The 144,179-nt window shown below is 52.6% G+C and overlaps 2 protein-coding genes across 2 annotated transcripts; both read left to right on the top strand.

Annotated features, from left to right (window-relative positions):
• The first annotated feature begins 26,791 nt into the window (after positions 1–26,791).
• GREP1 (glycine rich extracellular protein 1) lies at positions 26,792–116,001 on the top strand. Its single transcript, XM_073646280.1, has 21 exons — positions 26,792–26,837; positions 26,881–26,922; positions 27,016–27,063; positions 27,536–27,562; positions 27,776–27,814; positions 28,782–28,829; positions 29,023–29,067; positions 97,162–97,188; positions 97,284–97,310; positions 97,481–97,513; positions 97,605–97,631; positions 99,377–99,403; positions 99,510–99,539; positions 102,605–102,661; positions 104,560–104,631; positions 104,716–104,778; positions 106,143–106,199; positions 107,688–107,717; positions 108,502–108,546; positions 115,009–115,062; positions 115,896–116,001. The coding sequence occupies exons 1-21, from the start codon at positions 26,792–26,794 to the stop codon at positions 115,913–115,915; spliced, it is 864 nt and encodes a 287-aa protein (XP_073502381.1). The 3' UTR covers positions 115,916–116,001.
• A 1,970-nt stretch (positions 116,002–117,971) lies between these two features.
• LOC141161283 (cytochrome c oxidase subunit 6A, mitochondrial-like) lies at positions 117,972–124,251 on the top strand. The gene is made up of 3 exons (XM_073646086.1): positions 117,972–118,167; positions 122,441–122,583; positions 124,091–124,251. Exons 1-3 carry the CDS (start codon positions 118,083–118,085, stop codon positions 124,184–124,186), a joined length of 324 nt encoding a protein of 107 aa, XP_073502187.1. The 5' UTR covers positions 117,972–118,082; the 3' UTR covers positions 124,187–124,251.
• Positions 124,252–144,179: the final 19,928 nt, after the last annotated feature.

Raw genomic sequence — 144,179 nt, 5'->3', positions numbered from 1 at the left:
ACCCATGTATCCCCCCAGACTGACACCCATAAATCCCCCACCTCACACCCATGTATTCCCCAGTCTGACACCCATAAATCCCCCACCTCACATCCATGTACCCCCCCAGACAGACACCCATAAATCCCCCACCTAACACCCATGTATCCCCCAGACTGACACCCATAAATCCCCCACCTCACACCCATGTACCCCCCCCAGACTGACACCCAAAAATCCCCCACCTCACACCCATTTACCCCCCCAGACTGACACCCATAAATCTACCACTTCACACCCATGTATCCTCCCAGACTGAGACCCATAAATCTCCCACCTCACACCCATGTATCCCCCCAGACTGACACCCATAAATCGCCCACCTCACACCCATGTATCCCTCCAGACTGACACCCATAAATCCCCCACCTCACACCGATGTATCCCCCCAGACTGATACCCATTAATCCCCCACCTCACACCCATGTATCCCCCCAACTGATATCCATAAATCCCCCACCTCACAGCCATGTATCCCCCCAGACTGACACCCATGTATCCCCCACCTCACACCCATGTACCCCCCAGACTGACACCCACAAATCCCCCGCCTCACACCCATGTATCCCCCCAGACTGATATCCATAAACCTCCACCTCACACCCATGTACCCCCCAGACTGACACCCATAAATCCCCCGCCTCACACCCATGTATCCCCCCAGACTGATATCCATAAACCTCCACCTCACACCCATGTACCCCCCAGACTGACACCCATAAATCCCCCACCTCACACCCATATACCCCCCAGACTGACACCCATAAATTCCCCACCTCACACCCATGTACTCCCCAGACTGACACCCATAAATCTCCCACCTCACACCCATGTACCCCCAGACTGACACCCATAAATCTCCCACCTCACACCCATGTACCCCCCCAGACTGACACTCATAAATCCCCCACCTCACACCCATGTATCCCCCCCAGACTGACACCCATAAATCCCCCACCTCACACCCATGTACCCCCCAGACTGACACCCACAAATCCCCCGCCTCACACCCATGTATCCCCCCAGACTGATATCCATAAACCTCCACCTCACACCCATGTACCCCCCAGACTGACACCCATAAATCCCCCGCCTCACACCCATGTATTCCCCCAGACTGATATCCATAAACCTCCACCTCACACCCATGTACCCCCCAGACTGACACCCATAAATCCCCCACCTCACACCCATATACCCCCCAGACTGACACCCATAAATTCCCCACCTCACACCCATGTACCCCCCAGACTGACACCCATAAATCTCCCACCTCACACCCATGTATCCCCCCAGACTGACACCCATATATCCCCCACCTCACACCCATGTATCCCCCCAGACTGACACCCATAAATCCCCCACCTCACACCCATGTACCCCCCAGACTGACTCCCATAAATCCCCCGCCTCACACCCATGTATCCCCCCAGACTGATATCCATAAACCTCCACCTCGCACCCATGTACCCCCCAGACTGACACCCATAAATCCCCCACCTCACACCCATGTACCCCCCAGACTGACACCCATAAATCCCCCACCTCACACCCATGTACCCCCCAGACTGACACCCATAAATTCCCCACCTCACACCCATGTACCCCCCAGACTGACACCCATAAATCTCCCACCTCACACCCATGTATCCCCCCAGACTGACACCCATAAATCCCCCACCTCACACCCATGTACCCCCCAGACTGACACCCATAAATCTCCCACCTCACACCCATGTATCCCCCCAGACTGACACCCATAAATCCCCCGCCTCACACCCATGTATCCCCCCAGACTGATATCCATAAACCTCCACCTCACACCCATTTACCCCCCAGACTAACACCCATAAATCCCAGAACTTACAACCATGTATCCCCCCTGACTGACACCCATAAATCCCCCACCTCACACCCATGTATCCCCCCAGACTGATATCCATAAACCTCCACCTCACACCCATGTACCCCCCAGACTGACTCCCATAAATCCCCCGCCTCACACCCATGTATCCCCCCAGACTGATATCCATAAACCTCCACCTCACACCCATGTACCCCCCAGACTGACACCCATAAATCCCCCACCTCACACCCATGTACCCCCCAGACTGACACCCATAAATTCCCCACCTCACACCCATGTACCCCCCAGACTGACACCCATAAATCTCCCACCTCACACCCATGTATCCCCCCAGACTGACACCCATAAATCCCCCACCTCACACCCATGTACCCCCCAGACTGACACCCATAAATCTCCCACCTCACACCCATGTATCCCCCCAGACTGACACCCATAAATCCCCCGCCTCACACCCATGTATCCCCCCAGACTGATATCCATAAACCTCCACCTCACACCCATGTACCCCCCAGACTAACACCCATAAATCCCAGAACTTACAACCATGTATCCCCCCTGACTGACACCCATAAATCCCCCGCCTCACACCCATGTACCCCCCAGACTGACGGCCATAAATTATCTCTGGCTTTCTCTTTGCTCATGAAGCTTATATTCGGCAGCGTTCTGCGGTGATTCTGATCCTTCTGTCACTGTCTATTTCCCTGATTACACACATGTACACAATACACACATAAATCTATTCCATACACACACATACATGTACACTTACATTTACACACTGTACACCCACACACTACACAATATGCAGAGATACATGTGCAGACCATACACATGTACACATGTTACACATGCAGTATATGTACACACAACACATGTACATGCACACTACACACATGTAAATGTACACAAAACACACATATATGTACACAATATACATATACATATATATGCATGCACACACTCGTCAATACACACTTAGATAACCAGTACTAACCACTGACCCCCTGTGCTGTCCTGCAGATACTGACTTTCACTTTATCTCTTAAGGAGCTGGGTCACAACAACTAGGATCACTGGGAGCAAAAGCTGGAGGTAGGTGTAGACGACTGATCTCCAGGGGCCCCAATGTGTCTATAGTCAATGCCTACAGTCTATACTGACCACTAGATTGGAATCTCTGTTCTGTAGTTACTGCCCGTATCTCCCAGTTACTGCCCGCACCTCCCAGTTACTGCCCACACCTCCCAGTTACTGCCCGCACCTCCCAGTTACTGCCCGCACCTCCCAGTTCTTGTCCTTATCTCTGTTACTGCCCGTACCTCAAAGTTACTGCCCTGGCCTCCCAGTTCTTGCCCATATCTCTCAGTTACTGCCCGTACCTCCCAGTTCTTGCCCGTACCTCCAAGTTCTTGCCCGTACCTCCCAGTTACTGCCCGTACCTCCCAGTTACTGCCCGTACCTCCCCGTTACTGCCTCTACCTCCCAGTTACTGCCCGTACCTCCAAGTTCTTGCCCGTACCTCCCAGTTACTGCCCGTACCTCCCAGTTACTACCCGGACCTCCCAGTTACTGCCCGTACCTCCCAGTTCTTGTCCGTATCTCTGTTACTGCCCGTACCTCCCAGTTCTTGCCCGTATTTCTTAGTTACTTCCCGTATCTCCCAGTTACTGCCTGTACCTCCAAGTTACTGCCCGTACCTCCCAGTTCATGCCTGTACCTCCAAGTTACTGCCCGTACCTCCCAGTTACTGCCCGTACCTCCCAATTTCCGCCCCTATCTCCCAGTTACTGCCCGTACCTCCCAGTTACTGCCTGTACCTCCCAGTTACTGCTGGTACCTCCCAGTTACTGCTAGTATCTCCCAGTTACTGCCCGTACCTCCCAGTTACTGCTAGTATCTCCCAGTTACTGCCTATATCTCCCAGTTACCTCACGCACCTCCCAGTTACCGCCGGTACCTCCCAGTTACTGCCGGTACCTCCCAATTTCCGCCCGTATCTCCCAGTTACTGCCCGTACCTCCCAGTTACTGCCCGTACCTCCCAATTTCCGCCCATATCTCCCAGTTACTGCCCGTACCTCCCAGTTACTGCCCGTACTTCCCAGTTACTGCCTGTACCTCCCAGTTACTGCCGGTACCTCCCAGTTACTGCTGGTACCTCCCAGTTACTGCTAGTATCTCCCAGTTACTGCCCGTACCTCCCAGTTACTGCCTGTATCTCCCAGTTACTGCCGGTACCTCCCAGTTACTGCCTGTATCTCCCAGTTACTGCCTGTATCTCCCAGTTACTGCCTGTATCTCCCAGTTACTGCCCGCACCTCCCAACTACTGCATGAGTTAGTGTAAATCGTGGGCCCTCGTCTTAGGTTTTCATCTTTACTCTATATATTTATGTTCTCAGGGAAATACCCTCAGTACCCCTCTCAGGGCTTCCAACAGGGGCCTGCAGGTAAGTGTATGCTGAATTACAGAGGTTTCGCTGTTATGACATTGTGGGTAATCACTGGTTATGGCTTCTATCAGGTCTTCAAAATGGATATGGAGGTTTGGGACAGAAGTCAGGAAGGTTGGGTGAGTGATGCACTCCACGTGTCTCGTGGTCTGGGTCCCTATCTATTACTGTTTGTGTGTCTTCAATTTCCTTCTCATAAATCTCCCTGTCATTTTCACTTCTGTCCCGTGCCCTTCTTCTCACACATCTTCTGCCCTTCTCATTCATCTTCTGCTTTACTCACACAACTTGTGTCCATTCTCCTCATACATCTTCTCTTCTACTCCTGATACATCTTATGTCCATTCTCCTCATACATCTAGTGTCCTTCTCCTCATACATCTAGTGCCCTTCTCCTCATACATCTAGTGCCCTTCTCCTCATACATCTAGTGTCCTTCTCCTCATACATCTAGTGCCCTTCTCCTCATACATCTAGTGTCCTTCTCCTTATACATCTAGTGTCCTTCTCCTAATACATCTAGTGCCCTTCTCCTCATACATCTAGTGTCCTTCTCCTCATACATCTAGTGCCCTTCTCCTCATACATCTTGTGTCCTTCTCCTCATACATCTAGTGTCCTTCTCCTTATACATCTAGTGTCCTTCTCCTAATACATCTAGTGCCCTTCTCCTTATACATCTAGTGTCCTTCTCCTCATACATCTAGTGTCCTTCTCCTCATACATCTAGTGCTCTTTTCCTCATACATCTAGTGTCCTTCTCCTCATACATCTAGTGCCCTTCTCCTCATACATCTAGTGCCCTTCTCCTCATACATCTAGTGCCCTTCTCCTCATACATCTAGTGCCCTTCTCCTCATACATCTAGTGTCCTTCTCCTCATACATCTAGTGTCCTTCTCCTCATACATCTAGTGCCCTTCTCCTCATACATCTTGTGTCCTTCTCCTCATACGTCTTGTGTCCTTCTTATACATCTTGTGCCCTTCTAATCATACATCTAGTGTCCTTCTCCTCATACATCTAGTGCCCTTCTCCTCATACATCTAGTGTCCTTCTCCTTATACATCTAGTGTCCTTCTCCTCATACATCTAGTGTCCTTCTCCTCATACAACTTGTGTCCTTCTCCTCATACATCTAGTGCCCTTCTACTCATACATCTAGTGTCCTTCTCCTCATACATCTTGTGCCCTTCTAATCATACATCTAGTGTCCTTCTCCTTATACATCTAGTGTCCTTCTCCTCATACAACTTGTGACCTTCTCCTCATACATCTAGTGCCCTTCTCCTCATACATCTAGTGTCCTTCTCCTCATACATCTTGTGCCCTTCTAATCATACATCTAGTGTCCATCTCCTTATACATCTAGTGTCCTTCTCCCCATACATCTTGTGTCCTTCTCCTCATACAACTTGTGTCCTTCTCCTCATACAACTTGTGTCCTTCTCCTCATACAACTTGTGTCCTTCTCCTCATACAACTAGTGCCCTTCCCCTCATACATCTAGTGTCCTTCTCCTCATACATCTAGTGCCCTTCTCCTCATACATCTAGTGTCCTTCTCCTCACACATCTAGTGTCCTTCTCCTCACACATCTAGTGTCCTTCTCCTCATACATCTAGTGCTCTTTTTCTCATAAATCTAGTGCCCTTCTCCTCATACATCTAGTGTCCTTCTCCTCATATATCTTGTGCCCTTCTCCTCATACATCTAGTGTCCTTCTCCTCATGCATCTAGTGTCCTTCTCCTCATATATCTAGTGCCCTTCTCCTCATACATCTAGTGTCCTTCTCCTCATATATCTAGTACTCTTTTCCTCATACATCTAGTGCCCTTCTCCTCATACAACTTGTGTCCTTCTCCTCATACATCTTGTGCCCTTCTCCTCATACAACTTGTGTCCTTCTCCTCATACATCTAGTGTCCTTCTCCTCATACATCTAGTGTCCTTCTCCTCATACATCTAGTGTCCTTCTCCTCATGCATCTAGTGTCCTTCTCCTCATGCATCTAGTGTCCTTCTCCTCATATATCTAGTGCCCTTCTCCTCATACATCTAGTGTCCTTCTCCTCATACATCTAGTGTCCTTCTCCTCATACATCTAGTGTCCTTCTCCTCATACATCTAGTACTCTTTTCCTCATACATCTAGTGCCCTTCTCCTCATACAACTTGTGTCCTTCTCCTCATACATCTTGTGCCCTTCTCCTCATACAACTTGTGTCCTTCTCCTCATACATCTAGTGTCCTTCTCCCCATACATCTAGTGTCTTTCTCCTCATACATCTAGTGTCCTTCTCCTCATACATCTAGTGTCCTTCTCCTCATGCATCTAGTGTCCTTCTCCTCATGCATCTAGTGTCCTTCTCCTCATACATCTAGTGCCCTTCTCCTCATACATCTAGTGTCCTTCTTCTCATATATCTAGTGCTCTTTTACTCATACATCAAGTGTCCTTCTCCTCATACATCTAGTGTCCTTCTCCTCATACATCTAGTGCCCTTCTCCTCATACATCTAGTGCCCTTCTCCTCATACATCTAGTTTCCTTCTCCTCATACATCTAGTGTCCTTCTCCTCATACATCTAGGGTCCTTCTCCTCATACATCTAGTGTCCTTCTCCTCATACATCTAGTGTCCTTCTCCTCATACATCTAGTGCCCTTCTCCTCATACATCTAGTGTCCTTCTCCTCATGCATCTAGTGTACTTCTCCTCATATATCTAGTGCCCTTCTCCTCATACATCTAGTGTCCTTCTCCTCATGCATCTAGTGTCCTTCTCCTCATATATCTAGTGCCCTTCTCCTCATACATCTAGTGTCCTTCTCCTCACACATCTAGTGTCCTTCTCCTCAAATATCTAGTTCTCTTTTCCTCATACATCTAGTGCCCTTCTCCTCATACAACTTGTGTCATTCTCCTCATACATCTAGTGCCCTTCTCCTCATACAACTTGTGTCCTTCTCCTCATACATCTAGTGTCCTTCTCCTCATACATCTAGTGTCCTTCTCCTCATACATCTAGTGCCCTTCTCCTCATACATCTAGTGTCCTTCTCCTCATACATCTAGTGTCCTTCTCCTCATGCATCTAGTGTCCTTCTCCTCATACATCTAGTGCCCTTCTCCTCATATATCTTGTGCCCTTCTCCTCATACAACTTGTGTCCTTCTTCTCATACATCTAGTGCCCTTCTCCTCATACATCTAGTGTCCTTCTCCTCATACATCTAGTGTCCTTCTCCTCATGCATCTAGTGTCCTTCTCCTCATACATCTAGTGTCCTTCTCCTCATACATCTAGTGCCCTTCTCCTCATACATCTAGTGCCCTTCTCCTCATACATCTAGTGTCCTTCTCCTCATACATCTAGTGCCCTTCTCCTCATACATCTAGTGTCCTTCTCCTCATACATCTAGTGCCCTTCTCCTCATACATCTAGTGCCCTTCTCCTCATACATCTAGTGTACTTCTCCTCATACATCTAGTGCCCTTCTCCTCATACATCTAGTGCCCTTCTCCTCATACATCTAGTGTACTTCTCCTCATACATCTAGTGTCCTTCTCCTCATACATCTAGTGCCCTTCTCCTCATACATCTAGTGCCCTTCTCCTCATACATCTAGTGTACTTCTCCTCATACATCTATTGCCCTTCTCCTCATACATCTAGTGCCCTTCTCTTCATACATCTAGTGTCCTTCTCCTCATACATCTAGTGCCCTTCTCTTCATACATCTAGTGTCCTTCTCCTCATACATCTAGTGTCCTTCTCCTCATACATCTATTGCCCTTCTCCTCATACATTTATTGCCCTTCTCCTCATACATCTAGTGCCCTTCTCCTCATACATCTAGTGCCCTTCTCCTCATACATCTAGTGTACTTCTCCTCATACATCTAGTGCCCTTCTCCTCATACATCTATTGCCCTTCTCCTCATACATCTAGTGCCCTTCTCTTCATACATCTAGTGTCCTTCTCCTCATACATCTAGTGTCCTTCTCCTCATACATCTAGTGTCCTTCTCCTCATGCATCTAGTGCCCTTCTCCTCATACATCTAGGGTCCTTCTCCTCATGCATCTAGTGTCCTTCTCCTCATACATCTAGTGTCCTTCTCCTCATGCATCTAGTGTCCTTCTCCTCATACATCTAGTGTCCTTCTCCTCATACATCTAGTGCCCTTCTCCTCATACATCTAGTGTCCTTCTCCTCATACATCTAGTGTCCTTCTCCTCATGCATCTAGTGTCCTTCTCCTCATATATCTAGTGTCCTTCTCCTCACGCATCTAGTGTCCTTCTCCTCACGCATCTAGTGCCCTTCTCCTCATACATCTAGGGTCCTTCTCCTCATACATCTAGTGTCCTTCTCCTCATACATCTAGTGTCCTTCTCCTCATACATCTATTGCCCTTCTCCTCATACATCTAGTGTCCTTCTCCTCATACATCTAGTGCCCTTCTCCTCATACATCTAGTGTCCTTCTCATACATCTAGTGTCCTTCTCCTCATACATCTAGTGTCCTTCTCCTCATACATCTAGTGTCCTTCTCCTCATACATCTAGTGTCCTTCTCCTCATACATCTAGTGTCCTTCTCCTCATGCATCTAGTGCCCTTCTCCTCATACATCTAGGGGCCTTCTCCTCATGCAACTAGTGTCCTTCTCCTCATACATCTAGTGTCCTTCTCCTCATGCATCTAGTGTCCTTCTCCTCATACATCTATTGCCCTTCTCCTCATACATTTATTGCCCTTCTCCTCATACATCTAGTGCCCTTCTCCTCATACATCTAGTGCCCTTCTCCTCATACATCTAGTGTACTTCTCCTCATACATCTAGTGCCCTTCTCCTCATACATCTATTGCCCTTCTCCTCATACATCTAGTGCCCTTCTCTTCATACATCTAGTGTCCTTCTCCTCATACATCTAGTGTCCTTCTCCTCATACATCTAGTGTCCTTCTCCTCATGCATCTAGTGCCCTTCTCCTCATACATCTAGGGTCCTTCTCCTCATGCATCTAGTGTCCTTCTCCTCATACATCTAGTGTCCTTCTCCTCATGCATCTAGTGTCCTTCTCCTCATACATCTAGTGTCCTTCTCCTCATACATCTAGTGCCCTTCTCCTCATACATCTAGTGTCCTTCTCCTCATACATCTAGTGTCCTTCTCCTCATGCATCTAGTGTCCTTCTCCTCATATATCTAGTGTCCTTCTCCTCACGCATCTAGTGTCCTTCTCCTCACGCATCTAGTGCCCTTCTCCTCATACATCTAGGGTCCTTCTCCTCATACATCTAGTGTCCTTCTCCTCATACATCTAGTGTCCTTCTCCTCATACATCTATTGCCCTTCTCCTCATACATCTAGTGTCCTTCTCCTCATACATCTAGTGCCCTTCTCCTCATACATCTAGTGTCCTTCTCATACATCTAGTGTCCTTCTCCTCATACATCTAGTGTCCTTCTCCTCATACATCTAGTGTCCTTCTCCTCATACATCTAGTGTCCTTCTCCTCATACATCTAGTGTCCTTCTCCTCATGCATCTAGTGCCCTTCTCCTCATACATCTAGGGGCCTTCTCCTCATGCAACTAGTGTCCTTCTCCTCATACATCTAGTGTCCTTCTCCTCATGCATCTAGTGTCCTTCTCCTCATACATCTAGTGTCCTTCTCCTCATACATCTAGTGCCCTTCACCTCATACATCTAGTGTCCTTCTCCTCATGCATCTAGTGTCCTTCTCCTCATGCTTCTAGTGTCCTTCTCCTCATGCATCTAGTGTCCTTCTCCTCATATATCTAGTGTCCTTCTCCTCACGCATCTAGTGTCCTTCTACTCATGCATCTAGTGCCCTTCTCCTCATACATCTAGGGTCCTTCTCCTCATGCATCTAGTGTCCTTCTCCTCATACATCTAGTGTCCTTCTCCTCATGCATCTAGTGCCCTTCTCCTCATACATCTAGTGTCCTTCTCCTCATACATCTAGTGCCCTTCTCCTCATACATCTAGTGTCCTTCTCCTCACACATCTAGTGTCCTTCTCCTCATACATCCAGTGTCCTTCTCCTCATACATCTAGCATCCTTCTCCTCACACATCTAGTGTCCTTCTCCTCACACATCTAGTGTCCTTCTCCTCATACATCTAGCGTCCTTCTCCTCATACATCTAGCGTCCTTCTCCTCACACATCTAGTGTCCTTCTCCTCATACATCTAGTGTCCTTCTCCTCATACATCTAGCGTCCTTCTCCTCACACATCTAGTGTCCTTCTCCTCATACATCTAGTGTCCTTCTCCTCATACATCTAGTGTCCTTCTCCTCCCACATCTAGTGTCCTTCTCCTCATACATCTAGTGTCCTTCTCCTCATACATCTAGTGTCCTTCTCCTCCCACATCTAGTGTCCTTCTCCTCATACATCTAGTGTCCTTCTCTTCACACCACTTGTGCTCTTCTCATACATCTAGTGTCCTTCTCCTCCCACATCTAGTGTCCTTCTCCTCATACATCTAGTGTCCTTCTCCTCATACATCTAGTGTCCTTCTCCTCCCACATCTAGTGTCCTTCTCCTCATACATCTAGTGTCCTTCTCCTCATACATCTAGTGTCCTTCTCCTCATACATCTAGTGTCCTTCTCCTCATACATCTAGTGTCCTTCTCCTCATACATCTAGTGTCCTTCTCCTCATACATCTAGTGTCCTTCTCCTCATACATCTAGTGTCCTTCTCTTCACACCACTAGTGCTCTTCTCATACATCTAGTGTCCTTCTCCTCCCACATCTAGTGTCCTTCTCCTCATACATCTAGTGTCCTTCTCCTCATACATCTAGTGTCCTTCTCCTGCCACATCTAGTGTCCTTCTCCTCATACATCTAGTGTCCTTCTCTTCACACCACTTGTGCTCTTCTCATACATCTTAGGCCCTCTTCATACATCGTGTAACATCTTGTGTCCTTCTCCTCATACTACTTTTTTCCTTTTCTTTCATGTCTCGTGCCCATTTCCTCATGTATTATAGTGAGGAAAATAAGTATTTGAGAGATCTGTAATTTTTATCGTAGGTCACTATCTAAAAATAAAATCCAGAAAATCACATTGTAGGATTGTTACATAATTAATTTGCATTTTATTGCATGAAATAAGTATTTGATACAATAGAAAAACAGAACTTTAATATTTGGTGCAGAAACCTTTGTTACAATTACAGAGGTCAGACGTTTCCTGTAGTTCTTCACCAGGTTTGCACACACTGCAGCAGGGATTTTGGCCCCCTCCTCCATACAGATCTTCTCCAGATCTTTCAGGTTTCGGGGCTGTCGCTGGGCAACATTGCGTTTCAGCTCCCTCCAAAGATTTTCTATTGGGTTCATGTCTGGAGACTGGCTAGGCCACTCCAGGACCGTGAAATGCTTCTTTCATATCCCGCTCCTTAGTTGCCCTGGCTGTGTGTTTCAGGTCATTGTCATGCTGGAAGACCCAGCCTCGACCCATCTTCAATGCTCTTACTGAGGGAAGGAGGTTGTTGGCCAAAATCTTGTGATACATGACCCCATCCATCCTCCCTTCAATACGGTGCAGTTGGCCTGCCCCTTTGCAGAAAAGCACCCCCAAAGTATGATAGATCCCCCAACATGCTTCATGGTTGGGATGGTGTTCTTGGGGTTGTACTCATCCCAGCTCTCTTCGGGTCATTGACCAGGTCCTGCCATATAGATCTGGGCTGATTCCTGACCTTTCTCAGAATCATCCTTACCCCACGAGGTGAGATCTTGCATGGAGCCCCAGACTGAAGCAGATTGACAGTCATCTTGTGTTTCTTCCATTTTCTAATAATTGTGCCAATTGTTGCCTTATCACCAAGCTGCTTGTCTATTGTCCTGTAGACCATCTCAGCCTTGTGCAGGTCTACAATTTTGTCCCTGGGGGCCTTAGACAGCTCTTTGGTCTTGGCCATGGTGGAGAGGTTGGAGTGTGATTGAGTCTGTGGACAGATGTCTTTTATACAGGTAACGAGTTCAAACAGGTGCAATTAATACAGGTAATGAGTGCAGAGTAGGAGGCTTCTTACAGAAAAACTACCAGGTCTGTGAGAGACAGAATTCTTGCTGGTTGGTTGGTGATCAAATACTTATTTCATGTAATAAAATGCTAATTAATTATGTAACAATCCTACAATGGGATTTTCTGGATTTTATTCTTACATTCTGTCTCTCACAGGGGAAGTGACCTACGATAAAGATTACAGACCTCTCCAGTCTTTGTAGGGGGGGAAACGTGCAAAATCGGCAGTGTATCAAATACTTATTTTCCCCACTGTATATTGTTCTTTTTACAAGGCTTGTTTCCTTTTTCTCTCACATCTTCTGTTCTTTTTCTTTCATGTCTTTTATCCTTCTACTCATACATCTTCGCTCCTATTTTCTTAGTATTTTCTGCCTTCCCTCAAGTTCCTCTCAGGTGTTACATCTCTGATTCTTGTCCCTTGTCTCCAGGTCTAGGCCAGTTTCCTTCAAAGCAAAAGCCAGGTAGGACTTGCTCTCAATGCTTGAACCATGGTCAGAGACCCCATGCTGGTTCTGTCTGAACAGTCACTTCCTCATAGTCTTCCACAGGGTTTAATCGATGCAGTCAGGTTCAGGGGGTAGATTAATGGGATTGTAAAGTTATGCTCACAATGGAAACCATTCATACAAGCCAGCACCCGCACTCCGGGATAAGAAGACCCAGCACCTGGAAAACCCTCACCTCGTAGTTCTTTTAGGTTTGAAGTCATATCCTTTCTCAGAATTTCTTCTTTGCCTTCTGGAGGGGGCGTCCTGTAAATATTCACACAGCTTAGAACTGGACCCCAACTTTAGGAGCAACGTTATGATATGGACACCCTTGACTGGCATTCTGGGCGGGTAAAGCTGGGCGACTGAGTATTGTGTCCATGGCCATGCCAAGAATCCCAAATGTTAAAAAGTCCTGATCTGCGAAGGACCAGCACAGAGATGCCAAATACTGACAACTGATATGTTTCTGACTGTGGGAGGGTGGACTGGGGGTACATGGAGGAATACAAGGCTAATGCTCCGTCATTCCCTTCATTATGAAAATTTTGTTTTTCAGGTTATGGAAATTATCCGGGTAATGTTCTGGCACAAGGTAAGAAGGAATTACCCCTGTACCCCTCCAGAGACTTGCAGGGTTTATAGCAGTTTACGAAGGTGTAAGGTGCCCCAGCGAGGTAGTCGTGGGTGAGCTGTGGCCCCTGTTCGCTCTGGCACCCTACAGCCAATGTGTGTCCTCCCTCTGATGTGCTGCGGTGTATGTGGTGCTCTCCACTTACTTCAGACCATCCGGTGGCGGCTGTCTCCAGGCATTTCTCTTCTGGGACCAGGGCAGCAATAAATTCAGAGGACACGAGGTTCTTAACTATAACTGGGACTTTACTTGGGGAAGAGGAATATGTACAATATTTACAGGCAGATATAATGGATAAGGCCCAACGGGTTGTCATCTCTCTAACAGGTACTGGAAACAATTTCAGCCCTGGTTCCTTCTTTAAGTGAAGCATCTCTGTGGCTCTATTCTCTAGCCCTAGAAAATCTTCCTCACCAGCAACAGTATATCCGGATCCTATATCTCCCCACGTCCTAGCCTTGAGTCCTAGCTTCTTCTGCAGCCTGTAGACAGAATGTGCCCCTGGGTCCTCAATACCTCTATTGAGTTTCTCCGGCAAGCTAAGGGAACTCTTGCGTAGGGAATCTTCACTCTGGTGATCCTACTGTCTGGGGTACAGGGCTCCCGTCTGTCCTAGCAGCCACTATACTTAGGCTGCCCGTACGGTTCTCTGTCCAAACTCTCACTGACTCATCACTTCCTGCTTCTGGAAACTAAGCAGAGATTTTCCTAATGCGCCCACCCTCTGTAGGCTGTCATCACACACCATTAACCCCTTGACTGTCTGCAATACTGCTGGCAGACTCCACCTTGCATCTGCACCCAGGACAGTGGCATCTTGTGGCTGGTTACCAATACTACAGCCCACAAGGAATTATATCAGAAACAAGCTTTATACACACTTTATGCTTGATCATGGCACTAAGGTCCCCCTCTACTCTACTGGCTGGATCATCGCAGCTAACCCCTTAACTGGACCTAACGGCAGCTCAGAGAGGTCTAACTATGGGAACATTCTCTTTTAACTCTTTTAGTGCCAAAGGAAGGCTATATCCTACAAAGGGTACCCCTCAAATGTATTGTGAGGGGTCCTCTTAGATCATGTTGTGCCTGTGATGTGGAATCAGTGTGTACATGTATTTCTCTATATTGTTCTATTGCAGGAATAGGAGCAAAACCATCAAAAGCAGGTATCCGTATGGCACCCCAAACGAATAATCCACCCCTCCACCACTAAGAATCCGCCGCCCCCATCATGATGGCCCATAGTAATAGTTTTCCCCAACTCTGTCCTCCTCAAAGCCAAACATCCCGCACTAATAGCCACACTCCTCCCACTCTCTGCGCCACCCAACAAACAATGGCGCGTGCTAATTATCTGCCCCTACCCCACTCTGCGCCCACCCATAATGGCCCGTGCTAATAATCTGCCACCACTCCTTTGCGTCCCACCCAATTCACCATGCTAATAATCTGCCCCTCCTCCTCTCTATGCCTTCCATAATGGCCCATGCTAATAATATGCCCCTTCCCCACTCTGTGCCCCCCATAATGGCCTGTGACAATAATCTGCCCCTACCCTATTCTATGCCCCCCATAATGGCCCATGCTAATAATATGCCCCTTCCCCACTCTGTGCCCCCCATAATGGCCTGTGCTAATAATCTGCCCCTTCCCTATTCTATGCCCCCCATAATGACCCATGCTAATAATATGCCCCTTCCCTATTTTGTGCCCCCTATAATGACCCATGCTAATAATATGCCCCTTCCCCACTTTGTGCCCCCCAATAATGGCCCATGCTAATAATCTGCCCCTTCCCTATTTTGTGCCCCCCATAATGACTCATGCTAATAATCTGCCCATTCCCCACTCTGTGCCCCCCATAATGGCCCATGCTAATAATCTACTCCTTCCCTATTCTATGCCCCCCATAATGGCCCATGCTAATAATCTGCCCCTTCCCTATTTTGTGCCCCCCGATAATGACCCATGCTAATAATATGCACCTTCCCCACTTTGTGCCCCCCCATAATGGCCCATGCTAATAATCTGCCCCTTCCCTATTTTATGCCCCCCGATAATGACCCATGCTAATAATATGCACCTTCCCCACTTTGTGCCCCCCAATAATGGCCCATGCTAATAATCTACCCCTTCCCCACTCTGTGCCCCCCATAATGGCCTGTGCTAATAATCTGCCCCTTCCACACTCTGCCCCTACTAATAATGCACCTCATTAATCCATCCTTCCCCTTCTCTTCCCTCGTCCACTAACAATCCACACCTCCCACATGACACTACAAACTAATAAAACACTTTCTCCGCCCCTATATTCTTATCACTGCTCGGCCGCCCCTATATTCTCATCACTGCTCGGCCGCTCCTATATTCTCATCACTGCTCGGCCGCCCCTATATTCTCATCACTGCTCGGCCGCCCCTATATTCTTATCACTGCTCGGCCGCCCCTATATTCTCATCACTGCTCGGCCGCCCCTATATTCTCATCGCTGCTCGGCCGCCCCTATATTCTCATCGCTGCTCGGCCGCCCCAATATTCTCATCACTGCTCGACCGCCCCTATATTCTTATCACTGCTCGGCCGCCCAAATATTCTTATCACTGCTCGGCCGCCCCTATATTCTCATCACTGCTCGGCCGCCCCTATATTCTCATCACTGCTCGGCCGCCCCTATATTCTCATCACTGCTCGACCGCCCCTATATTCTCATCACTGCTCGGCCGCCCCTATATTCTTATTACTGCTCGGCCGCCCCTATATTCTCATCACTGCTCGGCCGCCCCTATATTCTCATCACTGCTCGGCCGCCCCTATATTCTCATCACTGCTCGACCGCCCCTATATTCTCATCACTGCTCGGCCGCCCCTATATTCTTATTACTGCTCGGCCGCCCCTATATTCTCATCGCTGCTCGGCCGCCTCTATATTCTCATCGCTGCTCGGCCGCCCAAATATTCTTATCACTGTTCGGCCGCCCCTATATTTTCATCACTGCTCGGCCGCCCCTATATTCTTATCACTGCTCGGCCGCCCAAATATTCTTATCACTGTTCGGCCGTCCCTATATTCTCATCACTGTTCGGCCGCCCCTATATTCTCATCACTGCTCGGCCGCCCCTATATTCTTATCACTGCTCGGCCGCCCAAATATTCTTATCACTGTTCGGCCGCCCCTATATTCTTATCACTGCTCGGCCGCCCCTATATACTCATCGCTGCTCGGCCGCCCCTATATTCTCATCACTGTTCGGCCGCCCCTATATTCTCATCACTGCTCGGCCGCCCAAATATTCTTATCACTGTTCGGCCGCCCCTATATTCTCATCACTGCTCGGCCGCCCTTATATTCTCATCACTGCTCGGCCGCCCCTATATTCTCATCGCTGCTCGGCCACCCCTATATTCTTATCACTGCTCGGCCGCCCCTATATTCTCATCACTGCTCGGCCGCCCCTATATTCTTATCACTGCTCGGCCGCCCCTATATTCTCATCGCTGCTCGGCCGCCCCTATATTCTCATCGCTGCTCGGCCGCCCCTATATTCTTATCACTGCTCGGCCGCCCCTATATTCTCATCGCTGCTCGGCCGCCCCTATATTCTCATCACTGCTCGGCCGCCCCTATATTCTCATCACTGCTCGGCCGCCCCTATATTCTCATCGCTGCTCGGCCGCCCCTATATTCTTATTACTGCTCGGCCACCCCTATATTCTCATCGCTGCTCGGCCGCCCCTATATTCTCATCACTGCTCGGCCGCCCCTATATTCTTATTACTGCTCGGCCGCCCCTATATTCTCATCGCTGCTCGGCCGCCCCTATATTCTCATCACTGCTCGGCCGCCCCTATATTCTCATCACTGCTCGGCCGCCCCTATATTCTCATCACTGCTCGGCCGCCCCTATATTCTCATCGCTGCTCGGCCGCCCCTATATTCTCATCACTGCTCGGCCGCCCCTATATTCTCATCGCTGCTCGGCCGCCCCTATATTCTTATTACTGCTCGGCCACCCCTATATTCTCATCGCTGCTCGGCCGCCCCTATATTCTCATCACTGCTCGGCCGCCCCTATATTCTTATTACTGCTCGGCCGCCCCTATATTCTCATCGCTGCTCGGCCGCCCCTATATTCTCATCACTGCTCGGCCGCCCCTATATTCTCATCACTGCTCGGCCGCCCCTATATTCTCATCACTGCTCGGCCGCCCCTATATTCTCATCACTGCTCGGCCGCCCCTATATTCTCATCGCTGCTCGGCCGCCCCTATATTCTCATCACTGCTCGGCCGCCCCTATATTCTTATCACTGCTCGGCCGCCCCTATATTCTCATCACTGCTCGGCCGCCCCTATATTCTCATCACTGCTCGGCCGCCCCTATATTCTCATCGCTGCTCGGCCGCCCCTATATTCTTATTACTGCTCGGCCACCCCTATATTCTCATCACTGCTCGGCCGCCCCTATATTCTCATCGCTGCTCGGCCGCCCCTATATTCTTAACACTGCTCGGCCGCCCCTATATTCTCATCGCTGCTCGGCCGCCCCTATATTCTCATCACTGCTCGGCCGCCCCTATATTCTCATCACTGCTCGGCCGTCCCTATATTCTCATCGCTGCTCGGCCGCCCCTATATTCTTATCGCTGCTCGGCCACCCCTATATTCTCATCGCTGCTCGGCCGCCCCTATATTCTCATCACTGCTCGGCCGCCCCTATATTCTCATCACTGCTCGGCCGCCCCTATATTCTCATCGCTGCTCGGCCGCCCCTATATTCTCATCGCTGCTCGGCCGCCCCTATATTCTCATCACTGCTCGGCCGCCCCTATATTCTTATTACTGCTCGGCCGCCCCTATATTCTCATCGCTGCTCGGCCGCCCCTATATTCTCATCGCTGCTCGGCCGCCCCTATATTCTCATCACTGCTCGGCCGCCCCTATATTCTCATCGCTGCTCGGCCGCCCCTATATTCTTATTACTGCTCGGCCGCCCCTATATTCTCATCGCTGCTCGGCCGCCCCTATATTCTCATCGCTGCTCGGCCGCCCCTATATTCTTAACACTGCTCGGCCGCCCCTATATTCTCATCGCTGCTCGGCCGCCCCTATATTCTCATCACTGCTCGGCCGCCCCTATATTCTCATCACTGCTCGGCCGCCCCTATATTCTCATCACTGCTCGGCCGCCCCTATATTCTCATCACTGCTCGGCCACCCCTATATTCTTATTACTGCTCGGCCGCCCCTATATTCTCATCACTGCTCGGCCGCCCCTATATTCTCATCGCTGCTCGGCCGCCCCTATATTCTTATCGCTGCTCGGCCACCCCTATATTCTCATCGCTGCTCGGCCGCCCCTATATTCTCATCACTGCTCGGCCGCCCCTATATTCTCATCACTGCTCGGCCGCCCCTATATTCTCATCGCTGCTCGGCCGCCCCTATATTCTCATCGCTGCTCGGCCGCCCCTATATTCTCATCACTGCTCGGCCGCCCCTATATTCTTATTACTGCTCGGCCGCCCCTATATTCTCATCGCTGCTCGGCCGCCCCTATATTCTCATCGCTGCTCGGCCGCCCCTATATTCTCATCACTGCTCGGCCGCCCCTATATTCTCATCGCTGCTCGGCCGCCCCTATATTCTTATTACTGCTCGGCCGCCCCTATATTCTCATCGCTGCTCGGCCGCCCCTATATTCTCATCGCTGCTCGGCCGCCCCTATATTCTTAACACTGCTCGGCCGCCCCTATATTCTCATCGCTGCTCGGCCGCCCCTATATTCTCATCACTGCTCGGCCGCCCCTATATTCTCATCACTGCTCGGCCGCCCCTATATTCTCATCACTGCTCGGCCGCCCCTATATTCTCATCACTGCTCGGCCACCCCTATATTCTTATTACTGCTCGGCCGCCCCTATATTCTCATCACTGCTCGGCCGCCCCTATATTCTCATCGCTGCTCGGCCGCCCCTATATTCTTAACACTGCTCGGCCGCCCCTATATTCTCATCGCTGCTCGGCCGCCCCTATATTCTCATCACTGCTCGGCCGCCCCTATATTCTCATCGCTGCTCGGCCGCCCCTATATTCTCATCACTGCTCGGCCGCCCCTATATTCTCATCACTGCTCGGCCGCCCCTATATTCTCATCACTGCTCGGCCGCCCCTATATTCTCATCGCTGCTCGGCCACCCCTATATTCTTATTACTGCTCGGCCGCCCCTATATTCTCATCACTGCTCGGCCGCCCCTATAGTCTCATCGCTGCTCGGCCGCCCCTATATTCTTAACACTGCTCGGCCGCCCCTATATTCTCATCGCTGCTCGGCCGCCCCTATATTCTCATCGCTGCTCGGCCGCCCCTATATTCTTAACACTGCTCGGCCGCCCCTATATTCTCATCGCTGCTCGGCCGCCCCTATATTCTTAACACTGCTCGGCCGCCCCTATATTCTCATCGCTGCTCGGCCGCCCCTATATTCTCATCACTGCTCGGCCGCCCCTATATTCTTAACACTGCTCGGCCGCCCCTATATTCTTATCACTGCTCGGCCGCCCCTATATTCTCATCGCTGCTCGGCCGCCCCTATATTCTCATCGCTGCTCGGCCGCCCCTATATTCTCATCGCTGCTCGGCCGCCCCTATATTCTCATCACTGCTCGGCCGCCCCTATATTCTCATCACTGCTTGGCCGCCCCTATATTCTCATCACTGCTCGGCCGCCCCTATATTCTCATCACTGCTCGGCCACCCCTATATTCTTATTACTGCTCGGCCGCCCCTATATTCTCATCACTGCTCGGCCGCCCCTATATTCTCATCGCTGCTCGGCCGCCCCTATATTCTTAACACTGCTCGGCCGCCCCTATATTCTCATCGCTGCTCGGCCGCCCCTATATTCTCATCACTGCTCGGCCGCCCCTATATTCTCATCGCTGCTCGGCCGCCCCTATATTCTCATCACTGCTCGGCCGCCCCTATATTCTCATCACTGCTCGGCCGCCCCTATATTCTCATCACTGCTCGGCCGCCCCTATATTCTCATCACTGCTCGGCCGCCCCTATATTCTCATCGCTGCTCGGCCACCCCTATATTCTTATTACTGCTCGGCCGCCCCTATATTCTCATCACTGCTGGGCCGCCCCTATAGTCTCATCGCTGCTCGGCCGCCCCTATATTCTTAACACTGCTCGGCCGCCCCTATATTCTCATCGCTGCTCGGCCGCCCCTATATTCTCATCGCTGCTCGGCCGCCCCTATATTCTTAACACTGCTCGGCCGCCCCTATATTCTCATCGCTGCTCGGCCGCCCCTATATTCTTAACACTGCTCGGCCGCCCCTATATTCTCATCGCTGCTCGGCCGCCCCTATATTCTCATCACTGCTCGGCCGCCCCTATATTCTTAACACTGCTCGGCCGCCCCTATATTCTTATCACTGCTCGGCCGCCCCTATATTCTCATCGCTGCTCGGCCGCCCCTATATTCTCATCGCTGCTCGGCCGCCCCTATATTCTTATCACTGCTCGGCCGCCCCTATATTCTCATCGCTGCTCGGCCGCCCCTATATTCTCATCGCTGCTCGGCCGCCCCTATATTCTCATCGCTGCTCGGCCGCCCCTATATTCTCATCGCTGCTCGGCCGCCCCTATATTCTCATCGCTGCTCGGCCGCCCCTATATTTTCATCGCTGCTCGGCCGCCCCTATATTCTCATCGCTGCTCGGCCGCCCCTATATTCTCATCGCTGCTCGGCCGCCCCTATATTCTCATCGCTGCTCGGCCGCCCCTATATTCTTAACACTGCTCGGCCGCCCCTATATTCTCATCGCTGCTCGGCCGCCCCCATATTACCAATGCTCCGTCTCTTTTCTCCATATCATCTTCATTACTTCTCTCATCTTCCTCAGGTTATGGAGCTGGAGGATATCCAAACGTTGGAGGTAAGACCTCTGTCCTCGATTGAACTACTCTAGACATTGTCAGGGGATTGCAGCTCTCACCCCTTCCCCCAGCACTCCACTGAGCCCCCATACCACAGGCCTCCGGTCAGTAGCAATATGTAGGGGTCCATATGAGGCTGCTGCGGCGCCGCTCCCCTGTCATACTGCGGATGAAAGGATTAGTAAGATACAGCAGACACCAGAGGACAATAGAGTGCCGCTGTCATCAGTGGGAGCCACATACTATCCCCCATAGCTGCTCTGTGCCCAGATCACCGTGCCCCCTATCTGCCACCGCCGGCCCCGTCTCACATCCCTTCTCTTTTCTTCAGGATACGGGAATGGAGCAGCCGGGTCTCTAAGTAACATCGCCCAGCAAGGTATGTGCTGCATACACCTGGGGGCTACGATACAGGGTACCGGAGACCCCCAAATCTACCAAGAGCCTAGATACACAGGGGTACACTGCTCCTACATACACAGGTGACACACTTTAGGTACAAGGAGGATACACTAGTCCTAGATACACTCAGGTGGTGGTCACAAGTTTTGTATAACTCATTTCTTGCTTTTAGGTTATGGAGGGAAACCCCCCAAGTCAGGTAGGAAACCTCCATTATTATGCTACATGTGATATCAGGGACCACAGTGATGATGGGGCCTTTGTATATAAAGTCCCCCTGGTTCTCATGGAGCAGATTCGGTCCATGTCCCTTTATCATATTTCCTCCTAAACGTCCATCATTCTTCTTCCTTCTTCAGGATATGGAGCCGGAAACTATCCCCAGCTTGGGACCCAGACAGGTAACGAATGACCCTCCCCCATCAGACCACCACCCGAAAGTCCCCCTGTCCACGTTTCATCAACTCTTATGTCTCTAGGCTACGGAACCAGGAACTACCCACAGTATGGCGAGCAAACAGGTCAGCCCCAAATACACTACATTGTGTAGTCTCTTTGCTCCTTCCTTCCAGTTTGTGGTATCTGCTCCTTCTTTTTACTTTGTTGTCTCTCTTATCCTCCCTTCCAGTTTCTAGTCTCTCTGGTTCCTCCTTCCAGTTTGTGTTCTTTCTGCTCCTTCCTTCCAGTTTGTGGCCTCTCTTCTCCTTCCTTCCAGTTTCTAGTCTCTCTGGTTCCTCCTTCCAGTTTGTGTTCTTTCTGCTCCTTCCTTCCAGTTTGTGGCCTCTCTTCTCCTTCCTTCCAGTTTCTAGTCTCTCTGGTTCCTCCTTCCAGTTTGTGGTCTTTGTGCTCCTTCCTTCCAGTTTGTGGTCTCTACTCCTTCCTTCCAGTTTGTGGTCTTTGTACTCCTTCCTTCCAGTTTGTGGTCTTTCTGCTCCTTCCTTCCAGTTTGTGGTCTTTCTGCTCCTTCCTTCCAGTTTGTGGTCACTCTGCTACTTCCTTCCTGTTTGTAATCTCTCGAGTCCTTCTTTCCAGTTTTTGGTATTTCTCTTCTCCTTCCTTCCAGTTTGTGGGCCCTTTCTCTACTCCTTCCTTTTAGCTTGTGGTCTCTCTACTTCTTCCCTCCAGTTTGTGGTCTCTCTACTCCTTCCTTACAGTTTGTGGACTCTCTGCTCCTTCCTTTAAGTTTGTTGTCTCTCTGCTCCTTCTTTCCAGTTTGGGATCTCTCTTCTCCTTCCTTCCAGTTTGTGGTCTCTCTGCTCCTTTCTTCCAGTTTGTGGTCTCTATTCTCCTTCCTCCCAGTTTATGGCCTTTTTCTGCTCCTTCTTTCCAGTTTCTGGTCTGTGTACTCCTTCCTTCCAGTTTGTGTTCTTTGTGCTCCTTCCTTCCAGTTTCTGGTCTTTGTGCTCCTTCCTTCCAGTTTGTGGTCTCTCTACTCCTTCCTTACAGTTTGTGGACTCTCTGCTCCTTCCTTCCTTTAAGTTTGTTGTCTCTCTGCTCCTTCTTTCCAGTTTGGGATCTCTCTTCTCCTTCCTTCCAGTTTGTGGTCTCTCTGCTCCTTCCTTCCAGTTTGTGTTCTTTGTGCTCCTTCCTTCCAGTTTGTGGTCTTTGTGCTCCTTCCTTCCAGTTTGTGGTCTCTGTACTCCTTCCTTCCAGTTTGTGGTCTTTGTGCTCCTTCCTTCCAGTTTGTGGTCTTTGTGCTCCTTCCTTCCAGTTTGTGGTCTTTGTGCTCCTTCCTTCCAGTTTGTGGTCTCTACTCCTTCCTTCCAGTTTGTGTTCATTGTGCTCCTTCCTTCCAGTTTGTGGTCTCTACTCCTTCCTTCCAGTTTGTGTTTTTTGTGCTCCTTCCATCCAGTTTGTGGTCTCTACTGCTTCCTTCCAGTTTGTGTTCTTTGTGCTCCTTCCTTCCAGTTTGTGGTCTCTACTCCTTCCTTCCAGTTTGTGGTCTTTGTGCTCCTTCCTTCCAGTTTTTGGTCTTCGTGCTCCTTCCTTCCAGTTTGTGGTCTCTCTTCTCCTTCCTTTTATTTTGTGGTCTCTGTGCTCCTTTCTTCCAGTTTGTGGTCTCTGCTCCTACTTTCCGGTTTGGGATTTCTGTGCTCCTTCACTCCAGTTTGTGGTTTTTCTGTTCCTTCCTTCCAGTTTGTGATCTCTCTGCTCCTTCCTTCCTTGCAGTTTCTGGTCTTTCTGCTCCTTCTTTCCAGGTACTGGTCTCTGTACTCCTTCCTTCCAGTTTGTGTTCTTTGTGCTCCTTCCTTCCAATTTGTGGTCTTTGTGCTCCTTCCTTCCAGTTTGTGGCCTCTCTTCTCCTTCCTTCCAGTTTGTGGTCTTTGTGCTCCTTCCATCCAGTCTGTGCTCCTTCCAGTTTGTGATCTCTCTGCTCCTTCCTTCCTTCCTTCCAGTTTCTGGTCTTTCTGCTCCTTCCTTCCAGGTACTGGTCTCTGTTCTCCTTCCTTCCAGTTTGTGTTCTTTGTGCTCCTTTCTTCCAGTTTCTGGTCTTTCTGCTCCTTCTTCCTTCCAGTTTGTGGTGTCTTTTCTCCTTCCTTCCAGTTTGAGGTCTCTCTGCTCCTTTCTTCCAGTTTGTGGTCTCTCTGCTCCTTTCTTCCAGTTTGTGGTCTCTCTGCTCCTTTCTTCCAGTTTGTGGTCTCTCAGCTCCTTTCTTCCAGTTTGTGGTCTCTCTGCTCCTTCCTTCCAGTTTGTGGTCTCTCTGCTCCTTCCTTCCAGTTTGTGGTCTCTCTGCTCCTTCCTTGCAGTTTGTGGTCTAGGTGCTCCTTCCTTCCAGTTTCTGGTCTTTCTGCTCCTTCCTTCCAATTTCTGGTCTCTGTACTCCTTGATTCCAGTTTATGGTATCTGTGCTCCTTCCAGTTTGTGTTCTTTGTGCTCCTTCCTTCCAGTTTGTGGTCTTTGTGCTCCTTCCTTCCAGTTTGTGGTCTCTCTGCTCCTTTCTTCCAGTTTCTGGTCTTTCTGCTCCTTCCTTCCGTCCAATTTCTGGTCTCTGTACTCCTTCCTTCCAGTTTGTGGTCTTTGTGCTCACACCTTCCAGTTTGTGGTCTCTCTTCTCCTTCCTTCCAGTTTGTGGTCTCTCTGCTCCTTTCTTCCAGTTTGTGGTCTCCCTGCTCCTTTCTTCCAGTTTGTGGTCTCTCTGCTACTTTCTTCCAGTTTGTGGTCTCTCTGCTCCTTCCTTCCAGTTTGTGGTCTCTCTGCTCCTTCCTTGCAGTTTGTGGTCTAGGTGCTCCTTCCTTCCAGTTTCTGGTCTTTCTGCTCCTTCCTTCCAATTTCTGGTCCCTGTACTCCTTGATTCCAGTTTATGGTCTCTCTGCTCCTTCCTTCCAGTTTCTGGTCTTTCTGCTCCTTATTTCCAATTTCTGGTCTCTGTGCTCCTTCCAGTTTGTGGTCTAGGTGCTCCTTCCTTCCAGCTTGTGGTCTCTCTTCTCCTTCCTTCCAGTTTGTGGTCTCTGCTCCTACTTTACAGTTTGGGATCTCTGTGCTCCTTCCTTCCAGTTTGTGGTCTTTGTGCTCCTTCCTTCCAGTTTGTGGTCTCTCTGCTTCTTGCTTCCGGTTTGTGGTCTTTGTGCTTCTTCCTTCCAGTTTGAGGTCTTTGTGCTTCTTCCTTCCAGTTTGTGGACTCTCTGCTCCTTCCTTCCAGTTTGTGGTCTCTGCTCCTTCCGTCCAGTTTGTGATCTCTACTCCTTCCGTCCAGTTTGTGGTCTTTCTGCTCTTCCTTTCAATTTGTGGTCTCTGTGCTCCTTCCTTCCTTCCTTCCTTCCAGTTTCTGGTCTCTGTGCTCCTTCCTTCCAGTTTCTGGTCTTTCTGCTCCTTGATTCCAGTTTCTGGTCTCTGTGCTCCTTCCTTCTTTCCAGTTTCTGGTCTCTGTGCTCCTTCCTTCCAGTTTCTGGTCTCTGTGCTCCTTGATTCCAGTTTCTGGTCTCTGTGCTCCTTGATTCCAGTTTCTGGTCTCTGTGCTCCTTCCTTCCTTCCAGTTTCTGGTCTCTGTGCTCCTTGATACCAGTTTCTGGTCTCTGTGCTCCTTGATTCCAGTTTCTGGTCTCTGTGCTCCTTCCTTCCAGTTTCTGGTCTCTGTGCTCCTTGATTCCAGTTTCTGGTCTCTGTGCTCCTTGATTCCAGTTTCTGGTCTCTGTGCTCCTTGATTCCAGTTTCTGGTCTCTGTGCTCCTTGATTCCAGTTTCTGGTCTCTGTGCTCCTTGATTCCAGTTTCTGGTCTCTGTGCTCCTTCCTTCCAGTTTCTGGTCTCTGTGCTCCTTGATTCCAGTTTCTGGTCTCTGTGCTCCTTGATTCCAGTTTCTGGTCTCTGTGCTCCTTGATTCCAGTTTCTGGTCTCTGTGCTCCTTCCTTCCTTCCAGTTTCTGGTCTCTGTGCTCCTTGATTCCAGTTTCTGGTCTCTGTGCTCCTTGATTCCAGTTTCTGGTCTCTGTGCTCCTTCCTTCCAGTTTCTGGTCTCTGTGCTCCTTGATTCCAGTTTCTGGTCTCTGTGCTCCTTGATTCCAGTTTCTGGTCTCTGTGCTCCTTGATTCCAGTTTCTGGTCTCTGTGCTCCTTGATTCCAGTTTATGGTCTCTGTGCTCCTTCCTTCCAGTTTCTGGTCTCTTTCTCTGCTCCTTCCTTCCAGTTTCTGGTCTCTTTCTCTGCTCCTTCCTTCCAGTTTCTGGTCTCTTTCTCTGCTCCTTCCTTCCAGTTTGGGATCTCTCTACTTTTTTTTTTTATTATTTATTTTCTCTCTGTGGCCTCGCTTTCTTTGTTTGGTCTCTTTTTTTTCCAAGGCCTCCATTAACCCTCTATTTTCTAAAGTCTATTCTTTGTTCTTGCTGTATCTAGCGTTACGCCTCCCCTTCCCCTCTCTTCCCCCTTGCTCTGTCTTGATGCATTAGGAGACTATGTATTGTAGAGTGGGCTCAGCCATTGATTTCATTTACGTTGGTGGTGATTTGTCTTTGCATTTATGTTTATTTTTCTCTGTTTTCAGGATATGGAGCTGGGAACTACCCTCAGTTTGGAGCCCAAGCTGGTATCTTCAGAATCCTTTATTCTCTCTTTATTGTATAAGATTGTATTGCTCGGCGGTGTCTCTTCCTGACTGTTCCTCTGCTCCTCTCTGTAGGCTATGGCAATGGCGCTGGCCTGTACCCCAGTAACCTACAGCAGCAAGGTACCGGTGTTGTTCTTGCCCTTGGAGGCACCAGACACAGGGTCATCAGCAGTCCTCAGGCCCAGGAGAATTTGGAATAAGGGGACCATGAATTTAAGGATCAGGATTTATCAGAAATAGGGAATTGTAAATTAGGGGATCAGGAATAATTTGTAATAAAGTGATTGATTCTCGATCAGTTATAATCCCAGCTTTTCTCAGAGTAATCGGGGAATTGAGAGATTAGGATAAGAATCAGGAAGTATGAAATGATCGAGGACTCAGAGAGTCCACAAATGACCGGGATCAGGAAAAATCATGAATAGGTAGATCAGGAAATAATCAGGAATGCGAGAGATGGGATCAAGAGACCAGGCCTGGGACAAGCATAGTGGCTCATGTTTAATAAGAAGATGATGGAGATGAAGGACGCAGCAGAGGGAGGAACCATTACTGGGACAGGACACTAAACCTCAACTTCTTTTCATTTCAGGTTATGGGTCAAAACCTCCCAAAGCAGGTGAGCTCTGCGTCCTCCATAGACATGAGCCTATAAGGCCCTATATCTCCGCTCCTCCTGGGTCTCCATGCAGTTTTACTATAAGGATTGTAGTTCTGCTCCTTTCTGTCTACAAATTACACAAAAATATTTTATACTGTGACAACAATAAAAACGGTTTTACTCCTCACTTAGTCGAATTATTCTGTGTCTCACGTCTTCTCTTTTCCATAGGTTATGGAGCTGGAAATTATCTGAATGCTGCTCAAGGAGGTAGATGTCCTAGCAGATTCTCATCCTTCATGTTTCCTCTGTTGTAGCCTACTCCTAAGCACCTCTGCTGATCCTTCTCCATCATCCTCCTTCCTCTTCCTGCTGCTGGTTATCTTTCTTCATCCTCCTTCCTCTTCCTGCTGCTGGTTATCTTTCTTCATCCTCCTTCCTCTTCCTGCTGCTGGTTATCTTTCTTCATCATCCTTCTCTTCCTGCTCCTTGTCCTTCTCCATCTTCCTCCTCTTCCTGCTCCTTGTCTTTTTCCATCCTCCTCTTTGTCCTTATCCATCATCCTCATGCACGTCCTAGTCCTTCTCCATTCTTCTCCTCTTCCTTCTCCTTCTCCATCATCTTCCTCCTGCTCCTTGTCCTTCTCCATGATCCTCCTCTTCCTCCTCCTTGTCTGTCTCCATTCTCCTTCTTCTCTATGATCCTCCTCTTCCTCCTCCTTCTCCATGCTCCTCCTCCTCCCCCTTGCCCTTCTTCATCATCCCCACTCCTACTCTTCCTCCTTCTCTGTCGCCATCCTCTCTTCTTCCTGCTCCTTGTCTTTCTCCATCATCCTTATCCTTTTCCTCCTCCTCGTTTGTCTCCATCCTCCTCCTCGTCCTTGTCTGTTTCCATTCTCCTCCTCTCCTCTTCCTCCTTCTTGTCCTTCTCCACCATCCTCCCTCCTACTCTTCCTCCTTGTCTGTCTCTATCATCCTCTCCCCTCTTCCTTCTCCTTGTCTTTTTCCATTCTGCTCCTCCTCCTTTTCCCTCTCCATCATCCTCCCTCCTAGTTTTGCTCCATGACTGTCTCCATTCTCCCCCCTCTCCTCTTCCACCTCCATGTCCTTCTCCATCATCCTCCTCTTCCTGCTCCTTGTCAGTCTCCATCATCCTCCTCCTTCTTGTCCTTCTTCAGCACTCTTCCTTTCCTCTTTCACCATTTACATTTGCCCATAATTCCATTTTCTTCTTTCAGGCTACAGGAATGGATACGGCGGATATCCCAGCAATTTCCAGCAGCAAGGTACATGGCGGCTTCTACTACGGGGCTAATGGACCCTGAACCCTGAGTACAGGATGCTCGTACTGGGATTATACGCGTTATCATACACAGTGCAATGCACACAGTGACCACAAGAGGGTGTACACGAACACGAACCAATGACATGCAGTGAACACTCACGATAAGTGGGTGACCTGAATGGGGTGAGGGTTAGTGACCCCAAACTCTGATTGTCTTATAGGAAAATCACCGAAGGCCGGTACGTAAAAACCTGCTGTAAAGACCCCATTGCGGAATAGGATGGCAGCGCTCAGGAGTATGAGAAACCTTGAGGGTCTTTAGGGGCTGATGGTCTGATTGTCTGTGGAGGGTGTACGGGGGGTGAGGGTGTCATATATACAGAGGGTGTACGGGGGGTGAGGGTGTCATATATACAGAGGGTGTACGGGGGGTGAGGGTGTCATATATACAGAGGGTGTACGGGGGGTGAGGGTGTCATATATACAGAGGGTGTACGGGGGGTGAGGGTGTCATATATACAGAGGGTGTACGGGGGGTGAGGGTGTCATATATACAGAGGGTGTACAGGGGGTGAGGGTGTCATATATACAGAGGGTGTACGGGGGGTGAGGGTGTCATATATACAGAGGGTTACGGGGGGTGAGGGTGTCATATATACAGAGGGTGTACGGGGGGTGAGGGTGTCATATATACAGAGGGTGTACAGGGGGTGAGGGTGTCATATATACAGAGGGTGTACGGGGGGTGAGGGTGTCATATATACAGAGGGTGTACGGGGGGGGTGAGGGTGTCATATATACAGAGGGTGTACAGGGGGTGAGGGTGTCATATATACAGAGGGTGTACGGGGGGTGAGGGTGTCATATATACAGAGGGTGTACGGGGGGTGAGGGTGTCATATATACAGAGGGTGTACGGGGGGTGAGGGTGCCATATATACAGAGGGTGTACGGGGGGTGAGGGTGTCATATATACAGAGGGTGTACGGGGGGTGAGGGTGCCATATATACAGAGGGTGTACGGGGGGTGAGGGTGTCATATATACAGAGGGTGTACGGGGGGTGAGGGTGTCATATATACAGAGGGTGTACGGGGGTGAGGGTGTCATATATACAGAGGGTGTACAGGGGGTGAGGGTGTCATATATACAGAGGGTGTACGGGGGGTGAGGGTGTCATATATGCGGAGGGTGTACGGGGGGTGAGGGTGTCATATATACAGAGGGTGTACGGGGGGTGAGGGTGTCATATATACAGAGGGTGTACAGGGTGAGGGTGTCATATATACAGAGGGTGTACGGGGGGTGAGGGAGTCATATATACAGAGGGTGTACAGGGGGTGAGGGTGTCATATATACAGAGGGTGTACGGGGGGTGAGGGTGTCATATATACAGAGGGTGTACGGGGGGTGAGGGTGTCATATATACAGAGGGTGTACAGGGGGTGAGGGTGTCATATATACAGAGGGTGTACGGGGGGTGAGGGTGTCATATATACAGAGGGTGTACGGGGGGTGAGGGTGTCATATATACAGAGGGTGTACGGGGGGTGAGGGTGTCATATATACAGAGGGTGTACGGGGGGTGAGGGTGTCATATATACAGAGGGTGTACAGGGGGTGAGGGTGTCATATATACAGAGGGTGTACGGGGGGGTGAGGGTGTCATATATACAGAGGGTGTACGGGGGGTGAGGGTGTCATATATACAGAGGGTGTACAGGGGGTGAGGGTGTCATATATACAGAGGGTGTACGGGGGGTGAGGGTGTCATATATACAGAGGGTGTACGGGGGGTGAGGGTGTCATATATACAGAGGGTGTACGGGGGGTGAGGGTGTCATATATACAGAGGGTGTACGGGGGGTGAGGGTGTCATATATACAGAGGGTGTACGGGGGGTGAGGGTGTCATATATACAGAGGGTGTACGGGGGGTGAGGGTGTCATATATACAGAGGGTGTACGGGGGGTGAGGGTGTCATATATACAGAGGGTGTACGGGGGGGTGAGGGTGTCATATATACAGAGGGTGTACGGGGGGTGAGGGTGTCATATATACAGAGGGTGTACAGGGGGTGAGGGTGTCATATATACAGAGGGTGTACGGGGGGTGAGGGTGTAATATATACAGAGGGTGTACGGGGGGGTGAGGGTGTCATATATACAGAGGGTGTACAGGGGGTGAGGGTGTCATATATACAGAGGGTGTACGGGGGGTGAGGGTGTCATATATACAGAGGGTGTACGGGGGGTGAGGGTGTCATATATACAGAGGGTGTACGGGGGGTGAGGGTGTCATATATACAGAGGGTGTACGGGGGGTGAGGGTGTCATATATACAGAGGGTGTACGGGGGGTGAGGTGTCATATATACAGACGGTGTACAGGGGGTGAGGGTGCCATATATACAGAGGGTGTACAGGGGGTGAGGGTGTCATATATACAGAGGGTGTACGGGGGGTGAGGGTGTCATATATACAGAGGGTGTACGGGAGGTGAGGGTGTCATATATACAGAGGGTGTACGGGGGGTGAGGGTGTCATATATACAGAGGGTGTACAGGGGGTGAGGGTGTCATATATACAGAGGGTGTACGGGGGGGTGAGGGTGTCATATATACAGAGGGTGTACAGGGGGTGAGGGTGTCATATATACAGAGGGTGTACAGGGGGTGAGGGTGTCATATATACAGAGGGTGTACGGGGGGTGAGGGTGTCATATATACAGAGGGTGTACGGGGGGGTGAGGGTGTCATATATACAGAGGGTGTACGGGGGGTGAGGGTGTCATATATACAGAGGGTGTACGGGGGGTGAGGGTGTCATATATACAGACGGTGTACGGGGGGGTGAGGGTGTCATATATACAGAGGGTGTACGGGGGGTGAGGTGTCATATATACAGAGGGTGTACAGGGGGTGAGGGTGCCATATATACAGAGGGTGTACAGGGGGTGAGGGTGTCATATATACAGAGGGTGTACAGGGGGTGAGGGTGTCATATATACAGAGGGTGTACGGGGGGTGAGGGTGTCATATATACAGAGGGTGTACGGGAGGTGAGGGTGTCATATATACAGAGGGTGTACGGGGGGTGAGGGTGTCATATATACAGAGGGTGTACAGGGGGTGAGGGTGTCATATATACAGAGGGTGTACGGGGGGTGAGGGTGTCATATATACAGAGGGTGTACGGGGGGTGAGGGTGTCATATATACAGAGGGTGTACGGGGGGTGAGGGTGTCATATATACAGAGGGTGTACGGGGGGTGAGGGTGTCATATATACAGAGGGTGTACGGGGGGTGAGGGTGTCATATATACAGAGGGTGTACAGGGGGTGAGGGTGTCATATATACAGAGGGTGTACGGGGGGTGAGGGTGTCATATATACAGAGGGTGTACGGGGGGTGAGGGTGTCATATATACAGAGGGTGTACAGGGTGAGGGTGTCATATATACAGAGGGTGTACAGGGGGTGAGGGTGTCATATATACAGAGGGTGTACGGGGGGTGAGGGTGTCATATATACAGAGGGTGTACGGGGGGTGAGGGTGTCATATATACAGAGGGTGTACGGGGGGTGAGGGTGTCATATATACAGAGGGTGTACGGGGGGGTGAGGGTGTCATATATACAGAGGGTGTACAGGGGGTGAGGGTGTCATATATACAGAGGGTGTACAGGGTGAGGGTGTCATATATACAGAGGGTGTACAGGGTGAGGGTGTCATATATACAGAGGGTGTACGGGGGGTGAGGGTGTCATATATACAGAGGGTGTACGGGGGGTTTGGGTGTCATATATACAGAGGGTGTACGGGGGGTGATGGTGTCATATATACAGAGGGTGTACGGGGGGTGAGGGTGTCATATATACAGAGGGTGTACGGGGGGTGAGGGTGTCATATATACAGAGGGTGTACAGGGGGTAAGGGTGTCATATATACAGAGGGTGTACGGGGGGTGAGGGTGTCATATATACAGAGGGTGTACGGGGGGTGAGGGTGTCATATATACAGAGGGTGTACGGGGGGTGAGGGTGCCATATATACAGAGGGTGTACGGGGGGGTGAGGGTGTCATATATACAGAGGGTGTACAGGGGGTGAGGGTGTCATATATACAGAGGGTGTACGGGGGGTGAGGGTGCCATATATACAGAGGGTGTACGGGGGGGTGAGGGTGTCATATATACAGAGGGTGTACGGGGGGGTGAGGGTGTCATATATACACAGGGTGTACGGGGGGTGAGGGTGTCATATATACAGAGGGTGTACGGGGGGGTGAGGGTGTCATATATACAGAGGGTGTACGGGGGGTGAGGGTGTCATATATACAGAGGGTGTACGGGGGGGTGAGGGTGTCATATATACACAGGGTGTACGGGGGGTGAGGGTGCCATATATACAGAGGGTGTACGGGGGGGTGAGGGTGTCATATATACAGAGGGTGTACGGGGGGTGAGGGTGTCATATATACAGAGGGTGTACGGGGGGTGAGGGTGCCATATATACAGAGGGTGTACGGGGGGGTGAGGGTGTCATATATACAGAGGGTGTACGGGGGGGTGAGGGTGTCATATATACACAGGGTGTACGGGGGGTGAGGGTGTCATATATACAGAGGGTGTACAGGGGGTGAGGGTGTCATATATACAGAGGGTGTACGGGGGGTGAGGGTGTCATATATACAGAGGGTGTACGGGGGGTGAGGGTGTCATATATACAGAGGGTGTACGGGGGGTGAGGGTGTCATATATACAGAGGGTGTACGGGGGGGTGAGGGTGTCATATATACAGAGGGTGTACGGGGGGTGAGGGTGTCATATATACAGAGGGTGTACGATGGGTGAGGGTGTCATATATACAGAGGGTGTATGGGGGGTGAGGGTGTCATATATACAGAGGGTGTACGGGGGGTGAGGGTGTCATATATACAGAGGGTGTACGGGGGGGTGAGGGTGTCATATATACAGAGGGTGTACGGGGGGGGAGGGTGTCATATATACAGAGGGTGTACGGGGGGTGAGGGTGTCATATATACAGAGGGTGTACGGGGGTTGAGGGTGTCATATATACAGAGGGTGTACGGGGGGGTGAGGGTGTCATATATACAGAGGGTGTACGGGGGGTGAGTGTGTCATATATACAGAGGGTGTACGGGGGGTGAGGGTGTCATATATACAGAGGGTGTACGGGGGGTGAGGGTGTCATATATACAGAGGGTGTACGGGGGGTGAGGGTGTCATATATACAGAGGGTGTACGGGGGTTGAGGGTGTCATATATACAGAGGGTGTACGGGGGGGTGAGGGTGTCATATATACAGAGGGTGTACGGGGGGTGAGTGTGTCATATATACAGAGGGTGTACGGGGGGTGAGGGTGTCATATATACAGAGGGTGTACGGGGGGTGAGGGTGTCATATATACAGAGGGTGTACGGGGGGTGAGGGTGTCATATATACAGAAGGTGTACAGGGGGTGAGGGTGTCATATATACAGAGGGTGTACGGGGGGGTGAGGGTGTCATATATACAGAGGGTGTACGGGGGGGTGAGGGTGTCATATATACAGAGGGTGTACGGGGGGTGAGGGTGTCATATATACAGAGGGTGTACGGGGGGGTGAGGGTGTCATATATACAGAGGGTGTACGGGGGGTGAGGGTGTCATATATACAGAGGGTGTACGGGGGGTGAGTGTGTCATATATACAGAGGGTGTACGGGGGGTGAGGGTGTCATATATACAGTGGGTGTACGGGGGGTGAGGGTGTCATATATACAGAGGGTGTACAGGGGGTGAGGGTGTCATATATACAGAGGGTGTACGGGGGGTGAGGGTGTCATATATACAGAGGGTGTACAGGGGGTGAGGGTGTCATATATACAGAGGGTGTACGGGGGGTGAGGGTGTCATATATACAGAGGGTGTACGGGGGGTGAGGGTGTCATATATACAGAGGGTGTACGGGGGGTGAGGGTGTCATATATACAGAGGGTGTACGGGGGGGTGAGGGTGTCATATATACAGTGGGTGTACGGGGGGTGAGGGTGTCATATATACAGAGGGTGTACAGGGGGTGAGGGTGTCATATATACAGAGGGTGTACGGGGGGTGAGGGTGTCATATATACAGAGGGTGTACAGGGGGTGAGGGTGTCATATATACAGAGGGTGTACGGGGGGTGAGGGTGTCATATATACAGAGGGTGTACGGGGGGTGAGGGTGTCATATATACAGAGGGTGTACGGGGGGTGAGGGTGTCATATATACAGAGGGTGTACGGGGGGGGAGGGTGTCATATATACAGAGGGTGTACGGGGGGTGAGGGTGTCATATATACAGAGGGTGTACGGGGGGGTGAGGGTGTCATATATACAGAGGGTGTACGGGGGGTGAGGGTGTCATATATACAGAGGGTGTACGGGGGGGTGAGGGTGTCATTTATACAGAGCGTGTACGGGGGGTGAGGGTGTCATATATACAGAGGGTGTACGGGGGGGGAGGGTGTCATATATACAGAGGGTGTACGGGGGGTGAGGGTGTCATATATACAGAGGGTGTACGGGGGTTGAGGGTGTCATATATACAGAGGGTGTACGGGGGGGTGAGGGTGTCATATATACAGAGGGTGTACGGGGGGTGAGTGTGTCATATATACAGAGGGTGTACGGGGGGTGAGGGTGTCATATATACAGAGGGTGTACGGGGGGTGAGGGTGTCATATATACAGAGGGTGTACGGGGGGTGAGGGTGTCATATATACAGAGGGTGTACGGGGGTTGAGGGTGTCATATATACAGAGGGTGTACGGGGGGGTGAGGGTGTCATATATACAGAGGGTGTACGGGGGGTGAGTGTGTCATATATACAGAGGGTGTACGGGGGGTGAGGGTGTCATATATACAGAGGGTGTACGGGGGGTGAGTGTGTCATATATACAGAGGGTGTACGGGGGGTGAGGGTGTCATATATACAGAGGGTGTACAGGGGGTGAGGGTGTCATATATACAGAGGGTGTACGGGGGGTGAGGGTGTCATATATACAGAGGGTGTACGGGGGGTGAGGGTGTCATATATACAGAGGGTGTACAGGGGGTGAGGGTGTCATATATACAGAGGGTGTACGGGGGGTGAGGGTGTCATATATACAGAGGGTGTACGGGGGGTGAGGGTGTCATATATACAGAAGGTGTACGGGGGGGTGAGGGTGTCATATATACAGAGGGTGTACGGGGGGGTGAGGGTGTCATATATACAGAGGGTGTACGGGGGGGTGAGGGTGTCATATATACAGAGGGTGTACGGGGGGTGAGGGTGTCATATATACAGAGGGTGTACGGGGGGTGAGGGTGTCATATATACAGAGGGTGTACGGGGGGGTGAGGGTGTCATATATACAGAGGGTGTACGGGGGGTGAGGGTGTCATATATACAGAGGGTGTACGGGGGGTGAGGGTGTCATATATACAGAGGGTGTACAGGGGGTGAGGGTGTCATATATACAGAGGGTGTACGGGGGGTGAGGGTGTCATATATACAGAGGGTGTACGGGGGGTGAGGGTGTCATATATACAGAGGGTGTACGGGGGGTGAGGGTGTCATATATACAGAGGGTGTACAGGGGGTGAGGGTGTCATATATACAGAGGGTGTACGGGGGGTGAGGGTGTCATATATACAGAGGGTGTACGGGGGGTGAGGGTGTCATATATACAGAGGGTGTACGGGGGGTGAGGGTGCCATATATACAGAGGGTGTACGGGGGGTGAGGGTGTCATATATACAGAGGGTGTACGGGGGGTGAGGGTGTCATATATACAGAGGGTGTACGGGGGGTGAGGGTGTCATATATACAGAGGGTGAGGGTGTCATATATACAGAGGGTGTACGGGGGGTGAGGGTGTCATATATACAGAGGGTGTACAGGGGGTGAGGGTGTCATATATACAGAGGGTGTACGGGGGGGTGAGGGTGTCATATATACAGAGGGTGTACGATGGGTGAGGGTGTCATATATACAGAGGGTGTACGGGGGGTGAGGGTGTCATATATACAGAGGGTGTACAGGGTGAGGGTGTCATATATACAGAGGGTGTACAGGGTGAGGGTGTCATATATACAGAGGGTGTACGGGGGGTGAGGGTGTCATATATACAGAGGGTGTATGGGGGGTGAGGGTGTCATATATACAGAGGTTGTACGGGGGGTGAGGGTGTCATATATACAGAGGGTGTACGGGGGGTGAGGGTGTCATATATACAGAGGGTGTACGGGGGGTGAGGGTGTCATATATACAGAGGGTGTACGGTGGGTGAGGGTGTCATATATACAGAGGGTGTACGGGGGGTGAGGGTGTCATATATACAGAGGGTGTACAGGGGGTGAGGGTGTCATATATACAGAGGGTGTACGGGGGGTGAGGGTGTCATATATACAGAGGGTGTACGGGGGGTGAGGGTGTCATATATACAGAGGGTGTACGGGGGGTGAGGGTGTCATATATACAGAGGGTGTACAGGGGGTGAGGGTGTCATATATACAGAGGGTGTACGGGGGGTGAGGGTGTCATATATACAGAGGGTGTACGGGGGGTGAGGGTGTCATATATACAGAGGGTGTACGGGGGGTGAGGGTGCCATATATACAGAGGGTGTACGGGGGGTGAGGGTGTCATATATACAGAGGGTGTACGGGGGGTGAGGGTGTCATATATACAGAGGGTGTACGGGGGGTGAGGGTGTCATATATACAGAGGGTGAGGGTGTCATATATACAGAGGGTGTACGGGGGGGTGAGGGTGTCATATATACAGAGGGTGTACAGGGGGTGAGGGTGTCATATATACAGAGGGTGTACGGGGGGTGAGGGTGTCATATATACAGAGGGTGTACGGGGGGTGAGGGTGTCATATATACAGAGGGTGTACGGGGGGTGAGGGTGCCATATATACAGAGGGTGTACGGGGGGTGAGGGTGTCATATATACAGAGGGTGTACGGGGGGTGAGGGTGTCATATATACAGAGGGTGTACGGGGGGGTGAGGGTGTCATATATACAGAGGGTGTACGGGGGGTGAGGGTGTCATATATACAGAGGGTGTACAGGGGGTGAGGGTGTCATATATACAGAGGGTGTACAGGGTGAGGGTGTCATATATACAGAGGGTGTACGGGGGGTGAGGGTGTCATATATACAGAGGGTGTACGGGGGGTGAGGGTGTCATATATACAGAGGGTGTACAGGGGGTGAGGGTGTCATATATACAGAGGGTGTACAGGGTGAGGGTGTCATATATACAGAGGGTGTACGGGGGGTGAGGGTGTCATATATACAGAGGGTGTACAGGGGGTGAGGGTGTCATATATACAGAGGGTGTACGGGGGGGTGAGGGTGTCATATATACAGAGGGTGTACGGTGGGGTGAGGGTGTCATATATACAGAGGGTGTACAGGGGGTGAGGGTGTCATATATACAGAGGGTGTACGGGGGGTGAGGGTGTCATATATACAGAGGGTGTACGGGGGGTGAGGGTGTCATATATACAGAAGGTGTACGGGGGGGTGAGGGTGTCATATATACAGAGGGTGTACGGGGGGGTGAGGGTGTCATATATACAGAGGGTGTACGGGGGGGTGAGGGTGTCATATATACAGAGGGTGTACGGGGGGTGAGGGTGTCATATATACAGAGGGTGTACGGGGGGTGAGGGTGTCATATATACAGAGGGTGTACGGGGGGGTGAGGGTGTCATATATACAGAGGGTGTACGGGGGGTGAGGGTGTCATATATACAGAGGGTGTACGGGGGGTGAGGGTGTCATATATACAGAGGGTGTACAGGGGGTGAGGGTGTCATATATACAGAGGGTGTACGGGGGGTGAGGGTGTCATATATACAGAGGGTGTACGGGGGGTGAGGGTGTCATATATACAGAGGGTGTACGGGGGGTGAGGGTGTCATATATACAGAGGGTGTACAGGGGGTGAGGGTGTCATATATACAGAGGGTGTACGGGGGGTGAGGGTGTCATATATACAGAGGGTGTACGGGGGGTGAGGGTGTCATATATACAGAGGGTGTACGGGGGGTGAGGGTGCCATATATACAGAGGGTGTACGGGGGGTGAGGGTGTCATATATACAGAGGGTGTACGGGGGGTGAGGGTGTCATATATACAGAGGGTGTACGGGGGGTGAGGGTGTCATATATACAGAGGGTGAGGGTGTCATATATACAGAGGGTGTACGGGGGGTGAGGGTGTCATATATACAGAGGGTGTACAGGGGGTGAGGGTGTCATATATACAGAGGGTGTACGGGGGGGTGAGGGTGTCATATATACAGAGGGTGTACGATGGGTGAGGGTGTCATATATACAGAGGGTGTACGGGGGGTGAGGGTGTCATATATACAGAGGGTGTACAGGGTGAGGGTGTCATATATACAGAGGGTGTACAGGGTGAGGGTGTCATATATACAGAGGGTGTACGGGGGGTGAGGGTGTCATATATACAGAGGGTGTATGGGGGGTGAGGGTGTCATATATACAGAGGTTGTACGGGGGGTGAGGGTGTCATATATACAGAGGGTGTACGGGGGGTGAGGGTGTCATATATACAGAGGGTGTACGGGGGGTGAGGGTGTCATATATACAGAGGGTGTACGGTGGGTGAGGGTGTCATATATACAGAGGGTGTACGGGGGGTGAGGGTGTCATATATACAGAGGGTGTACAGGGGGTGAGGGTGTCATATATACAGAGGGTGTACGGGGGGTGAGGGTGTCATATATACAGAGGGTGTACGGGGGGTGAGGGTGTCATATATACAGAGGGTGTACGGGGGGTGAGGGTGTCATATATACAGAGGGTGTACAGGGGGTGAGGGTGTCATATATACAGAGGGTGTACGGGGGGTGAGGGTGTCATATATACAGAGGGTGTACGGGGGGTGAGGGTGTCATATATACAGAGGGTGTACGGGGGGTGAGGGTGCCATATATACAGAGGGTGTACGGGGGGTGAGGGTGTCATATATACAGAGGGTGTACGGGGGGTGAGGGTGTCATATATACAGAGGGTGTACGGGGGGTGAGGGTGTCATATATACAGAGGGTGAGGGTGTCATATATACAGAGGGTGTACGGGGGGGTGAGGGTGTCATATATACAGAGGGTGTACAGGGGGTGAGGGTGTCATATATACAGAGGGTGTACGGGGGGTGAGGGTGTCATATATACAGAGGGTGTACGGGGGGTGAGGGTGTCATATATACAGAGGGTGTACGGGGGGTGAGGGTGCCATATATACAGAGGGTGTACGGGGGGTGAGGGTGTCATATATACAGAGGGTGTACGGGGGGTGAGGGTGTCATATATACAGAGGGTGTACGGGGGGGTGAGGGTGTCATATATACAGAGGGTGTACGGGGGGTGAGGGTGTCATATATACAGAGGGTGTACAGGGGGTGAGGGTGTCATATATACAGAGGGTGTACAGGGTGAGGGTGTCATATATACAGAGGGTGTACGGGGGGTGAGGGTGTCATATATACAGAGGGTGTACGGGGGGTGAGGGTGTCATATATACAGAGGGTGTACAGGGGGTGAGGGTGTCATATATACAGAGGGTGTACAGGGTGAGGGTGTCATATATACAGAGGGTGTACGGGGGGTGAGGGTGTCATATATACAGAGGGTGTACAGGGGGTGAGGGTGTCATATATACAGAGGGTGTACGGGGGGGTGAGGGTGTCATATATACAGAGGGTGTACGGTGGGGTGAGGGTGTCATATATACAGAGGGTGTACAGGGGGTGAGGGTGTCATATATACAGAGGGTGTACGGGGGGTGAGGGTGTCATATATACAGAGGGTGTACAGGGTGAGGGTGTCATATATACAGAGGGTGTACGGGGGGTGAGGGTGTCATATATACAGAGGGTGTACGGGGGGTGAGGGTGTCATATATACAGAGGGTGTACGGGGGGTGAGGGTGTCATATATACAGAGGGTGTACGGGGGGTGAGGGTGTCATATATACAGAGGGTGTACGGGGGGTGAGGGTGTCATATATACAGAGGGTGTACGGGGGGTGAGGGTGTCATATATACAGAGGGTGTACGGGGGGTGAGGGTGTCATATATACAGAGGGTGTACGGGGGGTGAGGGTGTCATATATACAGAGGGTGTACGGGGGGTGAGGGTGTCATATATACAGAGGGTGTACGGGGGGTGAGGGTGCCATATATACAGAGGGTGTACGGGGGGTGAGGGTGTCATATATACAGAGGGTGTACGGGGGGTGAGGGTGTCATATATACAGAGGGTGTACGGGGGGTGAGGGTGTCATATATACAGAGGGTGAGGGTGTCATATATACAGAGGGTGTACGGGGGGGTGAGGGTGTCATATATACAGAGGGTGTACAGGGGGTGAGGGTGTCATATATACAGAGGGTGTACGGGGGGTGAGGGTGTCATATATACAGAGGGTGTACGGGGGGTGAGGGTGTCATATATACAGAGGGTGTACGGGGGGTGAGGGTGTCATATATACAGAGGGTGTACAGGGGGTGAGGGTGTCATATATACAGAGGGTGTACAGGGGGTGAGGGTGTCATATATACAGAGGGTGTACGGGGGGTGAGGGTGTCATATATACAGAGGGTGTACAGGATGAGGGAGTCATATATACAGAGGTTGTACGGGGGGGGGTGAGGGTGTCATATATACAGAGGGTGTACAGGGGGTGAGGGTGTCATATATACAGAGGGTGTACGGTGGGTGAGGGTGTCATATATACAGAGGGTGTACAGGGGGTGAGGGTGTCATATATACAGAGGGTGTACTGGGGGTGAGGGTGTCATATATACAGAGGGTGTACAGGGTGAGGGTGTCATATATACAGAGGGTGTACGGGGGGGTGAGGGTGTCATATATACAGAGGGTGTACAGGGTGTGAGGGTGTCATATATACAGAGGGTGTACGGGGGGTGAGGGTGCCATATATACAGAGGGTGTACGGGGGGGTGAGGGTGTCATATATACAGAGGGTGTACGGGGGGTGAGGGTGTCATATATACAGAGGGTGTACAGGGGGTGAGGGTGTCATATATACAGAGGGTGTACGGGGGGTGAGGGTGTCATATATACAGAGGGTGTACGGGGTGTGAGGGTGTCATATATACAGAGGGTGTACAGGGGGTGAGGGTGTCATATATACAGAGGGTGTACGGGGTGTGAGGGTGTCATATATACAGAGGGTGTACGGGGGGTGAGGGTGTCATATATACAGAGGGTGTACGGGGTGAGGGTGTCATATATACAGAGGGTGTACGGGGGGGTGAGGGTGTCATATATACAGAGGGTGTACAGGGGGTGAGGGTGTCATATATACAGAGGGTGTACGGGGGGTGAGGGTGTCATATATACAGAGGGTGTACGGGGAGTGAGGGTGTCATATATACAGAGGGTGTACAGGGGGTGAGGGTGTCATATATACAGAGGGTGTACGGGGGGTGAGGGTGTCATATATACAGAGGGTGTACGGGGGGTGAGGGTGTCATATATACAGAGGGTGTACGGGGGGTGAGGGTGTCGTATATACAGAGGGTGTACGAGGGGTGAGGGTGTCATATATACAGAGGGTGTACGGGGGGTGAGGGTGTCATATATACAGAGGGTGTACGGGGGGTGAGGGTGTCATATATACAGAGGGTGTACGGGGGGGTGAGGGTGTCATATATACAGAGGGTGTACAGGGGGTGAGGGTGTCATATATACAGAGGGTGTACGGGGGGTGAGGGTGTCATATATACAGAGGGTGTGCGGGGGGGGTGAGGGTGTCATATATACGGAGGGTGTACAGGGTGAGGGTGTCATATATACAGAGGGTGTACGGGGGGTGAGGGTGTCATATATACAGAGGGTGTACGGGGGGTGAGGGTGTCATATATACAGAGGGTGTACGGGGGGGGTGAGGGTGTCATATATACGGAGGGTGTACAGGGTGAGGGTGTCATATATACAGAGGGTGTACGGGGGGTGAGGGTGTCATATATACGGAGGGTGTACAGGGTGAGGGTGTCATATATACAGAGGGTGTACGGGGGGTGAGGGTGTCATATATACGGAGGGTGTACGGGGGTGAGGGTGTCATATATACAGAGGGTGTACGGGGGGTGAGGGTGTCATATATACAGAGGGTGTACGGGGGGTGAGGGTGTCATATATACAGAGGGTGTACGGGGGGTGAGGGTGTCATATATACAGAGGGTGTACAGGGGGTGAGGGTGTCATATATACAGAGGGTGTACGGGGGGGTGAGGGTGTCATATATACAGAGGGTGTACAGGGGGTGAGGGTGTCATATATACAGAGGGTGTACGGGGGGGTGAGGGTGTCATATATACAGAGGGTGTACAGGGGGTGAGGGTGTCATATATACAGAGGGTGTACGGGGGGTGAGGGTGTCATATATACAGAGGGTGTGCGGGGGGGGTGAGGGTGTCATATATACGGAGGGTGTACAGGGTGAGGGTGTCATATATACAGAGGGTGTACGGGGGGTGAGGGTGTCATATATACAGAGGGTGTACGGGGGGTGAGGGTGTCATATATACAGAGGGTGTACGGGGGGGGTGAGGGTGTCATATATACGGAGGGTGTACAGGGTGAGGGTGTCATATATACAGAGGGTGTACGGGGGGTGAGGGTGTCATATATACGGAGGGTGTACAGGGTGAGGGTGTCATATATACAGAGGGTGTACGGGGGGTGAGGGTGTCATATATACGCAGGGTGTACGGGGGGTGAGGGTGTCATATATACAGAGGGTGTACGGGGGGTGAGGGTGTCATATATACAGAGGGTGTACAGGGGGTGAGGGTGTCATATATACAGAGGGTGTACAGGGGGTGAGGGTGTCATATATACAGAGGGTGTACAGGGTGAGGGTGTCATATATACAGAGGGTGTACGGGGGGTGAGGGTGTCATATATACAGAGGGTGTACGGGGGGGTGAGGGTGTCATATATACAGAGGGTGTACGGGGGGTGAGGGTGTCATATATACAGAGGGTGTACGGGGGGTGAGGGTGCCATATATACAGAGGGTGTACAGGGGGTGAGGGTGTCATATATACAGAGGGTGTACGGGGGTTGAGGGTGTCATATATACAGAGGGTGTACAGGGTGAGGGTGCCATATATACAGAGGGTGTACAGGGGGTGAGGGTGTCATATATACAGAGGGTGTACGGGGGGTGAGGGTGTCATATATACAGAGGGTGTACGGGGGTTGAGGGTGTCATATATACAGAGGGTGTACGGGGGGTGAGGGTGCCATATATACAGAGGGTGTACAGGGGGTGAGGGTGTCATATATACAGAGGGTGTACGGGGGTTGAGGGTGTCATATATACAGAGGGTGTACGGGGGGTGAGGGTGTCATATATACAGAGGGTGTACGGGGGGTGAGGGTGCCATATATACAGAGGGTGTACAGGGGGTGAGGGTGTCATATATACAGAGGGTGTACGGGGGTTGAGGGTGTCATATATACAGAGGGTGTACAGGGTGAGGGTGCCATATATACAGAGGGTGTACAGGGGGTGAGGGTGTCATATATACAGAGGGTGTACGGGGGGTGAGGGTGTCATATATACAGAGGGTGTACGGGGGGTGAGGGTGTCATATATACAGAGGGTGTACGGGGGGTGAGGGTGCCATATATACAGAGGGTGTACGGGGGGGTGAGGGTGTCATATATACAGAGGGTGTACGGGGGGGTGAGGGTGTCATATATACAGAGAGTGTACAGGGGGTGAGGGTGTCATATATACAGAGGGTGTACGGGGGGGGTGAGGGTGTCATATATACAGAGGGTGTACGGGGGGGTGAGGGTGTCATATATACAGAGGGTGTACGGGGGGTGAGGGTGTCATATATACAGAGGGTGTACGGGGGGGTGAGGGTGTCATATATACAGAGGGTGTACAGGGGGTGAGGGTGTCATATATACAGAGGGTGTACGGGGGGTGAGGGTGCCATATATACAGAGGGTGTACAGGGGGTAAGGGTGTCATATATACAGAGGGTGTACGGGGGGTGAGGGTGCCATATATACAGAGGGTGTACAGGGGGTGAGGGTGTCATATATACAGAGGGTGTACGGGGGGTGAGGGTGTCATATATGCAGAGGGTGTACAGGGGGTGAGGGTGTCATATATACAGAGGGTGTACGGGGGGTGAGGGTGTCATATATACAGAGGGTGTACGGGGGGTGAGGGTGCCATATATACAGAGGGTGTACAGGGGGTGAGGGTGCCATATATACAGAGGGTGTACGGGGGGGTGAGGGTGTCATATATACAGAGGGTGTACGGGGGGTGAGGGTGCCATATATACAGAGGGTGTACGGGGGGGTGAGGGTGTCATATATACAGAGGGTGTACGGGGGGGTGAGGGTGTCATATATACAGAGGGTGTACGGGGGGTGAGGGTGCCATATATAGAGAGGGTGTACAGGGGGTGAGGGTGTCATATATACAGAGGGTGTAAGGGGGGTGAGGGTGCCATATATACAGAGGGTGTACGGGGGGGTGAGGGTGCCATATATACAGAGGGTGTACAGGGGGTGAGGGTGTCATATATACAGAGGGTGTAAGGGGGGTGAGGGTGCCATATATACAGAGGGTGTACAGGGGGTGAGGGTGTCATATATACAGAGGGTGTAAGGGGGGTGAGGGTGTCATATATACAGAGGGTGTACGGGGGGTGAGGGTGTCATATATACAGAGGGTGTACGGGGGGTGAGGGTGTCATATATACAGAGGGTGTACAGGGGGTGAGGGTGTCATATATACAGAGAGTGTACGGGGGGGTGAGGGTGTCATATATACAGAGGGTGTACGGAGGGTGAGGGTGTCATATATACAGAGGGTGTACGGGGGGTAAGGGTGTCATATATACAGAGGGTGTACGGAGGGGTGAGGGTGCCATATATACAGAGGGTGTACAGGGAGTGAGGGTGTCATATATACAGAGGGTGTACGGGGCGTGAGGGTGTCATATATACAGAGGGTGTACAGGGGGTGAGGGTGCCATATATACAGAGGGTGTACGGGGGGGTGAGGGTGTCATATATACAGAGGGTGTACAGGGAGTGAGGGTGTCATATATACAGAGGGTGTACGGGGGGGTGAGGGAGTCATATATACAGAGGGTGTACAGGATGAGGGAGTCATATATACAGAGGGTGTACAGGGGGTGAGGGTGTCATATATACAGAGGGTGTACAGGGGGTGAGGGTGGCATATATACGGAGGGTGTACAGGATGAGGGAGTCATATATACAGAGGGTGTACAGGGGGTGAGGGTGTCATATATACAGAGGGTGTACAGGGGGTGAGGGTGTCATATATACAGAGGGTGTACGGGGGGTGAGGGTGTCATATATACAGAGGGTGTACAGGATGAGGGAGTCATATATACAGAGGGTGTACGGGGGGTGAGGGTGTCATATATACAGAGGGTGTACGGGGGGTGAGGGTGTCATATATACAGAGGGTGTACGGGGGGTGAGGGTGTCATATATACAGAGGGTGTACGGGGGGTGAGGGTGTCATATATACAGAGGGTGTACAGGGGGTGAGGGTGTCATATATACAGAGGGTGTACGGGGGGTGAGGGTGTCATATATACAGAGGGTGTACGGGGGGTGAGGGTGTCATATATACAGAGGGTGTACGGGGGGTGAGGGTGTCATATATACAGAGGGTGTACGGGGGGTGAGGGTGTCATATATACAGAGGGTGTACGGGGGGTGAGGGAGTCATATATACAGAGGGTGTACGGGGGGTGAGGGTGTCATATATACAGAGGGTGTACAGGGGGTGAGGGTGTCATATATACAGAGGGTGTACGGGGGTGAGGGTGTCATATATACAGAGGGTGTACGGGGGGTGAGGGTGTCATATATACAGAGGGTGTACGGGGGGTGAGGGAGTCATATATACAGAGGGTGTACGGGGGGTGAGGGTGTCATATATACAGAGGGTGTACGGGGGGTGAGGGAGTCATATATACAGAGGGTGTACGGGGGGTGAGGGTGTCATATATACAGAGGGTGTACAGGGGGTGAGGGTGTCATATATACAGAGGGTGTACGGGGGTGAGGGTGCCATATATAAAGAGGGTGTACGGGGGGTGAGGGTGTCATATATACAGAGGGTGTACAGGGGGTGAGGGTGTCATATATACAGAGGGTGTACGGGGGTGAGGGTGTCATATATACAGAGGGTGTACGGGGGGTGAGGGTGTCATATATACAGAGGGTGTACAGGGGGTGAGGGTGTCATATATACAGAGGGTGTACAGGGAGTGAGGGTGTCATATATACAGAGGGTGTACAGGGGGTGAGGGTGTCATATATACGGAGGGTGTACAGGGGATGAGGGTGTCATATATACAGAGGGTGTACGGGGGGTGAGGGTGTCATATATACAGAGGGTGTACGGGGGGTGAGGGTGTCATATATACAGAGGGTGTACGGGGGGTGAGGGTGTCATATATACAGAGGGTGTACAGGGTGAGGGAGTCATATATACAGAGGGTGTACGGGGGGTGAGGGTGTCATATATACAGAGGGTGTACGGGGGGGGTGAGGGTGTCATATATACAGAGGGTGTACAGGGTGATGGTGTCATATATACAGAGAGTGTACGGGGCGTGAGGGTGTCATATATACAGAGGGTGTACGGGGGGTGAGGGTGTCATATATACAGAGGTTGTACAGGGGGTGAGGGTGTCATATATACAGAGGGTGTACTGGGGGTGAGGGTGTCATATATACAGAGGGTGTACGGGGGGGTGAGGGTGTCATATATACAGAGGGTGTATGGGGGGTGAGGGTGTCATATATACAGAGGGTGTACAGGGGGTGAGGGTGTCATATATGCAGAGGGTGTACGGGGGGGTGAGGGTGTCATATATACAGAGGGTGTACGGGGGTGAGGGTGTCATATATACAGAGGGTGTATGGGGGGTGAGGGTGTCATATATACAGAGGGTGTACAGGGGGTGAGGGTGCCATATATACAGAGGGTGTACGGGGGGTGAGGGTGTCATATATACAGAGGGTGTACGGGGGGGTGAGGGTGTCATATATACAGAGGGTGTACAGGGGGTGAGGGTGTCATATATACAGAGGGTGTACGGGGGGGTGAGGGTGTCATATATACAGAGGGTGTAAAGGGGGGTGAGGGTGTCATATATACAGAGGGTGTACGGGGGGTGAGGGTGTCATATATACAGAGGGTGTACGGGGGGTGAGGGTGTCATATATACAGAGGGTGTACGGGGGGTGAGGGTGTCATATATACAGAGGGTGTACGGGGGTTGAGGGTGTCATTTATACGGAGGGTGTACGGGGGGTGAGGGAGTCATATATACAGAGGGTGTACAGGGTGAGGGTGCCATATATACAGAGGGTGTACGGGGGGTGAGGGTGCCATATATACAGAGGGTGTACAGGGGGTGAGGGTGTCATATATACAGAGGGTGTACGGGGGGTGAGGGTGTCATATATACAGAGGGTGTACGGGGGGTGAGGGAGTCATATATACAGAGGGTGTACGGGGGGTGAGGGTGTCATATATACAGAGGGTGTACGGGGGGTGAGGGTGTCATATATACAGAGGGTGTACAGGGTGAGGGTGCCATATATACAGAGGGTGTACGGGGGGTGAGGGTGTCATGTATACAGAGGGTGTACGGGGGATGAGGGTGTCATATATACGGAGGGTGTACAGGGGGTGAGGGTGTCATATATACAGAGGGTGTACGGGGGGTGAGGGTGTCATATATACAGAGGGTGTACGGGGGGTGAGGGTGTCATATATACAGAGGGTGTACAGGGGGTGAGGGTGTCATATATACAGAGGGTGTACGGGGGGTGAGGGTGTCATATATACAGAGGGTGTACGGGGGGTGATGGAGTCATATATACAGAGGGTGTACGGGGGGTGAGGGTGTCATATATACAGAGGGTGTACAGGGGGTGAGGGTGTCATATATACAGAGGGTGTACAGGGGGTGAGGGTGTCATATATACAGAGGGTGTACGGGGGGTGAGGGTGTCATATATGTGGAGGGTGTACGGGGGGTGAGGGTGTCATATATACAGAGGGTGTACGGGGGGTGAGGGTGTCATATATACAGAGGGTGTACAGGGGGTGAGGGTGTCATATATACAGAGGGTGTACGGGGGGTGAGGGTGTCATATATACAGAGGGTGTACGGGGGGTGAGGGTGTCATATATACAGAGGGTGTACAGGGGGTGAGGGTGTCATATATACAGAGGGTGTACGGGGGGTGAGGGTGCCATATATACAGAGGGTGTACGGGGGGGTGAGGGTGTCATATATACAGAGGGTGTACGGGGGGTGAGGGTGTCATATATACAGAGGGTGTACGGGGGGTGAGGGAGTCATATATACAGAGGGTGTACGGGGGGTGAGGGTGTCATATATACAGAGGGTGTACGGGGGGTGAGGGTGTCATATATAGAGAGGGTGTACAGGGTGAGGGTGCCATATATACAGAGGGTGTACGGGGGGTGAGGGTGTCATGTATACAGAGGGTGTACGGGGGATGAGGGTGTCATATATACGGAGGGTGTAAAGGGGGTGAGGGTGTCATATATACAGAGGGTGTACGGGGGGTGAGGGTGCCATATATACAGAGGGTGTACGGGGGGTGAGGGTGTCATATATACAGAGGGTGTACGGGGGGTGAGGGTGTCATATATACAGAGGGTGTACAGGGGGTGAGGGTGTCATATATACAGAGGGTGTACGGGGGGTGAGGGTGTCATATATACAGAGGGTGTACGGGGGGTGAGGGTGTCATATATACAGAGGGTGTACAGGGTAAGGGTGCCATATATACAGAGGGTGTACGGGGGGTGAGGGTGTCATATATACAGTGGGTGTACGGGGGATGAGGGTGTCATATATACGGAGGGTGTACAGGGGGTGAGCGTGTCATATATACAGAGGGTGTACGGGGGGTGAGGGTGTCATATATACAGAGGGTGTACGGGGGGTGAGGGTGTCATATATACAGAGGGTGTACAGGGTGTGAGGGTGTCATATATACAGAGGGTGAACGGGGGGTGAGGGTGTCATATATACAGAGGGTGTACGGGGGGTGAGGGTGTCATATATACAGAGGGTGTACAGGGTGTGAGGGTGTCATATATACAGAGGGTGTACGGGGGGTGAGGGTGTCATATATACAGAGGGTGTACGGGGGGGTGAGGGTGTCATATATACAGAGGGTGTACAGGGGGTGAGGGTGTCATATATACAGAGGGTGTACGGGGGGTGAGGGTGTCATATATACAGAGGGTGTACGGGGGGATGAGGGTGTCATATATACGGAGGGTGTACAGGGGGTGAGGGTGTCATATATACGGAGGGTGTACAGGGGGTGAGGGTGTCATATATACAGAGGGTGTACGGGGGGTGAGGGTGTCATATATACGGAGGGTGTACAGGGGATGAGGGTGTCATATATACAGAGGGTGTACGGGGGGTGAGGGTGCCATATATACAGAGGGTGTACGGGGGGGTGAGGGTGTCATATATACAGAGGGTGTACAGGGGGTGAGGGTGTCATATATACAGAGGGTGTACGGGGGGTGAGGGTGTCATATATACGGAGGGTGTACAGGGGGTGAGGGTGTCATATATACAGAGGGTGTACAGGGGGTGAGGGTGTCATATATACAGAGGGTGTACGGGGGGTGAGGGTGTCATATATACAGAGGGTGTACGGGGGGTGAGGGTGTCATATATACAGAGGGTGTACGGGGGGGTGAGGGTGCCATATATACAGAGGGTGTACGGGGGGTGAGGGTGTCATATATACGGAGGGTGTACAGGGGGTGAGGGTGTCATATATACAGAGGGTGTACAGGGGGTGAGGGTGTCATATATACAGAGGGTGTACGGGGGGGTGAGGGTGCCATATATACAGAGGGTGTACGGGGGGGTGAGGGTGTCATATATACAGAGGGTGTACGGGGGGTGAGGGTGTCATATATACAGAGGGTGTACGGGGGGTGAGGGTGTCATATATACAGAGGGTGTACGGGGGGTGAGGGTGTCATATATACAGAGGGGGTACGGGGGGTGAGGGTGTCATATATACAGAGGGTGTACGGGGGGTGAGGGTGTCATATATACAGAGGGTGTACGGGGGGTGAGGGTGCCATATATACAGAGGGTGTACGGGGGGTGAGGGTGTCATATATACAGAGGGTGTAGAGGGTGAGGGTGCCATATATACAGAGGGTGTACGGGGGGGTGAGGGTGTCATATATGCGGAGGGTGTACGGGGGGGTGAGGGTGTCATATATACAGAGGGTGTACGGGGGGTGAGGGTGCCATATATACAGAGGGTGTACGGGGGGTGAGGGTGTCATATATACAGAGGGTGTAGAGGGTGAGGGTGCCATATATACAGAGGGTGTACAGGGGGTGAGGGTGTCATATATACAGAGGGTGTACAGGGGGTGAGGGTGTCATATATACAGAGGGTGTACGGGGGGGTGAGGGTGTCATATATGCGGAGGGTGTACGGGGGGGTGAGGGTGTCATATATACAGAGGGTGTACAGGGGGTGAGGGTGTCATATATACAGAGGGTGTACGGGGGGGTGAGGGTGTCATATATGCGGAGGGTGTACGGGGGGGTGAGGGTGTCATATATACAGAGGGTGTACGGGGGGTGAGGGTGCCATATATACAGAGGGTGTACGGGGGGTGAGGGTGTCATATATACAGAGGGTGTAGAGGGTGAGGGTGCCATATATACAGAGGGTGTACAGGGGGTGAGGGTGTCATATATACAGAGGGTGTACGGGGGGGTGAGGGTGTCATATATACAGAGGGTGTACGGGGGTGAGGGTGTCATATATACAGAGGGTGTACGGGGGGTGAGGGTGTCATATATACAGAGGGTGTACGGGGGGTGAGGGTGCCATATATACAGAGGGTGTACGGGGGGTGAGGGTGTCATATATACAGAGGGTGTAGAGGGTGAGGGTGCCATATATACAGAGGGTGTACAGGGGGTGAGGGTGTCATATATACAGAGGGTGTACGGGGGGGTGAGGGTGTCATATATGCGGAGGGTGTACGGGGGGGTGAGGGTGTCATATATACAGAGGGTGTACGGGGGGGTGAGGGTGTCATATATACGAAGGGTGTACGGGGGGTGAGGGTGTCATATATACGAAGGGTGTACGGGGGGTGAGGGTGTCATATATACAGAGGGTGTACGGGGGGGTGAGGGTGTCATATACACGAAGGGTGTACGGGGGGTGAGGGTGTCATATATACGAAAGGTGTACGGGGGGTGAGGGTGTCATATATGCGGAGGGTGTACGGGGGGTGAGAGTGGCATATATACGAAGGGTGTACGGGGGGTGAGGGTGTCATATATGCGGAGGGTGTACGGGGGGTGAGGGTGTCATATATACAGAGGGTGTACGGGGGGGTGAGGGTGCCATATATACAGAGGGTGTACGGGGGGGTGAGGGTGTCATATATACAGAGGGTGTACGGGGGGTGAGGGTGTCATATATACAGAGGGTGTACGGGGGGTGAGGGTGTCATATATACAGAGGGTGTACAGGGGGTGAGGGTGTCATATATACGAAGGGTGTACGGGGGGGTGAGGGTGTCATATATACAGAGGGTGTACGGGGGGTGAGGGTGTCATATATACAGAGGGAGTACGGGGGGTGAGGGTGTCATATATACAGAGGGTGTATGGGGGGGTGAGGGTGTCATATATACAGAGGGTGTACGGGGGGTGAGGGTGTCATATATACAGAGGGTGTACGGGGGGGTGAGGGTGTCATATATACAGAGGGTGTACGGGGGGTGAGGGTGCCATATATACAGAGGGTGTACAGGGGGTGAGGGTGTCATATATACAGAGGGTGTACGGGGGGGTGAGGGTGTCATATATACAGAGGGTGTACGGGGGGTGAGGGTGTCATATATACAGAGGGTGTACGGGGGGGTGAGGGTGCCATATATACAAAGGGTGTACGGGGGGTGAGGGTGCCATATATACAGAGGGTGTACGGGGGGGTGAGGGTGTCATATATACAGAGGGTGTACGGGGGTGAGGGTGTCATATATACAGAGGGTGTACGGGGGGTGAGGGTGCCATATATACAGAGGGTGTACGGGGGGTGAGGGTGTCATATATACAGAGGGTGTACGGGGGGGTGAGGGTGTCATATATGTGGAGGGTGTACGGGGGGTGAGGGTGTCATATATACAGAGGGTGTACGGGGGGGTGAGGGTGTCATATATACAGAGGGTGTACGGGGGGTGAGGGTGTCATATATACAGAGGGTGTACGGGGGTGTGAGGGTGCCATATATACAGAGGGTGTACGGGGGGTGAGGGTGCCATATATACAGAGGGTGTACAGGGTGAGGGTGTCATATATACAGAGGGTGTACGGGGGGGTGAGGGTGTCATATATACAGAGGGTGTACGGGGGTGAGGGTGTCATATATACAGAGGGTGTACGGGGGGTGAGGGTGCCATATATACAGAGGGTGTACGGGGGGTGAGGGTGCCATATATACAGAGGGTGTACGGGGGGTGAGGGTGTCATATATACAGAGGGTGTACGGGGGGTGAGGGTGTCATATATACAGAGGGTGTACGGGGGGGTGAGGGTGTCATATATACAGAGGGTGTACGGGGGGGTGAGGGTATCATATATACAGAGGGTGTACGGGGGGTGAGGGTGTCATATATACAGAGGGTGTACGGGGGGTGAGGGTGTCATATATACAGAGGGTGTACGGGGGGTGAGGGTGTCATATATACAGAGGGTGTACGGGGGGGTGAGGGTGTCATATATACAGAGGGTGTACGGGGGGTGAGGGTGTCATATATACAGAGGGTGTACGGGGGGTGAGGGTGTCATATATACAGAGGGTGTACGGGGGGTGAGGGTGTCATATATACAGAGGGTGTACGGGGGGGTGAGGGTGTCATTTATACAGAGGGTGTACGGGGGGGTGAGGGTGTCATATATACAGAGGGTGTACGGGGGGTGAGGGTGTCATATATAGAGAGGGTGTACGGGGGGGTGAGGGTGTCATATATACAGAGGGTGTACGGGAGTGAGGGTGTCATATATACAGAGGGTGTACGGGGGGTGAGGGTGTCATATATACAGAGGGTGTACAGGGGGTGAGGGTGTCATATATACAGAGGGTGTACGGGGGGTGAGGGTGTCATATATACAGAGGGTGTACGGGGGGTGAGGGTGTCATATATACAGAGGGTGTACGGGGGGGTGAGGGTGTCATATATACAGAGGGTGTACAGGGGGTGAGGGTGTCATATATACAGAGGGTGTACGGGGGGGTGAGGGTGTCATATATACAGAGGGTGAGGGTGTCATATATACAGAGGGTGTACGGGAGTGAGGGTGTCATATATACAGAGGGTGTACGGGGGGTGAGGATGTCATATATACAGAGGGTGTACGGGGGGTGAGGGTGTCATATATACAGAGGGTGTACGGGGGGTGAGGGTGTCATATATACAGAGGGTGTACGGGGGGGTGAGGGTGTCATATATACAGAGGGTGTACGGGGGGTGAGGGTGTCATATATACAGAGGGTGTACGGGGTGAGGGTGTCATATATACAGAGGGTGTACGGGGGGTGAGGGTGCCATATATACAGAGGGTGTACGGGGGGGTGAGGGTGTCATATATACAGAGGGTGTACGGGGGGTGAGGGTGTCATATATACAGAGGGTGTACGGGGGTTGAGGGTGTCATATATACAGAGGGTGTACGGGGGGGGTGAGGGTGCCATATATACAGAGGGTGTACAGGGGGTGAGGGTGTCATATATACAGAGGGTGTACGGGGGGTGAGGGTGTCATATATACAAAAGGTGTACAGGGGGTGAGGGTGTCATATATACAGAGGGTGTACGGGGGGTGAGGGTGTCATATATACAGAGGGTGTACGGGGGGTGAGGGTGCCATATATACAGAGGGTGTACGGGGGGGTGAGGGTGTCATATATACAGAGGGTGTACGGGGGGTGAGGGTGTCATATATACAGAGGGTGTACGGGGGTTGAGGGTGTCATATATACAGAGGGTGTACGGGGGGGGTGAGGGTGCCATATATACAGAGGGTGTACAGGGGGTGAGGGTGTCATATATACAGAGGGTGTACGGGGGGTGAGGGTGTCATATATACAAAAGGTGTACAGGGGGTGAGGGTGTCATATATACAGAGGGTGTATGGGGGGTGAGGGTGTCATATATACAGAGGGTGTACAGGGGGTGAGGGTGTCATATATACAGAGGGTGTATGGGGGGTGAGGGTGTCATATATACAGAGGGTGTACAGGGGGTGAGGGTGTCATATATACAGAGGGTGTACGGGGGGTGAGGGTGTCATATATACAGAGGGTGTACGGGGGGGTGAGGGTGCCATATATACAGAGGGTGTACAGGGGGTGAGGGTGTCATATATACAGAGGGTGTACGGGGGGTGAGGGTGTCATATATACAGAGGGTGTACAGGGGGTGAGGGTGTCATATATGCAGAGGGTGTACAGGGGGTGAGGGTGTCATATATACAGAGGGTGTACGGGGGGGTGAGGGTGTCATATATACAGAGGGTGTACAGGGGGTGAGGGTGTCATATATACAGAGGGTGTACAGGGGGTGAGGGTGTCATATATACGGAGGGTGTACAGGGGGTGAGGGTGTCATATATACAGAGGGTGTACAGGGGGTGAGGGTGTCATATATACAGAGGGTGTACGGGGGGTGAGGGTGCCATATATACAGAGGGTGTACAGGGGGTGAGGGTGTCATATATACAGAGGGTGTACGGGGGGTGAGGGTGTCATATATACAGAGGGTGTACAGGGGGTGAGGGTGTCATATATACAGAGGGTGTACGGGGGGTGAGGGTGTCATATATACGGAGGGTGTACGGGGGGTGAGGGTGTCATATATACAGAGGGTGTACGGGGGGTGAGGGTGTCATATATACAGAGGGTGTACGGGGGGTGAGGGTGTCATATATACAGAGGGTGTACAGGGGGTGAGGGTGTCATATATACAGAGGGTGTACAGGGGGTGAGGGTGTCATATATACGGAGGGTGTACAGGGGGTGAGGGTGTCATATATACAGAGGGTGTACGGGGGGTGAGGGTGTCATATATACAGAGGGTGTACGGGGGGTGAGGGTGTCATATATACGGAGGGTGTACGGGAGGTGAGGGTGTCATATATACAGAGGGTGTACGGGGGGTGAGGGTGCCATATATACAGAGGGTGTACGGGGGGTGAGGGTGTCATATACACGGAGGGTGTACGGGGGGTGAGGGTGTCATATATACAGAGGGTGTACGGGGGGTGAGGGTGTCATATATACAGAGGGTGTACGGGGGGTGAGGGTGTCATATACACAGAGGGTGTACGGGGGGTGAGGGTGTCATATATACAGAGGGTGTACGGGGGGTGAGGGTGCCATATATACAGAGGGTGTACAGGGGGTGAGGGTGTCATATATACAGAGGGTGTACGGGGGGGTGAGGGTGTCATATATACAGAGGGTGTACAGGGGGTGAGGGTGTCATATATACAGAGGGTGTACGGGGGTGAGGGTGTCATATATACAGAGGGTGTACGGGGGGTGAGGGTGTCATATATACAGAGGGTGTACGGGGGGTGAGGGTGTCATATATACAGAGGGTGTACAGGGGGTGAGGGTGTCATATATACAGAGGGTGTACAGGGGGGTGAGGGTGTCATATATACAGAGGGTGTACGGGGGGTGAGGGTGTCATATATACAGAGGGTGTACAGGGTGAGGGTGTCATATATACAGAGGGTGTACGGGGGGTGAGGGTGTCATATATACAGAGGGTGTACAGGGGGTGAGGGTGTCATATATACAGAGGGTGTACGGGGGTGAGGGTGTCATATATGCAGAGGGTGTACGGGGGTGAGGGTGTCATATATACAGAGGGTGTACGGGGGGTGAGGGTGTCATATATACAGAGGGTGTACAGGGGGGTGAGGGTGTCATATATACAGAGGGTGTACGGGGGGTGAGGGTGTCATATATACAGAGGGTGTACAGGGTGAGGGTGCCATATATACAGAGGGTGTACAGGGGGTGAGGGTGTCATATATACAGAGGGTGTACGGGGGGTGAGGGTGTCATATATACAGAGGGTGTACAGGGGGTGAGGGTGTCATATATACAGAGGGTGTACGGGGGTGAGGGTGTCATATATGCAGAGGGTGTACGGGGGTGAGGGTGTCATATATACAGAGGGTGTACGGGGGTGAGGGTGTCATATATACAGAGGGTGTACGGGGGGGTGAGGGTTTCATATATACAGAGGGTGTACGGGGGGTGAGGGTGTCATATATACAGAGGGTGTACGGGGGTGAGGGTGTCATATATACAGAGGGTGTACAGGGTGAGGGTGCCATATATACAGAGGGTGTACGGGGGGGGGGTGAGGGTGTCATATATACAGAGGGTGTACAGGGTGAGGGTGTCATATATACAGAGGGTGTACAGGGGGTGAGGGTGTCATATATACAGGGGGTGAGGGTGTCATATATACAGAGGGTGTACGGGGGGTGAGGGTGTCATATATACAGAGGGTGTACGGGGGGTGAGGGTGCCATATATACAGAGGGTGTACAGGGGGTGAGGGAGTCATATATACAGAGGGTGTACGGGGGGTGAGGGTGTCATATATACAGAGGGTGTACGGGGGGTGAGGGTGTCATATATACAGAGGGTGTACGGGGGGTGAGGGTGCCATATATACGGAGGGTGTACGGGGGGTGAGGGTGCCATATATACAGAGGGTGTACGGGAGGTGAGGGTGTCATATATACAGAGGGTGTACGGGGGTGAGGGTGTCATATATACAGAGGGTGTACAGGGGGTGAAGGTGTCATATATACAGAGGGTGTACGGGGGTGAGGGTGTCATATATACAGAGGGTGTACGGGGGGTGAGGGTGTCATATATACAGAGGGTGTACGGGGGGTGAGGGTGTCATATATACAGAGGGTGTACGGGGGGTGAGGGTGTCATATATACAGAGGGTGTACGGGGGGTGAGGGTGCCATATATACAGAGGGTGTACGAGGGGTGAGGGTGTCATATATACAGAGGGTGTACGGGGGGTGAGGGTGTCATATATACAGAGGGTGTACGGGGGGTGAGGGTGTCATATATACAGAGGATGTACGGGGGGTGAGGGTGTCATATATACAGAGGGTGTATGGGGGGTGAGGGTGCCATATATACAGAGGGTGTACAGGGGGTGAGGGTGCCATATATACAGAGGGTGTACGGGGGGTGAGGGTGTCATATATACAGAGGGTGTACAGGGGGTGAGGGTGCCATATATACAGAGGGTGTACGGGGGGTGAGTGTGTCATATATACAGAGGGTGTACGGGGGGTGAGGGTGTCATATATACAGAGGGTGTACGGGGGGGTGAGGGTGTCATATATACAGAGGGTGTACAGGGGGTGAGGGTGTCATATATACAGAGGGTGTACGGGGGGTGAGGGTGTCATATATACAGAGGGTGTACAGGGGGTGAGGGTGTCATATATACAGAGGGTGTACAGGGTGAGGGTGTCATATATACAGAGGGTGTACAGGGTGAGGGTGTCATATATACAGAGGGTGTACGGGAGGTGAGGGTGTCATATATGCGGAGGGTGTACGGGGGGTGAGGGTGTCATATATACAGAGGGTGTACAGGGGGGGTGAGGGTGTCATATATACAGAGGGTGTACAGGGGGTGAGGGTGTCATATATACAGAGGGTGTACAGGGGGGGGTGAGGGTGTCATACATACAGAGGGTGTACGGGGGGGTGAGGGTGTCATATATACAGAGGGTGTACAGGGGGTGAGGTGTCATATATACAGAGGGTGTACAGGGTGAGGGTGTCATATATACAGAAGGTGTACAGGGGGGGGTGAGGGTGTCATATATACAGAGGGTGTACAGGGTGAGGGTGTCATATATACAGAGGGTGTACAGGGGGTGAGGGTGTCATATATACAGGGGGCGAGGGTGTCATATATACAGAGGGTGTACGGGGGGTGAGGGTGTCATATATACAGAGGGTGTACAGGGGGTGAGGGTGTCATATATACAGAGGGTGTACGGGGGGTGAGGGTGTCATATATACAGAGGGTGTACGGGGGGTGAGGGTGTCATATATACAGAGGGTGTACGGGGGGTGAGGGTGTCATATATACAGAGGGTGTACAGGGGGTGAGGGTGTCATATATACAGAGGGTGTACAGGGTGAGGGTGTCATATATACAGAGGGTGTACAGGGGGGGGTGAGGGTGTCATATATACAGAGGGTGTACAGGGTGAGGGTGTCATATATACAGAGGGTGTACAGGGGGTGAGGGTGTCATATATACAGGGGGCGAGGGTGTCATATATACAGAGGGTGTACGGGGGGGTGAGGGTGCCATATATACAGAGGGTGTACAGGGGGTGAGGGTGTCATATATACAGAGGGTGTACGGGGGGTGAGGGTGTCATATATACAGAGGGTGTACGGGGGGGTGAGGGTGTCATATATACAGAGGGTGTACGGGGGGGAGGGTGTCATATATACAGAGGGTGTACGGGGGGTGAGGGTGTCATATATACAGAGGGTGTACGGGGGGTGAGGGTGTCATATATACAGAGGGTGTACGGGGGGTGAGGGTGTCATATATACAGAGGGTGTACGGGGGGTGAGGGTGCCATATATACAGAGGGTGTACGGGGGGTGAGGGTGTCATATATACAGAGGGTGTACGGGGGTGAGGGTGTCATATATACAGAGGGTGTACAGGGGGTGAGGGTGTCATATATACAGAGGGTGTACGGGGGGTGAGGGTGTCATATATACAGAGGGTGTACGGGGGGTGAGGGTGTCATATATACAGAGGGTGTACGGGGGGTGAGGATGTCATATATACAGAGGGTGTATGGGGGGTGAGGGTGTCATATATACAGAGGGTGTACGGGGGGTGAGGGTGTCATATATACAGAGGGTGTACGGGGGGTGAGGGTGTCATATATACAGAGGGTGTATGGGGGGTGAGGGTGTCATATATACAGAGGGTGTATGGGGGTGAGGGTGCCATATATACAGAGGGTGTACAGGGGGTGAGGGTGCCATATATACAGAGGGTGTACGGGGGGTGAGGGTGTCATATATACAGAGGGTGTACAGGGGGTGAGGGTGCCATATATACAGAGGGTGTACGGGGGGTGAGGGTGTCATATATACAGAGGGTGTACGGGGGGTGAGGGTGTCATATATACAGAGGGTGTACAGGGGGTGAGGGTGTCATATATACAGAGGGTGTACGGGGGGGTGAGGGTGTCATATATGTGGAGGGTATACGGGGGTGAGGGTGTCATATATACAGAGGGTGTACGGGGGGTGAGGGTGTCATATATACAGAGGGTGTACAGGGGGTGAGGGTGTCATATATACAGAGGGTGTACGGGGGGTGAGGGTGCCATATATACAGAGGGTGTACGGGGGGTGAGGGTGTCATATATACAGAGGGTGTACGGGGGGTGAGGGTGTCATATATACAGAGGGTGTACGGGGGGTGAGGGTGTCATATATACAGAGGGTGTACAGGGGGTGAGGGTGTCATATATACAGAGGGTGTACGGGGGGTGAGGGTGTCATATATACAGAGGGTGTACGGGGGGTGAGGGTGTCATATATACAGAGGGTGTACGGGGGGTGAGGGTGTCATATATACAGAGGGTGTACGGGGGGTGAGGGTGTCATATATACAGAGGGTGTACGGGGGGTGAGGGTGTCATATATACAGAGGGTGTACGGGGGGTGAGGGTGTCATATATACAGAGGGTGTACGGGGGGTGAGGGTGTCATATATACAGAGGGTGTACGGGGGGTGAGGGTGTCATATATACAGAGGGTGTACGGGGGGTGAGGGTGTCATATATACAGAGGGTGTACAGGGGGTGAGGGTGTCATATATACAGAGGGTGTACGGGGGGTGAGGGTGTCATATATACAGAGGGTGTACAGGGGGTGAGGGTGTCATATATACAGAGGGTGTACGGGGGGTGAGGGTGCCATATATACAGAGGGTGTACGGGGGGTGAGGGTGTCATATATACAGAGGGTGTACGGGGGGTGAGGGTGTCATATATACAGAGGGTGTACGGGGGGTGAGGGTGTCATATATACAGAGGGTGTACGGGGGGTGAGGGTGTCATATATACAGAGGGTGTACGGGGGGTGAGGGTGTCATATATACAGAGGGTGTACGGGGGGTGAGGGTGTCATATATACAGATGGTGTACGGGGGGTGAGGGTGTCATGTATACAGAGGGTGTACGGGGGGTGAGGGTGTCATATATACAGAGGGTGTACGGGGGGTGAGGGTGTCATATATACAGAGGGTGTACGGGGGGTGAGGGTGTCATATATACAGAGGGTGTACGGGGGGTGAGGGTGTCATATATACAGAGGGTGTACGGGGGGTGAGGGTGTCATATATACAGAGGGTGTACGGGGGGGTGAGGGTGTCATATATACAGAGGGTGTACGGGGGGTGAGGGTGTCATATATACAGAGGGTGTACGGGGGGGTGAGGGTGTCATATATACAGAGGGTGTACGGGGGGTGAGGGTGTCATATATACAGAGGGTGTACGGGGGGTGAGGGTGCCATATATACAGAGGGTGTACGGGGGGTGAGGGTGTCATATATACAGAGGGTGTACGGGGGGTGAGGGTGCCATATATACGGAGGGTGTACGGGGGGTGAGGGTGTCATTTATACAGAGGGTGTACGGGGGGTGAGGGTGTCATATATACAGAGGGTGTACGGTGGGGTGAGGGTGTCATATATACAGAGGGTGTACGGGGGGTGAGGGTGTCATATATACAGAGGGTGTACGGGGGGTGAGGGTGTCATATATACAGAGGGTGTACGGGGGGTGAGGGTGTCATATATACAGAGGGTGTACGGGGGGTGAGGGTGCAATATATACAGAGGGTGTACAGGGGGTGAGGGTGTCATATATACAGAGGGTGTACGGGGGGGTGAGGGTGTCATATATACAGAGGGTGTACGGCTGGTGATGGTGTCCTATATACAGAGGGTGTACGGGGGGTGAGGGTGTCCTATATACGGAGGGTGTACGGGGGGTGAGGGTGCCATATATACAGAGGGTGTACGGGGGGTGAGGGTGTCATATATACAGAGGGTGTACGGGGGGTGAGGGTGTCATATATACAGAGGGTGTACGGGGGGTGAGGGTGCCATATATACAGAGGGTGTACAGGGGGTGAGGGTGTCATATATACAGAGGGTGTACGGGGGGTGAGGGTGTCATATATACAGAGGGTGTACGGGGGGGTGAGGGTGTCATATATACAGAGGGTGTACGGGGGGTGAGGGTGTCATATATACAGAGGGTGTACGGGGGTGAGGGTGTCATATATACAGAGGGTGTACGGGGGGTGAGGGTGTCATATATACAGAGGGTGTACGGGGGGTGAGGGTGTCATATATACAGAGGGTGTACAGGGGGGTGAGGGTGTCATATATACAGAGGGTGTACGGGGGGTGAGGGTGTCATATATACAGAGGGTGTACGGGGGGTGAGGGTGTCATATATACAGAGGGTGTACGGGGGGTGAGGGTGTCATATATACAGAGGGTGTACAGGGTTGTGAGGGTGTCATATATACAGAGGGTGTACGGGGGGTGAGGGTGCCATATATACAGAGGGTGTACAGGGGATGAGGGTGTCATATATACAGAGGGTGTACGGGGGGTGAGGGTGTCATATATACAGAGGGTGTACGGGGGGGTGAGGGTGTCATATATACAGAGGGTGTACGGGGGGTGAGGGTGTCATATATACAGAGGGTGTACGGGGGTGAGGGTGTCATATATACAGAGGGTGTACGGGGGGGTGAGGGTGTCATATATACAGAGGGTGTACGGGGGGTGAGGGTGTCATATATACAGAGGGTGTACAGGGGGGTGAGGGTGTCATATATACAGAGGGTGTACGGGGGGGTGAGGGTGTCATATATACAGAGGGTGTACGGGGGGTGAGGATGCCATATATACAGAGGGTGAACGGGGGGTGAGGGTGCCATATATACAGAGCGTGTACAGGGGGTGAGGGTGTCATATATACAGAGGGTGTACGGGGGGGTGAGGGTGCTATATATACAGAGGGTGTACAGGGGGTGAGGGTGTCATATATACAGAGGGTGTTCAGGGGGTGAGGGTGTCATATATACAGAGGGTGTACGGGGGGTGAGGGTGTCATATATACAGAGGGTGTACAGGGGGTGAGGGTGTCATATATACAGAGGGTGTACGGGTGGTGAGGGTGTCATATATACAGAGGGTGTACGGGGGGTGAGGGTGTCATATATACAGAGGGTGTACGGGGGGTGAGGGTGTCATATATACAGAGAGTGTACGGGGGGTGAGGGTGTCATATATACAGATGGTGTACGGGGGGTGAGGGTGTCATATATACAGAGGGTGTACGGGGGGTGAGGGTGTCATATATACAGAGGGTGTACGGGGGGTGAGGGTGTCATATATACAGAGGGTGTACAGGGGGTGAGGGTGTCATATATACAGAGGGTGTACGGGGGGTGAGGGTGTCATATATACAGAGGGTGTACGGGAGGGTGAGGGTGTCATATATACAGAGGGTGTATGGGGGGTGAGGGTGTCATATATACAGAGGGTGTACGGGGGGTGAGGGTGTCATATATACAGAGGGTGTACGGGGGGTGAGGGTGTCATATATACAGAGGGTGTACGGGGGGTGAGGGTGCCATATATACAGAGGGTGTACAGGGGGTGAGGGTGTCATATATACAGAGGGTGTACGGGGGGTGAGGGTGCCATATATACAGAGGGTGTACAGGGGGTGAGGGTGTCATATATACAGAGGGTGTACGGGGGGTGAGGGTGTCATATATGCGGAGGGTGTACGGGGGGTGAGGGTGTCATATATACAGAGGGTGTACGGGGGGTGAGGGTGTCATATATACAGAGGGTGTACAGGGTGAGGGTGTCATATATACAGAGGGGGTACAGGGTGAGGGTGTCATATATACAGAGGGTGTATGGGGGGTGAGGGTGCCATATATACAGAGGGTGTACGGGGGGTGAGGGTGTCATATATGCGGAGGGTGTACGGGGGGTGAGGGTGTCATATATACAGAGGGTGTACGGGGGGTGAGGGTGTCATATATACAGAGGGTGTACGGGGGGTGAGGGTGTCATATATACAGAGGGTGTACGGGGGGTGAGGGTGTCATATATACAGAGGGTGTGCGGGGGGTGGGGGTGTCATATATACAGAGGGTGTACGGGGGGTGAGGGTGTCATATATACAGAGGGTGTACGGGGGGGTGAGGGTGCCATATATACAGAGGGTGTACAGGTGGTGAGGGTGTCATATATACAGAGGGTATACGGGGGGTGAGGGTGTCATATATACAGAGGGTGTACAGGGGGTGAGGGTGTCATATATACAGTGGGTGTACGGGGGGTGAGGGTGTCATATATACAGAGGGTGTACAGGGGGTGAGGGTGTCATATATACAGAGGGTGTACGGGGGGTGAGGGTGTCATATATACAGAGGGTGTACGGGGGGTTGAGGGTGTCATATATACAGAGGGTGTACGGGGGGTGAGGGTGTCATATATACAGAGGGTGTACGGGGGGTGAGGGTGTCATATATACAGAGGGTGTACGGGGGGGTGAGGGTGTCATATATACAGAGGGTGTACGGGGGGTGAGGGTGTCATATATACAGAGGGTGTACAGGGGGTGAGGGTGTCATATATACAGAGGGTGTACGGGGGGTGAGGGTGTCATATATACAGAGGGTGCACGGGGGGTGAGGGTGTCATATATACAGAGGGTGTACGGGGGGTGAGGGTGTCATATATGCGGAGGGTGTACGGGGGGTGAGGGAGTCATATATACAGAGGGTGTACGGGGGGTTGAGGGTGTCATATATACAGAGGGTGTACAGGGGGTGAGGGTGTCATATATTCAGAGGGTGTACGGGGGGTGAGGGTGTCATATATACAGAGGGTGTACGGGGGGGTGAGGGTGTCATATATACAGAGGGTGTACAGGGGGTGAGGGTGTCATATATTCAGAGGGTGTACGGGGGGTTGAGGGTGTCATATATACAGAGGGTGTACAGGGGGTGAGGGTGTCATATATACAGAGGGTGTACGGGGGGGTGAGGGTGCCATATATACAGAGGGTGTACGGGGGGTGAGTGTGTCATATATACAGAGGGTGTACGGGGGGTGAGGGTGTCATATATACAGAGGGTGTACGGGGGGTGAGGGTGTCATATATACAGAGGGTGTACGGGGGGGTGAGGGTGTCATATATTCAGAGGGTGTACGGGGGGTTGAGGGTGTCATATATACAGAGGGTGTACGGGGGGGTGAGGGTGTCATATATACAGAGGGTGTACGGGGGGTTGAGGGTGTCATATATACAGAGGGTGTACAGGGGGTGAGGGTGTCATATATTCAGAGGGTGTACGGGGGGTTGAGGGTGTCATATATACAGAGGGTGTACGGGGGGGTGAGGGTGTCATATATACAGAGGGTGTACGGGGGGTTGAGGGTGTCATATATACAGAGGGTGTACAGGGGGTGAGGGTGTCATATATTCAGAGGGTGTACGGGGGGTTGAGGGTGTCATATATACAGAGGGTGTACGGGGGGGTGAGGGTGTCATATATACAGAGGGTGTACGGGGGGTGAGGGTGTCATATATACAGAGGGTGTACGGGGGGTGAGGGTGTGATATATACAGAGGGTGTACAGGGGGTGAGGGTGTGATATATACAGAGGGTGTACGGGGGGTGAGGGTGTCATATATACAGAGGGTGTACAGGGGGTGAGGGTGTCATATATACAGAGGGTGTACGGGGGGTGAGGGTGTCATATATACAGAGGGTGCACGGGGGGTGAGGGTGTCATATATTCAGAGGGTGTACGGGGGGTGAGGGTGTCATATATGCGGAGGGTGTACGGGGGGTGAGGGTGTCATATATACAGAGGGTGTACGGGGGGTGAGGGTGTCATATATACAGAGGGTGTACGGGGGGTGAGGGTGTCATATATACAGAGGGTGTACGGGGGGTGAGGGTGTCATATATACAGAGGGTGTACAGGGGGTGAGGGTGTCATATATACAGAGGGTGTACAGGGGGTGAGGGTGTCATATATATAGTGGGTGTACGGGGGGTGAGGGTGTCATATATACAGAGGGTGTACGGGGGGTGAGGGTGTCATATATACAGAGGGTGTACGGGGGGGTGAGGGTGTCATATATGTGGAGGGTGTACGGGGTGAGGGTGTCATATATACAGAGGGTGTACGGGGGGTGAGGGTGTCATATATACAGAGGGTGTACGGGGGTGAGGGTGTCATATATACAGAGGGTGTAAAGGGGGTGAGGGTGTCATATATACAGAGGGTGTACGGGGGGTGAGGGTGTCATATATACAGAGGGTGTACGGGGGGGTGAGGGTGTCATATATACAGAGGGTGTACAGGGTGAGGGTGCCATATATACAGAGGGTGTACGGGGGGTGAGGGTGTCATATATACAGAGGGTGTACGGGGGGTGAGGGTGTCATATATACAGAGGGTGTACGGGGTGAGGGTGTCATATATACAGAGGGTGTACGGGGGGTGAGTGTGTCATATATACAGAGGGTGTACAGGGTGAGGGTGCCATATATACAGAGGGTGTACGGGGGGTGAGGGTGTCATATATACAGAGGGTGTACAGGGTGAGGGTGCCATATATACAGAGGGTGTACGGGGGGTGAGGGTGTCATATATACAGAGGGTGTACGGGGGGGTGAGGGTGTCATATATACAGAGGGTGTACGGGGGGTGAGGGTGTCATATATACAGAGGGTGTACGGGGGGTGAGGGTGTCATATATACAGAGGGTGTACAGGGTGAGGGTGCCATATATACAGAGGGTGTACGGGGGGGTGAGGGTGTCATATATACAGAGGGTGTACGGGGGGTGAGGGTGTCATATATACAGAGGGTGTACGGGGGGGTGAGGGTGTCATATATACAGAGGGTGTACAGGGTGAGGGTGCCATATATACAAAGGGTGTACGGGGGGTGAGGGTGTCATATATACAGACGGTGTACGGGGGGGTGAGGGTGTCATATATACAGAGGGTGTACGGGGGGTGAGGGTGTCATATATACAGAGGGTGTACAGGGGGTGAGGGTGTCATAAATACAGAGGGTGTACAGGGTGAGGGTGTCATATATACAGAGGGTGTACGGGGGGTGAGGGTGTCATATATACAGAGGGTGTACGGGGGGGTGAGGGTGTCATATATACAGAGGGTGTACGGGGGGTGAGGGTGTCATATATACGGAGGGTGTACAGGGGGTGAGGGTGTCATATATACGGAGGGTGTACAGGGGGTGAGGGTGTCATATATACAGAGGGTGTACGGGGGGTGAGGGTGCCATATATACAGAGGGTGTACAGGGGGTGAAGGTGTCATATATTCAGAGGGTGTACAGGGGGTGAGGGTGTCATATATACAGAGGGTGTACGGGGGGGTGAGGGTGTCATATATACAGAGGGTGTACGGGGGGTGAGGGTGTCATATATACAGAGGGTGTACGGGGGGGTGAGGGTGTCATATATACAGAGGGTGTACGGGGGGGTGAGGGTGTCATATATACAGAGGGTGTACGGGGGGTGAGGATGCCATATATACAGAGGGTGTACGGGGGGTGAGGGTGCCATATATACAGAGCGTGTACAGGGGGTGAGGGTGTCATATATACAGAGGGTGTACGGGGGGGTGAGGGTGCCATATATACAGAGGGTGTACAGGGGGTGAGGGTGTCATATATACAGAGGGTGTTCAGGGGGTGAGGGTGTCATATATACAGAGGGTGTACGGGTGGTGAGGGTGTCATATATACAGAGGGTGTACGGGGGGGTGAGGGTGTCATATATACAGAGGGTGTACGGGGGGTGAGGGTGTCATATATACAGAGGGTGTACAGGGGGTGAGGGTGTCATATATACAGAGGGTGTACGGGTGGTGAGGGTGTCATATATACAGAGGGTGTACGGGGGGTGAGGGTGTCATATATACAGAGAGTGTACGGGGGGTGAGGGTGTCATATATACAGATGGTGTACGGTGGGTGAGGGTGTCATATATACAGAGGGTGTACGGGGGGTGAGGGTGTCATATATACAGAGGGTGTACGGGGGGTGAGGGTGTCATATATACAGAGGGTGTACAGGGGGTGAGGGTGTCATATATACAGAGGGTGTACGGGGGGTGAGGGTGTCATATATACAGAGGGTGTACGGGAGGGTGAGGGTGTCATATATACAGAGGGTGTACGGGGGGTGAGGGTGTCATATATACAGAGGGTGTACGGGGGGTGAGGGTGTCATATATACAGAGGGTGTACGGGGGTTGAGGGTGTCATATATACAGAGGGTGTACGGGGGGTGAGGGTGCCATATATACAGAGGGTGTACGGGGGTGAGGGTGTCATATATACAGAGGGTGTACGGGGGGTGAGGGTGCCATATATACAGAGGGTGTACAGGGGGTGAGGGTGTCATATATACAGAGGGTGTACGGGGGGTGAGGGTGTCATATATGCGGAGGGTGTACGGGGGGTGAGGGTGTCATATATACAGAGGGTGTACGGGGGGTGAGGGTGTCATATATACAGAGGGTGTACAGGGTGAGGGTGTCATATATACAGAGGGGGTACAGGGTGAGGGTGTCATATATACAGAGGGTGTATGGGGGGTGAGGGTGCCATATATACAGAGGGTGTACGGGGGGTGAGGGTGTCATATATACAGAGGGTGTACGGGGGGTGAGGGTGTCATATATACAGAGGGTGTACGGGGGGTGAGGGTGTCATATATACAGAGGGTGTACGGGGGGTGAGGGTGTCATATATACAGAGGGTGTACGGGGGGGTGAGGGTGTCATATATGCGGAGGGTGTACGGGGGGTGAGGGTGTCATATGTACAGAGGGTGTACGGGGGGTGAGGGTGTCATATATACAGAGGGTGTACGGGGGGTGAGGGTGTCATATATACAGAGGGTGTACGGGGGGTGAGGGTGTCATATATACAGAGGGTGTGCGGGGGGTGGGGGTGTCATATATACAGAGGGTGTACGGGGGGTGACGGTGTCATATATACAGAGGGTGTACGGGGGGGTGAGGGTGCCATATATACAGAGGGTGTACAGGGGGTGAGGGTGTCATATATACAGAGGGTGTACGGGGGGTGAGGGTGTCATATATACAGAGGGTGTACAGGGGGTGAGGGTGTCATATATACAGTGGGTGTACGGGGGGTGAGGGTGTCATATATACAGAGGGTGTACAGGGGGTGAGGGTGTCATATATACAGAGGGTGTACGGGGGGTGAGGGTGTCATATATACAGAGGGTGTACGGGGGGTTGAGGGTGTCATATATACAGAGGGTGTACGGGGGGTGAGGGTGTCATATATACAGAGGGTGTACAGGGGGTGAGGGTGTCATATATACAGAGGGTGTACGGGTGGGTGAGGGTGTCATATATACAGAGGGTGTACGGGGGGTGAGGGTGTCATATATACAGAGGGTGTACAGGGGGTGAGGGTGTCATATATACAGAGGGTGTACGGGGGGTGAGGGTGTCATATATACAGAGGGTGTACGGGGGGTGAGGGTGTCATATATACAGAGGGTGTACGGGGGGTGAGGGTGTCATATATGCGGAGGGTGTACGGGGGGTGAGGGAGTCATATATACAGAGGGTGTACGGGGGGTTGAGGGTGTCATATATACAGAGGGTGTACGGGGGGTGAGGGTGTCATATATACAGAGGGTGTACGGGGGGTGAGGGTGTCATATATACAGAGGGTGTACGGGGGGTGAGGGTGTCATATATACAGAGGGTGTACGGGGGGGTGAGGGTGTCATATATACAGAGGGTGTACAGGGGGTGAGGGTGTCATATATTCAGAGGGTGTACGGGGGGTGAGGGTGTCATATATACAGAGGGTGTACGGGGGGGTGAGGGTGTCATATATACAGAGGGTGTACGGGGGGTGAGGGTGTGATATATACAGAGGGTGTACAGGGGGTGAGGGTGTGATATATACAGAGGGTGTACGGGGGGTGAGGGTGTCATATATACAGAGGGTGTACGGGGGGGTGAGGGTGTCATATATACAGAGGGTGTACGGGGGGTGAGGGTGTGATATATACAGAGGGTGTACAGGGGGTGAGGGTGTGATATATACAGAGGGTGTACGGGGGGTGAGGGTGTCATATATACAGAGGGTGTACGGGGGTTGAGGGTGTCATATATACAGAGGGTGTACAGGGGGTGAGGGTGTCATATATACAGAGGGTGTACGGGGGGGTGAGGGTGTCATATATACAGAGGGTGTACGGGGGGTGAGGGTGTGATATATACAGAGGGTGTACAGGGGGTGAGGGTGTGATATATACAGAGGGTGTACGGGGGGTGAGGGTGTCATATATACAGAGGGTGTACAGGGGGTGAGGGTGTCATATATACAGAGGGTGTACGGGGGGTGAGGGTGTCATATATACAGAGGGTGCACGGGGGGTGAGGGTGTCATATATACAGAGGGTGTACAGGGGGTGAGGGTGTCATATATACAGAGGGTGTACAGGGGGTGAGGATGTCATATATACAGAGGGTGTACGGGGGGGTGAGGGTGTCATATATACAGAGGGTGTACAGGGGGTGAGGGTGTCATATATACAGAGGGTGTACAGGGGGTGAGGGTGTCATATATACAGAGGGTGTACGGGGGGGTGAGGGTGCCATATATACAGAGGGTGTACGGGGGGGTGAGGGTGTCATATATACAGAGGGTGTACAGGGGGTGAGGGTGTCATATATACAGAGGGTGTACGGGGGGTGAGGGTGTCATATATACAGAGGGTGTACGGGGGGTGAGGGTGTCATATATGCGGAGGTTGTACGGGGGGTGAGGGTGTCATATATACAGAGGGTGTACGGGGGGTGAGGGTGTCATATATACAGAGGGTGTACGGGGGGTGAGGGTGTCATATATACAGAGGGTGTACGGGGGGTGAGGGTGTCATATATACAGAGGGTGTACGGGGGGGTGAGGGTGCCATATATACAGAGGGTGTACAGGGGGTGAGGGTGTCATATATACAGAGGGTGTACGGGGGGTGAGGGTGTCATATATACAGAGGGTGTACAGGGGGTGAGGGTGTCATATATACAGAGGGTGTACAGGGGGTGAGGGTGTCATATATATAGTGGGTGTACGGGGGGTGAGGGTGTCATATATACAGAGGGTGTACGGGGGGTGAGGGTGTCATATATACAGAGGGTGTACGGGGGGTGAGGGTGTCATATATACAGAGGGTGTACGGGGGGTGAGGGTGTCATATATACAGAGGGTGTACGGGGGGGTGAGGGTGCCATATATACAGAGGGTGTACAGGGGGTGAGGGTGTCATATATACAGAGGGTGTACGGGGGGTGAGGGTGTCATATATACAGAGGGTGTACAGGGGGTGAGGGTGTCATATATACAGAGGGTGTACAGGGGGTGAGGGTGTCATATATATAGTGGGTGTACGGGGGGTGAGGGTGTCATATATACAGAGGGTGTACGGGGGGTGAGGGTGTCATATATACAGAGGGTGTACGGGGGGGTGAGGGTGTCATATATGTGGAGGGTGTACGGGGTGAGGGTGTCATATATACAGAGGGTGTACGGGGGGTGAGGGTGTCATATATACAGAGGGTGTACGGGGGTGAGGGTGTCATATATACAGAGGGTGTACAGGGGGTGAGGGTGTCATATATACAGAGGGTGTACGGGGGGTGAGGGTGTCATATATACAGAGGGTGTACGGGGGGTGAGGGTGTCATATATACAGAGGGTGTACGGGGGGGTGAGGGTGTCATATATACAGAGGGTGTACAGGGTGAGGGTGCCATATATACAGAGGGTGTACGGGGGGTGAGGGTGTCATATATACAGAGGGTGTACGGGGGGTGAGGGTGTCATATATACAGAGGGTGTACGGGGTGAGGGTGTCATATATACAGAGGGTGTACGGGGGGTGAGGGTGTCATATATACAGAGGGTGTACGGGGTGAGGGTGCCATATATACAGAGGGTGTACGGGGGGTGAGGGTGTCATATATACAGAGGGTGTACAGGGTGAGGGTGCCATATATACAGAGGGTGTACGGGGGGTGAGGGTGTCATATATACAGAGGGTGTACGGGGGGGTGAGGGTGTCATATATACAGAGGGTGTACGGGGGGTGAGGGTGTCATATATACAGAGGGTGTACGGGGGGGTGAGGGTGTCATATATACAGAGGGTGTACAGGGTGAGGGTGCCATATATACAGAGGGTGTACGGGGGGGTGAGGGTGTCATATATACAGAGGGTGTACGGGGGGTGAGGGTGTCATATATACAGAGGGTGTACGGGGGGGTGAGGGTGTCATATATACAGAGGGTGTACAGGGTGAGGGTGCCATATATACAAAGGGTGTACGGGGGGTGAGGGTGTCATATATACAGAGGGTGTACAGGGGGTGAGGGTGTCATATATACAGAGGGTGTACAGGGTGAGGGTGTCATATATACAGAGGGTGTACGGGGGGGTGAGGGTGTCATATATACAGAGGGTGTACGGGGGGTGAGGGTGTCATATATACAGAGGGTGTACAGGGGGTGAGGGTGTCATATATACAGAGGGTGTACAGGGTGAGGGTGTCATATATACAGAGGGTGTACGGGGGGTGAGGGTGTCATATATACGGAGGGTGTACAGGGGGTGAGGGTGTCATATATACGGAGGGTGTACAGGGGGTGAGGGTGTCATATATACAGAGGGTGTACGGGGGGGTGAGGGTGTCATATATACAGAGGGTGTACGGGGGGTGAGGGTGTCATATATACAGAGGGTGTACGGGGGGTGAGGGTGTCATATATACAGAGGGTGTACGGGGGGTGAGGGTGTCATATATACGGAGGGTGTACAGGGGGTGAGGGTGTCATATATACGGAGGGTGTACGGGGGGTGAGGGTGCCATATATACAGAGGGTGTACAGGGGGTGAAGGTGTCATATATTCAGAGGGTGTACAGGGGGTGAGGGTGTCATATATACAGAGGGTGTACGGGGGGGTGAGGGTGTCATATATACAGAGGGTGTACGGGGGGTGAGGGTGTCATATATACAGAGGGTGTACGGGGGGTGAGGGTGTCATATATACAGAGGGTGTACGGGGGGTGAGGGAGTCATATATACAGAGGGTGTACGGGGGGGTGAGGGTGTCACATATGCGGAGGGTGTACGGGGGGTGAGGGTGTCATATATACAGAGGGTGTACGGGGGGGTGAGGGTGTCATATATACAGAGGGTGTACGGGTGGTTTGGGTGTCATATATACAGAGGGTGTACAGGGGGTGAGGGTGTCATATATACGGAGGGTGTTCGGGGGGTGAGGGTGTCATATATACAGAGAGTGTACGGGGGGGTGAGGGTGTCATATATACGGAGGGTGTTCGGGGGGTGAGGGTGTCATATATACAGAGGATGTACGGGGGGGTGAGGGTGTCATTTATTCAGAGGGTGTACGGGGGGTGAGGGTGTCATATATACAGAGGGTGTATGGGGGGTGAGGGTGTCATATATACAGAGGGTGTACGGGGGTGAGGGTGTCATATATACAGAGGGTGTACGGGGGGTGAGGGTGTCATATATACGGAGGGTGTACAGGGGGTGAGGGTGTCATATATACAGAGGGTGTACGGGGGGGTGAGGGTGTCATATATACAGAGGGTGTACGGGGGGTGAGGATGTCATATATACAGAGGGTGTACGGGGGGTGAGGGTGTCATATATACAGAGGGTGTACGGGGGGTGAGAGTGTCATATATACGGAGGGTGTACAGGGGGTGAGGGTGTCATATATACAGAGGGTGTACGGGGGGGTGAGGGTGTCATATATGCGGAGGGTGTACGGGGGGTGAGGGTGTCATATATACAGAGGGTGTACGGGGGGGTGAGGGTGTCATATATACAGAGGGTGTACGGGGGGTTTGGGTGTCATATATACAGAGGGTGTACAGGGGGTGAGGGTGTCATATATACAGAGGGTGTACAGGGGGTGAGGGTGTCATATATACAGAGGGTGTACGGGGGGTGAGGGTGTCATATATACAGAGGGTGTACGGGGGGGTTTGGGTGTCATATATACAGAGGGTGTACGGGGGGTTTGGGTGTCATATATACAGAGGGTGTACAGGGGGTGAGGGTGTCATATATACAGAGGGTGTACAGGGGGTGAGGGTGTCATATATACAGAGGGTGTACGGGGGGGTGAGGGTGTCATATATACAGAGGGTGTACGGGGGGTTTGGGTGTCATGTATACAGAGGGTGTACAGGGGGTGAGGGTGTCATATATACAGAGGGTGTACGGGGGGTGAGGGTGCCATATATACAGAGGGTGTACGGGGGGTGAGGGTGTCATATATTCAGAGGGTGTACGGGGGGGTGAGGGTGTCATATATACAGAGGGTGTACGGGGGGTGAGGGTGTCATATATACAGAGGGTGTACGGGGGGTGAGGGTGTCATATATATAGAGGGTGTACGGGGGGTGAGGGTGTCATATATACAGAGGGTGTACGGGGGGGTGAGGGTGTCATATATACAGAGGGTGTACGGGGGGTGAGGGTGTCATATATATAGAGGGTGTACGGGGGGTGAGGGTGTCATATATACAGAGGGTGTACGGGGGGGTGAGGGTGTCATATATACAGAGGGTGTACGGGTGCGAGGGTGTCATATATACGGAGGGTGTACGGGGGGTGAGGGTGTCATATATACAGAGGGTGTACGGGTGTGAGGGTGTCATATATACGGAGGGTGTACGGGGGGTGAGGGTTTCATATATACAGAGGGTGTACGGGGGGGTGAGGGTGTCATATATACAGAGGGTGTACAGGGGGTGAGGGTGTCATATATACAGAGGGTGTACGGGGGGTGAGGGTGTCATATATACAGAGGGTGTACAGGGGGTGAGGGTGTCATATATACAGAGGGTGTACAGGGGGTGAGGGTGTCATATATACAGAGGGTGTACGGGGGGTGAGGGTGTCATATATACAGAGGGTGTACGGGGGGTGAGGGTGCCATATATACAGAGGGTGTACGGGGGGTGAGGGTGTCATATATACAGAGGGTGTACAGGGGGTGAGGGTGTCATATATACAGAGGGTGTACGGGGGGTGAGGGTGTCATATATACAGAGGGTGTACGGGGGGGTGAGGGTGTCATATATACAGAGGGTGCACGGGGTGAGGGTGTCATATATACAGAGGGTGTACAGGGTGAGGGTGCCATATATACAGAGGGTGTACGGGGGGTGAGGGTGCCATATATACAGAGGGTGTACGGGGGTTGAGGGTGCCATATATACAGAGGGTGTACGGGGGGTGAGGGTGTCATATATACAGAGGGTGTACGGGGGGGTGAGGGTGTCATATATACAGAGGGTGTACGGGGGGTGAGGGTGTCATATATACAGAGGGTGTACGGGGGGGTGAGGGTGTCATATATGCAGAGGGTGTACGGGGGGTGAGGGTGTCATATATACAGAGGGTGTACGGGGGGTGAGGGTGTCATATATACAGAGGGTGTACGGGGGGTGAGGGTGTCATATATACAGAGGGTGTACGGGGGGTGAGGGAGTCATATATACAGAGGGTGTACGGGGGGTGAGGGTGCCATATATACAGAGGGTGTACGGGGGGGTGAGGGTGTCATATATACAGAGGGTGTACGATGGGTGAGGGTGTCATATATACAGAGGGTGTACAGGGTGAGGGTGTCATATATACAGAGGGTGTACGGGGGGTGAGGGTGTCATATATACAGAGGGTGTACGGGGGGTGAGGGTGTCATATATACAGAGGGTGTACGGGGGGTGAGGGTGCCATATATACGAAGGGTGTACGGGGGGTGAGGGTGTCCTATATGCGGAGGGTGTACGGGGGGTGAGGGTGTCATATATACAGAGGGTGTACGGGGGGGTGAGGGTGCCATATATACAGAGGGTGTACGGGGGGTGAGGGTGTCATATATACGGAGGGTGTACGGGGGGTGAGGGTGCCATATATACAGAGGGTGTACGGGGGGGGAGGGTGCCATATATACAGAGGGTGTACGGGGGGTGAGGGTGTCATATATACAGAGGGTGTACGGGGGGGTGAGGGTGTCATATATACAGAGGGTGTACGGGGGGGGAGGGTGCCATATATACAGAGGGTGTACGGGGGGTGAGGGTATCATATATACAGAGGGTGTACGGGGGGGTGAGGGTGTCATATATACAGAGGGTGTACGGGGGGGTGAGGGTGCCATATATACAGAGGGTGTACAGGGGGTGAGGGTGCCATATATACAGAGGGTGTACGGGGGGGGAGGGTGCCATATATACAGAGGGTGTACGGGGGGTGAGGGTGTCATATATACAGAGGGTGTACGGGGGGTGAGGGTGTCATATATACAGAGGGTGTACGGGGGGGTGAGGGTGTCATATATACAGAGGGTGTACGGGGGGGTGAGGGTGCCATATATACAGAGGGTGTACAGGGGGTGAGGGTGCCATATATACAGAGGGTGTACGGGGGGGTGAGGGTGTCATATATACAGAGGGTGCACGGGGTGAGGGTGTCATATATACAGAGGGTGTACAGGGTGAGGGTGCCATATATACAGAGGGTGTACGGGGGGTGAGGGTGCCATATATACAGAGGGTGTACGGGGGGTGAGGGTGCCATATATACAGAGGGTGTACGGGGGTTGAGGGTGCCATATATACAGAGGGTGTACGGGGGGTGAGGGTGCCATATATACAGAGGGTGTACGGGGGGGTGAGGGTGTCATATATACAGAGGGTGCACGGGGTGAGGGTGTCATATATACAGAGGGTGTACAGGGTGAGGGTGCCATATATACAGAGGGTGTACGGGGGGTGAGGGTGCCATATATACAGAGGGTGTACAGGGGGTGAGGGTGCCATATATACAGAGGGTGTACGGGGGGGTGAGGGTGTCATATATACAGAGGGTGCACGGGGTGAGGGTGTCATATATACAGAGGGTGTACAGGGTGAGGGTGCCATATATACAGAGGGTGTACGGGGAGTGAGGGTGCCATATATACAGAGGGTGTACAGGGGGTGAGGGTGCCATATATACAGAGGGTGTACGGGGGGGTGAGGGTGTCATATATACAGAGGGTGCACGGGGTGAGGGTGTCATATATACAGAGGGTGTACAGGGTGAGGGTGCCATATATACAGAGGGTGTACGGGGGGTGAGGGTGCCATATATACAGAGGGTGTACGGGGGTTGAGGGTGCCATATATACAGAGGGTGTACGGGGGGGTGAGGGTGTCATATATACAGAGGGTGTACGGGGGGGTGAGGGTGTCATATATACAGAGGGTGTACGGGGGGTGAGGGTGTCATATATACAGAGGGTGTACGGGGGGGTGAGGGTGTCATATATACAGAGGGTGTACGGGGGGTGAGGGTGTCATATATACAGAGGGTGTACGGGGGGTGAGGGTGTCATATATACAGAGGGTGTACGGGGGGTGAGGGTGTCATATATACAGAGGGTGTACGGGGGGTGAGGGAGTCATATATACAGAGGGTGTACGGGGGGTGAGGGTGCCATATATACAGAGGGTGTACGGGGGGGTGAGGGTGTCATATATACAGAGGGTGTACGATGGGTGAGGGTGTCATATATACAGAGGGTGTACGGGGGGTGAGGGTGTCATATATACAGAGGGTGTACAGGGGGTGAGGGTGTCATATATACGGAGGGTGTACAGGGGGTGAGGGTGTCATATATAAAGAGGGTGTATGGGGGGTGAGGGTGTCATATATACAGAGGGTGTACGGGGGGTGAGGGTGTCATATATACAGAGGGTGTACAGGGGGTGAGGGTGTCATATATACGGAGGGTGTACAGGGGGTGAGGGTGTCATATATAAAGAGGGTGTATGGGGGGTGAGGGTGTCATATATACAGAGGGTGTACGGGGGGTGAGGGTGCCACATATACGAAGGGTGTACGGGGGGTGAGGGTGTCATATATGCGGAGGGTGTACGGGGGGTGAGGGTGTCATATATACAGAGGGTGTACGGCGGGGTTAGGGTGCCATATATACAGAGGGTGTACGGGGGGTGAGGGTGCCATATATACAGAGGGTGTACGGGGGGTGAGGGTGCCATATATACAGAGGGTGTACGGGGGGGGTGAGGGTGCCATATATACAGAGGGTGTACGGGGGGTGAGGGTGCCATATATACAGAGGGTGTACGGGTGGGTGAGGGTGTCATATATACAGAGGGTGTACGGGGGGTGAGGGAGTCATATATACAGAGGGTGTACGGGGGGTGAGGGTGTCATATATACAGAGGGTGTACGGGGGGTGAGGGTGCCATATATACAGAGGGTGTACGGGGGGTGAGGGTGTCATATATACAGAGGGTGTACGGGGGGTGAGGGAGTCATATATACAGAGGGTGTACGGGGGGGGTGAGGGTGCCATATATACAGAGGGTGTACGGGGGGTGAGGGTGCCATATATACAGAGGGTGTACGGGGGGTGAGGGTGTCATATATACAGAGGGTGTACGGGGGGTGAGGGAGTCATATATACAGAGGGTGTACGGGGGGGGTGAGGGTGCCATATATACAGAGGGTGTACGGGGGGTGAGGGTGCCATATATACAGAGGGTGTACGGGTGGGTGAGGGTGTCATATATACAGAGGGTGTACGGGGGGTGAGGGAGTCATATATACAGAGGGTGTACGGGGGGTGAGGGTGTCATATATACAGAGGGTGTACGGGGGGTGAGGGTGTCATATATACAGAGGGTGTACGGGGGGTGAGGGTGCCATATATACAGAGGGTGTACGGGGGGTGAGGGTGTCATATATACAGAGGGTGTACGGGGGGTGAGGGAGTCATATATACAGAGGGTGTACGGGGGGTGAGGGTGTCATATATACAGAGGGTGTACGGGGGGGTGAGGGTGTCATATATACAGAGGGTGTACGGGGGGGTGAGAGTGTCATATATACGGAGGGTGTACAGGGGGTGAGGGTGTCATATATACAGAGGGTGTACGGGGGGGTGAGGGTGTCATATATGCGGAGGGTGTACGGGGGGTGAGGGTGTCATATATACAGAGGGTGTACGGGGGGGTGAGGGTGTCATATATACAGAGGGTGTACGGGGGGTTTGGGTGTCATATATACAGAGGGTGTACAGGGGGTGAGGGTGTCATATATACAGAGGGTGTACGGGGGGTTTGGGTGTCATGTATACAGAGGGTGTACAGGGGGTGAGGGTGTCATATATACAGAGGGTGTACGGGGGGGTGAGGGTGTCATATATACAGAGGGTGTACGGGGGGTGAGGGTGTCATATATTCAGAGGGTGTACAGGGGGTGAGAGTGTCATATATACAGAGGGTGTACGGGGGGTGAGGGTGTCATATATATAGAGGGTGTACGGGGGGTGAGGGTGTCATATATACAGAGGGTGTACGGGGGGTGAGGGTGTCATATATACAGAGGGTGTACGGGGGGGTGAGAGTGTCATATATACAGAGGGTGTACGGGGGGTGAGGGTGTCATATATATAGAGGGTGTACGGGGGGTGAGGGTGTCATATATACAGAGGGTGTACGGGGGGTGAGGGTGTCATATATACAGAGGGTGTACGGGTGTGAGGGTGTCATATATACGGAGGGTGTACGGGGGGTGAGGGTTTCATATATACAGAGGGTGTACGGGGGGGTGAGGGTGTCATATATACAGAGGGTGTACAGGGGGTGAGGGTGTCATATATACAGAGGGTGTACGGGGGGTGAGGGTGTCATATATACAGAGGGTGTACAGGGGGTGAGGGTGTCATATATACAGAGGGTGTACGGGGGGTGAGGGTGTCATATATACAGAGGGTGTACGGGGGGTGAGGGTGCCATATATACAGAGGGTGTACGGGGGGTGAGGGTGTCATATATACAGTGGGTGTACAGGGGGTGAGGGTGTCATATATACAGAGGGTGTACGGGGGGTGAGGGTGTCATATATACAGAGGGTGTACGGGGGGGTGAGGGTGTCATATATACAGAGGGTGTACAGGGGGTGAGGGTGTCATATATACAGAGGGTGTACGGGGGGTGAGGGTGTCATATATACAGAGGGTGTACAGGGTGAGGGTGCCATACATACAGAGGGTGTACGGGGGGGGAGGGTGCCATATATACAGAGGGTGTACGGGGGGTGAGGGTGTCATATATACAGAGGGTGTACGGGGGGTGAGGGTGCCATATATACAGAGGGTGCACGGGGGGTGAGGGTGCCATATATACAGAGGGTGTACGGGGGGGTGAGGGTGTCATATATACAGAGGGTGCACGGGGTGAGGGTGTCATATATACAGAGGGTGTACAGGGTGAGGGTGCCATATATACAGAGGGTGTACGGGGTGTGAGGGTGCCATATATACAGAGGGTGTACGGGGGTTGAGGGTGCCATATATACAGAGGGTGTACGGGGGGGTGAGGGTGTCATATATACAGAGGGTGTACGGGGGGGTGAGGGTGTCATATATACAGAGGGTGTACGGGGGGTGAGGGTGTCATATATACAGAGGGTGTACGGGGGGGTGAGGGTGTCATATATACAGAGGGTGTACGGGGGGTGAGGGTGTCATATATACAGAGGGTGTACGGGGGGTGAGGGTGTCATATATACAGAGGGTGTACGGGGGGTGAGGGTGTCATATATACAGAGGGTGTACGGGGGGTGAGGGAGTCATATATACAGAGGGTGTACGGGGGGTGAGGGTGCCATATATACAGAGGGTGTACGGGGGGGTGAGGGTGTCATATATACAGAGGGTGTACGATGGGTGAGGGTGTCATATATACAGAGGGTGTACGGGGGGTGAGGGAGTCATATATACAGAGGGTGTACGGGGGGGTGAGGGTGTCATATATACAGAGGGTGTACGGGGGGTGAGGGTGCCATATATACAGAGGGTGTACGGGGGGTGAGGGTGCCATATATACAGAGGGTGTACGGGGGGGTGAGGGTGTCATATATACAGAGGGTGTACAGGGTGAGGGTGTCATATATACAGAGGGTATACGGGGGGTGAGGGTGTCATATATACAGAGGGTGTACGGGGGGTGAGGGTGCCATATATGCGGAGGGTGTACGGGGGGTGAGGGTGTCATATATACAGAGGGTGTACGGGGGGGTGAGGGTGCCATATATACAGAGGGTGTACGGGGGGTGAGGGTGCCATATATACAGAGGGTGTACGGGGGGTGAGGGTGCCATATATACAGAGGGTGTACGGGGGGGGTGAGGGTGCCATATATACAGAGGGTGTACGGGGGGTGAGGGTGCCATATATACAGAGGGTGTACGGGTGGGTGAGGGTGTCATATATACGGAGGGTGTACGGGGGGTGAGGGTGCCATATATACAGAGGGTGTACGGGGGGGGTGAGGGTGCCATATATACAGAGGGTGTACGGGGGGGTGAGGGTGCCATATATACAGAGGGTGTACGGGGGGTGAGGGTGTCATATATACAGAGGGTGTACGGGGGGGTGAGAGTGTCATATATACAGAGGGTGTACAGGGTGAGGGTGCCATATATACAGAGGGTGTACGGGGGGGGAGGGTGCCATATATACAGAGGGTGTACGGGGGGTGAGGGTGTCATATATACAGAGGGTGTACGGGGGGGTGAGGGTGTCATATATACAGAGGGTGTACGGGGGGGTGAGGGTGCCATATATACAGAGGGTGCACGGGGGGTGAGGGTGCCATATATACAGAGGGTGTACGGGGGGGTGAGGGTGTCATATATACAGAGGGTGCACGGGGTGAGGGTGTCATATATACAGAGGGTGTACAGGGTGAGGGTGCCATATATACAGAGGGTGTACGGGGGGTGAGGGTGCCATATATACAGAGGGTGTACGGGGGTTGAGGGTGCCATATATACAGAGGGTGTACGGGGGGGTGAGGGTGTCATATATACAGAGGGTGTACGGGGGGTGAGGGTGTCATATATACAGAGGGTGTACGGGGGGGTGAGGGTGTCATATATACAGAGGGTGTACGGGGGGTGAGGGTGTCATATATACAGAGGGTGTACGGGGGGTGAGGGTGTCATATATACAGAGGGTGTACGGGGGGTGAGGGAGTCATATATACAGAGGGTGTACGGGGGGTGAGGGTGCCATATATACAGAGGGTGTACGGGGGGGTGAGGGTGTCATATATACAGAGGGTGTACGATGGGTGAGGGTGTCATATATACAGAGGGTGTACAGGGTGAGGGTGTCATATATACAGAGGGTGTACGGGGGGTGAGGGTGTCATATATACAGAGGGTGTACGGGGGGTGAGGGTGTCATATATACAGAGGGTGTACGGGGGGTGAGGGTGCCATATATACGAAGGGTGTACGGGGGGTGAGGGTGTCATATATGCGGAGGGTGTACGGGGGGTGAGGGTGTCATATATACAGAGGGTGTACGGGGGGGTTAGGGTGCCATATATACAGAGGGTGTACGGGGGGTGAGGGTGCCATATATACAGAGGGTGTACGGGGGGGGTGAGGGTGCCATATATACAGAGGGTGTACGGGGGGTGAGGGTGCCATATATACAGAGGGTGTACGGGTGGGTGAGGGTGTCATATATACGGAGGGTGTACGGGGGGTGAGGGTGCCATATATACAGAGGGTGTACGGGTGGGTGAGGGTGCCATATATACAGAGGGTGTACGGGGGGGGTGAGGGTGCCATATATACGGAGGGTGTACGTGGGGTGAGGGTGTCATATATACAGAGGGTGTACGGGTGGGTGAGGGTGCCATATATACAGAGGGTGTACGGGTGGGTGAGGGTGTCATATATACGGAGGGTGTACGGGGGGTGAGGGTGTCATATATACAGAGGATGTACAGGGGGTGAGGGTGTCATATATACAGAGGGTGTACAGGGGGTGAGGGTGTCATATATACAGAGGGTGTACAGGGGGTGAGGGTGGCATATATACGGAGGGTGTACGGGGGGTGAGGGTGTCATATATACAGAGGGTGTACAGGGGGTGAGGGTGCCATATATACAGAGGGTGTACGGGTGGGTGAGGGTGTCATATATACAGAGGGTGTACGGGGGGGTGAGGGTGCCATATATACAGAGGGTGTACGGGGGGGGTGAGGGTGCCATATATACAGAGGGTGTACGGGTGGGTGAGGGTGTCATATATACGGAGGGTGTACGGGGGGTGAGGGTGTCATATATACAGAGGGTGTACGGGTGGGTGAGGGTGCCATATATACAGAGGGTGTACGGGGGGGGTGAGGGTGCCATATATACAGAGGGTGTACGGGGGGTGAGGGTGTCATATATACGGAGGGTGTACGGGGGGTGAGGGTGCCATATATACAGAGGGTGTACGGGGGGGTGAGGGTGCCATATATACAAAGGGTGTACGGGGGGTGAGGGTGTCATATATACAGAGGGTGTACAGGGGGTGAGGGTGTCATATATACAGAGGGTGTACGGGGGGTGAGGGTGTCATATATACAGAGGGTGTACAGGGGGTGAGGGTGTCATATATACAGAGGGTGTACAGGGGGTGAGGGTGTCATATATACAGAGGGTGTACGGGGGGTGAGGGTGTCATATATACAGAGGGTGTACGGGGGGTGAGGGTGTCATATATACAGAGGGTGTACGGGGGGGTGAGGGTGTCATATATACAGAGGGTGTACGGGGGGTGAGGGTGTCATATATACAGAGGGTGTACAGGGGGTGAGGGTGTCATATATACAGAGGGTGTACAGGGGGTGAGGGTGTCATATATACAGAGGGTGTACAGGGGGTGAGGGTGTCATATATACAGAGGGTGTACGGGGGGGTGAGGGTGTCATATATACAGAGGGTGTACGGGGGGTGAGGGTGTCATATATACAGAGGGTGTACGGGGGGGTGAGGGTGCCATATATACAGAGGGTGTACAGGGGGTGAGGGTGTCATATATACGGAGGGTGTACGGGGGGTGTGGGTGTCATATATACAGAGGGTGTACGGGGGGGTGAGGGTGTCATATATACAGAGGGTGTACGGGGGGGTGAGGGTGTCATATATACAGAGGGTGTACGGTGGGTGAGGGTGTCATATATACAGAGGGTGTACGGGGGGTGAGGGTGTCATATATACAGAGGGTGTATGGGGGGTGAGGGTGTCATATATACAGAGGGTGTACAGGGGGTGAGGGTGTCATATATACAGAGGGTGTACGGGGGGTGAGGGTGTCATATATACGGAGGGTGTACGGGGGGTGTGGGTGTCATATATACAGAGGGTGTACGGGGGGGTGAGGGTGTCATATATACAGAGGGTGTACGGGGGGGTGAGGGTGTCATATATACAGAGGTTGTACGGTGGGTGAGGGTGTCATATATACACAGGGTGTACGGGGGGTGAGGGTGTCATATATACAGAGGGTGTATGGGGGGTGAGGGTGTCATATATACAGAGGGTGTACGGGGGGTGAGGGTGTCATATATACGGAGGGTGTACGGGGGGTGAGGGTGTCATATATACAAAGGGTGTACGGGGGGGTGAGGGTGTCATATATACAGAGGGTGTACAGGGGGTGAGGGTGTCATATATACAGAGGGTGTACGGGGGGTGAGGGTGTCATATATACAGAGGGTGTACGGGGGGTGAGGGTGTCATATATACAGAGGGTGTACAGGGGGTGAGGGTGTCATATATACCGAGGGTGTACGGGGGGTGAGGGTGTCATATATACGGAGGGTGTACGGGGGTTGAGGGTGTCATATATACGGAGGGTGTACAGGGGGTGAGGGTGTCATATATACCGAGGGTGTACGGGGGGTGAGGGTGTCATATATACGGAGGGTGTACGGGGGGTGAGGGTGTCATATATACAGAGGGTGTACGGGGGGTGAGGGAGTCATATATACAGAGGGTGTACGGGGGGTGAGGGTGTCATATATACAGAGGGTGTACGGGGGGTGAGGGTGTCATATATACAGAGGGTGTACGGGGGGTGAGGGTGTCATATATACAGAGGGTGTACGGGGGGTGAGGGTGTCATATATACAGAGGGTGTACGGGGGGTGAGGGTGTCATATATACAGAGGGTGTACGGGGGGGTGAGGGTGTCATATATGCAGAGGGTGTACGGGGGGTGAGGGTGTCATATATACAGAGGGTGTACGGGGGGTGAGGGTGTCATATATGCAGAGGGTGTACGGGGGGTGAGGGTGTCATATATACAGAGGGTGTACGGGGGGTGAGGGTGTCATATATACAGAGGGTGTACGGGGGGTGAGGGTGTCATATATACAGAGGGTGTACGGGGGGTGAGGGTGTCATATATACAGAGGGTGAGGGTGTCATATATGCGGAGGGTGTACGGGGGGTGAGGGTGTCATATATACAGAGGGTGTACGGGGGGTGAGGGTGTCATATATACGGAGGGTGTACGGGGGGGTGAGGGTGTCATATATACAGAGGGTGTACGGGGGGGTGAGGGTGTCATATATGCGGAGGGTGTACGGGGGGTGAGGGTGTCATATATTCGGAGGGTGTACGGGGGGTGAGGGTATCATATATACAGAGGGTGTACGGGGGGTGAGGGTGTCATATATACAGAGGGTGTACGGGGGGGTGAGGGTGTCATATATACAGAGGGTGTACGGGGGGTGAGGGTGTCATATATACAGAGGGTGTACGGGGGGTGAGGGTGTCATATATACAGAGGGTGTACGGGGGGGTGAGGGTGCCATATATACAGAGGGTGTACAGGGGGTGAGGGTGCCATATATACAGAGGGTGTACGGGGGGTGAGGGTATCATATATACAGAGGGTGTACGGGGGGTGAGGGTGTCATATATACAGAGGGTGTACGGGGGGTGAGGGTGTCATATATACAGAGGGTGTACGGGGGGTGAGGGTGCCATATATACAGAGGGTGTACGGGGGGGTGAGGGTGTCATATATACAGAGGGTGTACAGGGGGTGAGGGTGTCATATATACAGAGGGTGTACGGGGGGTGAGGGTGTCATATATACAGAGGGTGTACAGGGGGTGAGGGTGTCATATATTCAGAGGGTGTACGGGGGGGTGAGGGTGTCATATATACAGAGGGTGTACGGGGGGTGAGGGTGTCATATATACAGAGGGTGTATGGGGGGTGAGGGTGTCATATATACAGAGGGTGTACGGGGGGGTGAGGGTGTCATATATACAGAGGGTGTACAGGGGGTGAGTGTGTCATATATGCGGAGGGTGTACGGGGGGTGAGGGTATCATATATACAGAAGGTGTACGGGGGGTGAGGGTGTCATATATACAGAGGGTGTACGGGGGGTGAGGGTGTCATATATACAGAGGGTGTACGGGGGGTGAGGGTGTCATATATACAGAGGGTGTATGGGGGGGTGAGGGTGTCATATATACAGAGGGTGTACGGGGGGTGAGGGTGTCTATATGCGGAGGGTGTACGGGGGGTGAGGGTGTCATAAATACAGAGGGTGTACGGGGGGTGAGGGTGTCATATATACAGAGGGTGTACGGGGGGTGAGGGTGTCATATATACAGAGGGTGTACGGGGGGTGAGGGTGTCATATATACAGAGGGTGTACGGGGGGTGAGGGTGTCATATATACAGAGGGTGTACGGGGGGTGAGGGTGTCATATATACAGAGGGTGTACGGGGGGTGAGTGTGTCATATATACAGAGGGTGTACAGGGGGTGAGGGTGTCATATATACAGAGGGTGTACGGGGGGCTGAGGTTGTCATATATACAGAGGGTGTACGGGGGGGTGAGGGTGTCATATATACAGAGGGTGTACGGGGGGGTGAGGGTGTCATATATACACAGGGTGTACGGGGGGGTGAGGGTGTCATATATACAGAGGGTGTACTGGGTGAGGGTGCCATATATACAGAGGGTGTACGGGGGGGTGAGGGTGTCATATATACAGAGGGTGTACAGGGGGTGAGGGTGTCATATATACAGAGGGTGTACGGGGGGTGAGGGTGTCATATATACAGAGGGTGTACGGGGGGTGAGGGTGTCATATATACACAGGGTGTACGGGGGGGTGAGGGTGTCATATATACAGAGGGTGTACTGGGTGAGGGTGCCATATATACAGAGGGTGTACGGGGGGGTGAGGGTGTCATATATACAGAGGGTGTACAGGGGGTGAGGGTGTCATATATACAGAGGGTGTAGAGGGTGAGGGTGCCATATATACAGAGGGTGTACGGGGGGTGAGGGTGTCATATATACAGAGGGTGTACGGGGGGTGAGGGTGTCATATATACAGAGGGTGTACGGGGGGTGAGGGTGTCATATCTGCGGAGGGTGTACAGGGTGAGGGTGTCATATATGCGGAGGATGTACGGGGGGTGAGGGTGTCATATATGCGGAGGGTGTACGGGGGGTGAGGGTGTCATATATACAGAGGGTGTACGGGGGGTGAGGGTGTCATATATACAGAGGGTGTACAGGGGGTGAGGGTGTCATATATACGGAGGGTGTACGGGGGGTGAGGGTGTCATATATACACAGGGTGTACGGGGGGTGAGGGTGTCATATATACAGAGGGTGTACGGGGGGTGAGGGTGTCATACATACAGAGGGTGTTCGGGGGGTGAGGGTGTCATATATACAGAGCGTGTACAGGGGGTGAGGGTGTCATATATACAGAGGGTGTACAGGGGGTGAGGGTGTCATATATACAGAGGGTGTACGGGGGGGTGAGGGTGTCATATATACAGAGGGTGTACGGGGGGTGAGGGTGTCATATATACAGAGGGTGTACAGGGGGTGAGGGTGTCATATATGTGGAGGGTGTACGGGGGGTGAGGGTGTCATATATACAGAGGGTGTACGGGGCGTGAGGGTGTCATATATACAGAGGGTGTACGGGGGGTGAGGGTGTCATATATACGGAGGGTGTACGGGGGGGTGAGGGTGTCATATATACAGAGGGTGTACGGGGGGGTGAGGGTGTCATATATGCGGAGGGTGTGCGGGGGGTGAGGGTGTCATATATACAGAGGGTGTACGGGGGGTGAGGGTGTCATTTATACAGAGGGTGTACGGGGGGTGAGGGTGTCATATATACAGAGGGTGTACGGGGGGTGAGGGTGTCATATATACAGAGGGTGTACGGGGGGTGAGGGTGCCATATATACAGAGGGTGTACAGGGTGAGGGTGCCATATATACAGAGGGTGTACGGGGGGGTGAGGGTGTCATATATACAGAGGGTGTACGGGGGGGTGAGGGTGTCATATATACAGAGGGTGTACAGGGGGTGAGGGTGTCATATATACAGAGGGTGTACGGGGGGTGAGGGTGTCATATATACAGAGGGTGTACAGGGGGTGAGGGTGTCATATATACAGAGGGTGTACGGGGGGGTGAGGGTGTCATATATACAGAGGGTGTACGGGGGGTGAGGGTGTCATATATACAGAGGGTGTACGGGGGGTGAGGGTGTCATATATACAGAGGGTGTATGGGGGGGTGAGGGTGTCATATATACAGAGGGTGTACGGGGGGTGAGGGTGTCATATATGCGGAGGGTGTACGGGGGGTGAGGGTGTCATAAACACAGAGGGTGTACGGGGGGTGAGGGTGTCATATATACAGAGGGTGTTCGGTGGGTGAGGGTGTCATATATACGGAGGGTGTACTAGGGGTGAGGGTGTCATATATACAGAGGGTGTACGGGGGGCTGAGGTTGTCATATATACAGAGGGTGTACGGGGGGGTGAGGGTGTCATATATACAGAGGGTGTACGGGGGGTGAGGGTGTCATATATACAGAGGGTGTACAGGGGGTGAGGGTGTCATATATGCAGAGGGTGTACGGGGGGGTGAGGGTGTCATATATACAGAGGGTGTACGGGGGTGAGGGTGTCATATATACAGAGGGTGTACGGGGGGTGAGGGTGTCATATATACACAGGGTGTACGGGGGGGGTGAGGGTGTCATATATACAGAGGGTGTACAGGGTGAGGGTGCCATATATACAGAGGGTGTACGGGGGGGTGAGGGTGTCATATATACAGAGGGTGTACAGGGGGTGAGGGTGTCATATATACAGAGGGTGTAGAGGGTGAGGGTGCCATATATACAGAGGGTGTACGGGGGGTGAGGGTGTCATATATACAGAGGGTGTACGGGGGGTGAGGGTGTCATATATACAGAGGGTGTACGGGGGGTGAGGGTGTCATATCTGCGGAGGGTGTACAGGGTGAGGGTGTCATATATGCGGAGGATGTACGGGGGGTGAGGGTGTCATATATGCGGAGGGTGTACGGGGGGTGAGGGTGTCATATATACAGAGGGTGTAGAGGGTGAGGGTGTCATATATACAGAGGGTGTACAGGGTGAGGGTGCCATATATACAGAGGGTGTACGGGGGGTGAGGGTGTCATATATACAGAGGGTGTACGGGGGGGTGAGGGTGTCATATATACAGAGGGTGTACGGGGGGTGAGGGTGTCATATATACAGAGGGTGTACGGGGGGTGAGGGTGTCATATATACAGAGGGTGTACGGGGGGTGAGGGTGTCATATATACAGAGGGTGTACAGGGGGTGAGGGTGTCATATATACAGAGGGTGTACGGGGGGGTGAGGGTGTCATATATACAGAGGGTGTACGGGGGGTGAGGGTGTCATATATACAGAGGGTGTACGGGGGGTGAGGGTGTCATATATACAGAGGGTTACGGGGGGGTGAGGGTGTCATATCTGCGGAGGGTGTACAGGGTGAGGGTGTCATATATGCGGAGGATGTACGGGGGGTGAGGGTGTCATATATACAGAGGGTGTACGGGGGGTGAGGGTGTCATATATACAGAGGGTGTACAGGGGGTGAGGGTGTCATATATACGGAGGGTGTACGGGGGGTGAGGGTGTCATATATACAGAGGGTGTTCGGGGGGTGAGGGTGTCATATATACAGAGGGTGTACAGGGGGTGAGGGTGTCATATATACGGAGGGTGTACGGGGGGTGAGGGTGTCATATATACAGAGGGTGTACAGGGGGTGAGGGTGTCATATATACAGAGGGTGTACGGGGGGTGAGGGTGTCATATATACAGAGGGTGTACGGGGGGTGAGGGTGTCATATATACACAGGGTGTACGGGGGGTGAGGGTGTCATATATACAGAGGGTGTACGGGGGGTGAGGGTGTCATATATACAGAGGGTGTTCGGGGGGTGAGGGTGTCATATATACAGAGGGTGTACGGGGGGTGAGGGTGTCATATATACAGAGGGTGTACGGGGGGTGAGGGTGTCATATATACAGAGGGTGTACAGGGGGTGAGGGTGTCATATATACGGAGGGTGTACGGGGGGTGAGGGTGTCATATATACAGAGGGTGTACGGGGGGTGAGGGTGTCATATATACAGAGGGTGTACGGGGGGTGAGGGTGTCATATATACAGAGGGTGTACGGGGGGTGAGGGTGTCATATATACAGAGGGTGTACGGGGGGTGAGGGTGTCATATATACAGAGGGTGTTCGGGGGGTGAGGGTGTCATATATACAGAGCGTGTACAGTGGGTGAGGGTGTCATATATACAGAGGGTGTACGGGGGGTGAGGGTGTCATATATGTGGAGGGTGTACGGGGGGTGAGGGTGTCATATATACAGAGGGTGTACGGGGGGTGAGGGAGTCATATATGCGGAGGGTGTACGGGGGGGTGAGGGTGTCATATATACAGAGTGTGTACAGGGTGAGGGAGTCATATATGCGGAGGGTGTACGGGGGGGTGAGGGTGCCATATATACAGAGGGTGTACGGGGGGTTAGGGTGCCATATATACAGAGGGTGTACGGGGGGGTGAGGGTGTCATATATACAGAGGGTGTACGGGGGGTGAGGGTGTCATATATACAGAGGGTGTACGGGGGGGTGAGGGTGTCATATATGCGGAGGGTGTACGGGGGGGAGGGGGTGTCATATATACAGAGGGTGTACGGGGGGTGAGGGTGTCATATATACAGAGGGTGTACGGGGGGTGAGGGTGTCATATATACAGAGGGTGTACGGGGGTGAGGGAGTCATATATGCAGAGGGTGTACGGGGGGGTGAGGGTGTCATATATACAGAGGGTGTACAGGGGGTGAGGGTGTCATATATACGGAGGGTGTACGGGGGGTGAGGGTGTCATATATACAGAGGGTGTTCGGGGGTGAGGGTGTCATATATACAGAGGGTGTACAGGGGGTGAGGGTGTCATATATACGGAGGGTGTACGGGGGGTGAGGGTGTCATATATACAGAGGGTGTACGGGGGGTGAGGGTGTCATATATACAGAGGGTGTACGGGGGGTGAGGGTGTCATATATACAGAGGGTGTACAGGGGGTGAGGGTGTCATATATACAGAGGGTGTTCGGGGGGTGAGGGTGTCATATATACAGAGGGTGTACGGGGGGTGAGGGTGTCATATATACAGAGGGTGTACGGGGGGTGAGGGTGTCATATATACAGAGGGTGTACAGGGGGTGAGGGTGTCATATATACGGAGGGTGTACGGGGGGTGAGGGTGTCATATATACAGAGGGTGTACGGGGGGTGAGGGTGTCATATATACAGAGGGTGTACGGGGGGTGAGGGTGTCATATATACGGAGGGTGTACGGGGGGTGAGGGTGTCATATATACAGAGGGTGTACGGGGGGTGAGGGTGTCATATATACACAGGGTGTACGGGGGGTGAGGGTGTCATATATACAGAGGGTGTACGGGGGGTGAGGGTGTCATATATACAGAGGGTGTTCGGGGGGTGAGGGTGTCATATATACAGAGGGTGTACGGGGGGTGAGGGTGTCATATATACAGAGGGTGTACGGGGGGTGAGGGTGTCATATATACAGAGGGTGTACAGGGGGTGAGGGTGTCATATATACGGAGGGTGTACGGGGGGTGAGGGTGTCATATATACAGAGGGTGTACGGGGGGTGAGGGTGTCATATATACAGAGGGTGTACGGGGGGTGAGGGTGTCATATATACAGAGGGTGTACGGGGGGTGAGGGTGTCATATTTACAGAGGGTGTACGGGGGGTGAGGGTGTCATATATACAGAGGGTGTACGGGGGTGAGGGTGTCATATATACAGAGGGTGTACGGGGGGTGAGGGTGTCATATATACAGAGGGTGTACGGGGGGTGAGGGTGTCATATATACAGAGGGTGTACGGGGGGTGAGGGAGTCATATATGCAGAGGGTGTACGGGGGGGTGAGGGTGTCATATATACAGAGGGTGTACGGGGGGTGAGGGTGTCATATATACAGAGGGTGTACGGGGGGTGAGGGTGTCATATATACAGAGGGTGTACGGGGGGGTGAGGGTGTCATATATACAGAGGGTGTACGGGGGGTGAGGGTGTCATATATACAGAGGGTGTACGGGGGGTGAGGGTGTCATATATACAGAGGGTGTACGGGGGGTGAGGGTGTCATATATACAGAGGGTGTACGGGGGGTGAGGGTGTCATATATACAGAGGGTGTACGGGGGGGTGAGGGTGTCATATATACAGAGGGTGTACGGGGGGTGAGGGTGTCATATATACAGAGGGTGTACGGGGGGTGAGGGTGTCATATATACAGAGGGTGTACGGGGGGTGAGGGTGTCATATATACAGAGGGTGTACGGGGGGTGAGGGTGTCATATATACAGAGGGTGTACGGGGGGTGAGGGTGTCATATATACAGAGGGTGTACGGGGGGTGAGGGTGTCATATATACAGAGGGTGTACGGGGGGTGAGGGAGTCATATATGCAGAGGGTGTACGGGGGGGTGAGGGTGTCATATATACAGAGGGTGTACGGGGGGGTGAGGGTGTCATATATACAGAGGGTGTACGGGGGGTGAGGGTGTCATATATACAGAGGGTGTACGGGGGGTGAGGGTGTCATATATACAGAGGGTGTACGGGGGGTGAGGGTGTCATATATACAGAGGGTGTACGGGGGGTGAGGGTGTCATATATACAGAGGGTGTTCGGGGGGTGAGGGTGTCATATATACAGAGCGTGTACAGGGGGTGAGGGTGTCATATATACAGAGGGTGTACGGGGGGTGAGGGTGTCATATATGTGGAGGGTGTACGGGGGGTGAGGGTGTCATATATACAGAGGGTGTACGGGGGGTGAGGGTGTCATATATACAGAGGGTGTACAGGGGGTGAGGGTGTCATATATACACAGGGTGTACGGGGGGTGAGGGAGTCATATATACAGAGGGTGTACGGGGGGTGAGGGTGTCATATATACAGAGGGTGTACGGGGGGTGAGGGAGTCATATATACAGAGGGTGTACGGGGGGTGAGGGTGTCATATATACACAGGGTGTACGGGGGGTGAGGGTGTCATATATACAGAGGGTGTACAGGGGGTGAGGGTGTCATATATACACAGGGTGTACGGGGGGTGAGGGAGTCATATATACAGAGGGTGTACGGGGGGTGAGGGTGTCATATATACAGAGGGTGTACGGGGGGTGAGGGAGTCATATCTGCAGAGGGTGTACGGGGGGGTGAGGGTGTCATATATACAGAGGGTGTACGGGGGGTGAGGGTGTCATATATACAGAGGGTGTACAGGGTGAGGGTGTCATATATACAGAGGGTGTACGGGGGGTGAGGGTGTCATATATACAGAGGGTGTACGGGGGGTGAGGGAGTCATATATGCAGAGGGTGTACGGGGGGGTGAGGGTGTCATATATACAGAGGGTGTACGGTGGGTGAGGGTGTCATATATACAGAGGGTGTACGGGGGGTGAGGGAGTCATATATGCGGAGGGTGTACGGGGGGGTGAGGGTGTCATATATACAGAGGGTGTACAGGGTGAGGGAGTCATATATGCGGAGGGTGTACGGGGGGGTGAGGGTGTCATATATACAGAGGGTGTACAGGGTGAGGGTGTCATATATACAGAGGGTGTACGGGGGGGTGAGGGTGTCATATATACAGAGGGTGTACGGGGGGTGAGGGTGTCATATATACAGAGGGTGTACGGGGGGGTGAGGGTGTCATATATGCGGAGGGTGTACGGGGGGGAGGGGGTGTCATATATACAGAGGGTGTACGGGGGGTGAGGGTGTCATATATACAGAGGGTGTACGAGGGGTGAGGGTGTCATATATACAGAGGGTGTACGGGGGGTGAGGGAGTCATATATGCAGAGGGTGTACGGGGGGGTGAGGGTGTCATATATACAGAGGGTGTACAGGGGGTGAGGGTGTCATATATACAGAGGGTGTACAGGGTGAGGGTGTCATATATACAGAGGGTGTACGGAGGGGTGAGGGTGTCATATATACAGAGGGTGTACGGGGGGTGAGGGAGTCATATATGCGGAGGGTGTACGGGGGGTGAGGGTGTCATATATACAGAGGGTGTACGGGGGGTGAGGGTGTCATATATACAGAGGGTGTACGGGGGGGTGAGGGTGTCATATATACAGAGGGTGTACGGGGGGGTGAGGGTGTCATATATACAGAGGGTGTACGGGGGGGTGAGGGTGTCATATATGCGGAGGGTGTACGGGGGGGTGAGGGTGTCATATATACAGAGGGTGTACAGGGTGAGGGTGTCATATATACAGAGAGTGTACGGGGGGTGAGGGTGTCATATATGCGGAGGGTGTACGGGGGGGTGAGGGTGTCATATATACAGAGGGTCTACGGGGGGGTGAGGGTGTCATATATGCGGAGGGTGTACGGGGGGGTGAGGGTGTCATATATACAGAGGGTGTACGGGGGGGTGAGGGTGTCATATATACGGAGGGTGTACGGGGGGGTGAGGGTGTCATATATACAGAGGGTGTACGGGGGGTGAGGGTGTCATATATACAGAGGGTGTACGGGGGGTGAGGGTGTCATATATACAGAGGGTGTACAGGGTGAGGGTGTCATATATACAGAGGGTGTACGGGGGGTGAGGGTGTCATATATACAGAGGGTGTACGGGGGGTGAGGGTGCCATATATACAGAGGGTGTACAGGGTGAGGGTGTCATATATACAGAGGGTGTACGGGGGGTGAGGGTGTCATATATACAGAGGGTGTACGGGGGGTTAGGGTGTCATATATACAGAGGGTGAACGGGGGGTGAGGGTGTCATATATACAGAGGGTGTACGGGGTGTGAGGGTGTCATATATACAGAGGGTGTACGGGGGGTGAGGGTGTCATATATACAGAGGGTGTACGGGGGGGTGAGGGTGCCATATATACAGAGGGTGTACGGGGGGAGAGGGTGCCATATATACAGAGGGTGTACGGGGGGTGAGGGTGTCATATATACAGAGGGTGTACGGGGGGTGAGGGTGCCATATATACAGAGGGTGTTCAGGGTGAGGGTGTCATATATACAGAGGGTGTACGGGGGGTGAGGGTGTCATATATACAGAGGGTGTACGGGGGGTGAGGGTGTCATATATACAGAGGGTGTACGGGGGGTTAGGGTGTCATATATACAGAGGGTGTACGGGGGGTGAGGGTGTCATATATACAGAGGGTGTACGGGGTGTGAGGGTGTCATATATACAGAGGGTGTACGGGGGGGTGAGGGTGTCATATATGCGGAGGGTGTACGGGGGGGTGTGGGTGTCATATATACGAAGGGTGTACGGGGGGTGAGGGTGTCATATATACAGAGGGTGTACGGGGGGGTGAGGGTGCCATATATACGAAGGGTGTACGGGGGGTGAGGGTGTCATATATACAGAGGGTGTACGGGGGGGTGAGGGTGTCATATATACGAAGGGTGTACGGGGGGTGAGGGTGTCATATATACAGAGGGTGTACGGGGGGTGAGGGTGTCATATATACAGAGGGTGTACAGGGGGTGAGGGTGTCATATATGCGGAGGGTGTACGGGGGGTGAGGGTGTCATATATACAGAGGGTGTACGGGGGGTGAGGGTGTCCTATATATGGAGGATGTACGGGGGGTGAGGGTGTCATATATACAGAGGGTGTACGGGGGGGTGAGGGTGTCATATATACAGAGGGTGTACGGGGGGTGAGGGTGTCATATATACAGAGGGTGTACGGGGGGTGAGGGTGTCATATATACGAAGGGTGTACGGGGGGTGAGGGTGTCATATATACAGAGAGTGTACGGGGGGGTGAGGGTGTCATATACACGGAGGGTGTACGGGGGGGTGAGGGTGTCATATATGCGGAGGGTGTACGGGGGGGTGAGGGTGTCATATATACGAAGGGTGTACGGGGGGTGAGGGTGTCATATATACAGAGGGTGTACGGGGGGGTGAGGGTGTCATATACACGGAGGGTGTACGGGGGGGTGAGGGTGTCATATATACAGGGGGTGTACGGGGGGGTGAGGGTGTCATATATACAGAGGGTGTACAGGGGGTGAGGGTGTCATATATACAGAGGGTGTACGGGGGGTGAGGGTGTCATATATACAGAGGGTGTACGGGGGGGTGAGGGTGTCATATATACAGAGGGTGTACGGGGGGTGAGGGTGTCATATATACAGAGGGTGTACGGGGGGTGAGGGTGCCATATATACAGAGGGTGTACGGGGGGTGAGGGTGTCATATATACAGAGGGTGTACGGGGGGTGTGGGTGTCATATATACAGAGGGTGTACGGGGGGTTGAGGGTGCCATATATACGAAGGGTGTACGGGGGGGGTGAGGGTGTCATATATACAGAGGGTGTACGGGGGGGTGAGGGTGTCATATATACAGAGGGTTTTCGGGGGGTGAGGGTGTCCTATATATGGAGGATGTAAGGAGGGGATGGTCTGATAGATGTGGAGGGTCCTGGTGGGATATTTTGGGGTCTGTGGCACCTTTGATAATTATCTGCATTGTGTTGCAGGTTATGGGAACGCTGCTGGTGTACAAGGTGAGGACGGGGGTCTCGGCTGCCTGCAGCTCTCCTCCTACGTGGGGTCGTTAGTGGTTGTTACACAATCTTCATTCATATTTTCAATATTTCAGGTGGAATTGGGAAACCTTCTAAAGCAGGTACGCTCCATCCCACCAGTGCCCCGGCCACCGGGCAGAGGGGGAACCTCTAGAAATTGACAGCAGCAGGGTCCAGCGACCCGTGACACCCATGGAAGTGTGTGCATACTATCCCCGGTAATAATGGAGCACCACCGCCCTTTATACTAATTATGCCCCTCTCTCCACAGGTGCCGGGTACCCCAACAGCTTCTTTCCTCAAGGTATGATTGAGTGCAATGGGCTGAGCCCCTTATAAGACATATCCAGGGGATGGGTATCCAGGGGCTGACCCGCAACTTCTATATCTTACAGGTCTGGGAGCCAAACCAGCGAAAACAGGTAATTACTACTGCACCCCTCTCGTCTGTATCATACTCAATAGCCCAATCACCGCCATCGTCCACACTGACACACCACGTCTCCAACATCATCCTCACTGCAACGCTACATCACCCCCAGCATCCTCCCTACCACGTTACATCACCCCACCCATCCACTCTTCCACGCTACGTCACCCGACCATCCTCCCTGCCATGCTACATCGCTCCCACCATCCTCCCTGCCATGCTACATCGCTCCCACCATCCTCCCTGCCATGCTACATCGCTCCCTCCATCCTCCCTGCCATGCTACATCCCCTCGACCATCCTCCCTGCAACTCTACATCTTTCCCACCTTCCTCTCTGCCACTGTACATCGCTCCCACCATCCTCCCTGCCACTGTACATCGCTCCCACCATCCTCTCTGCCACTGTACATGGCTCCCACCATCCTCCCTACCACTGTACATCGCTCCCACCATTCTGTTTGCCACTCTACATCACTCCCATCATGCTCCTTGCCACTCTACATCGCTGCCACCATCCTCTCTGCCACTCTACATCGCTCCCATCATCCTCCCTGCCACTCTACATCGCTCCCACCATCCTCCCTGCCATGCTACATCGCTCCCTCCATCCTCCCTGCCATGCTACATCCCCTCGACCATCCTCCCTGCAACTCTACATCTTTCCCACCATCCTCTCTGCCACTGTACATGGCTCCCACCATCCTCCCTGGCACTGTACATCGCTCCCACCATCCTCTCTGCCACTGTACATGGCTCCCACCATCCTCCCTACCACTGTACATCGCTCCCACCATTCTGTTTGCCACTCTACATCACTCCCATCATGCTCCTTGCCACTCTACATCGCTGCCACCATCCTCTCTGCCACTCTACATCGCTCCCATCATCCTCCCTGCCACTCTACATCGCTCCCACCATCCTCTCTGCCACTCTACATCACTCCCATCATGCTCCTTGCCACTCTACATCGCTGCCACCATCCTCTCTGCCACTCTACATCGCTCCCATCATCCTCCCTGCCACTCTACATTGCTCCCACCATCTTCTCTGCCACTCTACATCGCTGCCACCATCCTCTCTGCCACTCTATATCGCTCCCACCATCCTCCCTGCCACTCTACATCGCTGCCACCATCCTCTCTTCCACTCTACATCACTCCCATCATGCTCCTTGCCACTCTACATCGCTCCCACCATCTTCTCTGACACTCTACATCGCTCCCATCATCCTCCCTGCCACTCTACATCGCTCCCACCATCCTCCCTGACACTCTACATCGCTCCCATCATCCTCCCTGCCACTCTACATCGCTCCCACCATCCTCCCTGACACTCTACATCGCTCCCATCATCCTCCCTGCCACTCTACATCGCTCCCATCATCCTCCCTACAACTCTACATCGCTCCCATCATCCTCCCTACAACTCTACATCGCTCCCACTATCCTGTCTGCTACTCTACATCGCCCCCACCATCTCCCCTGCCACTCTACATCGCTCCCACCATCCTCCCTACCACAATACATCACTCCCACCATCCTCCCTACCACAATACATCGCTCCCACCATCCTCCCTACCACAATACATCGCTCCCACCATCCTCCCTGACACTCTACATCGCTCCCACCATCCTCCCTTCCATGCTACATTACCCTCACCATCCTACCTTCCTCGATAGATCACCCACATCATCCCATGTTACTCTCTGTGACCTTTCCCTTTATGTATTTCCAGGTCTCTACCAGCAACCTTATCCTAATGGTAAGTTACACATACGTCTTTGGGGCGATCATCACCCCCTTTATTGCCATCATTCATATATGGCCCCCGATGCCCACTCACCAGTGAAGCTTGCCTGTCATTTCAGGTCTGTCCAATTATCAAGGTAATGGGAAAGGTGAGTGGCAGCCCAAAGGCTACGTCATAGAGCGTGCAGAGATCGGTCACAAATATGATGTAAATGATCAATCAGCGTGAAATGACTGATAACAGAGAGCAGAGGAGTGGGGGGGGATAGAGAGGTATGAAGGAGGAAGTCAGAGAGGAGTGAAGGAGAAAAACAGAGGGGTGTGTGGGGAAAGAGGGTGTGAAGACCCGGGGTCTTCAGTGGGCAGAACACTACTCAGACAACACAGGGTGATGGGAACCAGTGTGCCAATAACTTATTGAATCAATCACTAACATATAGAGCAGTCCCAGCAGATACACGAGATGGTGCATTACACAGTCTCACCCTCCCGCTCCGCCGGGATTAGGGCAGTGAGATATGTGGCCGGGTGACCTGATTGTCCCAACCTGGATCCTTCACATCGTCTGAGAGTTCAGCAATGGTCAGTGCAGCAGTTCTGTATCTTTCCAGCCAGGGCTGTGGTCCCTTAGGCTGTCATCCTGTAGTGTCTCTCACCAGATGCAGAGACCCCCTTTTTATAGTTCACATTTGTCCTTTCAAGCCATCATTCACAGGTCAAGGGTCAGGGATCATGATATTATTCCACAGAGCTCGAATATCCACAGCTCACCCCCCCCGCCCCAATGTTGCCTGACAAACGCCCTACAATGGTATTTACCATATCTAGCAAACATCCATTGTTCAGAATCCCAGTATGGCAGACGATACCTTGTAAGAGCTGATGTAAGATGTTGATAAAAGCCATTCATCGATTACCAAATATCACCTCAAGTGATCAGCATTCAGGTTTATACGAACAATAATCTGTGTAGAGCAACCAAAGACGAACACAGGTTCACAAGTCAACATAACAATAAAGGTATGTAGCTCCTGGCCTACGCAATGTATGTCTGGCATAATTAAGAAGAAAAGCTGTGTCGTCACATTCCTCCCCCTTCTTAATTAGCCCTGGAGACTGCTGGATCCTGTAGTGGGTCGCTGTTGACGGGGCTGCCAGACTTGATAGGCTTCCGATCATCCTTCTCCACTTGTCTGGACAGTCCATCGGCATTTCCATGAGCTTTGCCTTTTTTATGGGAGACTGAAAAATGATAGGACTGTAAGGTCAGACTCCATCCGAGTAAGCGTCCATTGTCTCCAGCAGTCCGATTTAGCCAACTTAAAGGATTGTGGTCAGTTCCTTGCCATAGAGGTAGGGCTGCATTTTTTTTAAGAGTCCTGACTATGGCCAAACATTCTTTCTCTATTGTGGCATATGCCCTCTCCCAGTCCTCTTCCCAAGGCCGGGCTGGTGGGGTTGGACATTGTGTCATCCGAAACCTGCTGTGTGTGCCTCACCTACGGTCTGCTGGGTCTGTTTATATGCCTCCCTGGTTGTGGAACCCTTGGACGGTGTCTGCGAACACCAGTCCCCTGCAGCTCCCCCGTATCAGTTGGGCTGAGTAGTGTCCCACCATTGCCACTAATATGTGAAGACCCAGGGTAACACTACTCAGACATTACAGGGTGAGGGTAAAACAGCGTGGCAATAATTTATTGAACCACCAGCAATCAATAACATATAGAACAGTCCCAGCAAATACCCAAGCAAAATTACATAGTCTCACCCTTTCGATGGCCCGCCAGGTTTAGGGCAGTGAAATATGTGCCCAGGTGACCTGATTGTCCCAACCTGGATTCTTTAAATCGTCTCTGAGAGTTCAGCAATGGTCAATGAAGCAGGTCTGTATCTTTCCAGCCAGGGCTGTGGTTCCTTAGGCTGTCCTCCTGTAGTGTCTCTCAGAACAGACGCAGATAACCCCTTTTTATAGTTCACATTTGACCTTTCAAGCCATCATTCACAGGTCAAGGGTCAGGGATCATGATATTAATTCACAATCCATTGTTCAGAGTCCCTGTATTGCAAAACTGGCAGATGATTTGTTGTAAGATGTTAATAGCAGCCATTCATCAATTACCAAATATCTCAACTGATCAACATTCAGGTTTATACGAACAATTATCTGTGTTGACCAATCAAAGAAGAACACAAGTTAACATAACATTAAAGGTGTATGGTTCCTGACCTATGGAATGTATGTCTGGCATTATTAAGGAGAAAAGCTGTGTTGTCACAGGGAGGTGTGAGGGGACAGAGGGGTGTGAAGGAGGAAGATAGAGGGGTAGAGGGGTGTGGGGGGACAGAGGGATGTGAAGGAGGAAGATAGAGGGGTGTGGGGGGACAGAGGGGCGTGAAGGAGGAAGATAGAGGGGTGTGGGGGGACAGAGGGGTGTGAAGGAGGAGGATAGAGGGGTGTGGGGGGACAGAGGGGTGTGAAGAAGGAAGATAGAGGGGTGTGGGGGGACAGAGGGGTGTGAAGGAGGAGGATAGAGGGGTGTGGGGGGACAGAGGGGTGTGAAGGAGGAGGATAGAGGGGTGTGGGGGGACAGAGGGGTGTGAAGGAGGAGGATAGAGGGGTGTGGGGGGACAGAGGGGTGTGAAGGAGGAGGATAGAGGGGTGTGAAGGAGGAAGATAGAGGGGTGTAGGGGGACAGAGGGGTGTGAAGGAGGAAGATAGAGGGGTGTGGGGGGACAGAGGGGTGTGAAGGAGGAGGATAGAGGGGTGTGGGGGGACAGAGGGGTGTGAAGGAGGAGGATAGAGGGGTGTGGGGGGACAGAGGGGTGTGAAGGAGGAGGATAGAGGGGTGTGAGGGGACAGAGGGGTGTGAAGGAGGAAGATAGAGGGGTGTGGGGGGACAGAGGGGTGTGAAGGAGGAGGATAGAGGGGTGTGGGGGGACAGAGGGGTGTGAAGGAGGAGGATAGAGGGGTGTGGGGGGACAGAGGGGTGTGAAGGGAAAAAGAAGTGTGAAGCAGGAAAACAGGGTTGTGGGGGTGACTGAGGCATGTGAAGGGACAGAGGTGTGAAGCAGAAAAATAGAGGGGTGTGAGGGGACAGAGGGGTGTGAAGGATGAAGACAGAGGGGTGTGGGGGGACTGAGGGGTTTAGCTATACTCTTAAACTCTCTCCCATGAGGACATTATAGTACGTTGTCTTTACGTTTCCCTCTACAGGAATAAAGTCTCCACTCAGCGCCTATCAGGGTCCAGTCGGGGAAAGCTCTAAGCTTGGTGAGTTCCCCTCCCAGGGTCCGCTCTGCTTCTTTCCATCTTCTCTCCTCACTTTTAAAATGTTATCTCTCCCCACTTTAACTCTTTCAACAATTTCCTTCTCACAGTGTCTACCTTCCTTAATGTGTGTCCCCTGCACTGTTTGTGTTTCCTCTTCCTCTTTCTTCTCTGTGTCTCCTTCTCTTTATCTCATTTTTATCCTCATGTGTCTCCTCCTTTTCCTATCTCTGTCTCTCTTCCTTCTCCTGTGTCTCCTCCTCCTCCTGTGTCGTCTTCTCCTCCCGTGTCTCTTCCTACTGTGACTCCACCGCCTGTGTAAAGAAAGAAGATGTGTTCTAAATTCATAAAATCCAAAAATGTATTTGAACATCTTTAAAACTTGATGGCAGAAAAAAAGGTTCACATGACAAAGATATGTGGCAACACGTTTCAAAAGTTCACAGGCGTCATTTTTCAAAGCTTTTCCTCTAGTGTCTCCTCCTCCTGTGTCTCATCCTCCTGTGTTTCATCTTCTTCCTGTGTCTCCTCCTCCTGTGTCACCTCCTCTTGTCTCTTCCTCCTGTTTCTCCTCTTCTTCTTCCCGTGTCTCATCCTCTTGTGTCTCACCCTCCTGTGTCACTTCTTCCTGTCTCCTCCTTCTGCATCTCCTTCTTCTCCTGTGTCTCTTCCTCCTGTGTCTTTTCCCTTGCTCTGTCTCCTTCTCTTACTCTATGTCTCCTTCCCTTCCTGTATGTGTCCTTCCTTTCCTATATGTATCTTTCTCTTCCTCCCTGTCTTCATCTCTTCCTCTGTGTCACCTTCCCTTCCTGTAGGTGTCCTTCTCTTTTGTCTCCTTACTTCCCTCTGTCTCTTTCGATTCTTGTCCTCCTTCCTTTCCTCATTCTTCTCCCGTATGTGTTTCCTTCTCTTCTTCGTCTCCCTCCCTTCCTCTAGGTCTCCTTCTCTTGCTCTGTTTTTCATTCTCTGACTCTATCTCCTTTCCTTCTTCTTTGTGTCCTTCCTTTCCTATATGTGTCGCCTTCCCTTCTTATGTCTCCTTTCCTTCCTGTACATGTCCTTCTCTTTCTCTGTGTCTCCTTTACTTCTCTTCCTCTGTGTCTCATTCCCTTCCTGTATGTGTCTCCCTCCTTTCCTCTTTCTCTTCCTCCCTTGCTCTGTCTCCTTCTTTTCCTCTATGTCTCCGTCTCCTTCTCTTCCTGGATGTGTCCTTCCCTTCCTTTGTGTCTCCTTCCATTCCTGTATGTGTCCTTCTCTTCCTGTGCGTCTCCTGCTCTTCCTCTGTTATCTTCCCTTCCGTCCTTTCCTATTTGTGTTCTGCTCTTCCTCTGTCTCCTTCTCTCTCTGGGTCTCCTTTTCTTCCTATGTGTTTTCTTCCCTTTCTCCTTTCTTTCCTTTCCTATGTGTGCCCTTCTCTTCCTGTATGTGTCCTTCTCTTCCTCTGTTATCTTCCCTTCCTCCTTTCCTATTTGTGTCCTTCTCTTCTTCTGTCTCCTTCTCTTGGTCTCCTTCTCTCCCCCTGTGTTTTCTTCCCTTCCTCCTTTCCTATATGTCTCCTTCTCTTCACCTGTGTCTCCTTCTGTATGTTTCCTTCTCTTACTGTGTCTCCTTCCATTCCACTATGTCTAATTCCCTTTCTGTATGTGTCTCCTTCCCTTCCTCTTTGTCTCCCTTCATTCCTCTATATATCCTTCCCTTCCTGTATGTGTCCTTTACTTCCTCTGTGTCTCCTTCCCTTCCTCTTTGTCTCCCTTCCTGTGTCTCCTTCCCTTTCTCTGTATCTCCTTCCTCCTCTTTCCGGTCTTCCGCTGTGCCTCTTTTCCCCTCTCGCGCCCTTATCGTTCCTACACTTACCCTCCTAGTCTGAATAACATGGTGGCATCTTCCATTCTACCTTGCAGGCAGTTTTGGGAAGCTTCCCTACAGATCCCAACCTTTGGCTGCAGATTCTCTGGGTTATGACGCCAAGTCTGGTGAGGAGCAGTCACTGCTTATTGACTTTTTATGCCATGGGTGGTCTGTGTGTATTTCTCATGTGTTGCGTGTGTTTCCTCCAGCAGGAGTAAAGTCCCCCTATGGCTCTCAGGCAGCGTATCCAGATCCAGCCAGCAGCAAATATGGTGAGGTGTTCACAAGGGCAAGATCTTCTGCAAGGAACTGAAGGGGCAATGGGAAAGGGACACAAGGACATAGTTCACACACATGGGTTTCACAGATATGGACATTATTAACTCTGTTATAGAGACTTCTTGCACCAGGTTTTGGTATCTTCTGAGACTGGGTTTCTGGATGTTAAGGTGGCCATACACTAATTTCAACCAAATGGCCAATTTTAGCAAGACCCGTCAGATGTTTAGTCAAGGTCAGGTCAAAAGAGAATCATATAATTGTATATAGAGAAAAAGGAGTGGAACGTTGTGGAGGACACTGGAGCGTAGTGGGAGACAGAGGAGCATGGGGGAGAAAAAAGGAGCATGGTGGAGGACAAATGAGTATGGAGGGAGACAGTGGAGCATGGTGGAGGACAGTGGAGCGTGGTGGGAGACAGGGGAGCATGCTGGAGAATAGATAAGCACGTGGGAGACAGAGAAGAGTGGTAGGGGACGGAGAAATTTGCGGAGGACAGAAGAGTGTGGTGGAGGACAGAGGAGCATGATTGAGGACAAAGGAGCGTGATGGGAGATAGAGGAGCATGGTGAGAGACATAGGATAGGAGTGTGATGGGAGACAGAGTTGCATGGTGGACAGAGGAGCGTGTTTGGGAGACAGAGGAGTGTGATGGTAGACAGAGGAGCATGGTGGAAGAGGACAGATCGGCATGGTGGAGGACAGAGGAGTGTGGTGAAGGACATTGGAGCATGGTTAGAGAGAAAGAGGAATGAAGTGGAGGACAGAGGAGCATGGTGGAAGACAAAGGAGCGTGGAGGAAAGGACAGCGGAGCATCATGTAAGAAATATAGTAGTCTGAAGGAGGCGACAGTGGATTCTGGAAGAGGAGGTGTACAGAAAGGTCTGGAGGAGGGGTCTTGAGGACAGAGGGGTCTGTAGGAGGAGGAGAACAATGGCCTGGAGGACAGAACAGTCTTGTGGAGGGGACAGTGGAGTCTGAAAAAGGAGGACAGATCTGGAGGAGGAGGGGACAGACTTGTCTTCAGGACATAGAGGTTTGTAGAAGGAGGAGGACAGAATGGTCTGGTGGAGGGGTCAGAGGAGTCTGGTGGGGGACACATGGGTCTGGCAGTGGCTTGCTGTTATGTCTCCATTGAAAGAGTTGACCTGAGCGTTCCTATTTCTTTTGGAGGAGGAATAGCGGTTGAAGGAGCTTTCTGCTATTTGGCCGCTTATATTCATCTGCAGACCATTGATGGATGTATTTAATCTGATATCTGTGGTCATTCAGCGCAGATGCCCATGATCTTCAGATTTCTCTCTTTATGGCCGGAATTAGTGTTGGTCTCTGACCTCATAGTGCCTTCTCTTGCAGCTGGAGCTGGACAGATCCCATATTCCTCTCAGCCGGTGTCACCAAGTGTAATAGAAGGTAACGTCACCTCTGAGGTTATCCTGCAGATCTCTGTCCTTGTACCTGCACTCACTCTGCTGTACAGCTTCTATTCTCTTCGGTTTAGATACCTCTCTCCACCATCCCCCTTGACCTCTGTCCATCCTGACCCCCCGACCTCTGTCCATCCTGACCCCCCGACCTCTGTCCATCCTGACCCCCCTGACCTCTGTCCATCCTGACCCCCACGACCTCTGTCCATCCTGACCCCCCCTGACCTCTGTCCATCCTGACCCCCCCTGACCTCTGTCCATCCTGACCCCCCCTGACCTCGGTCCATCCTGACCCCCCTGACCTCGGTCCATCCTGACCCCCAACCTCTGTCCATCCTGACCCCCCCTGACCTCTCTCCAGCCTCACCCCTTGGCCTCTCTCTATCCCCTTACCTCTCCTCCTTTTCCCCCTGACCGCTCTCTCCTCCATCATCCCGTGATCTCTATCCTCTCTCATCACTTGACCCCTCTCTGCCCTCATTACCTGATCTCTCTCCTCCCTCACCCTTCTCCACCCTCACCACCTGACCTCGCTCCACCTTCATTGCCTGATCTCTCTCCTACCTCACCTCCTGACCCCTTTCCGCCCTCATCTCATGACTTTGCTCTGCCCTCGCCCCCTGACCTTGCTCTGCCCTCGCCCCCTGACCTCGCTCTGCCCTCGCCCCCTGACCTCGCTCTGCCCTCGCCCCCTGACCTCGCTCTGCCCTCGGCCCCTGACCTCGCTCTGCCCTCGGCCCCTGACCTCGCCCTGACCTCGCTCTGCCCTCGCCCCCTGACCTCGCTCTGCCCTCGCCCCCTGACCTCGCTCTGCCCTCGGCCCCTGACCTCGCCCTGACCTCGCTCTGCCCTCGCCCCCTGACCTCGCTCTGCCCTCACCCCCTGACCTCGCTCTGCCCTCACCCCCTGACCTCGCTCTGCCCTCACCCTCTGCCCTCGCCCTGCCCTCACCCTCTGCCCTCGCCCCCTGACCTCGCTCTGCCCTCGCCCCCTGACCTCGCTCTGCCCTCGCTCTGCCCTCACCCCCTGACCTCGCTCTGCCCTCACCCCCTGACCTCGCTCTGCCCTTTCAGCTTTCTTCTTCCCTGGGCCATTAGATGCCAGAGTCAGGGTGATGCTACCTCTGCAGAATGCATGTATCAGGGCTACCACCCGACGACGCTGTTTCGCCACGCTTCTTCCAGGGTGTGCTGTGGATCTATGATATGAATTTATAATAAAGAATTAATATTTTATAGCACATGGGTCTCAGTTTAAGAAGACACAACATCTCGGGCAGTGTATTTTTACCTTAATCTTGAAGGATTATGCCTAAATTGCTTTTGTGACTAAGTGTGTTTAGTAACCTCTGCATCACTTGGACATCTCTATCTTACCCATCTCCTTTCTCCTCTGTCCTCAAATATCTACCTCTGACTTCACCCCCTGACGTCACATTCCTTCTTACACTGATACGCTCCGTATGTGTCCACAGAGGAAGTGACCCCTTCATCTCCTGTAGAAGGTAGGTGATGGTCATCATCCCGGGCTTGACCTTGCATGACAGACATTGCACATGTGGCGCCCACCAATCATATCTACCCAATATTCCCAATCGCACATCCACCCACCAATCACTCCCACCCTGTACGCCACCAGTCATACCTGCTGTGTACCCTACCACTCACAAGCACCCTGTACCTCACCAAACACTCTCTACCCCCACCAATCACACCTAACCTGTGCCCACCAAACACACCTAACCTGTACCCACCAATCACACCTAACCTGTACCCACCAAACACACCTAACCTGTACCCACCAAACACACCTAACCTGTGCCCACCAAACACACCTAACCTGTGCCCACCAAACACACCTAACCTGTACCCACCAAACACACCTAACCTGTACCCACCAAACACACCTAACCTGTACCCACCAATCACACCTAACCTGTACCCACCAAACACACCTAACCTGTACCCACCAATCACACCTAACCTGTACCCACCAAACACACCTAACCTGTACCCACCAAACACATCTAACCTGTACCCACCAAACACACCTAACCTGTACCCACCAAACACACCTAACCTGTACCCACCAATCACACCTAACCTGTACCCACCAATCACACCTAACCTGTACCCACCAATCACATCTAACCTGTACCCACCAATCACACCTAACCTGTACCCACCAATCACATCTAACCTGTACCCACCAATTACACCTAACCTGTACCCACCAATCACATCTACTTTGTACCCCACTTCTATGTCATTTCTCTCTTGCCTCGGTAGGTGGATACCAGCAACTCGGAGGGGGTCAGGGCCCATGGACATATGGTACGTGATATATGATATCTGACTGCATGGTGGGCAAGTTGGTGATATCTGTGCCTCACAAAGGGTCAGATCATCCATTCTGCAATTGTGGCAACTGCCAGATGGGCTGGAACCAGCAATGGGCAGTACAGTTACCCAACGGGTCCCTGCTGTAATCAAGTATTTAGATCACTGCACAGAATTCAACTCCTCACCCCTTCTGTAATGTTACCTAGCTTGTGAAGGAGGTGGTGACGCTGACATAGCCAATCATCACCTGCACACAGCCAGTCATCGACATTGCTACCTGCACACGGCCAGTCATCGACATTGCTACCTGCACACGACCAGTCATCGACATTGCTACCTGCACACGGCCAGTCATTGACAACGTCACCTGCATACGGCCAGTCATCGACATTGTCAGGGATTCCAGACAGGGATGACACCGGGAAGCTCACGCGATATCTCTCAGTGCCATCATGCTGTCAGTATTTCGTCCGGAATCGCGAGCACGCGATCCAGACTACTCGATACGTGAATATCGGCAAGTGACCAGTGAGGGTATGGCGTCACACCTCTGGGTTCCAAAGCCTGGAATCCGTGTTTACGCCCTCTGTACGGTCACTGTCAGCTTCACAATAGCCCGATTATTATTATTCTCTGCCACCACCGGTTGAGTTTGAAATATAATACAGGCCTGGCCGGACGCCTGCGTTCTGGTAGCGTATATGGCTTTGGGGGAGGGAACAAAACAGAACAAAAGAAACAGAACTATTAAATTTTATATTTAATTCAAAAGGAGGCAGTGTTTAGGAAAATTATATACAAAGGAGACATTAAAATACATAAGCAGTTACATAAAATAAACAGGATAAAAGAAGAAAACTTACACTATACGATCGCAGAGACGAATCAATATAGGTGGAGGAGGGGCTCCCCAGTTTGATTATGCTGTTATCGAACAGGACCCGTTGCTTATAATTCTTATTCTTTCCTGGCAATGAGTGAGTCTGTACTGTCCATGAGTTCTCTTATACCTCGCAGAAGCTTGCAAACGACGCCATTTTTTCCGTTAGAATTTTATCTTCATTTAGAGACCACACATCGCATAGCTGCAGTCTGCTATTCTGGTGTAGGTAGCGTTTTTCAGTGCCAGAAAAATATCCCTATCATTCCCTAGTTGATTCTATCTCTAAAGATATAGGTCCCGTTATTGTCGGACGCATGGACCTTATAATATTTCATACTTAGTTTCGGAGTCAACGTGTCTGCAAATTTTCCTTTGAGACTCAGGAAGCAGCCTCACGGTTACACGTAAATTAGAGCAAGGTTGCATTTTAATTACCTCCTGCGTCTTTCAGCGACAAGATGCTTGCTTCCTAACGAAGTTATAACACTCCTTGGCTGGCATTTGTTTGTGTGAGCTATTTCTCAGGCGTGTGTTAATTGGGGCTTTTGTGCTGAGCAGAAGGGGAAGAATGGTCAATATCTGTGTCAGGGAAATTTGGAAGAACATTTTCAATATTCCTCAATACTTCCCTGACAGACATTGTTACCTGCACACGGCCAGTCATTGACAACGTCACCTGTATACGGCCAGTCATTGTTAGTTGCACACAGCCATTAATCGCCATTGTTAGCTGAAAACGACCAATCATTGTGATTGTTAGCAGGAACATGGTCTGCACAGCTCCTGGCCAGAGGAGAAAGCGAAAGAGAGTATTCAGACATGTCAGCCTGGGATCGCAGCAGCTGCCTCTCAGAAAGAATCGATTGTTATCCGCAGCTGTCCTGTCTGTATCCTCTTTTGTTTCTTTCCTCCCTACACAGCCATTACACAGTACACAGCAGGGGCACATTATAAAATGATCTCAGCACAGGAAAAAAAAATTAACACATCCAATTGCTGAACTTATTATAATTCCAAGATCTCTTAATTAAAATGCACTTTGTTTGTGGGAAAATCTTTTTAAGTAGAGCATGGTTGGAAAATCCCTTTAATGGTCATGGTCGGCTAGTGTGGAAGCGCTTTACTTCTGCCATAGATGATTATTGAAGTCAGATGTCTGGTAAAGCTAGCAGTCCACATTCTGCAATGTTTCCTGATAATGATACTGTTGGGCTGTATTCACATAGCATCATACCCCAAGCATAGCATATACACCTGAAAACCTCCCAACATGCACTATACATACAGGTCCATTAGTCAGACAGAGGTCAAGAATCAGAACACTGCTTCCCAGTAACATAAATTTGGATGCTTAATCATTTAAAACAAACATAATTCTGTCTCACAACCAGGCTACTGGAGGGCAGAACTCCCAGACCACCAACCATTAAACTGCACACATACCACAGGGGCTCCTGACGCACAACACCAAAGCTGTAAGACCAGCTTTTCTCTCCTGAGTAATGACCGCCAGCTCAGCACCCTATTAGTACATTCTGCCCCTTATTATTTTATACAGTATCTTCTATTATTTTATACAATGCCCTCCCTTTTTATTTTATACAATGCCCTCCCGTATTATTTTATACAATGCCCTCCACTATTATTTTATACACTGCCGTCCATTATTATTTTATACAAAGCCCTCCCTTATAATTTTAAGATGCCCTCCCTTATTACTTTATACCACACACTCTCGTATTATATACAATGCCCTCCTTTATTTTATACAAAGCCCTCCCTTATTATTGTATACAATGCCCTCACTTTTTATTTTATACAATGTCCTTCGTCATTGTTTTATACAATTCTTTCCCTTATTATTTTATACAAAACACTCCCTTATTTTATATACTGCCCTCCATAATTATTTTATACAATTCCTTCCCTTATTATGTCATACAATTCCTTCCCTTATTATTTTATATAATGCCTTCCCTGATTAATTTATACAATTCCTTCCATTATTATTTTATACAATTCCTTACCTTATCATTTTATACAATGCTCCCCCTTATTATTTTATGTAATGCCCTCCCTTATTATTTTATACCATGCCCTCCATTATCATTTTATACACTACCATCCCTTAATTTATACAATTCCTTTCATTATTACTTTATACATTGTCCTTTTATTTCATACAATGACCTCCCTTATTATTTTATACAATGACCTCCCTTAGTATTTTATACAATGCCCCCTTATTATTTTATACAATGCCCTCCCTTATTATTTTATACAATTTCTTCCCTTATTTTATACAATGAACTCCATAATTATTTTATACAATGCCCTCCCGTATTATTTTATACAAAGCCCTCCCTTATAATTTTAAGATGCCCTTCCTTATTACTTTATACGACACCCTCTCGTATTATATACAAAGCCCTCCCTTATTATTTTATACACAGCCCTCCCTTATTTTATACAATTCCCTCCATAATTATTTTATATAATGCCCTCCTTTATTATATTATATAATGCCCTCCCTTATTATTTTATATAATGCCTTCCCTTATTATTTTATACAATGCCCTTGATTAATTTATACAATTCCTTCCATTATTATTTTATACAATTCCTTCCCTTATTATTTTATACAATGCTCTCCCTTGTTATTTTTTACATTGCTCTCCCTTGTTATTTTATACAATGCTCTCCCTTATTATTTTATGCAATGCCCTCCCTTATTATTTTATACACTACCATCCCTTAATTTATACAATTCCTTCCATTATTACTTCATACATTGTTCTCTTTTATTATTTTATACAATGCCCTCCCTCATTATTTTATACCACACCCTCCCTTATTATTTTATACACTACCATCCCTTGATTTATACAATTCCTTCCCTTGTTATTTTATGCAAAGCCCTCTCTTATTTTATACAATGCCCTCCATAATAATTTTATACCACACCCTCCCTTATGATTTAATACAATGCACTCCCTTATTATTTTATACGAAGCCCTCCCTTATTATTTTATACAATGCCCTCCCTTATTGTTTTATACAATTCATTCCTTTATTTTATTTAATGCCCTTTTGTATTATTTTATACAAAGTACCCCTTATTATTTTATACAAAGCCCTCCCTTATTATTGTATACAATACCCTCTTATTATTTTATATAATGCCCTTTCTTATTGTTTTATACAATTCCTTCCCTTATTTTATACAATGCCCTCCATAATTATTTTATATAATGCCCTCCCTTATTATTTTATACAATGCCCTCAATTGTTATGGTATACAATGCCTTCCCTTATTGTTTTATACAATTCCTTCCCTTATTTTGTACAAAGCCCTCATTATTTTATACAATGCCCTCCCTTATTATTTTATACAATTCCATCCCTTATTATTTTATTTAATGTTCTTTCCTATTATTTTATACAAAGTCCCCCTTATTATTTTATACAAAGCCCTCCCTTATTATTGTATACAATACCCTCTCATTATTTTGTACAATGCCCTTCCTTATTGTTTTATATAATTCCTTCCTTTATTATTTTATATAATGCCCTCCCTTATTGTTTTATTCAATTCCTTCCCTTATTATTTGATACAAAGCCCTCCCTTATTATTGTATACAATGCCTTTATTTTTTATACAATGCCCGTCCTTATTGTTTTATACAATTCCTTCCCTTATTATTTTATATAATGCCCTCCATAATAATTTATATAATGCCCTCCCTTATGATTTAATACAATGCCCTCCCTTATTATTTTATACAAAGCCCTCAATTGTTATGGTATACAATGCCCTCCCTTATTGTTTTATACAATTCCTTCCCTTATTATTTTATACAATGCCATCTCCTATTATTTTACACAAAGCCCCCCTTATTTTATACAAAGACCCCATTATTGTTTTATAAAATGTCCTCCCTTATTATTTTATAAAATGCCCTCCCTTATTATTTTATAAAATGCCCTCCCTTACTATTTTATACAAAGCCCTCCCTTATTATTTTATACAAAGCCCTTCTTTATTATTTTATACAAAGCCCTCCCTTATTATTTTATACAATGCCGTTCATTATTTTATACAAAGCCCTCCATATTTATGGTATGCAATGCCCTCCCTTATTGTTTTATACCATTCTTTCCTTTATTATTTTAAATAAAGCCCTCTAATATTATTTGATACAATGTCCTTCATTATTATTTCATACAATGCCCTCCCTTATTTTATACAATTCCTTCCCTTATTATTTTATTCAATGCCCTTTCCTATTATTTTATACAAAGTCCCACTTATTATTTTATACAAAGCCGTTCATTATTTTATACAAAGCCCTCCATATTTATGGTATGCAATGCCCTCCCTTATTGTTTTATACCATTCTTTCCTTTATTACTTTAAATAAAGCCCTCTAATATTATTTGATACAATGTCCTTCATTATTATTTCATACAATGCCCTCCCTTATTTTATACAATTCCTTCCCTTATTATTTTATTCAATGCCCTTTCCTATTATTTTATACAAAGCCCTCCCTTATTATTTTATACAATGCCGTTCATTATTTTATACAAAGCCCTCCATATTTATGGTATGCAATGCCCTCCCTTATTGTTTTATACCATTCTTTCCTTTATTATTTTAAATAAAGCCCTCTAATATTATTTGATACAATGTCCTTCATTATTATTTCATACAATGCCCTCCCTTATTTTATACAATTCCTTCCCTTATTATTTTATTCAATGCCCTTTCCTATTATTTTATACAAAGTCCCACTTATTATTTTATACAAAGCCCCTCTTATTATTTTGTACAATGCCCTCCCTTATTTTATACAAAACCCTCCTTTATTATTGTATACAATGCACTCACTTTTTATTTTATACAATGCCCTTCCTTATTGTTTTATACAATTCCTTCCCTTATTATTTTATACAAAGCACTCCCTTATTTTATATAATGCCCTCCATTATTATTTTATACAATACCCTCCATTATTATTTTATACAATGCCCTCCCTTATTATTTTATACTGTGTTCTTCGTTATAAATACTTTATGTAGAACACTTATTTCCCTTCTTCAGTCATCCTCACATGCCTTCTCAAGTTATCAAACATAGCTATGTGGCATAGCTTTATAACAGGATAGCCCGCTTGGTTACGTGCTGGTTTGGAACCAGTATTATCAATATGTCCCCCCTCTGGTTAAAATTAGCAGCATTTTCCTGTAGTAAATTCATATCTCATGATGTCTGCAGATGATAATGTGCAATTTACAGCAATTTTTTTCTGAAAATGTGTACTGCACCCAATCGGCCACAAGTGCATCCACCTCCCAGGATCCGGCCGTCCTGCCCTTGCTCGGGAAGATTCCCTTCATTAGCAGCTGATATCATAAGAGCAATCCTAATACCGGCAATAATAAGGCTCCAGAAGTTGTGAATAACATTTTGGGGTCCTCAGTGCATTATAAGGGGGTACACAGTGGCAGGGTGACTGTATAACTGGCACACAACATGGATGAATAATGGGCAATTATTATTATTCCAGCCCCAGAGGAATCATCCTACACACAGAACGGACTATATGGAAATGGATACAGAGGTGAGAAGATCCTGGTCATAAAGGGGGCGGTATACAGTATAGAGAGAAGAGAAGGAGGGCGGTATACGGTATAGAGAGCAGAGGAGGAGGGCGGTATACGGTACAGAGAGAAGAGAAGGAGGGCGGTATACAGTATAGAGAGCAGAGGAGGAGGGCGGTATACGGTATAGAGAGCAAAGGAGGAGGGCGGTATACAGTATAGAGAGCAGAGGAGGAGGGCGGTATACAGTATAGAGAGCAGAGGAGGAGGGCGGTATACAGTATAGAGAGAAGAGAAGGAGGGCGGTATACGGTATAGAGAGCAGAGGAGGAGGGCGGTATACGGTACAGAGAGAAGAGAAGGAGGGCGGTATACAGTATAGAGAGCAGAGGAGGAGGGCGGTATACGGTATAGAGAGCAAAGGAGGAGGGCGGTATACGGTATAGAGAGCAGAGGAGGAGGGCGGTATATAGTATAGAGAGCAGAGGAGGAGGGCGGTATACAGTATAGAGACCAGAGGAGGAGGGCGGTATACAGTATAGAGAGCAGAGGAGGAGGGCGGTATACAGTATAGAGAGCAGAGGAGGAGGGCGGTATACAGTATAGAGAGCAGAGGAGGAGGGCGGTATACAGTATAGAGAGCAGAGGAGGAGGGCGGTATACAGTATAGAGAGCAGAGGAGGAGGGCGGTATACAGTATAGAGAGCAGAGGAGGAGGGCGGTATACAGTATAGAGAGTGGATGTATAAGTTATAGATATGGAGCAGGGTGTGTGCCGTTTTACTTGGTCTTCTGGTTGTGTGGGGTGTCCTATGTTTTTGGGGTGTCTGACATGTCTGATTCTTTTGTGCAGGTTGCTCCGGGAAATGCTGAAGTGTTGGACGACTGCGCCCTTCGTTCTGAGCGATTCTTGCGTTTTCATTGTAAATAATGGGGGGGAGCCTGAATAAAATGTCAGAAATTCTACATGAGCCTCATGCGCAGTGATTTCTACTCGGATTGGACGGTTACTAATGCATCAGCGCCTGGAATAACGCCCCCTGCTGTGCACCCAGGATAGTGCCCCCTGCTGTGTACCCAGGATAGTGCCCCCTGCTGTGCACCCAGGATAGTGCCCCTTGCTGTGCACCAGGAGCAATGCCCTTCATTGTGCGTCCAGAGTATCGCCCAAAATACATGCAAAATGTAGAGAGAAGAACTGAACCACCAATCAATGGCGGGAGCCCTCTCCAGCCGCACACAACCGCTGCTCACGATCAGGGCCAAGCTCCGGCCACGTGACCAATATGTACGAGAAGATGTAGGGGCCGCAATCTACAGCCACAGGGGCTGCAACATCCTCACCAGTGATGACAGAGGATGAGGAAATGTCCGCTTACTTCACCATCAGGAAACTGTGAATCCACAGAAAGCAACAGGGAGAGAAGATGGAGGAGGCCCAGAGACAGCGAGAAGACGGGGCAAAACCTGAGGGGCAGGGAGGACGGGGGGGACCCAGAGGGGCAGAGAAGACGGGGTGAAACCTGAGGGACAGGGAGGACGGAGGGGACCCAGAGGGGCAGAGAAGATGGAGATAGAGAGGTTAGGGGGAACCCCGAGAGGAAGAAAGGATGGTGGGAACCCTGAGGAGCATAAATGATGGGATGAAATCTGAGGGGCAGAGGGGACCCTGAGAGGCATAGAGGACGGGGCAAAACCTGAGGAGCAGAGGGGACCCTGAGGGGCATAGAGAATGAGGTGAAACCTGGGGTGGCAGAGAGGATAGGGGAACCCTGAGGAGCAGAGAGGATGGAGGCGACCATAAGGGACAGAGAGGGTGGGACGAAACCTGAGGGGCAGAGGGGACCCTGAGGAGCAGGGAGGACGAGGTTAAACCTCAGGGGCAGAGAGGACGGAGGGAAACCCCCGAGGAGCAGAGAGGATGGGAAAAACCTGAGGTTAAGGAAGGACAGAGCAAACCCTGAGGGGCAGAGAGGATGGGGGGGGAAACCCCGAGGGGCAGAGAGGACGGAGGGAAACCCCCGAGGATCAGAGAGGACGGAGGGAAACCCCCGAGGGGCAGAGAGGATGGAGGGAAACCCCCGAGGGGCAGAGAGGATGGAGGGAAACCCCCGAGGGGCAGAGAGGATGGAGGGAAACCCCCGAGGGGCAGAGAGGATGGAGGGAAACCCCTGAGGGGCAGAGAGGACGGAGGGAAACCCCCGAGGGGCAGAGAGGACGGAGGGAAACCCCCGAGGGGCAGAGAGGACAGAGGGAAACCCCCGAGGGGCAGAGAGGACGGAGGGAAACCCCCGAGGGGCAGAGAGGACGGAGGGAAACACCCGAGGGGCAGAGAGGACGGAGGGAAACACCCGAGGGGCAGAGAGGACGGAGGGAAACACCCGAGAGGCAGAGAGGATGGGGGGGATCCTCGATGAGCAGAGAGGACGGGGGGGGACTGCGAGGAGCAAAGAGGACGTTGCTGAACACTGGGGGGCAGGGAATAGTGTGAATACTGGGGGCAGGGGACGGGGATTATCACTGAGTTGGCAGGGAATGAGATAAATACTGGAGAATGGAAAGGGGCCAAATATTGGGCAGCAGGGAGCTGCGGAGAAAAGGTGTAGATATTGTTACGTGTATATAATGTTACGCGTTACATGGTCACTTCTCTCTGTATGAAATGATGTCACTACTCTATGTGATGATGTCACACTGTACAAGATATGCAGGATGATGTGTCATGGATGCCACCAGCAATGGTCTCGCTGTGACTCTGGACTTCATTTCCAAAACTGAGCGTGCGGTGTTAGCTGCTCCCTCACAGCACAGGCTGGAAGCTCCATGCAGGGTGGTCAGTGGGTGAGGGGTATTGCTCACAGACCAGGGGGAGGGCCCTGTGCCATCCTGTACTGTGGATATGTGAGTGATAGCCACAGCTGAAGATTTGGCAAAGGCCCAAGACTCAGGGCTGGATCATTTCTCTCAGGATCCGGTGACCTTCCCAGACTCTGCGCACAGATACTCCAACAAGCTCTACAGCCGCAGATTAGGGGTCACAATGGCAAATCTAGGGGCTCAAGCAACCCTACAGATATTCAGGAGGCACCTGGCAACAGAAACCCATGGCCACGGGCCTGGAGGTGGTGAGTAGTAGGCAAGGTTACCCCAATGTCCTACACGAACTTTACTCCTCACCCTCCACAGGCTGCACTGAACTCACCCCGCACCCACTGATCACTGCACCCAGCGACCCCGCACCCTCCAATCACCACACCCAGTGCCCCAAGTGACCCCGCACCCACCCATCATTGCACCCAGCGTCCCCAGTGACCCCGCACCCTCTGATCAGCACACCCAGTGCCCCCAGTAACCCTGCAACCTCCGATCACCATACCCAGTGCTCCCAGTGACCCGTACCACGTGCTCCCACACCCTCCTATCACCGCACCACTGCCCCGACACTATCCGATCACTGTACCCAGTGCCCCAGCACCCTCCGATCACCACTCCCATTGCCTCCAGTAACCCCACACCCTCTGACCAGCACACCGAATGCCCTCAGTGACCCTGTGATGAACCTGCACCTCGCCACCCCACCTGTCGTCACTATTACGTCGGAGGGATCACATGGTAAGGTCTCTTCACTTGCACCAACGTGACATTCTGCGCCCCCTGGGGACACAAAGTCAGCTTGGCACAGTTTTACACAGACACCCCCTGCCCACACGGGCCCAGGGAGCCACGGGGAATGAGAATGTGGCCCATGCAGCCGCTGATGTGGCACCACACTCGCTCACAACCATGACAGGCTGAGAGGTCTCTTTCACTAGCACCGGTGAAACAGAGCCTTATCAGCCCGGTAGGACTGCTATCAGTTCTTCGGTTAGATATAAGCCCGGTCCATTAACGGTATTATATCGGGCCAGAAACCAGCCCCGGTAGCATGGAAAATGAAAACTGAGAACACGGACGTGTGGATCGAGATAAAAGAGCAGCCCGGGGTTAAATTATATATTTAATCGCCTTAAGGATACACTAGACAATACACTATATATATATAAGGGTTATACATATATAATGGTCAGATATGCAAATATAGGTGTACAAAAGATATAAGCAGATGAACATGTCAGTTACCGATTTGATGTTCAACCATGTGTGCTTTGTTGCATGGGGCTGCCGGCTGGTTCCAGTTCCTTTCAGTATGTTCTTCGAGGTGGCCCCCCTTTAGAAGTGAACAACCACCTGCTGAGCCAGGAGTCCTGTTACAGCTACACATGCTGAAGGATGATTGTAAGCTGCCATTAAATCAACCATATTTTTCACAGACCCCACACCCTATGATGCACCAAGTGACCATACACCCTCCAATCACCGTACACAACGCCCCCAGTGAACCCACACCCTCCGATCACTGCACCCATGCCCTAGTGACCCCGAAACCTCTGATCACTGCACCTAGTTAATTCACACCCTTCGAACACTGCATCCAGAGACCCTGCACCCTCCAATCGCTGCGTCCAATGTCCCCACATCCTCTGATCACTGCACCCAGTGCCCCAGTCACACCGCAACCTCCAATCACCGCGCCCAGTGCCCCCATATCCTCCAATCACCAAGCCCAGTGCCCCCATATCCTCCAATCACCGCGCCCAGTGGCCCCATATCCTCCAATCACCGCGCCCAGTACCCCCATATCCTCGAATCACCACGCCCAGTGCCCCCATATCCTCCAATCACTGCGCCCAGTGCCCCCATATCCTCCAATCACTGCACCCAGTGCCCCAGTCACACGGCAACCTCCAATCACCGCGCCCAGTGCCCCCATATCTTCCAGTCACCGCGCCCAGTGCCCCCATATCCTCCAATCACCGCGCCCAGTACCCCCATATCCTCCAATCACCGCGCCCAGTACCCCAACATCCTCCAATCACCGCGCCCAGTACCCCAACATCCTCCAATCACCGCGCCCAGTGCCCCCATATCCTCCAATTACCGCGCCCAGTACTCCCATATCCTCGAATCACCACGCCCAGTGCCCCCATATCCACCAATCACTGTGCCCAGTGCTCCCATATCCTCCAATCACAGCGTCCAGTGCCCCCATATCCTCCAATCACCGAGCCCAGTGCCCCCATTTCCTCCAATCACTGCGCCCAGTGTCCCCATATCCTCGAATCACCACGCCCAGTGCCCCCATATCTTCCAATCACCGAGCCCAGTGCCACCACATCCTCCAATCACTGCATCCAGTGCCCCAGTCACACTGCAACCTCCAATGACCGCACCCAGTGCCCCCATATCCTCCAATCACCGCGCCCAGTGCCCCCATATCCTCCAATCACCGCGTTCAGTACCCCCATATCCTCCAATCACCGCGCCCAGTACCCCCATATCCTCCAATCACCGCGCCCAGTGCCCCCATATCCTCCAATTACTGCGCCCAGTGCCCCCATATCCTCCAATCACCGCATCCAGTGCCCCCATATCCTCCAATCACCGCGCCCAGTGTCCCCATATCCTCCAATCACCGCGCCCAGTACCCCCATATCCTCGAATCACCGCGCCCAGTGCCCCCATATCCTCCAATCACTGCGCCCAGTGCCCCCATATCCTCCAATCACCGCGCCAAGTACCCCCATATCCTCCAATCACCGCGCCCAGTGCCCCCATATCCTCCAATTACTGCGCCCAGTGCCCCCATATCCTCCAACCACTGCATCCAGTGCCCCCATATCCTCCAATCACCGCGCCCAGTGTCCCCATATCCTCCAATCACAGCGCCCAGTACCCCCATATCCTCGAATCACCGTGCCCAGTGCCCCCATATCCTCCAATCACTGCGCCCAGTGCCCCCATATCCTCCAATCACCGTGCCCAGTGCCCCCATATCCTCCAATCACCGCGCCCAGTGCCCCCATATCATCCAATCACTGCCTCCAGTGCCCCCATATCCTCCAATCACCACGCCCAGTGCCCCCATATCCTCCAATCACTGCGCCCAGTGTCCCCATATCCTCCAATCACCGCGCCCAGTGCCCCCATATCCTCCAATCACCGCTCCCTGTACCCCCATATCCTCCAATCACCGAGCCCCCATGTCCCCCAATCACTGTGCCCAGTGCCCCCATATCCTCCAATCACTGCATCCAGTGCCCCCATATCCTCCAATCACCGTGCCCAGTGCCCCCATATCCTCCAATCACCGCTCCCAGTACCCCCATATCCTCCAATCATCGAGCCCCCATATCCCCCAATCACTGCGCCCAGTGCCCCCATATCCTCCAATCACTGCATCCAGTGCCCCCATATCCTCCGATCACCGCGCCCAGTGCCCCCATATCCTTCAATCACTGCGCCCAGTGTCCCCATATCCTCCAATCACTGCGCCCAGTGCCTCCATATCCTCCAGTCACAGCGCCCAGTGCCCCCATATCCTCCAATCACTGCGCCCAGTGCCCCGATATCCTCCAGTCACCGCTCCCAGTGCCCCCATATCCTCCAGTCACCGCGCCCAGTGCCCCCATATCCTTCAGTCACCGCTCCCAGTGCCCCCATATCCTCCAGTCACCGCGCCCAGTGCTCCCCATATCCTCCAGTCACCGCTCCCAGTGCCCCCATATCCTCTAATCACTGCGCCCAGTGCCCCCATATCCTCCAGTCACCGCTCCCAGTGCCCCCATATCCTCCAATCACCGCTCCCAGTGCCCCCATATCCTCCAGTCACTGCGCCCAGTGCCCCCATATCCTCCAGTCACCGCGCCCAGTGCCCCCATATCCTCCAGTCACTGCGCCCAGTGCCCCCATATCCTCCAGTCACCGCGCCCAGTGGCCCCATATCCTCCAGTCACCGCTCCCAGTGCCCCCATATCCTCCAGTCACCGCGACCAGTGCCCCCATATCCTCCAGTCACCGCGACCAGTGCCCCCATATCTTCCAGTCACCGCTCCCAGTGCCCCCATATCCTCCAATCAACCCGCCCAGTGCCCCCATATCCTCCAATCACCCCGCCCAGTGCCCCCATATCCTCCAATCACCGCTCCCAGTACCCCCATATCCTTCAATCACCGAGCCCCCATATCCCCCAATCACTGCGCCCAGTGCCCCCATATCCTCCAATCATCGCGCCCAGTGCCCCCATATCCTCCAATCACTGCGCCCAGTGTCCCCATATCCTCCAATCACCGCTCCCAGTGCCCCCATATCCTCCAATCATCGCGCCCAGTGCCCCCATATCCTCCAATCACTGCGCCCAGTGCCCCCATATCCTCCAGTCACCACGCCCAGTGCCCCCATATCCTCCAGTCACCGCTCCCAGTTCCCCCATATCCTCCAGTCACCGCTCCCAGTGCCCCCTCTTTTTGTACACAGCTCTTTGAGGCATGGAATATTATCTCCAGCTCCTCTGTTCCTCAGCTCGCACCTGGAAGATCCTGACCTTCATTGTGGCTCTTCCGGGAGTTGGTGTCTGTATGCTGAATGCCTGGCTCCAGAAACAGAACCACCCACACGAGAACCCAGAATTCCGAGCCTACGATCATCTGCGCATACGAACCAAGGTAAGAGGATGTCTCCACAGACCAGCAAATCAGGACCAACACCAGAACCGCAACATGATACACAGGGTCCGGACCACACCAGAACCTCCACTATAATGTATGTGACAGTCCGGACCACACCCAGAACCTCCACCATAATGTATGACAGTCCGGACCACACCCAGAACCTCCACCATAATGTATGTGACAGTCCGGACCACACCCAGAACCTCCACTATAATGTATGTGACAGTCCGGACCACAACCAGAACCTCCACCATAATGTATGACAGTCCGGACCACACCCAGAACCTCCACCATAATGTATGTGACAGTCCGGACCACACCCAGAACCTCCACCATAATGTATGTGACAGTCCGGACCACACCCAGAACCTCCACTATAATGTATGTGACAGTCCGGACCACAACCAGAATCTCCACCATAATGTATGTGACAGTCCTGACCACACCCAGAACCTCCACCATAATGTATGTGACAGTCCGGACCACACCCAGAACCTCCACCATAATGTATGTGACAGTCCGGACCACACCCAGAACCTCCACCATAATGTATGTGACAGTCCGGACCAGACCCAGAATCTCGACCATAATGTATGTGACAGTCCGGACCACACCCAGAACCTTGACCATAATGTATGTGACAGTCCGGACCACACCCAGAACTTCCACCATAACGTATGTGACAATACAGACCACACCCAGAACCTCCACCATAATGTATGTGACAGTCCGGACCACACCCAGAACCTCCACCATAATGTATGTGACAGTCCGGACCACACCCAGAACCTCCACCATAATGTATGTGACAGTCCAGGCCACACCAAGAACCTCCACCATAATGTATGTGACTGTCCGGACCACACCCAGAACCTCCACCATAATGTATGTGACAGTCCGGACCACACCCAGAACCTCCACCATAATGAATGTGACAGTCCGGACCAAACCCAGAACCTCCACCATAATGTATGTGACAGTGCGGACCAAACCCAGAACCTCCACCATAATGTATGTGACAGTGCGGACCACACCCAGAATCTCCACCATAATGCATGTGACAGTGCGGACCACACCCAGAACCTCCACCATAATGCATGTGACAGTCCGGACCACACCCAGAACCTCCACCATAGTGTATGTGACAGTCCAGACCACACCAGAACCTCCACCATAGTGTATGTGACAGTCCACACCACACCAGAACCTCCACCATAGTGTATGTGACAGTCCAGACCACACCAGAACCTCCACCATAGTGTATGTGACAGTCCAGACCACACCAGAACCTCCACCATAGTGTATGTGACAGTCCAGACCACACCAGAACCTCCACCATAAAGTATGTGACAGTCCGGTTTACTCCATTGCTCCTCAGTGTCCCTGTCTCCATCTTGCCTTGGTCTTTCATTTGGACCAGGCTTTTTTTGCTCTGTTCTGTAGGTCCAGCCTCAACGTCAGGTCCGATTACCAGTCACAACTTCATGTTTTTTCTCTCCAGCGTTTTCCGTGGGGCGATGGAAATCACACCCTGTTCCATAACCCGCACAGCAACGCTCTGCCCAGCGGGTACGAAGAATCCGGCAAGGAGCACTGACGCCCGGATGAGGGTGGAACCGATATAATGTATAATCTGCAATAAAGAGTGATCTGAACACGCAACGCCGTGTGGAATCCATTGCTACCAGGCACTGCAGTAATCCAGAGGGTGAAGGCGCCCACCGTGCCCGGCCCTGGCACCAGACACTACTGTAATCCAGAGCGTGAAGGCGCCTACCGTGCCCCGACCCTGGCACCAGACACTACTGTAATCCAGAGGGTGAAGGCACCCACCATGCCCCGGCCCTGGCACCAGACACTACTGTGATCCAGAGGGTGAAGGCGCCCACCGTGCCCCGGCCCTGGCACCAGACACTACTGTAATCCAGAGGGTGAAGGCGTCCACCGTGCCCCGGCCCTGGCACCAGACACTACTGTGATCCAGAGGGTGAAGGCGTCCACCGTGCCCCGGCCCTGGCACCAGACACTATTGTAATCCAGAGGGTGAAGGCGCCCACCGTGCCCCGGCCCTGGCACCAGACACTACTGTAATCAAGAGGGTGAAGGCACCCACCGTTCCCCGGCCCTGGCACCAGACACTACTGTAATCCAGAGGGTGAAGGTGCCCACCGTGCCCCAGCCCTGGCTCCAGACACTACTGTAATCCAGAGGGTGAAGGCGGCCACCGTTCCCCGGCCCTGGCATTAGACAATTCTGTAATCCAGAGGGTGAAGGCGTCCATCGTGCCCCGGCCCTGGCACCAGACACTACTGTAATCCAGAGGGTGAAGGCGCCGACCGTGCCCCGGCCCTGGCACCAGACACTACTGTAATCCAGAGGGTGAAGGCACTCACCGTGCCCCAGCCCTGGCACCAGACACTACTGTAATCCAGAGGGTGAAGGTGCCCACCGTGCCCCAGCCCTGGCACCAGACACTACTGTAATCCAGAGGGTGAAGGTGCCCACCGTGCCCCAGACACTACTGTAATCCAGAGGGTGAAGGCGGCCACCGTTCCCCGGCCCTGGCACCAGACACTACTGCAATCCAGGGGGTGAAGGTGCCCACCGTGCCCTGGCCCTGGCACCAGACACTACTGCAATCCAGGGGGTGAAGGTGCCCACCGTGCCCCAGCCCTGGCACCAGACACTACTGGAATCCAGAGGGTGAAGGTGCCCACCGTGCCCCAGCCCTGGCACCAGACACTACTGGAATCCAGAGGGCGAAGGTGCCCAATGCCCCGGCCCCAGACACTACTGCAATCCAGGGAGTGAAGGTGCCCACCGTGCCCCGACCCTGGCACCAGACACTACTGCAATCCAGGGGGTGAAGGTGCCCACTTTGCCCCGGCCCTGGCACCAGACACTACTGTAATCCAGAGGGTGAAGGCGCCCACCGTGTCCCGGCCCTGGCACCAGACACTACTGCAATCCAGAGGGTGAAGGTGCCCACCATGCCCCAGCCCTGGCACCAGACACCACTGTAATCCAGAGGGTGAAGGAGTCCACGGTGCCCCGGCCCTGGCACCAGACACTACTGTAATGCAGAGGGTGAAGGTGCCCACCATGCCCCAGCCCTGGCACCAGACACAACTGTAATCCAGAGGGTGAAGGGGCCCATCGTGCTCCGGTCCTGGCACCAGACACTACTGCAATCCAGAGGGTGAAGTTGCCCACCGTGTCCCAGCCCTGGCAGCAGACAATACTGTAATCCAGAGGGTGAAGGTGAACATCGAGCCCCGGCCCTAGCACCACACACTACTGTAATCCAGAGGGTGAAGGTGCCTACCGTGCCCCGGCCCTGGCACCAGACACTACTGTGATCCAGAGGGTGAAGGTGCCCACCGTGCCCTGGCCCTGGCACCAGACACTAGTGTAATCCAGAGGGTTAAGGTCCCAACCGTGCCCCGGCCCTGGCACCAGACACTACTGTAATCCAGGGGGTGAAGGCGTCCACCGTGCCCCGGCCCTGGCACCAGACACTACTGTAATCCAGAGGGTGAAGGCGCCCACCGTGCCCCGGCCCTGGCACCAGACACTACTGTAATCCAGAGGGTTAAGGTCCCAACCGTGCCCCGGCCCTGGCACCAGACACTACTGTAATCCAGGGGGTGAAGGCGTCCACTGTGCCCCGGCCCTGGCACCAGACACTACTGTAATCCAGAGGGTGAAGGCTGCCACCGTTCCCCGGCCCTGGCACCAGACACTACTGTAATCCAGAGGATGAAGGTGCCCACCGTACCCTGGCCCTGGCACCAGACACTACTGTAATCCAGAGGGTGAAGGTACCCACTGTGCCCCAGCCCTGGCACCAGACACTACTGTAATCCAGAGGGTGAAGGTGCCCACCGTGCCCCAGCCCTGGCACCAGGCACTACTGTAATCCAGAGGGTGAAGGCGGCCACCGTTCCCCGGCCCTGGCACCAGACACTACTGTAATCCAGGGGTAAAGGCGCCCACCGTGCCACAGCCCTGGCACCAGACACTACTGTAATCCAGAGGGTGTAGGCGGCCACCGTGCCCCAGCCCTGGCACCAGACACTACTGTAATCCAGAGGGTGAAGGAGCCCACCGTGCCCCGGCCCTGGCACCAGACACTACTGTAATCCAGAGGGTGAAGGCGGCCACCGTGCCCCAGCCCTGGCACCAGACACTACTGTAATCCAGAGGGTGAAGGCGGCCACCGTGCCCCAGCCTTGGCACCAGACTCTACTGTAATCCAGAGGGTGAAGGCGACCACCGTACCCCAGCCCTGGCACCAGACACTACTGTAATCCAGAGGGAGAAGGCGCCCACCGTGCCCCGGCCCTGGCACCAGATACTACTGTAATCCAGGGGGTGAAGGTGCCCACCGTGCCCTGGCCCTGGCACCAGACACTACTGTAACCCAGAGGGTAAATGCGCCCACCGTGCCCCGGCCCTGGCACCAGACACTACTGTAATCCAGAGGGTGAAGGTGCCCACCGTGCCCCAGCCCTGGCACCAGACACCACTGCAATCCAGAGGGTGAAGGCGCCCACCGTGCCCCAGCACTGGAACCAGACACTACTGCAATCCAGGAGGTGAAGGTGCCCACCGTGCCCTGGCCCTGGCACCAGACACTACTGCAATCCAGGGGGTGAAGGTGCCCACCGTGCCCCGGCCCTGGCACCAGACACTACTGCAATCCAGGGGGTGAAGGTGCCCACCGTGACCCAGCCCCGGCACCAGACACTACTGTAATCCAGAGGGTGAAGGCGCCCAATGCCCCGGCCCCAGACACTACTGCAATCCACGGAGTGAAGGCGCCCACCGTGCCCCGGCCTTGGTACCAGACACTACTGTAATCCAGAGGGTGAAGGCGCCCACCGTGCCCTGGCCCTGGCACCAGACACTACTGTAATCCAGAGGGTGAAGGCGCCCACCGTGCCCCAGCCCTGGCACCAGACACCACTGTAATCCAGAGGGTGAAGGTGCCAACTGTGCCCCAGCCCTGGCACCAGACTCTACTGTAATCCAGAGGGTGAAGGCGACCACCGTGCCCCAGCCCTGGCACCAGACACTACTGTAATCCAGAGGGAGAAGGCGCCCACTTTGCCCCGGCCCTGGCACCAGATACTACTGTAATCCAGGGGGTGAAGGTGCCCACCGTGCCCTGGCCCTGGCACCAGACACTACTGTAACCCAGAGGGTAAATGCGCCCACCGTGCCCCGGCCCTGGCACCAGACACTACTGTAATCCAGAGGGTGAAGGTGCCCACCGTGCCCCAGCCCTGGCACCAGACACCACTGTAATCCAGAGGGTGAAGGCGCCCACCGTGCCCCAGCCCTGGAACCAGACACTACTGCAATCCAGGGGGTGAAGGTGCCCACCGTGCCCCGGCCCTGGCACCAGACACTACTGCAATCCAGGGGGTGAAGGTGCCCACCCTGACCCAGCCCCGGCACCAGACACTACTGTAATCCAGAGGGTGAAGGCGCCCAATGCCCCGGCCCCAGACACTACTGCAATCACGGAGTGAAGGTGCCCACCGTGCCCCGGCCTTGGTACCAGACACTACTGCAATCCAGGGGGTGAAGGTGCCCACCGTGCCCCGGCCCTGGCACCAGACACTACTGTAATCCAGAGGGTGAAGGCGCCCACCGTGCCCCAGCCCTGGCACCAGACACTACTGTAATCCAGAGGGTGAAGGCTCCCACCGTGCCCTGGCCCTGGCACCAGACACTACTGTAATCCAGAGGGTGAAGGTGCCCACCGTGCCCCAGCCCTGGCACCAGACACCACTGTAATCCAGAGGGTGAAGGTGCCAACTGTGCCCCAGCCCTGGCACAAGATTCAACTGTAATGCAGAGGGTGAAGGCGCCCACCGTGCCCCGGCCCTGGCACCAGATGCTACTGTAATCCAGAGGGTGAAGGTGCCCACCGTGCCCCAGCCCTGGCACCAGACACTACTGTAATCCAGAGGGTGAAGGTGCCCACCGTGCCTCAGCCCTGGCACCAGACACTACTATAATCCAGAGGGTGAAGGCGCCCATCGTGCTCCGGTCGGGGCACCAGACACTACTGCCATCCAGAGGGTGAAGTTGCCCACCGTGTCCCAGCCCTGGCAGCAGACAATATTGTAATCCAGAGGGTGAAGGTGCCCATCGAGCCCCGGCCCTAGCACCACACACTACTGTAATCCAGAGGGTGAAGGTGCCTACCGTGCCCCGGCCCTGGCACCAGACACTAGTGTAATCCAGAGGGTTAAGGTACCAACCGTGCCCCGGCCCTGGCATCAGACACTACTGTAATCCAGGGGGTGAACGCTCCCACCGTGCCCCGACCCTGGCACCAGACACTACTGTAATCCAGAGGGTGAAGGTGGCCACTGTGCCCCGGCCCTGGCACAACACATCTGTAATCCAGGGGATGAAGGCTCCCACCGTGACCCGACCCTGGCACCAGACACTACTGTAATCCAGGGGGTGAAGGCACCCACCGTGCCCTAGCACCAGACACTTCTGTAATCCAGAGGGTGAAGGCGCCCACCGTGCCCTGGCACCACACACTACTGTAATCCAGGGGGTGAACGCTCCCACCGTGCCCCGACCCTGGCACCAGACACTACTGTAATCCAGAGGGTGAAGGTGGCCACTGTGCCCCGGCCCTGGCACAAGACATCTGTAATCCAGGGGATGAAGGCTCCCACCGTGACCCGACCCTGGCACCAGACACTACTGTAATCCAGGGGGTGAAGGCACCCACCGTGCCCTAGCACCAGACACTTCTGTAATCCAGAGGGTGAAGGCGCCCACCGTGCCCTGGCACCACACACTACTGTAATCCAGGGGGTGAAGGCTCCCACCGTGTCCCGACTCTGGCACCAGACACTACTGTAATCCAGAGGGTGAAGGAGCCCACCGTGCACTGGAACCGAACACTACTGTAATCCAGGGGATGAAGGCGCCCACCGTGCCCCGACCCTGGCACCAGACACTACTGTAATCCAGGGGGTGAAGGCTCCCACCGTGCCCTGTCCCTGGCACCAGACACTACTGCAATCCAGAGGATGAAGGCGCCCACCGTGCCCTGGCACCAGACACTACTGTAATCCAGGGAGTAAAGGCTCCCACCGTGCCCCGGCCCTGGCACCAGACACTACTGTAATCCAGATGGTGAAGGTGCCCACCGTGCCTCGGCCCTGGCACCAGACACTACTGTAATCCAGAGGGTGAAGGCGCCCATCGTGCCCCAGCCCTGGCACCAGACAGTACTGTAATCCAGAGTTTGAAGGCGCCCACCGTGCCCCAGCCCTGGCACCAGACACTACTGTAATCCAGAGGGTGAAGGTGCCCACCGTGCCTCGGCCCTGGCACCAGACACTACTGTAAACCAGAGGGTGAAGGCGCCCATCGTGCTTCAGCCCTGGCACAAGACAGTACTGTAATCCAGAGGGTGAAGGCGCCCACCGTGCCCCAGCCCTGGCACCAGACACTACTGTAATCCAGAGGGTGAAGGTGCCCACCGTGCCTCGGCCCTGGCACCAGACACTACTGTAATCCAGAGGGTGAAGGTGCCCACCGTGCCTCGGCCCTGGCACCAGACACTACTGTAATCCAGGGTGTAAAGACTCCCACCGTGCCCCGGCCCTGGCACCAGACACTACTGTAATCCAGAGGGTGAAGGCGTCCACCGTTCCCTGGAAAAGAACACTACTGTAATCCAGGGGGTGAAGGCTCCCACCGTGCCCCGACCCTGGCACCAGACACTACTGTAATCCAGAGGATGAGGCGCCCACCGTGCCCTGGCACCAGACACCACTATAATCCATGGGGTAAAGGCTCCCACCATGCCCCGGCCCTGGCACCAGACACTACTGTAATCCAGAGGGTGAAGGCTCCACCATGCCCGACCCTGGCACCAGACAATAATGTAATCCAGGGGGTGAAGACTCCCACCATGCCCGACCCTGGCACCAGACAATAATGTAATCCACGGGGTGAAGGCACCCACCGTGCCCCGGCCCTGGCACCAGACACTACTGTAATCCAGAGGATGAAGGCGCCCACCGTGCCCCGGCCCTGGCACCAGACACTACTGTAATCCAGGGGGTGAAGGCGACCACCATGCCCCGGCCCTGGCACCAGACACTACTGTAATCCAGGAGGTGAAGGAGCCCACCGTGCCCTGGCCCTGGCACCAGACACTAGTGTAATCCAGAGGATGAAGGTGCCCACCGTGCCCCAGCCCTGGCACCAGACACTACTGTAATCCAGAGGGTGAAGGCTCCCACCGTGCCCCGACCTTGGCACCAGACACTACTGTAATTCAGGGGGTGAAGGAGCCCATCGTGCCCTGGCACCACACACTACTGTAATCCAGAGGGTGAAGGTGCCTACCGTGCCCCGGCCCTGGCACCAGACACTACTGTAATCCAGAGGGTGAAGGTGCCCACCGTGCCCTGGCCCTGGCACCAGACACTACTGCAATCCAGAGGATGAAGGCGCCCACAGTGCCGTGGCACCAGACACTACTGTAATCCTGGGTGTAAAGGCTCCCACCGTGCCCCGGCCCTGGCACCAGACACTACTGTAATCCAGAGGGTGAAGACGCCCACTGTGCCCTGGAACCGAACACTACTGTAATCCAGGGGGTGAAGGCTCCCACCGTGCCATGACCCTGGCACCAGACACTACTGTAATCCAGAGGATGAGGCGCCCACCGTGCCCTGGCACCAGACACCACTATAATCCAGGGGGTAAAGGCTCCCACCATGCCTTGGCCCTGGCACCAGACACTACTGTAATCCAGAGGGTGAAGGCTCCACCATGCCCGACCCTGGCACCAGACAATAATGTAATCCAGGGGGTGAAGGCTCCCACCATGCCCGACCCTGGCACCAGACAATAATGTAATCCACGGGGTGAAGGCACCCACCGTGCCCCGGCCCTGGCACCAGACACTACTGTAATCCAGAGGATGAAGGCGCCCACCGTGCCCCGGCCCTGACACCAGACACTACTGTAATCCAGGGGGTGAAGGCGACCACCATGCCCCGGCCCTGGCACCAGACACTACTGTAATCCAGGAGGTGAAGGAGCCCACCGTGCCCTGGCCCTGGCACCAGACACTAGTGTAATCCAGAGGATGAAGGTGCCCACCGTGCCCCAGCCCTGGCACCAGACACTACTGTAATCCAGAGGGTGAAGGCTCCCACCGTGCCCCGACCTTGGCACCAGACACTATTGTAATCCAGGGGGTGAAGGAGCCCATCGTGCCCTGGCACCAGACACTAGTGTAATCCAGAGGATGAAGGTGCTCACCATGCCCCAGCCCTGGCACCAGACACTACTGTAATCCAGAGGGTGAAGGCTTCCACCGTGCCCCGACCTTGGCACCAGACACTACTGTGATCCAGAGGGTGAAGGCGTCCACCGTGCCCCGGTCCTGGCACCAGACACTAGTGTAATCCAGAGGGTGAAGGCGCCCACCGTGCCCAGGCCCTGGCACCAGGCACTGCAGTAATCCAGAGGGTGAAGGCGCCCACCATGCCCTGGCCCTGGCAACAGACACTAATGTAATCCAGAAGGTGAAGGTGCCCATCGTGTCCCGACCCTGGCATCACACACTACTGTAATCAAGAGGGTGAAGGTGCCCACCGTGCCCTGGCCCTGGCAACAGACACTACTGTAATCCAGAGGGTGAAGGTGCCCATCGTGCCCCGGCCCTGGCACCAGACACTACTGTAATCCAGGGGGTGAAGGTGCCCACCGTGCTCTGGCATCAGACACTACTGTAATCCAGAGGGTGAAGGCGCCCACCGTGCCCCTGCCCTGGCACCAGACACTACTGTAATCCAGAGAGTGAAGGTGCCCACCGTGCCCCGGCCCTGGCACCAGACACTACTGTAATCCAGAGAGTGAAGGTGACCACCGTGCCCCGGCCCTGGCACCAGACTACTGTAATCCAGAGAGTGAAGGCGCCCACCGTGCCCCGGTCCTGGCACCAGACACTACTGTATTCCAGAGGATGAAGGCAGCCACCGTTCCCCAGCCCTGGCACCAGACACTACTGTAATCCAGGGGGTGAAGGAGCCCACCGTGCCCTGGCCCTGGCATCAGACACTACTGTAATCCAGAGGGTGAAGGCGGCCACCGTGTCCCGGCCCTGGCACCAGACACTACTGTAATCCAGGGGGTGAAGGAGCCCATCGTGCCCCGACCCTGGCATCACACACTACTGTAATCCAGAGGGTGAAGGTGCCCATCGTGCCCCGACCCTGTCATGACATACTACTGTAATCCAGATGGTGAAGGTGCCCACCGTGCCCCGGCCCTGGCACCAGACACTACTTTAATCCAGGGGGAGAAGGAGCCCACCGTGCCCCGGCCCTGGCACCACATAATACTGTAATCCAGAGGGTGAAAGCGCCCACCGTGCCCCGGCCCTGGCTCCAGACACTACTGTAATCCAGAGGGTGAAGGTGCCCATCGTGCCCCGGCCCTGGCACCAGACACTACTGTAATCCAGAGGGTGAAGGTGCCCATCGTGCCCCTGCCCTGGCATCACATACTACTGTAATCCAGAGGGTAAAGGTGGCCACCGTGCCCTGGCCCTGGCACCAGACACTACTTTAATCCAGGTGGTGAAGGAGCCCACCATGCCCCGGCCTTGGCACCACACACTACTGTAATCCAGTGGGTGAAAGCGCCCACCGTGCCCCAGCCCTGGCACCAGACACTAATGTAATCCAGGGGGTGAAGATGCCCACCGTGCCCAGGCCCTGGCACCAGACACTACTATAATCCAGAGGGTGAAGGCGCCCACCGTGCCCCGGCACCAGATACTACTGTAATCCAGAGGGTGAAGGCGCCAACTGTGCCCCGGCCCTGGACCCAGACACTAGTGTAATCCAGAGGGTGAAGGTGCTCACCATGCCCCGGCCCTGGACCCAGACACTAGTGTAATCTAGAGGGTGAAGGTGCCCATCGTGCCCCGACCCTGGCATCACATACAACTGTAATCTAGAGGGTGAAGGTGCCCACCGTGCCCCGGCCCTGGCATCAGACACTACTTTAATCCAGGGGGTGAAGGAGCCCACCGTGCCCCGGCCCTGGCACCACATACTACTTTAATCCAGAGGGTGAAAGTGCCCATCGTGCCCAGCCCTGGCACCAGACACTAATGTAATCCAGGGGGTGAAGGCGTCCACCGTGCCCGGCCCCAGACACTACTATAATCCAGAGGGTGAAGGCGCCCACCGTGCCCTGGCACCAGACACTACTGTAATCCAGAGGGTGAAGGCGCCCACTGTGCCCCGGCCCTGGCACCAGACACTACTGTAATTCAGGGGGTGAAGGAGCCCATCGTGCCCCGACCCTGGCATCACACACTACTGTAATACAGAGGGTAAAGGTGCCCACCGTGCCCCAGCCCTGGCACCAGACACTACTGTAATCCAGAGGGTGAAGGTGCCCATCGTGCCCCGACCCTGGCATCACACACTACTGTAATCCAGAGGGTGAAGGTGCCCATCGTGCCCCGGCCCTGGCACTAGACACTACTGTAATCCAGAGGGTGAAGGTGCCCACCGTGCCCCGGCCCTTGCACCAGACACTAATGTAATCCAGGGAGTGAAGGTGGCCACCGTGTCCCGGCACCAGACACTTTGTAATCCAAGGGGTGAAGGTGCCCACCGTGCTCTGGCAGACACTACTGTAATCCAGAGGGTGAAGGCGCCCACCGTGCCCCTGCCCTGGCACCAGACACTACTGTAATCCAGAGAGTGAAGGCGCCCACCGTGCCCCGGCCCTGGCACTAGACTACTGTAATCCAGAGAGTGAAGGCGCCCACCGTGCCCCGGTCCTGGCACCAGACACTACTGTATTCCAGAGGATGAAGGCAGCCACCGTGCCCCAGCCCTGGCACCAGACACTACTGTAATCCAGGGGGTGAAGGCAGCCACCGTGCCCCGGCCCTGGCACCAGACACTACTGTAATCCAGGGGGTGAAGGAGCCCATCGTGCCCCGACCTTGGCATCACACACTACTGTAATCCAGAGGGTGAAGGTGCCCATCGTGCCCCGACCCTGGCATGACATACTACTGTAATCCAGATGGTGAAGGTGCCCACCGAGCCCCGGCCCTGGCACCAGACACTACTTTAATCCAGGGGGTGAAGGAGCCCACCGTGCCCCGGCCCTGGCACCACATACTACTGTAATCCAGAGGGTGAAAGCGCCCACCGTGCCCTGGCACCAGACACTACTGTAATCCAGAGGGTGAAGGTGCCCATCGTGCCCCAGCCCTGGCACCAGACACTACTTTAATCCAAGGGGTGAAGGAGCCCACCATGCCCCGGCCCTGGCACCACACACTTCTGTAATCCAGTGGGTGAAAGCGCCCACCGTGCCCCGGTCCTGGCACCAGACACTAATGTAATCCAGGGGGTGAAGGTGCCCACCGTGCCCAGGCCCTGGCACCAGACACTACTATAATCCAGAGGGTGAAGGCGCCCACCGTGCCCCGGCACCAGACACTGCTGTAATCCAGAGGGTGAAGGCGCCAACTGTGCCCCGGCCCTGGACCCAGACACTAGTGTAATCCAGAGGGTGAAGGTGCTCACCATGCCCCGGCCCTGGCACCAGACACTACTGTAATCCAGAGGGTGAAAGTTCCCACCGTGCCCCGGCCCTGGCACCAGACACTAATGTAATCCAGGGAGTGAAGGTGGCCACCGTGCCACAGCCCGGGCACCAGACACTACTGTAATCCAGAGAGTGAAGGAGCCCACCGTGCCCCGGCCCTGGCACCAGACACTACTGTAATCCAGGGGGAGAAGGAGCCCACCATGCACCGGCCCTGGCACCAGACACTATTGTAATCCAGAGAGTGAAGGCGCCCACCGTGCCCCGGCCCTGGCACCAGACACTACTGTAATCCAGAGGGTGAAGGCGCCCACCGTGCCCTGGCACCAGACACTACTGTAATCCAGGGGGTGAAGGTGCCCACCATGGCCCGGCCCTGGCAACAGACACTACTGTAATCCAGAGGGTGAAGGCGCTCATGGTGCCCTGGTCCTGGCACCAGACACTACTGTATTCCAGGAGGTGAAGGCTCCCACCGTGCTCTGACCCTGAAACCAGACACTACTGTAATTCAGAGGGTGAAGGCTCCCACCGTGCCCGGTCCTTGCACCAGACACTACTGTAATCCAGAGCGTGAAGGCGCCCACCGTGCCCCAGCAACAGACACTACTGTAATCCAGAGGGTGAAGGTGCCACCGTGCCCCGGCCCTGACAACAGACAACTGTAATCCAGAGGGTGAGGGTGCCCACCGTGCCAGGTTCTGGCACCAGATGCTACTGTAATACCGGGGGTGAAGATGCCCACTGTGCCCCGGCCCTGGAAACAGACACTACTGCAATCCAGAGGGTGAAGGCGGCCACAGTACCCTGGCCTTGGCACCAGATACTACTGTAATCCAAAGGGTGAAGGCGCCCACCATGCCCCAGCCCTTGCACCAGACACTAATGTAATCCAGAGGGTGAAGGTGCCCATCGTGCCCCGGCCCTGGCACCAGACACTACTGTAATCCAGGGAGTGAAGGTGCCCACCGTGCCCCGGCCCTGGCACCAGACACTACTGTAATCCAGAAGGTGAAGGTGCCCACCGTGCCCCGGCTCTGGCACCAGATACTACTATAATCCAGAGTGTGAAGGTGCTCACCGTGCCCCGTCCCTGGCACCAGACACTACTGTAATCCAGAAAGTGAAGGTGCCTACCGCACCCGGCCCTGGCACCAGACACTACTGTAATCTAGAGGCGTTACTGGGAAAGTCCACCTAACCACGGACACGTGGACAAGTGCTTGTGGGCAGGGACGGTACATCTCGCTGACGGCACACTGGGTTAACATAGTGGAAGCTGGGACCCAGTCAGACCTTGGGAAGGAACACGTCCTCCCGACGCCATGGATTGCGGGCACTAGGTCACTCAGGTTTGCCCCCACAGTCTATAGCTCCTGCACCTCATCCTCCTCCTCTTCTTCAGCAGCCTCCATCTCTGAAATGTCCACATCAGTCACAAGCTGGAAGCACTGCAGCACTGCCTCGCCAAGCGGCAACAGGCTGTGCTGAAGCTAATATGCTTAGGAGACAAACTGCACAATGATGAAGAGTTGTGGACAGCTCTGAAAGAGCAGGCAGATCTGTGGTTCACACCGCTGAACATACAGCCAGGCATGGTTGTGTGCGACACCTACAGCTTCCGCCACCCTTGCGGTGTTTCAGCAGCATTTGCAGCTTCCGGGTCACAGACTGATGCGTGATGTCCCCATGCATTGGAACTCTACACAGCAGATGTTGGGAAGGATTTGTGAGCAGAAGAGGGCAGTTGTTGAGTACCAGCATCAATAAGGCCGTCGGTATTCAGTTCAGACTCCACACATAAGACCTCAGGAGTGGACATGGATGTCAGACATATGTACCATCCTCCAAAACTTTGAGGATTCCACCAAGATGGTGAGCGGCGATGACGCCATAATTAGTGTCACCATCCCACTTCTCTGTCTTCCGAAACGCTCTCTGCTCACACTCAAAGAAGAGGCATTGCAGGCGGAGCATGATGAGATGGAACAAGGAACCATATAGGGTGATACAGCCCAGCGTCATCTCATCCCAACGTGAATTGGGGCACGCATGGCTGAGTTTATGTTACTCTGCCTTTCCCATGACCCTCGCGTTCTCAAAATTTTGGGTGACAGTCATTACTGGTTGCTGACACTTCTAGACCCACGCTACAAGGAGAACTTTCTATCTCTTATTCCTGAGGCGGACAGATCTACAAAAATGGGGCAGTACCAAAAGGCCCTTGTTGCGGAACTATTAAAAAAATTCCCATCTGAAAACGCTGGCGGCAGAGGGCACAGTTCGTTGGACAACCAAGGAGTACAGGCGAGAGAGACACAACTTCAATCCAGCAGAGGCAGAGGCAGGGGAACACTGTCAAAGTTCTGGGAGAGTTTTCTCAGACCCTCCCATCGCACAGGGCCTGAGGTGCGGGGTACTCTCACAAGGAGTGCAAAGTTTGGGAAGATGCTGAGCGAGTACCTTGCCGGCCGTACCAACGTCCTCCGTGATTCAGCTGTGCCTTATAATTATTGGGTATCCAAGCTGGATACGTGGAATGAACTGGCTCTCTATGCCTTGGAGGTCCTGGCCTGCCCTGCCGCCAGCGTTTTATCAGAGCGGGTTTTTAGTGCTGCTGGTGGAATTATAACTGATAAGCGCATCCGCCTGTCAACTGAAAATGCTGACAGGCTGACCCTTATCAAAATGAACAAGGGCTGGATTGGGCCAGACTTCTCAACACCACCGAATGATAGCAACGTAACATAAACTCCAATCCAGTGTCTTTTCTTGGGAGATGTATTCCCATGCACCTCTTCACACCCACACATGGGTATACGCTTCATGATTTTGGCTATTTGCTCTTGTCCTCCTCCTCATCCTCCACCACCACCATATCACCAGGGTGACCGTGGTCCGTGATGCAACACCCACATAATTTTTTTAAAGGGTGTTTATGATGCACGGAAAAAAAAATTATACTGTATGTTCATGTATATCCCCCAGGGGTAAATGTTTGTCAGCCCATACACTTAGTGCATGGGCATTACAAGTATAGGAGGCCAGCTCCTTTTGATGAGGCCCTCCTCCACGTCTCTTCCAAGGGGCATTGGAGTCCCAATTTTTGGCAACCCTTGCATTCACTGCATAGTCAAACACAACGGAAGACCCACTTCCTAATAATGGGAACATTGTTTTCAGGAGGTCCTCTGACCTCCACATCTCTTCCAAGGGGCATTGGAGTGCCTCCAAATTTTTGGCAACCCTAACATTCACTGGATAGGCAAACACAATGGGAGACCCACTTCCTAATAATGGGAACATTGTTTTCAGGAGGCCCTCCTCTAAGTCTCTTCAAAGGGGTATTGGGGTGCGTCCAAATTTTGGGCAGCTCTGCCACTCACTGCATACACAATAACAGTATAGGAGACCCACTCTTTAGTAATGGGAACAACAAAGCATAGCCGGCTGATGGCGCTCTAAGAATAGTGAGGGTCGTCTGCTGACCCTTTAAGAATAGTAAGAGCCGCCTGATGGCCCTATAAAAATAGGCTTTGTGACTTTCAGAGTCCCTCCTTTATAAATGAAACAGGATGTGTCTGATGATGTGTCACACACCACATGGCCAGATAAGGTTGTAAACTGTTAAAATGACATTTACCGGTGAATGCATTTGTCTTGGTTGAAAGCAATGCAAAAGTGCAAAAACGCATCAAAAAAGCTATGTGTGAACATAGCCCAAGGTGTGGAGGAGTATTTTTGCTTTTGGTTATTTATGTTGCCTTATATACAAGTCATTACCCTGGAAAGGATGTTCCTTAACATATTTCCCAGGAAAATCCATTTTGGTTTTGTTTTTTTATGTTTTATTGTGAGTCCGTAAAAGTGGCGTAATACTTTATCACCCACTCCTGGTTTTGGCTCCCACTCCTGAGAAAAAATACTGATCGAATACTGACCAAATACTGATAGTGGGGCCGTGGCCTTACTGTCACTTTCACCATCACTATTGTTATTAATATTCACTAAGTGCAGGGGATTTCCTCACAGCTTTTATCCCAGGTTCTGTCAGTGCCACAGTGTGAACAGGCTCCTACACTCTGAGCTGACTCCTCCGGCTGCGCTGGCTCAGTCCTCCGCTTTTCTATACTTTCAGGGCGGCATTGAAGATAAAACAGAGAAAAGAATCAGTGAAATGGTTTATGAGATTGTATCTACATCAGCTGAGACTTCACAGGATCAGGTTTATGGAAATTAAGGGACTCTGGTGGTATACAGAAGGCCAGGGATTATGGTGAAATATAAAACTCAGGAATTACAGAGGTACTTTAGAGGTCAAGGTTTATGGCAGGTACATGGGAGGTCAGGGATTAGGGTGGTACATGGGAGGTCAGGGATTATGGTGGTACATGGAAGGTCAGGGATTATGGTGGTACATGGGAGGTCGGGGATTATGGTGGTACATGGAAGGTCGGGGATTATGGTGGTACATGGAAGGTCGGGGATTATTGTGGTACATGGGAGGTCAGGGATTATAGTGGTTCATGGGAGGTCAGGGATTATGGTGGTACATGGGAGGTCAGGGATTATGGTGGTACATGGAAGGTCAGGGATTATTGTGGTACATGTAAGGTCAGGGATTATAGTGGCTCATGGAAGGTCAGGGATTGTGGTGGTACATGGGAGGTCAGGGATTATGGTGGTACATGGAAGGTCAGGGATTATGGTGGTACATAGAAGGTCGGGGATTATGGTGGTACATGGGAGGTCGGGGATTATGGTGGTACATGGGAGGTCGGGGATTATGGTGGTACATGGAAGGTCGGGGATTATGGTGGTACATGGAAGGTCGGGGATTATTGTGGTACATGGGAGGTCAGGGATTATAGTGGTTCATGGGAGGTCGGGGATTATGGTGGTACATGGGAGGTCAGGGATTATGGTGGTACATGGAAGGTCAGGGATTATGGTGGTACATGGGAGGTCAGGGATTATGGTGGTACATGGGAGGTCAGGGATTATGGTGGTACATGGGAGGTCAGGGATTATGGTGGTACATGGGAGGTCAGGGATTATGGTGGTACATGGGAGGTCAGGGATTATGGTGGTACATGGAAGGTCAGAGATTATGGTGGTACATGGGAGGTCAAGGATTATGGTGGTACATGGGAGGTCAGGGATTATGGTGGTACATGGAAGGTCAGGGATTATGGTGGTACATGGGAGGTCAGGGATTATGGTGGTACATGGAAGGTCAGGGATTATGGTGGTACATGGGAGGTCAGGGATTATGGTGGTACATGGAAGGTCAGGGATTATGGTGGTTCAAGGGAGGTCAGGGATTATGGTGGTACATGGGAGGTCAGGGATTATGGTGGTACATGGAAGGACAGGGATTATGGTGGTACATAGGAGGTCAGGGATTATAGTGGTTCATGGAAGGTCAGGAATTGTGGTGGTACATGGGAGGTCAGGGATTATGGTGGTACATGGAAGGTCAGGGATTATGGTGGTTCAAGGGAGGTCAGGGATTATGGTGGTACATGGGAGGTCAGGGATTATGGTGGTACATGGAAGGACAGGGATTATGGTGGTACATAGGAGGTCAGGGATTATAGTGGTTCATGGAAGGTCAGGAATTGTGGTGGTACATGGGAGGTCAGGGATTATGGTGGTACATGGAAGGTCAGGGATTATGGTGGTACATGGAAGGTCAGGGATTATGGTGGCACATGGGAGGTCAGGGATTATGGTGGCACATGGAAGGTCAAGGATTATGGTGGTACATGGGAGGTCAGGGATTATGGTGGTATATGGGAGGTCGGGGATTATGGTGGTACATGGAAGGTCAGGGATTATTGTGGTACATGGGAGGTCAGGGATTATAGTGGTTCATGGAAGGTCAGGGATTATGGTGGTACATGGGACGTCAGGGATTATAGTGGTTCATGGAAGGTCAGGGATTATGGTGGTACATGGGACGTCAGGGATTATGGTGGTACATGGGAGGTCAGGGATTATGGTGGTTCATGGAAGGTCAGGGATTATGGTGGTACATGGGACGTCAGGGATTATGGTGGTACATGGGAGGTCAGGGATTATGGTGGTACATGGGAGGTCAGGGATTATGGTGGTACATGGGAGGTCAGGGATTAAGGTGGTACATGGGAGGTCAGGGATTATGGTGGTACATGGGAGGTCAGGGATTATGGTGGTACATCTGCAGATGTCATTGCTGTGATTTTCTTGAAGAGAATATAAAATGAAACTGTCTCCACCCAAACCTCAGGACATCTACTGCCAACTGCTGGCTGCCACCACAACATGACAGCAGCCTCAACAACACAGCACGCCCTGACAATTGTTTTTCTTACTGCCACATTACTACACAACAGACCATTCAGGAATGTTGGAAAACTGGGGGTCAGGAGTCGCATGTCACACCGGTTGTAAGCCATTTACACGGTAATACATGGAATTTCAAGGACTAGGATGGTACACTGGAAGTCATGAATTATAGATGTACATGGCAAATCAGGGATCATGGTTGTGCATGGGAGGTCAGGGATTAGGGTGGTACATGGAAGACCAGGGATTATAGTGGAACATTGGCCTTCAGGACCTTCTCACTTCTGCAGATCTGTCAGAACCTTCTAACTTTCTGAAGATCTGTCAGGACCTTCCCACTTTTACAGATCTGTCAGGACCTTCCCACTTCTGCAGATCTGTTACGACCTTCTCACTTTCTGCAGATCTGTCAGGACCTTCTCACTTTCTGCAGATCTGTTACGACCTTCTCACTTCTGCAGATCTGTCAGGACCTTCTCACTTCTGCAGATCTGTCAGGACCTTCTCACTTCTGCAGATCTGTCAGGACCTTCTCACTTTCTGCAGATCTGTCAGGACCTTCTCACTTTCTGCAGATTTGTCAGGACCTTCTCACTTTCTGCAGATCTGTCAGTGTCAGGGTCAGAAAGAATATTTTTTTTTTCCACTTTTATACTTTTATACGCTTTGCTTATGTACTAACCACCATTTTGTGTCTTATAACAATAAGCTTTTCTTGCTACGTGTTACTTAGGTCGAAACTTATGCTAAGATGGCGCCAGTATCAACCAACACCTATTTCAGAGAAATGAAACCAGATCATCAACTGACGGTTGCAATATCTGCCCAGAGACTGAGTTAAGGAGACATGGACCAATCAGGAGTGACCGGATACTAGACATTTATGGCTTACCCCGCCCCGAACAATCCCTTTCCCCTCCCCATTATGTAGTGTATTTAGGTTTGTGCATGCGGAAATAAAGGCAGAACATTGCTGAGATCGTGGCTTGCCAGTAGCCCTCTGAGCGTGCTCTGAGTTTGAACCAGCTCATTGTCTGACTCATTCTTTGAATAATTGACCCATGCTCATAGCCTTAATTTGGAGTGACTAGAGGACGAGTGGATTGTCGTTACGACCCCGACATTTGGCGCCCAACGTGGGGCGTGGCCAGCGGTTCGCCGCCCTCCCAGACCCATATTGCTGACTTCCCTGGTGGTGACCGCGGCGGCTGAATTTGAGGCCTGATCAACCTCCATCGAACGCGGTAAGTTGAGATATATATTTTATATGTTTCACTTGCCTGTGTGTCGGCCGCAGCGGTTCCTGTGGGGTTGTCGGTTTGGATCTGAGTGGGTGACCGGTCAAGTGGTGAGACCTCAGGCGTCCCGCGCCACTTCCCGAACCAGCAACTGTGAGACCGAGTGACATCGCATGCCTGCGCGTGCTCGTGTGAACACCACCTCCTCCTCCCCCGGTCACTGTACTCTTCTTAGATAGTTGTCTCCCGTGACTGATAGTCGATTCCAAGCCATCCCTAAATCGAAGTGTGAAGGTTAGAAAGAATCTGTGACGAATTGAGGAGTGCTCTTCGTCTACCACAGGGAAACTTCATAAGGAGGTATTCTGCTGTCAGAGTCAGGGTGCCGTGGTGAGTCGCACTGTAAAGTCGCCATTCAAGGTTAGGGAAAGGGATAGATGAGGAGTCTCTCTGTCTCACCAGTGTATTGAGGAGTGCTCTACACTGACGGGTGGCGACCTGTCGACTGCACCAGTGATCTGAGTCGCGACAGATCAGTGCATTCTATAAGAAAATGTTGCGTATGTTCAAATCTGAAAGACCTCACAAGTTGCCGGATGGTGCAGTGGGAGTCATCCAGCTAGTAGAGTCACGGGAAGGTAAGAAGGCTGTTAAAAATGTTAGGAGTCTGTATAAAATGATAAGTCTACCCAGTACGGGCAGGCTTCAGCCTTCAGTGTGGAAAGAATGCGTTACACAAAAAAAGGGGAAGTTGAGTGATGAAGGGCTCCTGCACCAGGCTCAGGCACATCTTAGAGTAGCAAGTGATTTAAAGGTTGAGGGCTGGAAGGAAGTAGATGGTGCAGGGGGGGCAGAGAATGCCGAGCCATTGTTCGGATACATGAAAGCTGTAGAATGTGATTTGTTATGTGACCCTAAATTGGCCGTAACCCCGTTGATGCCTGTCACTACGCCGAGCCCTTAGCCACCACCCTATAATGGCGCCGACGCCAAATCACCGGAAGGATGGACGTGTCGTGTGTGCGGAGAGCAGAACCCGCCCTGGGCGAAGTTCTGCTGTGTCTGTGGGGCGGGCCGCCCATGGCTCGATGCCCCGCCTGCCCCCAAGAACAATCCCACTCCCACTCCAACTCCTCCCTCCAACGGCCATCTTACTACACCTTTTACTTGTTGTGGGAGACCCGTGAAACCCCAATCCGGCCTATATCCACTATTAGATCTGTCCGGTGCTTATTACCAGCCGCCAGTACGGGTCGAAAAGCCCGCAGTCCCAGAGCACCCATCTGAAACCAATGCGATACCCTCTGCTCCAGCCCACGATGCTGAGGCACTCCCTCTGTTCCCCATGGGGGTCGCCCATAACCCTGGGGATATCCT

The sequence above is a fragment of the Phyllobates terribilis genome, unplaced genomic scaffold, assembly GCF_046119375.1.
Source record: "Phyllobates terribilis strain yellow unplaced genomic scaffold, ASM4611937v1 Scaffold_9__5_contigs__length_417890890, whole genome shotgun sequence".
Classification (NCBI taxonomy): domain Eukaryota; kingdom Metazoa; phylum Chordata; class Amphibia; order Anura; family Dendrobatidae; genus Phyllobates; species Phyllobates terribilis.
Note: the sequence above shows the minus strand (reverse complement) of the source record. Positions and strands in the feature narration are given on the sequence as shown.

Coding starts and splice junctions, on each gene's coding strand:
- GREP1 (XM_073646280.1), top strand. CDS start 26,792: ATGTATTGTAGAGTGGGCTCAGCCATTGATTTCATTTACGTTGGTG. Junction 29,068..97,161: donor AGGAAAATCACCGAAGGCCG/GTACGTAAAAAC, acceptor ATTGTGTTGCAG/GTTATGGGAACGCTGCTGGT. Junction 99,404..99,509: donor CCAGCAACCTTATCCTAATG/GTAAGTTACACA, acceptor CTGTCATTTCAG/GTCTGTCCAATTATCAAGGT.
- LOC141161283 (XM_073646086.1), top strand. CDS start 118,083: ATGGCAAATCTAGGGGCTCAAGCAACCCTACAGATATTCAGGAGGCAC. Junction 118,168..122,440: donor TGGCCACGGGCCTGGAGGTG/GTGAGTAGTAGG, acceptor TCTGTTCCTCAG/CTCGCACCTGGAAGATCCTG. Junction 122,584..124,090: donor ATCTGCGCATACGAACCAAG/GTAAGAGGATGT, acceptor TTTTCTCTCCAG/CGTTTTCCGTGGGGCGATGG.